This window comes from Syngnathus leptorhynchus, chromosome 16, assembly GCF_054491065.1.
Source record: "Syngnathus leptorhynchus isolate UIUO chromosome 16, UIUO_Slep, whole genome shotgun sequence".
In the NCBI taxonomy this organism is placed as follows: domain Eukaryota; kingdom Metazoa; phylum Chordata; class Actinopteri; order Syngnathiformes; family Syngnathidae; genus Syngnathus; species Syngnathus leptorhynchus.
The window spans coordinates 6,228,981-6,368,866 of record NC_141210.1 but is presented as its reverse complement, the minus strand read 5'-3'; the positions used below and the strand labels follow the sequence as shown (position 1 = coordinate 6,368,866).

General features: G+C 42.1%; 10 protein-coding genes and 3 long non-coding RNA genes across 41 annotated transcripts in view; 8 read left to right on the top strand and 5 right to left on the bottom strand.

Annotated features, from left to right (window-relative positions):
• clec16a (C-type lectin domain containing 16A) overlaps positions 1-8,131 on the top strand; it is a 14,463-nt gene extending 6,332 nt beyond the window's left edge. The window contains exons 14-24 of one of the 2 annotated variants that reach the window (XM_085933205.1): positions 112-231; positions 311-420; positions 730-774; positions 1,501-1,551; positions 1,635-1,763; positions 1,865-1,985; positions 3,194-3,345; positions 3,891-4,095; positions 4,763-4,933; positions 5,008-5,145; positions 5,654-8,131. In XM_085933205.1, the coding sequence (XP_085789331.1) occupies positions 112-231; positions 311-420; positions 730-774; positions 1,501-1,551; positions 1,635-1,763; positions 1,865-1,985; positions 3,194-3,345; positions 3,891-4,095; positions 4,763-4,933; positions 5,008-5,145; positions 5,654-6,189 (1,778 nt within the window). In that variant the 3' untranslated portion in view covers positions 6,190-8,131. The remainder of the gene's footprint in view (positions 1-111; positions 232-310; positions 421-729; positions 775-1,500; positions 1,552-1,634; positions 1,764-1,864; positions 1,986-3,193; positions 3,346-3,890; positions 4,096-4,762; positions 4,934-5,007; positions 5,146-5,653) is intronic. The other variant, XM_085933204.1, reaches the window with a different exon arrangement.
• A 980-nt stretch (positions 8,132-9,111) lies between these two features.
• socs1a (suppressor of cytokine signaling 1a) lies at positions 9,112-11,125 on the bottom strand. The gene is made up of 2 exons (XM_085933208.1): positions 10,988-11,125; positions 9,112-10,221 (listed from the first exon to the last, which is right to left on the bottom strand). Exon 2 carries the CDS (start codon positions 10,168-10,170, stop codon positions 9,550-9,552), a length of 621 nt encoding a protein of 206 aa, XP_085789334.1. The 5' UTR covers positions 10,171-10,221; positions 10,988-11,125; the 3' UTR covers positions 9,112-9,549.
• Positions 11,126-15,651: 4,526 nt separating this feature from the next.
• Positions 15,652-54,157, top strand: LOC147044451 (protein kinase C beta type-like). Of its 2 annotated transcripts, none has more exons than XM_085933507.1 (17): positions 15,652-16,059; positions 16,510-16,541; positions 25,601-25,683; positions 29,479-29,590; positions 29,659-29,787; positions 32,090-32,246; positions 32,819-32,953; positions 33,890-33,986; positions 35,309-35,449; positions 37,741-37,914; positions 39,021-39,112; positions 39,946-40,008; positions 40,418-40,556; positions 40,658-40,738; positions 41,201-41,308; positions 44,233-44,373; positions 51,152-54,157. In XM_085933507.1, exons 1-17 carry the CDS (start codon positions 15,881-15,883, stop codon positions 51,302-51,304), a joined length of 2,016 nt encoding a protein of 671 aa, XP_085789633.1. In that variant the 5' UTR covers positions 15,652-15,880; the 3' UTR covers positions 51,305-54,157. The 2 variants fall into 2 exon arrangements, with proteins under 2 accessions (XP_085789633.1, XP_085789632.1); XM_085933506.1 differs by lacking the exon at positions 51,152-54,157 and adding an exon at positions 46,957-47,198.
• A 4,500-nt stretch (positions 54,158-58,657) lies between these two features.
• Positions 58,658-69,927, top strand: cacng3b (calcium channel, voltage-dependent, gamma subunit 3b). Its single transcript, XM_085934326.1, has 4 exons — positions 58,658-58,874; positions 66,253-66,336; positions 67,579-67,719; positions 69,422-69,927. Exons 1-4 carry the CDS (start codon positions 58,658-58,660, stop codon positions 69,925-69,927), a joined length of 948 nt encoding a protein of 315 aa, XP_085790452.1.
• An 8,918-nt stretch (positions 69,928-78,845) lies between these two features.
• On the top strand, positions 78,846-89,210 carry LOC147044449 (uncharacterized). Of its 2 annotated transcripts, none has more exons than XM_085934325.1 (19): positions 78,846-79,294; positions 79,931-80,027; positions 80,350-80,398; positions 82,357-82,401; positions 82,494-82,576; positions 82,658-82,754; positions 82,870-83,009; positions 83,090-83,262; positions 83,348-83,451; positions 83,659-83,793; positions 83,903-83,955; positions 84,113-84,152; positions 84,312-84,345; positions 84,437-84,461; positions 84,536-84,832; positions 84,921-85,031; positions 85,121-86,869; positions 86,942-87,056; positions 87,383-89,210. In XM_085934325.1, the coding sequence occupies exons 1-19, from the start codon at positions 79,129-79,131 to the stop codon at positions 89,144-89,146; spliced, it is 5,277 nt and encodes a 1,758-aa protein (XP_085790451.1). In that variant the 5' UTR covers positions 78,846-79,128; the 3' UTR covers positions 89,147-89,210. The 2 variants fall into 2 exon arrangements, with proteins under 2 accessions (XP_085790451.1, XP_085790450.1); XM_085934324.1 differs by having other exon boundaries at positions 86,939-87,056.
• A 5,255-nt stretch (positions 89,211-94,465) lies between these two features.
• Positions 94,466-117,320, top strand: LOC147044448 (trinucleotide repeat-containing gene 6A protein-like). Of its 4 annotated transcripts, XM_085934320.1 has the most exons (27): positions 94,466-94,708; positions 95,964-96,013; positions 99,711-99,809; positions 101,780-102,049; positions 102,759-102,806; positions 103,325-105,331; positions 105,404-105,560; positions 105,661-106,127; positions 106,214-106,345; positions 106,433-106,594; positions 107,743-107,931; positions 108,044-108,207; positions 108,308-108,385; positions 108,622-108,780; positions 109,193-109,333; positions 109,496-109,612; positions 109,703-109,822; positions 109,931-110,026; positions 110,092-110,266; positions 110,348-110,488; positions 110,577-110,747; positions 110,827-110,967; positions 111,056-111,163; positions 111,278-111,508; positions 111,593-111,663; positions 111,742-111,881; positions 112,013-117,320. In XM_085934320.1, exons 5-27 carry the CDS (start codon positions 102,761-102,763, stop codon positions 112,359-112,361), a joined length of 5,562 nt encoding a protein of 1,853 aa, XP_085790446.1. In that variant the 5' UTR covers positions 94,466-94,708; positions 95,964-96,013; positions 99,711-99,809; positions 101,780-102,049; positions 102,759-102,760; the 3' UTR covers positions 112,362-117,320. The 4 variants fall into 4 exon arrangements, with proteins under 4 accessions (XP_085790446.1, XP_085790449.1, XP_085790448.1 ...); XM_085934323.1 differs by lacking the exon at positions 102,759-102,806; XM_085934322.1 differs by lacking the exon at positions 109,193-109,333 and having other exon boundaries at positions 94,467-94,708.
• A 95-nt stretch (positions 117,321-117,415) lies between these two features.
• ndufab1b (NADH:ubiquinone oxidoreductase subunit AB1b) lies at positions 117,416-118,760 on the bottom strand. The gene is made up of 5 exons (XM_085934327.1): positions 118,541-118,760; positions 118,018-118,134; positions 117,854-117,941; positions 117,682-117,797; positions 117,416-117,612 (listed from the first exon to the last, which is right to left on the bottom strand). The coding sequence occupies exons 1-4, from the start codon at positions 118,739-118,741 to the stop codon at positions 117,706-117,708; spliced, it is 498 nt and encodes a 165-aa protein (XP_085790453.1). The 5' UTR covers positions 118,742-118,760; the 3' UTR covers positions 117,416-117,612; positions 117,682-117,705.
• A 519-nt stretch (positions 118,761-119,279) lies between these two features.
• LOC147044445 (uncharacterized) lies at positions 119,280-123,910 on the top strand. Its single transcript, XR_015068567.1, has 4 exons — positions 119,280-119,408; positions 119,651-119,723; positions 121,303-121,464; positions 121,888-123,910. It is a non-coding gene; the product is annotated as an uncharacterized LOC147044445 (long non-coding RNA).
• LOC147044446 (uncharacterized) lies at positions 121,283-123,387 on the bottom strand. Of its 9 annotated transcripts, XR_015068561.1 has the most exons (11): positions 123,302-123,374; positions 123,092-123,244; positions 122,982-123,012; positions 122,843-122,884; positions 122,642-122,685; positions 122,488-122,544; positions 122,325-122,412; positions 121,882-122,129; positions 121,713-121,818; positions 121,520-121,627; positions 121,283-121,448 (listed from the first exon to the last, which is right to left on the bottom strand). XR_015068561.1 is itself a non-coding variant. In XM_085934886.1 (8 exons), the coding sequence occupies exons 1-5, from the start codon at positions 123,072-123,074 to the stop codon at positions 122,190-122,192; spliced, it is 537 nt and encodes a 178-aa protein (XP_085791012.1). In that variant the 5' UTR covers positions 123,075-123,387; the 3' UTR covers positions 121,283-121,448; positions 121,520-121,627; positions 121,713-121,818; positions 121,882-122,189. The 9 variants fall into 9 exon arrangements, 2 of the variants coding, with proteins under 2 accessions (XP_085791012.1, XP_085791011.1); XR_015068564.1 differs by having other exon boundaries at positions 121,882-121,991; positions 123,092-123,374; XR_015068566.1 differs by having other exon boundaries at positions 121,713-121,795; positions 123,092-123,373.
• Positions 123,911-127,008: 3,098 nt separating the features above from the next.
• LOC147044443 (uncharacterized) lies at positions 127,009-131,764 on the bottom strand. The gene is made up of 4 exons (XR_015068491.1): positions 131,433-131,764; positions 131,118-131,190; positions 129,377-129,538; positions 127,009-128,960 (listed from the first exon to the last, which is right to left on the bottom strand). It is a non-coding gene; the product is annotated as an uncharacterized LOC147044443 (long non-coding RNA).
• LOC147044444 (uncharacterized) lies at positions 127,482-129,571 on the top strand. 15 transcript variants are annotated; one of them, XR_015068476.1, is made up of 9 exons: positions 127,482-127,554; positions 127,612-127,764; positions 127,844-128,219; positions 128,317-128,373; positions 128,449-128,536; positions 128,733-128,792; positions 128,854-128,963; positions 129,214-129,321; positions 129,393-129,571. It is a non-coding gene; the product is annotated as an uncharacterized LOC147044444 (long non-coding RNA). The 15 variants fall into 15 exon arrangements; XR_015068478.1 differs by having other exon boundaries at positions 127,487-127,760; positions 127,844-127,874; positions 127,972-128,219; XR_015068480.1 differs by having other exon boundaries at positions 127,487-127,764; positions 127,844-127,874; positions 128,167-128,219.
• Positions 131,765-131,901: 137 nt separating the features above from the next.
• Positions 131,902-134,168, top strand: dctn5 (dynactin 5). Its single transcript, XM_085933737.1, has 6 exons — positions 131,902-132,088; positions 132,237-132,305; positions 132,385-132,503; positions 132,814-132,925; positions 133,465-133,567; positions 133,654-134,168. The coding sequence occupies exons 1-6, from the start codon at positions 132,041-132,043 to the stop codon at positions 133,749-133,751; spliced, it is 549 nt and encodes a 182-aa protein (XP_085789863.1). The 5' UTR covers positions 131,902-132,040; the 3' UTR covers positions 133,752-134,168.
• A 418-nt stretch (positions 134,169-134,586) lies between these two features.
• Positions 134,587-139,397, bottom strand: hapstr1a (HUWE1 associated protein modifying stress responses a). Its single transcript, XM_085933735.1, has 5 exons — positions 138,957-139,397; positions 137,890-137,970; positions 137,363-137,430; positions 137,065-137,275; positions 134,587-136,753 (listed from the first exon to the last, which is right to left on the bottom strand). The coding sequence occupies exons 1-5, from the start codon at positions 139,150-139,152 to the stop codon at positions 136,431-136,433; spliced, it is 879 nt and encodes a 292-aa protein (XP_085789861.1). The 5' UTR covers positions 139,153-139,397; the 3' UTR covers positions 134,587-136,430.
• Positions 139,398-139,886: the final 489 nt, after the last annotated feature.

The window sequence follows — 139,886 nt, the reverse complement described above, 5'->3', positions numbered from 1 at the left end:
ATACCACGAAACGTAATGAAGAGAGTCATCAAGTGGAGAAAATATTGCACATGACCAAGAACTCAATGTCATTTTTTACTTTTGTTTTTCCGCCTCTTTATCTTTCCTTAGGTATAAACCGTGACCTTCTCGAGCGACTGCAGTTGCCAGTCCCTGACCAGGAACGAAGCTGCTATAGTTTGGTACTCGCAGAAAGGTTGATCAGAGTAATGAGCCAGGCAGCACGACCGGGTAATACGCACATTGCTCTTCTTGCATTGGTGACATTTTCTTAACCATGCGCTCATTCGTGTGCGGCTTCTGCGTTTAGACGGTAGAGTCCGTCTTGCTACCTTGGAGCTCAGCTGCCTTTTATTAAAACAGTCTGTGTTGTCTGGAAGTCCGTGTATCATCAAAGATGTTCATTTGGCCTGCTTGGAGGTATGACACACGCACACACAGACACACAATGTTGAGTAATCTTTCCCATTATATCACTCCACAAATATGAAACGTCTCGCCTCTGAGCACTTCCTAATTCTTTGTGGTCCGTTTTTAAATGATTACCCTACCCACCTTTATTCTCATACTCTTGCTTCCAAGAAGTGGGTGTGTTGCGTTAAGCAAGAAATGCTGGTATTGCTTCAGAACAATTGTGTTGATTTCTTTCCTCTTTGCATTCTACAAATGTGCTCATGTACTTTGCATGTCATCTGCATCTATTTCACATTTCCTGTTTTGTGCGCACAGGGGGCGAGAGAGGAAAGTCTCCACTTACTGCGGCGATTTTACAAGGTAAAACGTGCAACTTACTACACACACACTGGAACACCATTGCAGTGCACATTCATTACTGTACATTGGCGGTCCACCCACCTGAAAAGGAAAGCGGTGTTTTACAGTGTTCACTGCACATTGACACAAGGCAGTAAAATTTATTGGTGCGCGTGAGTTGGTACACTAAATTAACTTTTACTTTCTCTGCTCTGATTGCTTTCTCTTTTGGACCCAACGTTTTTTTTCAGCACTCTGAGCCATAACGATCCTGCAAGAAGTCACTTTCATTTTCTTTTTTTTTTTTTTTTTTTTTTTTTAAAAACCTTGTATTTGCAAGAAGTTAATAGAAATAAAAAAAAAAATACAATGATGTCTTATTTACTCTGCGATTCCCAACCCCAAGTTGGAAGCATGAGTTGTCATTTGTAAATCCATTTTAAACCCCAGCTATATATAGTACATATGACTCACATCCACAAAATATGCTGGAAGATTAAGGGTGGGACACAGCAGAATAGAACCAATTGTTCAGTTTCCGTCTGTTTACTCTAACTTGGTAACATAACAGAAGATCACCATGAATCCAAAATCACTCACGCAATAACTGGGCACGAAACAAAAGTGATTTACATTCGGCATTAAATCATTCCTTAATCCCCTTTACGACATCACACACTTATTGAACTATGGAGAATAATGGTGTGTTTGACTAAAGCACTGTATGCATAATCCACTTCATTGCAGGGCGAGGAGATCTTTCTGGACATGTTTGAAGATGAATACAGAAGTATGACGGTGTGTTGGCTTATCGTTTCTTTATTTCGTTGACAACTGGATGTTGTTGACTCACGCACGTTTGCGGTGATTTATCGTTTCAGAGTAAACCGCTGAATGTGGAGTATCTAATGATGGACGCCTCCATACTCTTGCCGCCTACCGGCACACCTCTGACCGGCATCGACTTTGTCAAAAGGTTGCCTTGTGGAGATGTGGAGAAGACGCGGCGGGTATGTCGACTGTGGAGTCACAAAAAAACTGTTTTGGTCAAATATGCTATGATGCTAACTCTCTCCCTTTGTTTTTGTGTGGATCCACTCATTGCCATCAGGCCATACGTGTGTTTTTCATGCTGAGGTCATTATCGCTCCAGCTTCAAGGAGAACCTGAGACACAGCTGCCTCTCACCAGATCTGAAGATCTTATTAAGACTGATGATGTCTTAGACCTCAGTAAGTTTCATGTCGTAACACTAAACTTTCTTTCTGTCTAATAAATTGCATGTATTATACATATAGCCAAAGCTTAACTTAATATAAACTCAGTGGTGATTTTAAAAGGCCCACCTTTAACCGTCCCCAAAAAACGGGAGGTTACAGTCGAACACTGTTTTCAATTGTTGGATTTTTCCCATTGAAAATGCATCATTAGCTGACGATGTTCTTGATAAAGTGACAGCTCATGACTAAATAATCTGATAAGGTTTTGTACATCAGCTTCAGTTCGCATGAAACGTTCTCGATGACTCAGTCTCGCCTTGTTTTTTTTTTTTTTAATAAATATAACTGCTGGTGTCATTGTACTTTAGCTTTACTTTTAAATCAGACATTATAGTTGCAAAGTCATTTATAGTTCTTTTTCATTTCGTACATTTTGCGTGAAAGAGGAAGGTTTCACTGCACAGAGGTAAAAAGAAACTGACAAGGAAAATTCTTTAGTATAGTGAAGAATTATCGCATTCTTCCGATATATGCGGAAGAATACATAACTGTATTATGTAATGAGGCAAACCGTCCACAAAGTCTTTATTAGGAATCAACAAGTCTTCAAATGAAACACGAGTCATCATGTGACTTTGTGGTTGTTGGTCACATTGAGGGAATCCAGCACCTCCATAGTTTGTTTTTGTGTGAACGCTTTAAGTGACACCTTTCTTACATCACCCAATAAGTCCAACAAGCTTTTTTTTTTTCTTTTTTTTTCGTTTCATTCATTCCATTAACAGGGAATCAGATTGGTGACTTTTTCTCACAATGGCCCATCTCTCCAGCTACAGCTACTTTAAAAATTGGGATGAGTTTGGTTATTTTAGAAATAAAATAGACGCGAGTCTGCATATCAATCTGAATATATATATATAACCCAACTAAGGTAAATAAACCAAAGTTGACTTTTTTTTTTTTGTGAGGGGGAAAAAGGAACTAATTTCCTTGATGTGAACTCATCCTTCGTCATTGTGTTTTGTCCTAAGTGTGAGTGTCCTGTACTCCAGACTGCTGAGTCCGCTGTGTAAACTCTTGCACCAAGCATCATACATGAGTAAAAAAAAAAAAAAAAAACAGCCCCCTCATTATCATAATGACTGAAAAATAAATATTTAGCAAGCAAATTAGTATTTTTTTTATTTCTATTATCACATGCCTATAATCTGTTTTTCCAGATAACAGCGACTTGATAGCATGTATGGTGGTCAGTAAAGATGGCGGCCAGGCTCAAAGGTTCCTCGCTGTAGATGTGTATCAGATGAGTTTGGTAGAACCAGAAACCAAACGCCTTGGATGGGGTGTTGTCAAATTTGCTGGCCTATTGCAGGTATTTCCTTGTCATAATCTACTTATTATAATCTGTGTGTGTTTCCTGTCAAAATGAAAAGGTGTGGTTTTTTTTCCTTGTTCAAATGACTTTTCATTCATTTTTCGATCCAACCAAATACATTTAATTTCGCTGCCTTAGTGTTAAGGAAAAAAAAAAAAAGCCATAAACGGTCGAACGGAAATTAGCGTTGATGTAAACATATATGTCGTCAGTGCTGTGCTCAATCGGTCAATCAAATTTTATTTCCAGAGCGCTTTTCATACATAATAAGTGCTTCACATGGAGAAAGGACAATCATTTCACAGCATGTAGTTTTCGCAAGTGCTTTGACCTGTTTTACTGAATACAGAAGTTGATTGCGCATAACCTCTTTATCCAACCACAAAATTGTTGCTGCTGAATATGCTGAGTGGTGAGTAACCATGGAAAACTACTAACCATAATGTCTGGTGCGCTAAAAAGTCAATGTCAAGCTTGAGTTGTTTCTATCTTTCACCAAATCCACTTTATTATAATTCCCCCCCCACCATCACCATCATCAGGACATGCAGGTGTCTGGCGTCGAAGACGACAGCCGAGCTTTAAACATCGTCATACACAAGCCCAGTTCCAACCCGCATGCCAAGCCGCTGCCCATCCTACAGGCCAACTTCATCTTCGCCGACCACATCCGCTGCATCATCGCCAAGCAAAGACTAGCCAAAGGTCGCATTCAAGCCCGACGCATGAAAATGCAGAGAATATCAGGTGAGAATGCGCAAGTTTTAATATCAAGCTCGTACGCAGATTTAACGTCACTCTAGGCTCTTTACTGGAAATCACGTAGAGCAAAAAGAAAGTGAAAGAACATTTAATCACTCCATTACTGGAATTATAGCTCTCGTTAGATCCACTGATAATCTCAAGTGATTTGTCGTACTCGGTGAAACGTACCTATAACCTTTTATTCAACGTAGCCCTCCTATTTGAATGATGTTGCGCAAGATAAAGAACATCTTGTTTCGTATCCAAACCATCATTGCCCAACATCCACCGCTTGACATTTCGTTCCACAGCAATACTCGACCAGCAACAATAAACACGAGGGCAATTTTATGAGTCATATCTCCTTCCTTCTTTTCATTGTCTGTTCTGTAAGATTTTCGCAGCTGATGAATCGAGGAAAATATGCTTGACTTAATATGAAAGAATAAAACCAAGTCACTAGCGAGTATAACCGTCATTACCCCCCTTAAGTCACAGTAACTGAACCAATGTCGTGATTTTTTTTTTTTCCTTTCCCCCCCTTCCCCAAAACATGTCACTAATTTACTGGGCACCATAACTTGTGCTTGAAAGCTTAATAGCAATTTGTTTTCATCAAGTTTGAGTTTTTCCTAAGCACCTCAAACATTTGTCCCATTTCATCACACAGCTCTTTTAGACCTGCCTGTGCAGCCAAGTACAACGGAGGTGTTGGGTTTCGGACAGACACCCAACGCCTCCCCCAGCGGCCTCCCTTTCCGTTTCTACGAGCAGTCAAGGCGAGCGCCCAATGATCCCACAGCCAGCAGAGCAGTTTTTGGCTCAGTTGATAAAGTCCCAGGTAAGATTGTGACGAGCAGTAAATTCATGGTGTCTTGGCATTCGTGTGTTAACAAATATGTGGGTCATTCACAGGCTTTGCCGTGGCTCACTGCGTGTCGCAACACACGCCTTCTCCCCTTTCCTCCCCTTCGACTCCCTCCAGTGGGAGTGGAAGCACAGGACGATGCGACTCTGTTACCACGAGCACCATTTCAGCTCAGAGCCCCACAGGTAGAACAGTCTTGCATGTACATTCCTGTGAAATGTACTACGTGGGTACACAAGAATTATATTGAACCCTCATACAAAAGGGTCTCCCAGGTAAGAACTTAATAGGTTCCGAGAGGGTGTTCGTAAATTGAATTGTTTGTAAGTAGAGTTAAAAAAATACTCGAGTGCGGGAAAGGGGAGACACAGGAGGTGTGTCGCGAAAAAAAAAAAAATATATATATATAATATAAATATATATTATATGTATATATAAATATATATTATACATATTAAAATATATATATTTATATATATATAAAATGATTTTGTTCTTCATTATTTTAAGAGCAAAGTACAGACAAAACTATATAAGAAATATATATAAATACAGGGTTTACAAACAATCATCATGAATAAATAATACTAGATAATAAAGTCTAGAAGTCTGAAAGAGCGAGGAGGGAAAAAAAAGGAACCTTGAATTGCGCCATCATTTCAATTTTAAAACGGTGCCTTTTTCCACCTAAAGATGACGGCACATTTTTGGAAAACACTCCTCCGTCCTCGTCCTGCGGAGAAGGCGAGGGAAGCGTCGGGGACTTAACGAGCGCCCCCTCCACCCAAGGCCCGCCGCCGACCCTGGCCCCCAGCCTCACCCCGGCCTCCCAACCCACAATCTCCCTCCTCACCGACAGCAACGCAGACAACCTGAGTGTGGAATCGCTGACGTTGCTGCCCCCCGCGGATTCGCCGCACCTCCATCCCTGCGCCAATCCCCTCGCTGCCCCCGCGTCTTTTCTCATGAGACTGGATGAGCAGAGTGATGAAGAGAAAGAGGACGCAAGGAAAGGAGAGCAAGAGGCAGAAGTCTCGCCGGTGGAGCACACGGAGTCAGACGGGACTTTGAGAGAAAATCCAAATATGGAGGCGCTCACAGCCGTAGTCGAGGATCCGCTGGGTGAAGATGAGTCAGAGGAGAGACGAGACTCGCCTCAGCTGGAGGAAGAGGAAACACAAAATGGAGAAAAGCACACGGAAACGCCTAACTCACTCGAACTGGACTAACAACCCTGGCCCATTTGAACATATTTCCCACTCATCCTGACCACAATGGCGTGTCAAAGCACCCAGCTTGGCAAGCGGGCCTTTCCCGTGCCGTAACCTGCAGGTCGTGCGTGAAGTCTATAAAGGCCTTTCCGTTTGCACACAAACACAACCTGTGGAATGGAACTGGTGGCTGACTCCAAGCACATTTGGGTTTGAGGGTGTCTCACACATGACTTTTTTTTTCCCCCGCACGTGTGCAAGCGTGTCACCAGCAGCTTTTTTTTTTTTTCTTCAAACTCCCAATTGACGGGATTGTCACATGCGATACTGCTGATGTAAGGTTTTAAAAGATCTATTTTTTAAATCTTACTTTCACATAGCCACTGAAGTTTTGTGCTCAACGTCTTCACACACTGCTGCACAAGCCTTTTATGCACTATTGTGTGTGCGGCCTCAATTCATTCATCTTGGATGTACTGTACACGTGCCGCGTCTGAATTAGGAGAACTTCTAACATCATCTACCACTCCGAAAAAGAAAAAAAATTGCTTTTGTATGAAATGCATTCGTAACGTGCAATCTGTTAGTGTTGTAAAAATGGCCCTGCGGGTGTTAGATTGAATTGGAGATTCAGAGCCAACGAATTCCAACTTCCTTGAAATTTGTGTTTTATGGCTTGGATTTTTTTTCTGGAGAAATGTTACCTTTGAGCGTGCATTGTCACGCCACATCTGCTAAAGTCATCTCTAGTTCTGAATGCTTCTTTGTCATGCGCTTTATATTTGGAAGCCTGCAGGCAGCATAATAAGATGTGAAAGAGCAAGAATTGAGTGGCTTAACCATTCTAATTGCTCAAATTGCTTGATTCGACCTTACTAGAACTCACAAAGCTTCACATTACCACTTAAAAAAAAAAAAAAAAGCTCTTCAGAACTTACGATCACTGCGACGGCAATAAACAAGTTTTTGTGAAGGTCAAAAATGTGACGCACAACTTAACCCTCCTGATTGCGGCGTTAACTTTATCTTTGACTTTCAGCTCCATCTCATCTCATCTGTGCCATCTGGCTTTTTTTTTAATTTATTTTTATTGCATCCTAAATTCGTCATTGAGAAACTGAAAGCAATACTCTTCTCTCACCCTCATCTCGCTGCTGTGAATAGCACCAGAGTGATGATAAGGTTCTGTTTAAAAGAAAACGAAATGCTCCGGTGGCACTTTTCTTCTCCATCTTAAAGATGTGTCGCCTTGACAACATGCCATAACTAGCTGCCATTTCGTATCTGATTGTAACGTGTGCGTGCGTGTGTGTGTGTGCGTGCGCTGTAAATGCTTCTGCCTTTTAAACATGTAAGTATTGTTAATGACTTTGAAAGAGAGGAATAAATAAAGAGCTGCAATAAATTATTCTACCTAACAACACTGACATTTTTGCTTTGTAAATACAAACACTTTAAAATGAATAGTGAGCAGCGACATGCGTGTCAGAGCACGATGACTAAAGTGTTTTCTAGCCATATCTCTTTTCCTGTCTTCGAGGAAGTGTGTGCGTGTGTGTGCACGTGTTTTTGAACATGTTCCGGGCACTCCGATGACGTATACACTGGAGTGGTGTCACCATGAGACTGAAGTTTTGACTTTGCTGATTCCACATAGTTAAGGGAACAGATTAAAAAAAAAAAAAAAAAAAGTTGGTTTGCTCAAATAAGACCAACTTATCAAAAAAATGTTGACCATTTTGTCCATGTCGTGCTCAAGGGAAACTCTGGAAGAACATCTGAGTTATTTAATTGTTCAAGGTTCTTTTTCAGTCTATGTCTTTCAAGTTCTAAACAAGCATAAAAAACACTGTTACACACTAGAATAGAAAATCTGTATTAGGTTTACTTCAACTAAAAAAAGTCTTTTTTCCCCAGAACATGTTGCTTGCACTTTGCTCAGTGTAGCTTGGTGTGGGATTCATTTTGGCAAACCTGAATCAATGCATTGTACAAATAATGTTTGCGTGAGCACTTTGGCAGGACTCTCAGCTGTTATCATTGGTTGGCATAAGAATGCTGGTTTCCATTGTGGCCTTTTTGTTGAGCAGTCAACTGTGCTTTGTCATCTTTGCTAGTTCCTGTTAGTTGTGATTAACGAGAGACAGAAAGTCAATGGGTCCGTCAGATGACAGTGTTTTTTTGAGTGTTAATTTGATCAGACATTTGAATTCAGGGTCCAACTGCAATAATATCTCAAAACGTTCACCATAAAAAACTCTAACAAAGAAATAGCCCAAAATTGTTACATCAAATCCAGAGTCACAAATTACAGAATTTCATTAAAGTGCTCATCAATTCAACCAGGAGTAAACAAAATTAGCATCACCAATTTATTTTTGTGAAAAACAAAATTTGTGTTTTGTCCTTACGGGCCAGATCGGAACCCCCAATGGACCATAAATGGCCCTTGAGCCTAATGTTTGACACCACTGGTTTAAATGCTTAAATACTTGATATACTCCATAAATAAATACCCCATTCAGCCCTTTACAGTAACATTTCGCTTTCTCCTACTACATATTAACTTCTTTTTTAATTGACTGTTTTCTTTCGCTATATGTGAACGCTTTGTTACAGCGGCAGCTGTTGCAAAATGCACTATATAAAGTTATATTGTATGATTCAAATGAACCCTACCCTTTGTCCCTAGAGGCTTGCCCCAAAAATGTCCCACTTCCTTCTGAGATTTCAATCTGACTTTGCCTTCATTGACAATTCTATCGAGTTCACACATACAACTGCTTCCGATAAATGTGTCATAGATGATTACCACTAAAGTAGTCACACCCATCTGGTTCTTTGCTTGCACATGAATCAGTGTGATGAAATCTTTTCTTTGGCAGTGCCATTTTACAATTATATATTTCTCCCACGGAAAGAAACACAAGACAAAGCAAGCACTTTTAGTTTGTTTAATTCAACACAATAAATTGATAAAATAACCATTTCTGACAAATGTATCTGCCTGGCAGACATAACTGAACTAGAGAAGGTACCTCAGGAAAATATTAGAGATAATATTAGAGTAGTGCGGTGTGCTACAGAATTTAATCACGTGGTAACTGGCTGCTTTCAAGCGCTCCCGCCACCACGCCCGAGTATTCCGAGAAGTACGGAGGAAAGTGCACAATACTATTATTATAGTCCTTTCACGTAGTCTGTGCTTCAAGTAGTCTTCTTCCACGTCATCTCTGGGCTTCATTTCTTTTTGTGTCCTTATGAATGGAGCATCATTTGTGTGTGTTAAAGTAGAGTGAAAGGAGGACAGTGCAGTGCCACAGACTTTCGCTAGGTGGCAGCCTCCTGATAAGAGCGTTAAGGTCAAGCGTAACATTGTCATAACTTGTAAGGGAATTCCAACAAAAAACCTTGCGCCACGTTGGTGAGGGGCAGCTCGGAAACCTGCGTCCCTCCGCCGCACAGCTCCATGATGCGCTTTCTGCAAAGCTCTTGCAGCGTGGGCTCCCATTTCCTGTACGGGACCCTTAGGCACCTCTTGGGGGAGTTGGTGTAATGCTCCAAGAGGGCAAAAAGACTGGGGAAAGTGCGCTCGTTGCCGGAAAGTGAGAATTTTTGTCGCTTGTAGTCCAGGCGCACGCTGACCGGCCCTGTCTTGGCTTGATAGGAGAGTGTGAAAAAAACATCCTTCTGCCGGCTGTCCCGGATGAGGTAGCTGCCAAGCGGGGCATCCTTCAGCATGCGGTGGGCGTCTTCTACTCCCAGAGGACCCCAGTAGAAACCGCTCAACTCCAGTTGAGCCGCCGTGTCCATGATGATCCTGCAGTCCTCCACGCATTTGAACGTGGGGAAGTGGGTTAGGTATTTGCATGGCGTGGCAGCAGACCTCTGCTTGGGTTTGGGAACAACCCGGGACTGATGTTGCGCCAACTCGGCAGATTCGGAGCTCGAGGAGCCTGACAAGTGATGCTTGCCGTCTGCCGCACTGTTGGCTACCATCCTCCAGGAGGCCCCAAACCTTCTCCCATTTCTGACCACAACGATGGCGCCCTGTAAAATGACACAGGGAACTCAGTACAGAATCACAAACCACATTGCCAAACATTGATGAACAATTTTTCAAAAATGCAGATTTTCTTAAGAAATGTACTGCATTGGGTTTGATGAAAAAAGATCATCATAATACGACATACGTACTAGTTTGAACATTTAATTCAGTGATTCCTTTACCTGCCGTTAGAGGGCGCCCCATACCCTAAGAGTCATATTTTGAGACTCATTACAGCCACTTATATTACCCAATCAGACCTAATAATAACTCAAACTGGTTCAAAATGCATTATTAATTAGTATTAATGTAATGTTATGATTGTGGAGAGGCGTTTCTAGTATTGTGCTATCTTTGGCCACTTTGGGCATTTTTGAAATAACTTGGACAGTGTCAGTAGAGAGGATTATCTTCGGTTCAGGCAAAATTTGGGATATAGTTGCTTACAAAGTGTCCAAAAATCCTTGTTTTGTACAAAGCACAAAAGGCAAGGCAAGGTTGCTCTTTGTACAAATATTGGTTTATATTTAACTATCAGCCGTCTTGTTTGCATTAAAAAAAAAAAACTTAAATTGCATTTACTTTTACTGTTGTAACTGTCGCCAGTTACTTTGACGTGTTACGGCCGTTTTTCCAAATTCGCATAACGGCAGGAATGGTACAAAGCAAAGGTCTGCTTGTCGATCCTATGACGCAATCTACAAGCCCCAAGAAAAAAAAAAAAAAGATAAAACACTGCGTACATTAATATCCAGCATAAAATCTTACCGTTTTGTTTCAGTTTAATCCCAAATGTGAAGATAGTCTGACAGCGCAAATTGAACCCTCGGTATGGTTACCAAACTTCTTCAGTCCCTTTTTATACGCCACGACTCTTGCAAGCCCCGCCTATAAAAAACCAGCCGAGCGAGTCAGAAACGAAACTGAAACTGCTTTCTCTCTTCGTGTCAAGCGGTGTGTTTATTGGAAATTTCAACCACAAACGCACATGACAGATGCGCGTATACTGTACTCAAAGGCACGTTCGTCATGTGGTTTTTTTGGTTAGTTGTATAAATATTCATGCTTTTTTTTTACTTAAGCTTATTTAAAAGTTTGAGGCTAAAGTGCATCCTGGTTAAAATGCATGATTTTTTTTTTTTTTAAGGATGACAAATACGTCTCCCTAATTTACGGACATTTTTTGTCGTCCCATGCACGAGTAATTAAGTAGCACTCAGAGCTAGACCTTAAAAGAGAGAAAAAAAAATCAAAGTATTCAAGGTTAGTCTGATATTGGCAACGTAAGATGGCCCCCGGGGTATCACTCCTTCCTTGGTGAGTTAATTATGCATTGTTAATCCATTCTTTACATGCATCTCTGCTTATACCTTTTGATTGCGAGAAATAAATATACACTATCAATGTCTTTACAAAAAAAATAAATGTCATTAAATATTAACCTCTATTAGAAAAAAAAAATTCTGAAGTGTGCACCAAGCTGGTAGCCTTTTGCATGACTAAGTACCTAATACTAAAAAATGTTAAGTTTACAAAACGCTGGTGATGGCTACTTTAATGTTTGCCTCAGGTGTAAGGTATGAATTGATGAAGATATGAGTCAATAATCAACCTAACAATTTGTTTACAATACATATAGGTCATATTATATTAAATATGACTAATTTACGTGAGGTATGCATGAAAAGGCCGAAATGCCACTCCACATGTGATCTCGGCTGTGTTTACAGTGTTCATACGGTGTTGTTTATTTTTATTCCTTAAGTTTCATTTCTGTGAAACAGGGAGAGACATTCGAGAGTGTTTGCACCCATTCTTTTTTTGCAGTGCGTAAGCACACCCCAGTTGGGGTGGATTTGTTCAAAACACTGTCGAGAAGAAGTCCAATGCATGCGTTACAATTGAAATGCAATCAAGAAATTAGTCTCTGCAATGATCATAAGTTACAACATAACATAAGGTATATCAACATTTTTGCACCGCATCATACAAATCTCAGTTAGCCACTCAAAAATATTTTAAATGAGTCGCTCTCTGAAAGTGCCGTCAATACTAAACATGATCGGCTATATTTTGTCACATGTAAAATATGCAGATGTACCTAATAAAGTGGCCCATGGTATGATGTGACCGTTTCAAGTAAAGTACCTACAATTAATATTAAACGTGGAATTGCACGCACTTCCTTGTCTAAGATTGTCTTCTTTGCAGGTGTGTGCGTGATTTAAAGAGAAACCGAAACCTTATCCACTCTGATGCCCAAAATAAATGACATTTGTGGTTTGCACTTAACTCTTTTTCTATTTGGTTTTGGACATTTGACCCATTTGAGATGTCATACAATGTGCAACGAGGTGTATTTGGTCCACTTTCAGCATCCTCTTTCGGTGACGTTTATAGCTTTATCTGCATCATTAAGTTGGAATGATTTCCTTTTCTGGGGAACATATTGCTTTCGTTATGATGAGCACTACAATATGGAAACTCTTCCAAGCTTTTGCTTTCAGGTTGTGCCAAATGTCCGTTTTAATGCCATAGCAAAAAACATTTCTACACGAGTTGCCAAGAAATATGATACCCGAGGTCCCAGTTTAGTAAATCCTAGGACTTGAAAAGTAAGGGAAATACATATGTGTCTACTTAGTGTATTTTTAACTTTTAATAATATTTATAACCTTTTTTTTTAAATTTAGAATTTGTCATGCAAAATCCAGCTTGTGATACCACGTTTATGAATTTATTTGTTTGATGGGGCCAAGTTAGGAAACATTCTCATCGTGACCCTGTTAATCCGTAAGGAGACCAATTCTAACATTACACGCCAAAACAATCACACCAATTGCCGTCCTGGGGGTGGTAAAAGGATAAACCCTCCGCCCACTGGTAAGATGAATATCAGTTGTGTGAATGAACCATTGAGCATATCCAGAACACCCGAGAATGGTCATCTGTTTGGCGTGACAAGCTATGATGATGATTTGGAAGGAAGTGGAAGCAGAGCTGCGGGGAAAAGAGAAACAGCAATTCAGTGAATTTCTACAGATGATTTGAAGGAGGTAGTAGAAGCAAACCACTGGGGCTTTTGTGATCGTAATCTGCTTTTCCCTAGACCAATTTCCTAGGGGGGGGGCCTCTAAAAATGAAAGTAAACTCCACTCCTTCCCTGAACTGCAAGACTTATGAGAAGCAAATAAAGCTGTTGTAAAGTTAAACAAAGTCAAACAAGTAAAATGCTCACGTGGTCTTCATTCTAGGAAATATCTAAGGTCATCCCGAGGTAATGCATATGTTTTCCAACTGCTCAGGGTAAACATCAGAGTGAAAGAGAAAGTAGTTGAAAACTTGTTTATTGTGCTTGACACGCAGTTCACCTCCCATCTCTTATTACTGGAAAAGCATTTAAGAACAATGAAACATCGGAAATGATCCATGTAAAAATATCATACCTAAATGATTGAGTGTGGCATTTCTAAGAAATGACTAGACAGTTTGTCGACTCCGTTTATGACTGTACTGGTCTGATTCACCATAACTAAATGGAAAGATGAATGGATAAAAATTACTCGTCCATAGTATACTACTACGATACTTTCCAAAAGTTGACTGTCAAGTATGATATGTAAAACTACAATGGGTTTGTTTTGTTATGTGTATCACTGGAAAAAAAGGAACCAACACTTCTCTTGAATTATTTTCCAAACAAAGAGGATCTATTTCAACATTTACAGTAAGTCCTGACGTAGTCAAATCTTGTGACGGCACTGTCTGCAGAAGTACCTAATTTAATGTCCTGATAAGCAATGGTGCGAATAGAAGCAAAGTTGTTGTTTTTTTTCCCTCCCTTGTGTAAAATGTACCCTCTATGAGTCAGCAAACTGTTACCGGCATTTGCACACTAGGTGGTGCTCAAGATGCCTTTATGAAAAAGTACACTTTTTGCTAAAGCCCGTATTTTCGTCACTTATTGTTCATTCATTGATCCATCTATTATCTGAACAGATTATCCTATGTTTAAAAAAATAAAAATAATACATTTTCATCCCTGTCATCAATTATACAAAATGTTTTGATATCCTACTGGTATTTATTTGAGTCCTCGGGAGAAGTATACTTATATTACAATCTCAGGAACACACATAAGCGAGAAGATCCACACATTTTACAGTACAACGATTACATCACATCCTGATGGGTGGTTTATGTGCGAAATGAGTCACCATGTGACATTCTATATATACCCAACCAGGTACTCACGGGGAACTCTTACGTCATCACCAGATCCTCATCATACCAAAAAGCGCCTCAAAGATGTTCCCATCAGACTGCAGGGTCACGTGGTATCGAAGATGTTTCGTAACCAGAAAAAATGTGCGATTTTAATTTCATTGATTAGTCAGTGTTGATATCTTGCTTTGCAGAGGTTTTATTCCTAGAAAATATGTATTTGTGTCATCCACTGTAACATGCACACTAACGCTGCACTTAAAAATAGATCAAGCTAAAACTTAACTGTTTGAAAATGAGGAACGAGTATGGTGCTTAAACTGGACAACTGAACTGTGCTAATAAAATGTCTTTAAAATGTGAGATTTTCTATTCTCTTATTTTATTGTAGATGTTTTTATTTCAGAGCTGTCGTGAAAGCGCTCTATCAAGGTCTCTTGTATTGTATTGCAAGTGATTCGTTTGTGTACCACTAGATGGCGCCGTCATACTCCACACTTGGTGACTCACTAGTGGCAAATGACTAATTGGTGGATAATGTTGATGGCAACACATTAGGAGAGTAAAAAAAATAACAGTGGTTAGCATCTATGTCTCATTTAAGGGAATCTCTACTTTATGTGAGGAGGTAGCACGGATGTAACATGATATTTAATCACTATGTTAATGAATTATCTTTGTGTAGAGATGTTGAATATTTCATACACTTCGTTTCTTTATTGGCTTGTGCAAGTGTATGGTGAATATGTGCTCTTGAATCTAGTTTGCACACTTAATTTGCGACTTGCAAGCCATACAACAAACACATGCAATCCTTCCAAATCCTTCAGAGAGCGAGAAAGAGAAATAAGCAATTGAGCAGCTGTGCTTTCTCCGTTTCAATAAAAAAAAGATGTGTTGTTCTCAGCTTGCCACGTGATTGACATGAACTGAATAATAGGACAATTTTTAACCATTTTAATTGTACTTTTACTTAAATATGGAGTGTGACTACTTTTGCCATTTGTGGAATGGAATTAAAAGGTGGAATGTTATCCAGTCCCATTCAAATTCATGCACTGCCGATAGTGTTTTTTTTGTTTGTTAATACTTTAAAACGTTAAATTGTGAGAGATCAATGTTCTCTCTCTCTTTCTCCTGCTCTCTCCTCTCTGATGCGCGCGCGCGCGCGCGCCCGTTACCCGCCGTGCTCGCGCTTGGATGCAAACGAGCAATCATTGAGTGCACGGGCAGCTTTGCAGCGACTTGCACGCTCGTCGCTTGCGCTTAACATTGAAGCCGACAAACATTTCGGCTGCAGCAGGGTTCACGTCGTTGCTCTTTAAGTTGCTGCGCTCTGACCAACCACCCAACCAACCAACCAACCAACCAACCAAAAAACAAGGACACAACTGTGAGAATTTTTGGTGATCATTTAAAGTTCAAACTTTAGGGAGAATGGCTGAGAGTGCAGCGGCAAACAGCGACGGTGAGGATGGACCCCGTGAGCCCATGAGGGGCTTCGCCCGTCAAGGAGCCCTGCGTCAGAAGAACGTCCACGAAGTGAAGGACCACAAATTCATTGCGCGCTTCTTCAAGCAGCCCACCTTCTGCAGCCACTGCACCGACTTCATCTGGTGAGCACAGCTGCACTCTGAAAAATGTTATTTTCTTCAATGAAATAAGGAAGGACGGAGATGTACTGTTCCTCAGATGCAACCGTACATGTCAGTCACTTGTTTGTGACTGGATGAATAAAAGAAAGGATGTGCACGCTTGTTGTTTCCAAAATAAACACAGAATTGTCTTATTGTCGTGCACTTGTTGATCTCCAGGTGCGTCTGTGGCCAAGTGTGTGAGCTGCACCCTAAAAAAAATGGCTACTGATAAAAAAAAAAAAAGTATTATTTCAATGTTTCTATCACCAGCTTGTCCTGATTTGCTATGTTTTATTTTTAGTTTTGTTGTGTGGTATTCCCAAAACTCTAATTATGCAAGCCTCATGATGTGTGGCTGTTGTGCGCTTGCTTTTCGATCATTGTTGGAATTTTTTGTATAATCTTGCAACCTGTTCATTCCCTTCACAGGGGTTTTGGCAAGCAAGGATTCCAATGTCAAGGTAGGAGCACTCTCCTCGACCCCCCCCCCCCCCCCCCAGTGTTTTTGGCACAAAGTTGTTGTGATCTGTGTGATCCTCACAGAAAAAAGAAAAAAAAATGCAAGATGATTCAGGAAGAAGTGTGCACAAACAATATAATATCTAACTGAAAATGGATGTTTGCTTTTTGTGTACTTTACTCATCCAACCATAAACAACTAATGACACACAATGGTGTGACTCACTAATTGATGCAAGTTAAGGCCCAAACCTAACCTTGATGGAGTCAGCCTGTCTGAGAATCTGTGTAAAATCCTTCAGTCTGTTACACCCCCCTCCCTCCTACTCTCTTCTTTCAGCGACACACCTTCACTCTCTCTCATGGTCACAAATAATGAACAAATTCAAAACGACATAGATGACTAGATGGAGTGATAAGTCCAACTCTGATGTATTATTTTTTTTTTTAGATCTCTCTTTCTCTCTATATATATATCTCAAAATTGATTTAATCATCAACTGGATATATTCAAGGATTTTCATTTTCACGTCTCCTAGCAACAGTGGAACACAACTGTGCCTATATGCCGAAAGATGGAAGAGGTTCTGTTCACAACAGCGGTGTGATAGCTGATAATTAGCTTGGGAGCATATGTGGCATGTCAATAGTGTCCTTTAGGAATGCATCCGCTTCACTGCAGGGGGGGATAGGGGAGAAAGGCAGGTGGGGGGAGGTCAAACTGGGAATTTTAGCAGGATGGGAGGAGGAAAAAGGATGGAGTCAAAAATAGGACAAGAGCTAAAAAAAAATCTGGATTAATTCATCACTTAAATCATTAACCAGCAATTTGAAGGAAATAAAAGACACAACAGTGGAACATTTGAAATATGTCGTGTCATTGCGGTATGTGTGTGCAACGGACGTACTCAACATTGTATTTAATTGGACAACTTTAGCTAAAGATGCTAGCATAAATGTAGCATGTGAGATACAAGACACCATATTATTTGCTTTGGTTCAGACCTCAACCCACAAACAAGTCCAAACTATATTTATGACCAATATTAAAGTGTAGTGCAATCAGTTGCCTTTGTATGGTGTGTTGACTGTTGCTGATTCTTTGTTTTCTATGGATTGTTGCAAGTATAAACAAAAAAGCTGACATGCCTGCAAAGTGCATAGGTCAGTGTGCAAACGTGCTCCTCCTCCTCTTCAATTGATGTTTTGGACCGAAGAAAATTGGAGAAATTTGATTGCCTTGTTTGGTTTGTTTGTTGTGAAATAGTAAAGGACCTCCTCTGAGAAATAGATTCACTGACAACAATGTAATAACATTGCCTCAGCTCTGGAGCAAAATATAACCTTGCGACCATGTTTGGAATGCCCACAGGATCTAGAGAGGTCTCAATTATATAATATAGCGCTCTTTATGCTTTTATAAACTATGAGAACATATCAAGTGACTGAATGATTTGACTGGTTATGTGCACGGATGTGTGTGTCCAATTATAAACGAGCGTGTTAACAATGAGTTTCAGTGTTTAACAAGCTGTTAAGTGTCCTCCACGGTTTCAGCCCCGCATTAATGGACCAGTGTTCTCTTTTTTAGCCTTGAAGAGGAACTCATTTGTTGTGTCGATGGGAAGGGTTAACAAAAAATTGGTGATGTAAATGCCTTAGAATGAGTTAATAATTAGTACGGGATGTAATTGTAAACACAAATAAACTATTTTTTTTTTTTGTGGCAAATGGTCCGTTTCAGCTAATTTTGAAATTTCACAAGACTGAAAGGCAAGTTTTTAGGTTGTATGTGGGTAATGGTAAGTTTAAAAACCACATGAACAGTTATGCTATCTAGCTAACGTTATACTTTATTGATGAGAGACAACTTTAGGTAATATTCAGTGTACCTTTTGTTGAGGCTGGGAAAAGGCTGCAGAAAGTAAAAAGAAAAAATGAACAAATTGTGGCCTGTAAGTCTTCAGGGGGTATTCGACATTAGTAGTTCCTCTCTGGAAGACAAACTGGTGCATGAAAAATCTCAATGGGGAAAAATGGATAATAAACCAAATGGTGTAGGAAGTAGATGAAATGAGAAAAAAAATGAGCAGATATGTAACAAGTCCTTTGAGAGCCACAACTAAAAAAAATAAATAAAATAAAAAAGTGCTGTTTTCTCGACGGTTTTATAAATATAACTGATGATGATGATTTAAATTGGAGGTGCTTCATCTCAATATAAATACAATATATGTAAGATTTTCCATAATGTCTTCATACGGCATCCTTATAGAAATCCTGTCACAGTGTAACACAAGATGTCGATAAACAGTGGATCATTTATGTTCTTCGAAATCTCAGCGAATGATTTCCGCCGGGCATATGACAATTCCATGGTATATTGACAAAAATAGAGCAAGTCCGGTGAGGCAGCTGGTGGGAAATGAGCGAGAGCGCTACTGTACATGCTGCAATGACACTTGAGCCGGAGTTGGTGGATGAGATTTTTTTTTATTTTTTTTTTCCAGGCAGAGGAGATAATGGACAGGCAAGTGGAGTTGCACTTAAAACAAGCCCGTAAATGCATTCTTTGGTTCAGCTATTAGCACCTTTCAGACGTTTTTTTATATATATTTTTTTTATTTTGAAAGTCTGTTCCTACATCTTTCTGACTAAGGATGTCTTTTGAAGCGTAATCGCCCGTCTCCCGTGTTTGCCGTTAACCACGGAGCTGCCGGCGGGCACGTTGCCAACACCTTCTCTGGATTCTTCAAATATGTCTTCACGAGCCCGTCCGAGTTCAAATGACTAAGTGAACATTTGCAAACAGTCGGTGTCTATGGCATCTCAGGTGCTTCTGCAGCTCCAACCTGTGTGGGCGCCGGGGTCTAAAAACAACCTCCCACGCGCGCAAACATGCGCATCGACGAGTTCCCGAAGCAAAGAGCGGAAAGGTTCTCTTTTGTTTTCCGTGGTCTCTGTTTGCCCAGATTTTTTGATTTTCAACAGCTTTTCTTTAACTTGTCAATGTCCCCCAGCTTCCTTCCATCCTGGCTTTGGCTCCCCTCTCCATCTCGTACTCCCCCCCCCCCCCCCTTTTCTCACGTGGTGTTGGAAGCTGTGGGCTTTGATGATTTTATAAATAGCTCAAGTGTTCCTCTGAGAGCCACACCAAATGGGATAGATAGATAGATGGATGGATGGAGGCCCGGGTGGATGGATTTATGGAGGAGTGGGGATCGAGTGTGTAGGTGTGAAGAGAGATTGGGAGGAAAACAAGGATCATTCAAAAGCTTAGCAGAAAACATGGATTGGGAAGTTTCACCATGACTGAATTTGTGCTGTCATGCTGAATATTTTGACTAAATTCCAGAAGCTCTTGCGTCATTTATTTCCTTTAATCGATGGGTCTCAAATCAGCATAGAGTAAATCGTATCCATCAATATGCATTTAGGCTACACACAATTGGATGTTGTTCTTCAACCCACAAAAATAATCCAATATCATTTTTGGAAGTCAGAATTTCTTTCCCGTTCTGCTCGAATAGATGTTTTTTTTGTTGCCTCAAGAAAATTCGGTCCCCGCCCAACCAACCAACCAGCCAGTCACTCTTCTGTAACGACCAGTGTTTCCTCCACTAACTTCTTCCTCTTTTAAGTTTCAGCAGCGTAGAGAGCGCTCTTGTTTTTCTGTAAGAAAAGACGCAATTATTCAAGTTGGAGGTTGGTGAGGGTCATGTGACCTTGATGCCTTTGTTTTGTTTTGTTTTTCCCTTCAGCGACCTTCTATGATCCATTGTATGGTTTCATCTTCCTTAGAGCTTACTTGTCCTTGCTGCTGACATTTGTGGCGATTGTACGCCCGTCGCTACGGCGACACCTCCGAGACATGACGGGCTGCCCATGTAGGTCAAGCCTGTTTCGGGATCTACACAATAGCACACAATTAAAGACTGGACAGGTCACCGATGTTTCCTATTGGTACTGTCGGACTGAGAACAAATTGGTGTGAGATCTTGTTCCAGTCAGCCAACTTTTGCAGTTTTCAAATCTCTCACCCAGTTGTGGTGCAAAATTTCCGTCATGTTTTGTCGGTTTAAGTTTGCTGTTTGTTAGTCTTGATGGAGAGCAGCTAACTATGTCACCGTTGCTCCTGAGACGCTTGAACCCTTTCCGAGACAGATGGTAACCTAGCAACAGGGGCAGAGAGCATTCATCCTGGACTACTTTTTTTTTTTTTTTTTTTTCATCCCTGCCTCTTCGTTTATTTGCCTTTCTGTGTGTTGCCCTGCGTGTTGTCCAATACTGGATCAACTTCTTTTATTCCTTTTGTTTGCTGGTTTTGATGAGCAACAAAATATTTTAAGTGACTGTTAGATTTTCAAATGGATCTCTTTCGAACGATCCCCCATCTTTTTCTTCTTCGGTGACCACCATGAGACGACGCTTTGCACTTCTCACATTTTTGTGTCGTGCGACGAGCGATACGATCTGCCATTTCTGAACGTGCACGTGTTAACACGCAGACAGACAGCATTGGTCCGTTGCCAAGGCTTGAGTGAACTTTTGTCGATGTTTGCCAAGATGCAACACATTACTGTATAGAGTAGACACACAAACACAAGAACCCGCACGTATTTCCTGTTTGCGCTATTTATTCGTTTACCTGTAAATGTTGACAAAAACCTTCAAAACTATAGTATTGCCATTATTTGTAGGGAATATGAACTTTCCAGATCTCTTTTTACCTCAGTCATCACCTTTTATATCATTTCACTCTGGATTAACGAGGGCTTTGGTAAATTAGATTAAATTGGAAAGGGGGATTATCGCACTTGGCGCTTCTAATGATGATTCTTTCCAAACCTCACTTTAAATTATTATTTTTTATTTATTTTAAAAAAAAATTACCACTGTGCTCAAAACAGACGGTAGAGTTTTGCGGGGGAGTAAAGAGACAAAGTGGCATTTGTGAGGGAGGAGGGAAAGTGAGTGGTCCAAACTTGATATATGGTATAAAATGTTTGTGTGTGTTTGGCTGGACATGTTCAGTAGCTGTTAGCTTTTTCGGGTCACGCTGTGGAGGCTGGAGTAAGAGCCCTCCATAGTCACACAAACAGAAGGAGGACAGGAAGCAGAAATCCTGAGCTGATGCACAGTTAGTTGTCGATGTATGGTATGCCCTGAAAGCATTGCAACATTTTAAAACAGCAGCAAAATGTGACATTTTGTGTGTATCTTTCAATGTTCAGGGACAAAAAAAAAAACCTGGAGTCTTTCAGGTCTATTGCTCTTCTGCACCAATGCACAAAAATGATTAAAAAAACAAAGTAATCTCATGTCGGCCATTATGATCGGACGGTGTCTGATCTGGATGAATGATTGTTCTCTTTACAGTGCACGGATGGAAAATCCACTCTCGCTGTTGGACCTAATGACTTTTTTTTTTTTGCACACCGACTCGAATCCAGACTTTGAACAGTACATTAGATTTATAGTGAGCAGAGGTCAATTGCTTCAATTGAATGGAAATTCTCCTTTCAGTCTGTATCGGGACATTGCAGCATATGAAGCATCACATGTTGAAAGACCAAAAGAGATGGAGGAGCTGAAGTCAATGAAAGTTGCTGAATGGAAGGAAGGAAGGAAGGAATGAGGGGGAAGGTGTTGGCTCGACCATGTAGAACCGTCTTGTGCCAACATTTCTTTCACGTCTTGCACTGAGCTCCACAGGAAGAAAAAAAGGCTCTGTATGTCTTAAAAGTTTATTTTTGGATTTTGTAGTCAATGATATTTACAGAACAGGAAAAGTTCTAATCTAATGTTGGTGAAAGGTGAAGTGCCAATATTCAAACTGTTATTATTTTTATTGGATTCCTGAAGTTGATATTACTAGCATAACATAATTTGTACTGGGTAAGCCACTTCTTCCCCCCCCCCACCCTTCGAAAAAGCTTGAAGAAGCTCTGATGTCAGATGATGCAATGGAAGGATGAAAAGATTGCTGGATTCAAGTTGAGAGGGAAAGAGGAGGGATGATAGGGGAGTTCTGACTCACTTTGACCCTTCTCCCATCTTCATAAGCATTGTGGGTATTTATACTGTGGCGTAGGTTGTTCAACCCCCCTTATATAAGCCCGTACACACACACACACACGAGCTAACCCAGGGGAGAATAATGTAGTTTGTTTGGACTATTGACTTTTCTACCTCCTGTTTATCACCGTGCTCCTTGTCCGCTTGTATCATTGTCTTCCCGCCTTGCTCACCAGCGAGAAATACGAGCGGCAGTCTGTCTCGCCGTTTTCTTAAAACGCTGCTCAGCTGTAGCCACAGATAAGGATGTCATGTTTGGGCGCAAGATGAAGGAATCACGTCGGTAGTACTGTACAGTCGATAGCGTAGCTCCACGAGCTGGTGTGTTTTGCATTGACGTCAGAATCTGGGCCATCACTGGAGCTTCGTGTCATGGCATCTCTCTTTCATATGCACTCGCTGGTAGCTCATTAGTGGAAAATGCTGTGCGGCGTTAGTCTTCTGCCAGAGAAGAAATATGATGGGAGTAAAACTTTTGGTGGAAAAAAAATACAATCTGCATCGCTGCAATTAAAAGCAAAAACATTGGCTGATCAAAGTTTTTGTTCATATTCAGCCAAGCAGTCGCATTGTCACTGTTTTGCATTCGTAGCTCTGTTCTCTCCGAGCACAACAGGACTTTAATATTGATTGACAAACCAGGCATTATGTAATAATATCAAGTGAATATTGATGAGGCCTGTGCAACTCGAGACGCATCACAGAAATATGACTGAGGGGAAAAACAACCCAGTTGTTATATCGTGAAGGATTTGTGCTTGAGTTTTGAAAGTTACCATGAATGTTTTCTATTTTCTTCTCTCACCTGAAATGGCCTTTATAAGGTAGAAATGAAAGTCCCCAAATCACTTTGACCTTCCAGTAAAAGACTGGGATCAATATTTTGCCGCCTTCTTGTGAAAAGCTTAATTTATCCTGCTTATTAGAAGCTGTCAGGCAAACACCAAGCAGCTTGCTGGCTGGGAAACAATTTGGAACGCTAGTTGCAGCCAACAAGCTAACATTGTTGGAGTGCTGCAGGTACATCACATGGCTGCTTGCCTCTGCAAAAAAAAAAAATATGATTGTGAAATTTAATGCTAAGAAAGATTGTATTTCGTAAAAAAAGTCAACAAATATTTTTGGCTGTTTTTTTTAATAATATTTTGAATGCTGAAAATGAGCCCTGATAAACTTACTTGAGTTTGACATATTTTAAAATATTTTTCATGGAACATCATGTAGAAATGCCACTTTACATTTATGATCAAATTAAGAATTCATAAAAACCCTAAATATATGCGCTGGTCTTTTCTGTTTATATAAAGAGATTTTGTTTGTTTTGGCCCAAGGGTCATTCCATTGCATGTTGTGCATTCTATTTTTTACCAATACAATCTGTGTTTTGGTAAAGGATTTGGCAGAAGTGTGACTCCAAAAGAGCAGTTGCCTCGAAGCAATATGTGCGTACAGCTCTCCCTATTTCCCTCCCTACCTCCTTGCTTCCTTCCACCCTCGCTTTGTGTATTCAATCTGCGATATGACTGGGATGAGTGGGTGGGCTGATGCGTGTGTTGTATCATATCAGTGAGGGGGAGGTGCGACCAAAGAGGAGGATATTGCGTGGGAGTCGAGTACCATTGAGGTGCATGTGACTGTGTGTGATGGAGCCAAATGAAGAAAATACTTTGTTTGAATATTCTCTAATCACTCTCTGGATCTCTCAACTGTTGAGATTTATTGTTGCACGACCTTGTTGGCTTATTGGGTACGGTCCAAAAAAAAACCAGATGACAAAAAGTATTCCAAACAATGGGGTGTTTTATGAACAGAGGCAGAGAAAATATTCCCAAAGTATATATCAATTATTATTTTTATAAATTACAAAAATAGCCCTCCAAATAATTACTTGACTAAGAGTAAGGTCAGAATAGTGAAAAAAAAGAACGTATGCAGTAATTGATGAGTAAGTCTTAAATGACAACAAATGTGCAAATTCAGATCTTTTCCAAAGTTTAACTTTGCATATAAAATCAAACAAATTAAGCAACTGATCTTCAAGGAACTTTTTGTTCATACTTGTGAAAGAGCACAATAAGAGCCAGACGACGGCACGGCTGATCTTTTTTTGTACTCTGTTTGGTAAACAGATTGAAGGTGAGGCCAGAGGTGTTGGCTTTCAGTTATTTCCTCAGTTATTTGCCTTGGAGCAAATGTCACACGTCATTACCATGCGTCAGCGCTCAAGGATCGAGTCGCTCTGAGCTAAAACAAATCTATTGTCCAAGTAAGAATAGATCAGAAAAGTAGCAAGAGGTCTGCACGGTAGTTTGACGTAATTGTTGTAAACAAAAATACTCATGTAAAAATTCAAACGTACGTTTCGGACAAGTCCAATTTATCCCCAAATTAAATGTAGTGCATTAATCCCCCCCCTCTTAGAGTACAATTTTATTTTTAGCCAACTCGCCTCGTCACACCTGCCAGTAAATCTGACATTGATCAATTTGATGGGGACGACAGGCCTGATGGCAGCAGTGCATCGAGGCTTTCTTGTGTTTCTTTGCCATTAGCTCTTGTTAACCCAGCTGAATTCAGTTTTTTTCCCCAAGCAATAAAAAAAACCAAAACCTAAAAGTAATGCAAAAACAGAACGCAGATTTTCTTGCATTCCACCTTCTCTTGAATTGTAGCCATGTATAAGAAGCACTTATCCGGAGTGGCTGACAATGGCTCAGTGGTGCAGGACTGACAATAAGAGTGTGTGGGTGTTAATAAGACAGAACATTTCCCACTGGAAGCCATTTAATAACTTGCTGGGCTACATGGCAGATTGAACACTTTTTGGACACATCCAAATCACATTTGTCCAGTCTCCTCAGACCGCTGCAAGTAGGTCACGGAGAGAAGACCCTGCCCCGAGACTCCCCTCACCTTATTTTTGTGCCAGACAAATAGAATCCCATTTCATGAAACTGAAAAACTCTTCTTTCTTCCCCCACAGTGTGCTGTTTCGTGGTGCACAAACGTTGCCACGAGTTTGTCACGTTCTCCTGCCCAGGAGCTGATAAAGGTCCAGCTTCAGATGTGAGTATGACTCACAAACATGTGTGTAAATAGAATAAAACGTGTCTAGTACTGTACATCAAGAAATGTGGGCATTTGGACCATGCGTGAGAACTCTCAATTAATTCCAAGTTTCAGTACCAGTGTGAAAACTCAATTAGTCACTGACACCGATACTAAGTACCGATACCACTAGTACTTTTAATACATAAAATGTGGTCATTTATTTTACTTTTCTATGTTTCTATTTTGTCATTCCTAATAGTAAAACAACCATTACGAAGGCAACGATACTGGTATCGAGACTACCGATACCTTGAAATAAGGCTGGTATCGGTACTCACTCATCACTAAGCAGTGGTTTTGAAAACTAATCTAATTGCAACTCGGAAAGATATTTTCTGTTCAAGCAAGACTCCTCTTACGTTTCATGAATAGTTTACAACTTATAATACAGAGCAAAGAGTAAATCCATACTGAGTTGGAAAGATCACAAGTGAAATTAAGTTTCATTAGTTCAGGATGTGGCTCCATAAAGGTTAGGAGACATCTTGAGCGCTGTTCAATTATTCACCGCCTTTCCTACTTTGTAATGCAGTTCATTGTTCCATCATCAAAAACAAATGAAGCCAGCTGGCATAATCGATTGTTAATATTGGGATTCACCTCCTCACTTAGCTCTTCCGGCAAGTGTTATTAAGTGTTACCTTGATCATGAACTTGTGGAGAATTTGAAAGAGCTGACAGGTAGGTCATTTCATTTCTTAAATTGGATACCGGACAAACCCCGAGTTGTTTTCCACGTTGGCTTATCGTTGGAGCGCTTTCATCAAGTCAACGTCATCCTTTGAAGAACCCAAGGGTCTTTTTAAATTTCAACGTCCTCGTCTCCCTCAGGAGGACCCTCCAGTGTGACAAGTACACTTAGTCACCCCGAGAGGAAATGCTGTTATTTGCCTTATTGTGTTATACCATGATGGAACAGTCAATCATCTTCAGAGTACCTGTTTATTCATCCAACATTGTGCTCTCCGTTCTTTGAATAGCTCTCCAACTGTCCTCCACTCTGCAGTCGCCTCTATCTATTCTATTTAAATGCCAGTCCACCCCAGGGGGGGCTGCTCATAATTACCAGGCCTTACCAGCCCCACCATGTCATTTCCTTAATGAGTTTGTGGACTTACGACCTCAGTTCCAATGCAGGGGTAATCTAGGCTAGCTTCCTTTTCAACTTGCAAATTAAAATAGAAGAGACAGGTAAGCCTGCTCCTCTGACTCTGCAAGGAAGAAGGGAGGTAGAAATGAAGTTTGCCCTTCAGTTATGCAACAGTGGTGCTAATTTACTAATAGCCCGAGTTTCTCCGTCCGTGACTTAAAAGATACTCGGCAAGGATCCAAAGCCACTTTCAAGCTATGACCTGAGCACAGTGATTGAATGGCACTATGTCAAAGCCAAAAGGTAAACAAAGCGTCATTAGGTTTGGTCGGACGCACATATGAACACAAGATAGCAAGGCGCTAGATTTGGATTTAGTATTGATTGATCAAGAAGATGGGTGAACACCGGCTCCCGGGGCACATCCCTCAAACCGGCCTAATTTCAACAGGACATAAGTAGGGGGTGTAAAGTATGCGATAATTCTCGATCTTTGTCCGATTCTGACGAAGCCATTTCAACAGACGCGCTAAGACACTTAAACTGTAAATATTTGATTTGCATGACAACATTGAAGAAATCAACCCCGATTCGATTGATTTATCAATTCTTCTGCATCGGCAAGGCTAAATGTTTGTCAAGGACAATGCAATGGCTGCAGCTGTTGAAGATTTATGCATCGTCACCCACTTAACACCTTTTCCTCCGTCTCACAACGATGTATGTTTAAAAGAAGAAGTCAATTATAGATCTGGGTTAATAGAATACTTGTCCTTTGGGACAAGTCGAGGGATGAGATGAGGCTCTAATGAAACCTACATTCAAGGTCCTCAGCCCGCTAATGCTACTTGAGGGTGTGTGAGGATGCCAGCAAGCAAAAAAAAAAAAAAAAAATAGCATGATAGCATGTTCCCTTGATACGCTGCGATGGACATATTTTATTAAATGGTCGTCGGCGTTCAATTGATTGTGTTTTCATGTGCACCGTTTCACCATCCAGGTGTTTTTTTGTTCACGTTTCTCAACTAGTTTGGAATATGAAAAGAAAAAACATAGTGCTATAGGAAGCTACATTATTGTTGATCCAAAAAGTAATCATGTGTGCAAAGCATACTGTGTGGGTGCTACTGTAGCACTCATTAGCGACTGTTGCGTCGTGCGCATATGTTATGAGCTTGACTTCATGCTTAGAGACTCAGCGGCAGCACATATGCAAAGAGTGCAGTTGTCCGCCACTTTGACTCCACTAAAATATTAATAGGCTTCATCTGCGCTCGAGAGTACATGACGCATTTGTCACATGATGGGATGGCGATGGATTGACATCCCACTACATGTTACATGTGAGGAAAACGGGGGAAGTGAGATATGAGTTTTGAAAATCATGTTGGCAAATTTCTATTGAGAATATTTGAATGCATTTGAAGTTTCCAAAATGGAGTACTGGGGTTTATCAGGCTCATTTTTGACCTTACTTGACCCCGCAGAACTTCTTTCACTCTCTAAGCAAAACTAGCAGGAATATTTCATCGAAATTTTAATGGACTCTTAACTCATGTGAAGTGTTATTAGCGTGATTGTTAAGCATGTTGAAAATGCTGCTAGCCTAGCTAGATGCTAGCCACAGGTATAGTTGCACCAGCACATTCATTTCAGACGACAGATGGTTCTGTACGATGAACTTTGATCTCTTGTCAACACATCACATTTCTTATCAGCATCATTACACAGCAACTCGTGTTTTCGTCGCCGCTCCTCTCTCGACGTGCTTTTTTTTTTTTTTCGACGCGATCGCAGCAACCTTTTTCCCCTTTATCGAGGAAGAAAAAACTAGCAAGGAGGTGCAGTCGCCCTTGAGAAGAGATGAGAATCAACACTGACAAAAAAAAAAAAAAAATCTGCACAGTTGCACGTATACGCCCACGCAAAGGAAATCACAAGCAACCGCACAATCATCGAGGCTTAACAAGAAGCTCACTTGTGAAGAAACCTTGTGGAGGCTGCGTATAATTCAGGCAGCAGCCATCTCATTTAAACACAATTTTCCCGGACAGGTGTGAAGGAAAGGAAGAAATCAATTTGCATGGTTTTTGTGCTCATGACTACAAAGGAATTGGAAAAACACTATTGGGAAGATTGCAACCTCTGTTTTATCATGTGTTGTAAGAAATTATTTGATTTCATGCGTAAACAATTTTGTAACACTTGTTGATTTGAGCGTCAGTCGACAAATAAAACGTTAGCTCATTAGATGCGGATGCACATGGTTGCAGGTGTCTTTGTCTCACACACACACACGTCCACGCGCGCACACACACACCTTGGACGGAAATAGAATTGGGTTCTGCCCCAGTTATGCCTTACAGGTCTTCTTAAAAGGGGAAATGATACTCAAGTTCCCAAGTCGAATACTCGTCATTTGCAGTGAGCATTTGGATCATTTATAATAAATCTAAGGTTTTGGTCACATTTTTATGTTCACCTTTTGTTATTGTCATTTCTTGCGTCATTTGGTTTATCAACTTCATTTGAGAAAATCCACACGTTGACTTTGATATTATGTTGTTGGTTTTGAACATTTGGTGCAAGTCTACACAAGATTGCAAGCTTCTGATATGAAATGTTGACATTTCTCTCTGTGTGTGTGTGTGTGTGTGTAGGATCCGAGGGCTAAGCACAGATTTAAGATCCACACCTATTCCAGTCCGACTTTCTGTGACCATTGTGGCTCTCTGCTCTACGGCCTCCTTCACCAGGGCATGAGATGTGACCGTACGTAGTAACACAAATCAGTTCTTAAAAATGTGTCACCTTTTGATGCTTGATCTTGTCTGTTACAGATTGTATGATGAACATCCATAAGCGCTGTGTGGCCAATGTGCCGAGCCTGTGCGGTACCGACCATACTGAGAGGAGAGGACGGATTTACATCACTGCTGAGATCAAGACGAATGTGCTCACTGTTACCAGTAAGTAGTGCTCTCAACAAACGCTCTTGCTCCCTCTACTGGTAGATTTACTGCAGTTCAGAATGTGTTAGTATTGATCAAATGATTGGTCCGCTTCCTGTGAGGCAGATCTGCTTACCTGTATTTTCTTGTGATTAGGCAGTATGGCATGACATTTTTCATTGTGTTTTTTTTTATTTATTTTCAACAGGAAATCATTCAAGTTATAACATGTATAGTTATCGTTGAATAAACTTTATGCATATGTTGAACCGCTAGGTGGCAGCAGAGGTTTATGATATAGTAGCTCTGTCTGAAAGTTCCCATATACAAAATCTTGTATGGGTTTTAATAACACTGGTTAACATGTTTTTAAAAATTTCCTTTATAAATCAGAGATACAAATGTATTTATTTATTTGCTCTGATTCTAAATCTGCTCTTGTTTTTTTTCTCTCTAGCACATCAGATTAATAATGATACAATAATATCTATTATAGTAGATCATCAATCCCATAACCTATTTATATGACCTTTCAGAGTCCAGTCTTTCAATCCCAGATACTTATTTATATATTTTCATGTTTTTATTATTATTTTTAGGAGGTATGGTAAAAAAGAAATAATCATCTGATGATTGAGTAATATTCATTAATTAAGGCTTGGGTTAAGCAACATTTTTCCTCCTGAAAAATCATAACTATGAATTACAATGTAGAGTAAAATCTGATTGCACAAGCTTGGTCAAACTTTAAAATAAATATGAAAATGTATTAAAAAAAAAAACCACACACAATTTTATGCAACAAATGCAGCTTGTTGGCTTTCAGCACTACATGACTTTCCAGTTTGCAGCTTTTTTGCATGCAATATTTCTTTGCATCCACAGGGGTCACTAAGTCCACATCAGCTACTACCACCTTCAATGCAGTGTAGCAGAGAGCATAGAAAGGCTTAGAAGCGCCTGTAAAAGCACCAGAAATGGCCCGAGCACCTCATTATGGCAAAATGCATCAATGCCAGAGAACTCAAATCAAAGCAGCAGACACGAGTGAAAAGCAACACTTTATTGATCACTTTTAGGTCACTCGGGGAGATCAAAGCTGAGTGTTAGTGGCAGAACCGCATCTGTGGTGATGGAGGCCAGTCAAGCATTTGGCTCAAGGACACAGTGACCAGCAGGGGGAAATGCGCTCTCAACATTGTGGCTTCGGGACTTGTGTTTTAGTACCTCATTTAGTACTCCGGCCATGTCACCCACAGAACTCGCAGACTCATAGCGCAATATGACATCAGAATGGCATTTAGTTTTAAAAATGGTTTTTTTGCCGGAAATCGTACAAAAAGAAGTCAATGGTACCGGTATTCCTTTTTAGTATCAATATGGTACACCGCAGCTCAACCCCCCCTGACACTGACATACAATATATGTAAATAATATTTAAATACACGTTAGCACACTTTTAGTGCGGTATATGGGAAATGCCATTACATACATTAAAATAAACAAGAGGCAAGCATATAAAAGACACACACAGACTATTTACTGAGTCCTATGAGACTCTTTGGCATGCTAGCCTCTTTACAGCCAGAATTTGCTGGTCACTTTAACAGGCATCATCTAATATTTATTTCCCCCTACCCCCCCCGGAGTGCCCGTATACAGGACAATCAAGCATCTTTCCTTTCTTGTTTTGCAAATCCTAAAAGTACATACGATGCAAAAGTAGCTGCTAATTTGCTTCACCTTTTAACAGACGCTCCAGTTTAGCATTTTATTTTAGCCTCTTTTATTGTAGATGCTTTTAACAAGGAAATCAAATGGGCACTTGACACAGTAGCGCCACTAAAGACAAAATAACCCTCTCCCAAATTCCATCCTGCCACGGCGAACAAATGAAAGATAAGTGCCGTCGTAAAAAGAAAGTGCTGAAAAGAAAGTGAGGGATAAATAAGCAAAACAAAAATTTGACTTGAAACATTGGAACTAGGTTTGGATGATGTTTGCAGAATGTGGGCCAGAAAAAAAAAAAAAGGTCAACGTCTGTTTTCATGGCAATGATCCCACCTTGTTTTCCCCCCTCCAGACAATCGACAAGCACAAAAACAGACTGTTAAATGATGTTTAATGTTGCATGTGATTACATTCGGCGACTGTGACAAAAGCATAAGTGGTAAACCTTTTCAGTTATTTGCTTTCTCAAAATCAATTTGTTGAATAGAAATTATAAATGGAAAGGCTTGGGGAGTCATTTTCATGGCTGATTTACAATAAGTGTGCTCTTGGATTCTTTTTTTTTTTTTCTCCTTTTTCTTCCCCGCAGTCAAGGAGGCCAGGAATCTTGTCCCAATGGATCCCAACGGTCTATCAGACCCGTACGTGAAGCTTAAACTGATCCCAGATCCTCGCAGCGAAAGTAAACAAAAGACCAAGACCATCAAGTGCTGTCTCAACCCCGTCTGGAATGAGACCTTTAAATTGTAAGCGCTTTTTTATTTTAGGTATTTATTTTAAAAAATGTATTTTAATTTTTTTCAATATTTGTTTTTAAATATTTTTTAATATTATTATTTTTTTTTTTATTTAAATGTTTTATTTTTTTTAACGCCACCCTTGATTGTTTTTTTTTTTTTTTTTAATCCATTAATTAGAGCTGCTTCGCCATCTCTGCCTTTCTTCTCATCTGCCTCCATCAGTCTCTCCCAACACGATCGGTTCCCTCCTCTTTCATCTTGTGTTCCTCATTTAGTCTTCTCTCTCGCTCGCTCGGCGCCGTCTTGTAAAAGCATCACATTACGCGCCGCTTTCCAAGCGTACGTAACCGCTGGCGCTCAGATAACAACATCTGGCGTCTTATATTAATAAAACCTCGCTTTTGGGGTTGTTTCTTGCCGTTGAATCCAGTTATGTGTTTAATAAATCATCATCATCGCCGCTCTGGTGTGTTATATATTGGAGCACAATTTTGCATAAAAAAAAAAAAAAAGTATATTTGCATGAATGTATTTGGAAGATCATGGCCCACCAAACTAGATGTTTGTTTCTCTTCAAGCCACTTGAAGGAGTGCGATAAGGACCGCCGTCTCTCCGTGGAGGCGTGGGATTGGGACCTGACCAGCCGCAATGACTTCATGGGATCTCTGTCCTTTGGCATCTCGGAGCTGCAAAAACAAGGAGTGGATGGATGGTGAGATGGAGGAGGAGGAGGAGGGAGAGTGAAGGTGACCTTGTTCGTTAGTGCGCTGTCGGAGAACTACTTTGGTTTGGGCTCTTGCGATTGTGGTGACATCCCCCCCCCGTGCCGAAATCTTCCCTCGGCCACTTGTTTTCTCTCTCGTCCATTCTAGCTTTCTCTCTCTCATCCCTTCTTTCTGCTGACACGACCGTCAGGGCTTTTAATGAGATGCCGGCATTTGAGGCAAAATGGTGCTATAGAGAGAGACGCTGTAGGCACTTTTCAATGACATGAAGGCAACATCTGCTTTTGCAAACTAAAAGAAACACTTTTTATTATTGGCCTCTGCGGGAAGCGTCTTTTAAAGAGCCGAATCTTTCCCAAAGCTTCATTTTTATTTCCAGTGTGTCTGTCGGGCGTATTGTAATTTACAGTACCCTGTATGTTATAAATGTGTTTTTGCTTGTTTGTTTTTTAAGAATGATCGTGACTTATTGAGGTCCAGTAAAAAAAACAAAAAAAAACGTGACATGTAAGTGGAGTAGTAAAAAAAAAAAAGTCATTTCACCAGTAGATGAAAATGATCAAAGTAAAATACTACGTAAATAATTCAAGGCTTATATGACCATTATTTTTCAAAAGCGAAGGCGTATAATTGACTGTGAATTTTTGGAGGTGATGTAGCGAGGAGTCAAACGTGGCATCAGTAATGGACTAAATGTGAAAATGTCTCCTATCGATTGTGCGCAATGAGAAGTGCCCCCTCTGTCAGGCTTTGCGAGATTACCATGAAGGAGAGGGAATTGCTAAATAATGAGCCGATCATTCTTTCACACTTTAAATTGGCGTACTAACTGTCGGCAGCCTCGGCCTAATGGCTGCAGTTAATGTCTAAATTGTATCAACTAATTGGGAATTGATTTAAGTGGAAATATGCTCTGTCCTCAGGTTTAAGATGCTCTCCCAGGAAGAAGGCGAGTACTTCAACGTTCCCGTTCCGCCGGAGGGGGAAGAGGGCAATGAGGAGCTACGGCAGAAATTTGAGGTGGGCCTGTTTACTACAGCCCAGTGTGTGTGTGTGTGTGTGTGAGACACTCTCTTGGAGAGCTATTAGCATTTGGCAGCCACACACTTACCAGCCAGTCTGGCACACTGCAGGGGGGGGTGATTGTGTGTGTGTGTGTCTGTGTGCACAAATGAGTGTATATGTGCAAGTCTGATCACAAGGCCATTATTAACACATTGGGCACAAGACGACTGTTGCTTCGTCTTCCTCCTCCTCAGCTTGCCAAATGTCACGTCGTCGCCGTTTGTCGGTCTCACTCGCGGTCGTCGGCGCCCGCTGCACAAAATGAACATTACAAAACAAGCTAATGTTGATGCTCGAGTAACGTCTTGTGCGGACGCCCCAAGGCGCTACAAAATCTGGCCATGGAATTTTCTTTTGCCATCTTGTGTTACCCAAACACGCTATGGCGAATCCAGCATCTAAAATAGAATTAATGATGCTCCTTGCTGACCCATATTCGGAAATAATTCCGCACACTCTAATTATTTTTACAGAATTATCCGGCATGTTTGGCTTATCTGACCGATGTGTCATTGAGCATCGCACGCTACACACACCACTGTGGTCCACGTTTTGAAATTCAAATAAATGCTACTTGTCACGGTGGGCCACCCAAGCAAAAGCGAAGCCCCAAATACGTCAATAAATTGCTGTGTTCAATAATGGATCAGATGGTCTTCTCGCAGGCCAGTTTGATTTATGGAGAGCACCTCGCCAGCCACGTTAAATGTTCATCCTATGCGCATTGCTTTATTTCACGGCTTCTTATGGCTTCCTGCCCACTCGATATACATTTCCTGCATGTCTCGCTGCTTCCCCTTCTGTTCCCGATGTTTTCCCCCACTCGCTCTTTTGCTTATCGCTTTTGTCCTCATTGCCCTCCTGCGAGCTTCTGTCTCTTTATCTGTTTTTCTTTCACTCCGACTCTTGAAGGTCATGGTCCTCGGACACGCTGTGCGGAACAGCACCAGGCGGAGGGGGGGCATGGGGGGGGGTGGTATCGTGCACGCACACACCAAGGGGCGAATTGCTGCAGTTTACTGGGATTGTACGAGTTCTGCATTTACATGAAGGGTTTTAATCCATCACGATGGAAAAGCTGGCTGACGCACCCTGGTCACTTCATTAGGTACACTTGAATGAGTATGATAGCTTAGGTACATAGAGCCCTTCGGTCCAAAACTAAGTTTTTGCTCCAATCCGAATAATCTTTTAATGAGTTATGTTTATCCTCTTAAAGACTGGGGTGTCTTAAAAAAAAAAAATCGTGTTCTTACATTCATCTCATCCCGATCCAGAGGGCGAAAATTGGTCCGAGCAAGAACACTGAAGGGAAATCTGCCAACGCCGCCCGCTTCGACTCCAACGGCAACCAAGATCGCATGAAGCTGTCCGACTTTGAGTTCCTGATGGTGCTGGGGAAGGGCAGTTTTGGCAAGGTGACTTTTTATTTTTACTTCACTTCTATGGTCACGTCAAAGCTCCATACAAAGTGGTTGGGGAGAGGAAAGCAAAGTAGGAGTGAACCAAAAAGTCTAAGCGAGACATCCAAAGAATCAATCGCGATCAAACGCAGCTAGAGAAAGATAAATGAAGGGAAAGGGACAAAGATGACGTGACAAGTACTGAGCGATGAAAGCCGAGAGACAGATGGGCGTGTGGTCGACGTGAATGAATTTTAAAGAGCAGGTGTATGAAAACAGGCTGAATGGAGCGACGTGAGAGAGCAGGAACAGGGACACCTTGGTCGCTGACGTGAATGAATGAATGACAATCGAGGCAAGAAAGAAAAACCGAAAGGGAGAGAGAGAGAGAGAGCGGCAACCAAAACAGCGGGGAGAAAGTGACACATTCGCAACGAGAGAGGGACAATTGACTGTTTTAGACCTTGGATGCCTGTTTCTATGGCAACAGGCGCCACTGTGCCGCGTCGGTACTGAAAGCCGAGTCGAGGGTCTCGCATTGTCTGAATGCCAAATATGAATGGAGAACAAATGCTCGCGTGGATTCGTGAAAAGCACAATATGTCCCAGCCTCTGATGATGCACGGTTTCGAATATATTTGATTATATACTGGTTAGTATTGAATGATGATGTCAGAGTGGTATTACTGTTGAATATGAAAATAATTTCGTTTCAAAACATTGCATGAATTTGTTGCTTTGGGGGGGGGATGGAACGGATTAATAGCATTTCCATTCATTTCAATGGGGAACGCTAATTTGACATTGGTCAAATTAAACTTGCGTGTCAAGGCAGGTATTTGTATTCAACATATTGTTTCTTTTCGAAATGATTTAATACCGTTCATCAGTATCAAACAGAGGTGAGATGAATTAATTGACGGGACAAGGTTATAATAAAAGGATGATGTTAACACTAGCGCCCGATCAGTCAGTCCCCTCCCTCATAATCGACAGGCGGACACACAGCTCGGGGAGACGTTATCAAAGCTGACAGTTCCGACGAATGCAAGGCGGCGCCGTGTGTTGTAACATATTGCGCCATGATGCACTGCAGTGTCGCGCAGTAGATTGTGCTTCTCGCCCGCTTTCCCCGAGTGCATCCAGCGTGCAAGGTCAGCAGACGGAACACCGACTGTGGCATCATTTACGACAGTTTGTGACCCCGGGCCTGCCTTTCTGTCAAATGACCCTGAACAACTTTATTGGCTAAAACAGCATTGACGCCGTACTGTAGAAACAGGCCGCCATTAAATCAAGTGTACGAGTCAATCTGGAGCGACACTGCTCCTGCTCGATTTTTCCCCCCCCCACTTAAGGAAAACCTGTCCTTGCGGCTGAGCAAAATCAGGTTCAAGCCAGATGGTCGTGGTCCTGTTGAGACCAGATGGAAAGCCACTCATCGCTTTGGTGACCGGATATTATCACCTCTACATATGCAAAGTTCAAGTGCTTGCTGAACTTTTATGCGAAAGATCATATACTGCATATTCTTGAACTGTGGCCGCCCTCGACACACACACACACACACACACACACACACACACACACACACACACACACACACACACACACACACACGGATAGTGTGTCCATCTGTGCAGCACTCCCCTGTAGGACCCAAAGCCTAATAAACCTTGGATATTACCATACCTGAATATTTATAAGGTATAAACAGCAAATCTGATAATTCTCTGATCTCATAGGTATCATGAAGTAAAAGTCAGTCAGAGCTTCCCAGAAGTGCATTAAACTTTTGGTTTACTTGAATTATCCCCCCCCACACACTTTTCAATGCTAATGCACGCAACAAACATATTAGACGGTTTAAAAATGAAAAAAATAAATAAAAACAATTGGATTAAAGAGCCTCCATTGAGGTTCCAAAACTCAATTAGCCTTTTGGGGAACACACACACACAGTTCTCCCTGTTAATGGAAACTCTGCTGTGTCTTTAAAATATTTTTCTTTTCATTGGCTCTTTTCAAGATAAAACACGCTCATGCTTATATTGGTTTGAGACTGATAAGCGGCAGAGTTTAACGGAGTAGCTTTAGACGTTAAATGCTGATAATGCACTTTAAATTGTCTTCCATTTAGGAGACTTTTTTTTTTTCTTTTAGTTTAGAGTTAGAGCACTGGCATTCTGCTTTTAGTATATCGTCATTCTGTGATTACTTGTCAAATCTTTTTTTTTTTTTTTTTTTTTTTTTTTTTTTTTGGAATGACAAAACTGTCCGATAAAATTTTGCACTTCTCTTTTTAGGTGATGCTTGCAGAGCATAAAGGGACCGAGGACCTGTACGCAATCAAGATCCTAAAGAAGGATGTGGTGATCCAAGATGATGACGTGGAATGCACCATGGTGGAGAAGAGGGTGTTGGCGCTGTCGGGAAAGCCGCCCTTCTTAACACAGCTGCACTCCACATTCCAAACCATGGTTGGTTTATTTCTTTTCATTTTGTGCGTGCATGCTTCAAACAGTTTCTTAATGACTCGATTCAACTGTACCACATAAAACAAAATGAAACATTATGTCATCACAAATTTAGATAAACACTCATATGTTCAACCAAACCAGATAATCTCATCTAACAAATTTGCTACCTTGATGCTAACATATCATGGGAAACATCATAGACAAGCTAAGTAAATTAGCATACATGCAATTTAACACCTACAAATAAAAATGATACAGCGACCAAACAAGGCAGATTATTATTTTTTTTTTTCTGTGGTGGTTTTCATTTCATTTCCAAAGTGAAGTGGCTGTGACACCGCCACTGGACTCTGACGTCTTTAACTGCGTCTCACAGCCGTAATACACAAACCGGATCCACGGTGGAGTCGTGCTCATCCTATGACGTATAATCCATAATATCGCTCTTAAAATGAGTCAACAGAGGTATAAATATAGCTCGGGAACGCCGCCGCGCTCAACTCGGAGAGCACGTCATTTACGCCCATACGCTTAATTTACGTGACAGACTTTCATGTGTGTATTGATTAGTGAGAATAATGTGCTTGGACGTGCACTTGCCGTTGTTGTTCAAGGCAAATTTGGATGACGCACAGTAAAAGTGAGTGTGTTAATCCTCTGCAGCACTAATTCTCCACGCAGCAGACGGCTTCCCTACATACTTCCACCACGCTCGTATTTATCGTCAGCTGTAACGTGTCGTCGTATAGTTTGATCATCCGAGCGCTGTGGAAACGCACGATAAGCTCACGCTGCACAAAAATGAGAGTTATGGAATAATAGTCAAGCTCACACCACGACGTGGAGACGCACGGACACACCGCCCCACGTAGAAAAAAAATCTTTATTGGCAATTTTTTCTGCTAATGGAAGAGTGTGGCATCTGAAATTGATGTGACTTTGTTGCCTCAGTTGTGGAATAAGTCTTGATCAGTCCATTTTCGCTACCACTGTCATCCTTCTATTCTCATGACTACAATTTGACCCCATCACCTTTCCTGTTTTGACCTTTATTTTTTATTTATTTTTATTTTTTGTCTTCCATCCTTGCTGCTTTCTCACTACAGGACCGCTTGTACTTTGTCATGGAGTTCATCAACGGCGGAGATCTCATGTATCAGATTCAGCAGGTCGGCAAGTTCAAAGAGCCCCATGCTGTGTGAGTAGACTCAAGCGGGCACAAAAAAAGATGACTTATGCAAACTGTAAAAAAAATCTAATAATAATAAACCATCCTGAGCAGGCCATCCAGCTCTCGTATGTGAACTCAAACACCTCCCATAAAAAGGCAGGAAATAATGAATGTAGCCGGCGAGATCGGTGATGTCAAGTTGAACCCAACACACTGACATATTTCACAAGATAGCTGTCAGCGAAGCTAAGAGCCTCGTTGACGTTTGCCCTTCATGTGTTTCGTTAGCGGTTTGTCTCTTTGGACCTCATTTACCAAAGGTTTGATTGTTCACCCAAACCTGCCTCAACCAAGATTGCATTTACTGAATGCTAAATTCATGACGTGCATTCTGACATTCGGGCCCTGACAACGTGATGAATTCTTCAATGGCTCGTCTTTCATCCACAGATGCTATTTGGATCCGTGTTGCCTTAAAACGTCTTGCACACGTTTTTGTTTTTTTTGTGGAAAAAGGATAAGGTCACGTTAGCTTTGTGCGACAGCCACGGCCCTCCGGGGTGTCATTCTGTTCACAGCTTAAGCGCTAAATAGGCTGTGCATATTCGTCACCACTTTGCACGCACTCCGAATGCCTCCTGACGTCTCTCACGAGCGCGTTAGCGACAAGATCTCGATTGTGCACGGCCTGCAAAAAAAGAGCTTCTCATATCTGGTTGACTGCGGGGTTAGTATGTCCAGACTGTTGATCTTATCAACTGGCCTTGAAGAGACAGCATTGACCTTTTGGACGTGCTCGCCCTGTCCTTTCCATCAGCTTCTTTCTAATTAGGGCCGTTTTCTTGTGTGTTCATTTGTAGATTCTACTCGGCGGAGATTGCCATTGGGTTGTTCTTCCTGCATCAGAAGGGCATCATTTACAGGTAGCGGCCATAGCGCAAGACAAGAAATCCATCACGTTTACACTGAATTGTCTAGACACATTGACCACAACATTAGGTAACGTCAATCTCGAGAGAGGTTTGACCAATCCTTTAGCTCGTGCGTCTTGTTTGATTTTCTAAATGGACATTTGGGCCAGCTCTGTGGTAGGGGGAAAAAAATATGTGCATGAAGAATGCATAAAATTGTTTTATTCGAATCATAAAATATTGTAAATTGTATTGTTAATCATTCATTTCATTGTGATTTTTTTTTTTTTTGCAGATTATTGAATGAAATTTGATTGCGTTTATATTTAGCTTTTTATTATGCTCATCATTTTTTTAATTGACAATTAATCATTCCGTTCATTATTGAGTTAAGGAGTTTCCATTCTGGATTTTAACACAGAGACCTCAAACTGGACAATGTGATGCTGGACAGCGAGGGCCACATTAAAATAGCCGATTTTGGCATGTGCAAAGAAAATATGAACGATGGAGTCACCACCAAGACTTTCTGCGGAACACCTGACTACATAGCACCTGAGGTAGACTTGTTTGCCTTTACATACTGACTGAAGATATTGTGTGTCTCAATTACCCTTGTCTTTGTTAATCAATAGCATAATAATTAATCTTTATCTTTTAGATCATAGCTTACCAGCCTTATGGGAAATCGGTGGACTGGTGGGCCTTTGGAGTTCTGCTTTATGAAATGCTAGCCGGACAGGTGCGTTTGTGTTTAAGGCCGAAAAAAAACAAATCGTCAAATAAAACAATGTCATTTTAATAAGATAAGTTGTAAAAATGAATTTATATTCATGGTCCCAAAAAAAAAAAAAATTAACACTGATGCTTTTGTATCTTGTAATATTTGACAGTGTGTAATGAGAAGTTGAGTTATGAAATTACATCCCTTAATGAGTTTTCCCCTCATTCGGGTATTAATAATTGTTAGGAGATGATGTGATTGTTTAAATGCTGCACATCTCATTTGGTTGGTTGTATTCAGAGTTTTATTTTTTTTAAGGCGTTTGAGATCCACTGTAATTTGGTATTAAAAAGTTCAAATCAGGAATATGTAGGGCTACACTATTATTTTTGTTTTTTTATTTTTGTGGCAATACTAGTGATAAAATATAAGTCGAATCAAAAGCGTGTTAACATATTCTGCGTTTGATTCGTACCGCAGCCTCCGTTCGACGGCGAGGATGAGGACGAGTTATTTCAGTCCATCATGGAGCACCATGTCTCTTATCCCAAATCCATGTCCAAGGAGGCTGTGGCTATCTGTAAAGGGGTGAGTGTGCACATTTTCACAATTTCTCTATTACCCACCGACCAAGGTCCCTCCATCACACGTACAATATGTGAAAGAAAAAAATTGGAAGGAGATGGCATTTATTTGAGAAAGCCAAGAGTGGAAACAGAGTGGATAGAGAGAGAGAGAGAGCGAGAGAGCAAGCGAGAGGGACATCAAAATTATCTGCATAATTAAAACCATTGTGTGGGAACATTTTATGTGCAATGAAACAACATTGTTCGCTTTCGCTATCTGTCCTGCTTCCATCTCTCTGTCATAAGCGCTCTCCTTCACGTCCTTCTCTCTGCCCGCTGCTCATTGGTTTTTTTTGGGGTTTTTTTTTTTCTTTCATTGCACATCCTCTAACGCGCACACACACACACACACACACACACACTGCAGTGCACTAATGAAATGGCTCGAGCTGTGGGAACTCTTCAGAGTAGACTGGATAGTTAAAATGAAGCTGCCTAACTGGGCTGGACCACTTCTCAAGCAATATAAGGCCCATCAATACACACAGCCTGGATGTTGTCTTCGACCTTTGTGCCTCACTGACCGTGCTAAATTATGACCACACACACACACACACACACGCACAGACGTGCGCACACACACACTCTTTGGCCACGGACCAGGTAATCCCAAGTTTCATCGATATTCAGCATATTTAACTGAACTCTGCTCTCGGCTACTCTTTTAGTTAATGAAACGCATACTGACCGTATCTGACCGATACACTTCTGTAATTTTAATGAAACCTAACCTAACAAAACACATTTGGTAGCCGGGCCTTCAGAGTCGATTTTCTTTTTTTTTTTTTAGGCTCTATCAAATTTACTAAAACAGGCTGCTGCGTATTATTGAAAAAATAATGTATTTGCCTCGGGAAAGTAGCACGTCGCTCGTTTGCCGTGATTATTTTGAAATGTCCTGTTCCTAGGAACGGTAAAAATTGTAATCACAGGGTAGCTTTTGTTCTTGTTAGTCACAAGGCTATGAACAGGGACTTCCTGGTTTGGAAATGTGTACGTAAAAACACATCGTCCTCATAATTAGTAAAACATATTTGGATTATATTTTATGAATATAAAACCAAAAAAAATTAAGGCACTGACGTCTCACCACAGCAAAAATAGACGCTTTAAAAGCATCAATTATGGGATTGGGTAGGTGTACCTAATGAAGTGTCTCGTGAGTATAGCCACATGACCACTCGCTGCACAAACTTGAATCCTATCCACAAATTCTCATAACCAAAGCGTGCTTGTGCTAGCAAATTGATGTCAACAATGTTCACTCTTTGCAAAACAGACACACCCAAAATATGCACACACATTTACACACGCATCTACAGGCCACGTTATGTATTAGTGATGATTACTGGGTTGTAGTGGATCACCATTGAAGCGTGAAAGCTCGCCTCCGTCCGCCCCCACAGATCCCACCGCGCCTGGCAAGCAGCGCCCGGGTTAACGCGCCACGCAGGGAGACGACTTGAAGCCCGACATGAGATTTCCATTTGCAAGAAAAATCACCGTCCGAGCTACGTTTCTCAGAACTGGAGACAACGTGTAAAATGTGATCGCAACAAGCCCCCCCGTCGTATTATTGTTTTGCTTATCGAAATCGGCCGCGAGCAGGTGCAAGGTTTTTCTGCTCCACCTAACACATCAATTCAAAAAGATTGTGTCATTGGAACTTGTGTATAGGTGGAAGAATTCATGTTTTTTTTTTCAAAAAAAGAATCATAAAATGGTCTGCATGTTCAATGCGTGTAAAGGGAATGATCAAAGATGTTTCCACTCCCCTGATTCTATCCTAGCCCGCCATCTATATTTTATTGCCACGCATTCATGCTAACAGAAGTACATAGGCATTGCTGTTATGTTCTATAGAAACACGCCGTTAACACAATATTCAACTCCACATGACTTTACAGCAAAAAACTAATTGAACACATTTGTTCCTATACACAGTACAGAAGAGTCGGCACGCACCATCACATGACATGAGATTCCCTTTAGATGAATTGGAGCAGCACTAATGTAGGAAATAAGAGTGGATGTAGCTGAGAGTATCATAATGATTGAATTGTTGGAAGTTTTGATGAGGTAAATCTATTTTGCCGACATCAGCAAAATGTTATTTTAACTCCGGCCGATACGTAAAGGTATTTTGACTACATTTGATGAGTCGTCAAAAAATATACATATGTCTTCTATCAACAATTTGATCTCTGAACCTTCCTCCGGTCCAGAAAAAAAAGAATGGAAGCAGCAGCGTGTGTAATATCCCGAGTAAACAATTCCTTTCTATAATTTTGTGTTTATTCACGAGAAGGCGCGTCCGCCTTTGTGTGTGCGCGTAATTGACTGACCCGTGAAAAATGTTATTTTAGTTGTAATGTAATGAGCTATGACTGCTGCTCCTCAGGGAGGCACGCCCCACCTACGCACACAAACACACACATCAGTGGCCGTGTTGACTTTCTTAAGGTTTGGCCTGGACAGACATCATAAATGCTCTTTCATTTTGCCCGAGGGAATACAAACGTGGTAAAAAGACGTGGCTGGCTTCGGGGATGGTTGCTCACTTAAGTTCATAGACAAAGAAAAAGACTGATTACCACTGGCGGAGCTAGTTTTTTTTTGGGGGGGGGGCATGGGGGTCCAATGATATTAAATCGGAGACCTTTTAAGTTACTAAATCTTGTTTCAGTGTTGAATAATTATACAGTAGGTGTGTAAAAGACCTTGAAGAAAAAAAAAAAAGGTTATGAGGCAAATAACACTTGAATGTCAACAGCTCCAAACATTTCAAACAAACAAGAGTGAACAATGCACCAGACAAATCCTGTAGGTGCCATGAGAGCAAGCAAGCTAATAATCCTCATTCTCTTCTTCGCTCTGTCTGGCCAGTTGATGACCAAGCATCCAGCCAAACGGCTCGGCTGCGCTCCAGACGGGGAAAGAGACATCCGGGACCACAGCTTCTTCCGCTACATGGACTGGGAGAAATTGGAGAACAAGGAGGTGCAGCCGCCATTCAAACCTAAAGCTGTAAGTTTGACCCACTGTGACAAAAGTGTCATTGAAACTTTTGCAGTTTGATTCTTTTTTTTTTTTTTCCAACTCTGAGCTCTCCTCTGTCACTTTATACTTGCTGTCTCTTTTTCTCTTCTTTGAATGGGACAATCACAGGTAAGTCAAAATCATGGCGGATGTTTTTTTGTTTTATTTGAGCCCGAATAAGTTTGCAGTCCACTTATATTTGGTTGCAACTACTTTGTCAGCTGAGGTCAGTTTGAGTTTAGCATCATACTCCGGGCAAAAAAAAAAAAGTGAGAGGATACTAGTTGGACAAAGTGACCTAAAACAACCTCGTATCAGTGTGTGTGTTTATTCTCACTATGATAAATTTACTTGGATCAGAACTAGCAGCCCGATGATGTCACGGTGACTCGGACACACGCGCCATTATTATGCGCGCACATAACTCACGCAGCCCGAAGCCTCGCTGCTGGTAAAAGGTGTTTCTGGCTTGTTGCGTTTTTATGCGGTTGTCTTGACCTGCTGTTTTGTGTGTGTGTGTGTGTGTGTGTGTGTGTGTGTGTGTGTGTTTGATTTGATTTTGTTGTTCCCATGCGGGAGGAACTTTTTGTGTGTATATATTTGTGCAACTATGTGTGGGAGCACTTTTTTATGTTTTTGGGTGTAGTCTTGGTCCCGTTGACATTCACAAGGAACTCGAATGTTTGTTGTCTAGTCATTTCTCTTGTCCATTTAAATATTTAGATTAGTCACTTAGTCTTTTTAGGAATATTGTAGCAAGTTGCTGCTGGGCAAATGATTGAATAATATTTTTTTACGCCACTCGTGCTTCTTGATTTATTTATTTTTTACTCACCAGCCACTTTAGTCGGAACTTGAAGGAAAAAAAAAAAAATGGCAAGGTGTGCCTAATAAAATGACTGTGTTGTCAACCGCTGGCGGTTTAAAATTCTGTGGTTGTGGCGCTGACATGGCTGACAGTTGAGATTATTTACAGACAATATAATGCAAGACTTTGTTGTGTCACATGTGACGACGGTTTGGTTGAATAGCAGATTTGGAGCATGCGGCTAGCGGATTAAACGTTCTGACTGACTGCTGGGCTTTTTGACTCCCACAACTGTTGATGTGGCGTGGCCTGCTACTTCCACTTGGTCTTCATCTTTTGTGCCCATTCTTCAATGTTCATCCTTCCCACCACAGCACTCCATCATCCATCCATCCACTCGCACATTTTTTCCTGGTGTTCACACTTGAATCACGTTTGTCTGTTTTGTTGTTTTATTTGCATGCTCACAGGCTCAGTCTCAAATGAACCCCACCCTGGAGCGCACTGCACCTTGTAACGGAAACGTCTCGATTTGCCTCGATGTAAACAACTAAGTGACACGCTTTGAATGTAATAGAAGTGAGATGAGGACATTCTAAATTGCACGTTGTCCCATCTGGTTGCCCAAACAGGTTAAAAGGCAGGTAATTAGCCGAAAAATAGCATTTGACCTCGGTGTGTTGCCCATATTTCCCCTAAACTATAAACACGGTGGCTTCATTTCATTTAGCCTTCAGAGATACACAGATTTAATGAGTTTTGGAGTTTTCCTCTGGGTGACGTTGTCAGAGGATATCGTATCCTTGTTTTCTTAATTAAAGCTAAGCGCAGTGATGGAGACGCACGCAGAAAATTGCTTGTCTTAAAGCCCCCATGAGGCGTGCTGTCGGGAAAATATCATTTTTAAGTTAATAACTTGTTTCATGCACTTAGAGGGCGACACACCTCCTGGGCTTAAAAGCTTTTTTGGGGGGGGAGAGGCTTCTTATGGTCACACTGACAAAGTAAACAATAACTTTTCTTGCAAGTTCACAGAAGTGAGTTTTGGACTTGTCACTTGTCTGTTATGGAAACACAATTTAGGAGTTCCATGTGCACCTCCATGGGGTATTTGAGACTTCAGTGGCCTTATGTTCAAAATGAGGTTGAATGTGTTTCAAATATATTTGGAAACAAGGAACTTGTGTTCCAGTGCTGTGCTGGGATTCATCCGAGTGATCTTTTATCACTTTAAATGTACAGTGGTACCTTTACTTACAAAGTACAGTGTTAATGTGTGAGTGAACTAATTATTCTGTATGCACTGTACGCAGGATTTTTAAAATTTACTAGGTTTTAACATTATTTTAATTTGTATTATTAGGGTTACTTTATTAGAATCATTGTATAAAATATCAGGGTAAGTTTGGTTGGACCTGGAACGAATTAACGGTGTTTCAATTCATTTCAATGGTGGAATTTGATTTGGTTAATTTCACCAGAGTTAAAAGCCTGGTTACGGAACAAATGAATAAAAAAAAAATGTAAGTCAAGGTACCACTGTAGTCCGGAGTGATCCAAATCCGCAGCAGGAGTAAACTGGAGCACAGCCCAAACTAGGAGAACTTATTTGAAACGATGTTCAAGTGATGTCATTTCCCGCCCTACCTGCCACTCCCCCTTCTTTTGTTCCCCTCCTTGATCCATCCATTCTTGTCCAACCCCCCCCCCCCCCCCCCCACCACCACCCCCGATCCGCCCTCCCGTCCCTCCCTCCTCAACAGTGTGGACGGGACGCTGAGAACTTTGACCGTTTTTTCACGCGCCACCCGCCAGTGCTGACCCCTCCCGACGACGAAGTGATTCAGAACCTGGACCAGGACGAGTTCCAAGGATTCTCTTTTATCAACTCAGATTTCCCTGGAAGCGTTCCTACTGCCTCTGCCCCTCCCGCTGCCGCTGAGCAGGCTTGATTGAAGCTCATTTATGGATATTGGGACACACACACACACACACACACACACAATGCATACAGAACATGCATGCAAGTCTCTGCAGGTATCAAACCTGGAACATTCCAACAAGTCATGTGGTAGAGACACAAACAAATTAACACATTTCTTGCTCACACTGCATTTTAAAGGTCCAAATAGAGGTAGTGACAATTTACTGGACATTCTAATTATCTGAAAACATATTACAACCGTTTGGGCCAAAATAGATAAAATAAATAGAGTAAATAAAATAAAATAAAATAGAATAGAGTAAATTCAGCAAAAACATTTTTCAGTGTAATAAAAATAAATCTGATATTTACTCATGCAGTGTGAACAAACTGTGTTAAATAACATAACATATATGGGTGGAAAAAAAAAATACATGGCAGCATTCAGAGTGTTTGATGTTAATTTTCTCTCCCCTTCCTTGGCTCTTCTGGCACTCTTGAGTTTGGCTTGCAATACCGGTGTGCTCCCTTAAAGCCTCGATATTAATCTTAGCCACTGTATGTTTATACTTATCTATAATTGGAATGCTTGATCTTTTCGTGCATGAGTTTCTATATCAGTACTATATCAATAAGTTGGACCCAGGCATTGTATTTTACTGTCATGCCTAAAGAGGATGACTTGCGTGCTCTTCCGAGATCATGATGGTAAAATATGGTTTGAATGGTGTGTTCCATAGACAAAACTCCTCTCGCAGCTCTTTTCTTTGTGTTTGACAAAAAAAAAAAGCATGGCGCCAACACTTGTGTACATAATATATCAGGTTTCTGTGAATGGATGAGAATGCACTTTGCATGCCTGAACTCCCGGCTCCACGCCTGGCTGGCTCCGTCCGCGCTTGTGTTTGTTTGGACGGCCATATTGGCTCCATCTTGCTTGGTATGGATGGAGCGCGCGCTATCTGACTTGCTGCTCCACAGCTGGTGGAAGAGGAATGAAAGGAAAGCAGTCTGAATGAATGTTTGCACGTCATTCGCTGAGGTGGAAGCACCGAACCGGGCGGGGGGGGTTGATGTGTTGTGACAGTTTGTCGTGTTGCCTAGCGACGAAACTTAAAGACGACGTTTTAAGTGCGCTGTGTGCATGTGCAATGAAGGTGTCCGTTCAAACTGCAGCAGCACAGAATGTAACAAGTCACAGAAGCGCAGTCATGTTTGTCTTTTTGTGTTTTGTTCAATTTAGCAATAATCTTGTGGAGACAAGGTGATATTTGTTACCGAACCACGCACTTCACTGGAATTTATTTTTCATTCCAACTATTTTTAGTAGAATGAATTCATCTCGTATCATTATAGCAGTATACTGCAGCTGATCATTAATTTGGACGAAATTATTCATAAATGTCTGTTTTCATTGACAGACTTTGCCACTAACTGGCCACAACATAGTCTCCTTAAGCTAAAATTAGACTTGGAGTTATATAACCCATAATCGTAGAACTGTCGTGTTTTATTTTGTAAATGTAAACAAGATGCAAGATAGACATTGTGGCTGGTCAGTTGAAAGGAAGAAAATATTCTGATTCAATCTTGAAATATAGATGCAGCTAAAAACTACCATTATTGTTATTTATTGTACGTGGTACCCTGTATTATAAAATAAATAAACAGTCGTCAAGTGCATAGAAATGTGCACCCATTGGTCAGTATTGTAAAGGTCACAAGATGTGTTTGCATTTTTGAATAACAGCGATGCAAAAAAAAATATATAATTCCTGCATGAAAAAAGTGGTTTAATCATTGAGGCTTTTCAGTATTTCCATGTAACGGTGCTTTTTGTGTTTTAGTCCACAGCGCTTCAAATGTTGGATGAAACAGCTCTTTGGTGTGCAAACTATGTGGAAAGAAAGAAAAGGCTTTTTACGTGCCAAATTTCTATGATTTTACAATACAAAGCTTGCAATAAAAAAAAAAGAATTAGTCGTGCGCAGGGGAGTTGTCATGTGTGCTTTCATAGTGGTCTGCAGCCTTTTATGCTGCTTCTTCTTCTCTATCTGTATTTATTGAGCTGGTGCAACATGCAGTGGAGGAGCCAGATTAGAGTGATGGAGGCTGACAGATGGGGAGTAGACTGGAGAGAGGAAGGGAAAGAGACCAAGAAGAAGGGAATGCAACAATAAGGGAGGGAGGGAGCGGCAAACGGAGCAAGGCGGGCGGCTACGACAGGCTGTGCATATTTCATGGCTGCCACTTATCATAAGAGCCTTTCCTTGATGGGGGAAGCGCAGGTTTGATGACTTCAAGGAAATAACATGCACAACACGACCTACATACACACAGCCCTGCTGAGCCACTAAAGTACAGTGTGGAGTCTGTAAAGTCCAATATGTTTATGGGAGGGAGCCAATGGGTTAAATGAATCTACGAGGACACAAAGTCATTTTGTAATAAGTTAGGTTTGAATGTGTTTAATGCTGATGAAACATTCACGTCATAAGAAAACAAATGCCCTCCTCCAAAATTAAGAAATGCAGGCTCTGGATAACACTATGGCAACAGACACACCTTTGTCTTCTCCAAGGTAAAGTATGGGCTTGTATTGTTTTTTTGAAATAATGCTCGTCAACTAAAATATTGCACTAGTAACATCTTGAGGCGTCCCAAACATTTTTTTGTTCATTTGGTCTTATTTTGTGATTTAAAAAAAAAAACTATTGATCAATGTTTTATCGTAAAAGCCGATGTTTGCAAATGTTTTGATCAAACACAAATGATAAATCAGTCTGCTATCATGAAGGATTAGAGAAATTTGAATTCTTTTTCAACGCTTCATTATGATTTGAAGATAATTACTATAAATGACTATTGAAGTACGAGACGATTAATGTGATAATTGAATTTGTTTGTCGATTAATCGATTTAATTTTGACACCTCTAGTTGTGAATGAAAATCTGTCTCTCCGATAATGTTAGGACGCCACTATTGGGGGTGGCTGAAAGTCATTTTGTCATTCATGATGCAAGTGGATTGAATGCAAATGATTTTGAACAGCAGCGGATGCTGTCTAAAGTTTGTATTGGCGTGCTTGTCATAGCTGTTGTACACAGTAAGCCGCTGCAGCTCCGGAGCGTGTGATAATTAATTCCAAATGTTGCGGCCCTAAAAAAAATGAAAGCCGGTGGCTTCGGCACAAAAGCAGCCAGCGCTTATCAGCCCAAAACAGGTCAGCGTTCGATACCCGCCTTTCATTCACCCTCCTCTCCTCAGTGCCTCCCACACACACACACACACACACACACACTCGCCGCTAATCCTCTGCTTCCTGGAAAGTGATGGCGGGGGGGGGCAGGAAGTAGAAGGATGATTCGGAGTAATGACTCTCCATGTAATAATCCTGTGAGTTTGTGGTTTGCATGCGGGTTCTATCGCCACATCTCCACCAAAGGCCAGTGATATTTATCTCTGCTTTTCTTCTTCCTCTCATATCGCCATCATTCTGCCTCACAGCATTAAGCAACATTCAAGCGTGCTCAGATGGAACATATTAGGAGCTGCCCTACATGGCTGCCAGCTGGGTGTGTGAGCATGTATGCATGTGTGTGTGGTTCAAGTTTGGAACCAGAAGAACAGAAAATTGATGAGCTGACACTTTTTTTTTTTTTTTTAATATCCCTGCAGGATAAACAGGAGTATTGTATATACAAATAGCTGCCATTTATTTATAGTCATCCAGGTTCAAGGGTTTAATTTTATTTATTTTCTGTATTTTATTTAGTCAATTTTATTGATTTTATATATTTTTTCTGACTTTTTTGGGAAACTGTCATTCTCATATGATAGTTCTTAGAATATTGGCCTAGCTTTAGCTTTTTTTCAATTTCAATCTCTTTGGAGGGTGCCTGTGTACCTAAAGTAATGTCCACTTTTCTTCTCCATCACTGTCCGCTCATCTCATTTTCCTTTTAATCATGTTTCCGTCCACGTTCACTCTCCCTCCACGTCCGTGTCCTCTTTTCTTCACGTCACATTGCAGAAAACCCGACGGGACACGTGCAACTTTGACAAAGAGTTCACCAAGATGGCCGTAGACCTTACACCCACAGACAAGCTGGTCATCATGAACCTAGACCAGGATGACTTCATGGGCTTCTCCTACACCAACCCGGAATACGACGGTCCGAACTGAAGCCCAAGCGGAATGTTAACGAGAGAGGTGACACGTGCTAGGCCAGTCCATTCAACACGTGAATGGTATCGTCCAACTCGACTTGCACAATACTCTGGTTACCAAAGACTTTCAACGTATTGTGTAAACTAAAAAAAAATGTTTATAGAAAGAATGACATCATATTGAATGTAATATGTTAATAGTCTTAAAGTGTTAATTGGGTTCCCTATTCCCATCCCGATGTTCCGACTATATTGTAATAAGAATAGAGGTTAACTGCATTGCCGGGCTTTTAACAATGTCTGTTTCAAAATGATAATACATTCATAATGTGATCTAGAAAAAGTGTAATGACAAGGTCAAAATGAAAATTTTTACAATTGTAGTTTCACATTTTCGTCGTATTAATAGCTCCTTTGGTTTTACGATACCTGCAAAGAGAAAGTGTTACCCAATGTAGTGAAATTGCCAAAGTGAATCAAAATCCATTCCGAGACATTGAAGTGCTGCCTCCACAAGTGAAAACCCCCTTGAGTTCGTCCCTCTTTTTCTTTAGATTGCTGCGGGTTGCTTTAGATCAAGGAATTGCTTGGCCGTAGCTCGCTCGGGTCACCATGGTAACAAAATCCATGCTCAGGATTCTGCAGTGGAGGGGGCGGGGCCAACGCTGTCTCATTTGCATGAGACAGGACCACCCCTTTAAAAGCTGACATATTTCAGGGAGGCAAAAACGGAAGAAGTTCCTTCATTGGTGTTCAACTTTGGAGGTTCTACTATATCAAATTGAGCCAAGTTTAAAGTAGCAAGATGGAGAAAGTTCTCGTTTGGTGTGCCAGTGGATCTGCGAAAACGAACCTCTGAGACCTTGGGCTTTTCCTCAACTGTCCACATCAACCATGACTGTGCTCATTTGTGCATCTTGACCATTGTTGCCTTTTTCAATTAGCGGTCAGTCGTGGCACTGTGGAAGTGCTGACACATCACTGAGGAAAATGCCTAATGAGGAAACGTCTTTGAAGCATTTTGCCCCCCCATCCCCCCCTTTTAATTATTTCCATTTACTCTGTAATCCTTGCTTCTGTGGAAGCCCACTGGGGAGCCGCAAATGATGTGATGTCAAAAGGTTGCGGCGGTCACCAATCGGGCCCCGCACAACGGCTGAGGAGATGCTTTGACAACTCCCAAATGAGCCATTTTGCAAACAGCAATAACATCAGCAAGGTTGCTGATTCCCTCCCCCCCTCCCAAACACATTGATGCGTGCGTGCGTGCATAAATATATGCAGATATTGAATAACTGACGTTTGGAAGATGCAAAATATGCGTGGATTCAAGGCCATGTTATTTCAAATTCAGCAAATCTGCTCTCCAGCCTTTCCGACCGACACTTTTTACAGTGTGCTGCCAGCACGCCCACTGCACTGCACTGCACTGCAGTTTATCCACTGCCGTACTGTACTAGCTTGATTGAGACTCGGAATTATTAAGTGAAGCGTAACAAGGCGAACAATGATGTTCTCTCCTGGAGGCGCAAGGCACACTGCGGGTCTGATGCACACACTTAAGCGCACGCAGGCACGCACACACACACAATGTTTAATGCATAGTTCTAAACCTGAACACATCGCATTTCTTTACTGCCTTCTTTAGAATTATTGAAGAATATTTTTAAAAGTCAACAAGACTGAATAGACAAATGTTTTTGTCCATTCTATAAGATTCTGATTGTTTTGCTTTAATAATGAGTAATTGCAAATCCTCTCCAGTAGGTGGCAGTGGCGCTCCCGTTGTCAGTTAAGGGAAAAGAATTAAAACAGATGAAAAGCAATGTTAAAAATGTTTGATGGTAATAAGAACACAATGTTACTCGGATGTGTACTTCCAATAATTTTGTAGACAAATGTTACTATTTGTCGTTACAGAGGAGATTTGTGTGCAAAATATTTTCTTCCTGGGGTAGCGTCATAGAAGATGATTTAAAAAGCATTGCACTGATAAGTTGGCCAAGCATCAATATTTTGAATTGCAAGATATCTCAAATAATTCCTGCTCATCCAAAACCAAGCATTGATTGCAACTAATGATTTGTCCAGTTCTCAATCACTGAGCTACCTTGAGCAACTCTGCTGCGGGGCGTCGTGAAGCATTTAAACGGGTCCGACCACTGTGTGTGGACGCACTGTATACCCGCTATAAAACGTGCTGCACAATTTAGAATAACAGTCACTTGAGTTTAGAAGCTAATGATGTACAGTTCACATTTTGGTGGCTCAAAATCATCCATGTATAATTCCCTCATTATATAGAGTACAAGCACACGTTCATGTTATTTCTAGAGTTATACTATGCATGTATGTGGTTTTTTCTCTCGTTCATATCTTGTACTATATAAGCTGAATCGACCCCCTGTAAAATGTCGATTGTTCCATATATTGAGAATTATCATACATTCTGTGCTTCTTTTGTACGTGGATCCATGTTATTCGAGATTACAGTTTGTCTACAGGGTAAGAGTCTTCCTTTATGACAGCAGAAGCTACACGTTTTTAAGATCATTATACTGGAATTGCTGTCGATTGAGGTATTATGACAAATTAAAGAAAGCCAACTAGAAGAAATGTTAAGTTCCCCATCCGTGTCTTGTTTTAGCTCAACCCTCTCTTCCTCTGTGTGGTGGTCTCAGTGAAGCTGAACTAGTGGCACCTTTTTAAAGTTCCCCTATCCCGCCTCACGTGCTTTGATTTCGGGCTAGCTGCACATCCTAAATGCCAAGTAAAGATACTGCAAATGAAAAGTAGAAGTGTGTCATGGTTCACCAATGAGAACATGTGTGCTGTTGATGTTTATGGTTGTAGAATAATAAATTATTGTGAAAGGTCACGTTTTGGATTTATTTTTCTTTTGGTGTCAACTTAATATTGGCCCCCCCAATAACATCACTTTTTCAGCATTCAGTAAGTTGGACTGATGATCAGCATCTTTGGTGAGAATGACATATTTATATTTTCATTCGATACATTTAGATTTTTGCTCCGAGCAACACAAATCCTTACTGGTTTGTGTCATCAGAGCACAATTCTAAATGGTGAAGTTTTTGTTTTACAGGACACGGCAGATAGATGACGACTTGATGGAAGATTGAATGGACGGTGAGTGTGTAATAAGGAGATAAAAAGAACATCAAGTTTAATTATCTTTGTTGTTGGAAATTTCCCCCCGATCAACTTAAGTGGGAGCCGCTACTAAAATACAAATCATCTCGTTTAAAGCTCTTCAGTAATTCGAGTGTGAGGCTGAAACCCAAATATGCAGCAAGAGCTCTCCACCTGGAAGCAAGCTTTGCGTGCAACATAGCAGATAATTCTCTCTACTATCTGCAGAGAGGAACATATTTGATCATTATTGTGTTATTAGGAGAGGGAGGGGGGCGGGGGGTTATATCTTCCAGCATATTGGCAATAATATGATCCACCTGCTTTGCGCTACGCTTCGTCGCATCGGATGGAAATAACAGCTCCTCCGCTACGTTGCTACTGCTAGCAAACAGATATTTTTCTAACCTTCATTTTACCTGTAAAGGTACACATAGGTGAATTGGGGGCGGGGCCAACAAATGAAGCTATGAAAAGCGGCATTGGCGAGAAAGTGACAAAAGCGAAAGAATCTTATTTATTTCATTCAGTGGATCTCGAAAATGCTCAAGAGCATGACGGAGAAGCTTATTGGATTTACTTCACACTCTGGCTCTCACTCGCCCACACGCAGCCCCAACGCACACTTTGATGAAGCACAACATAGGCTGGCTGTTTCACTCCATCACACATCACCGTTAATTCACTCTGCTCTTCCGCTCTAAATCAATACGTCAGTCTTGTGTCTAATCACACATTTACACACATTTTGCATCTTTTCTCTACTGTATTTCCTTAATTAGTTGCCGGGTAAACACCAAATTGCTTCTTTGTATAAGTGTGTGTTGGATATTTATTAAATACATATGTACATGCGCACAAAATAGTTTCTCGAGGACGTGGCTCTGGCCATGAACTCCATAAATCACAGCGTTGACATATGAGCATCATGCCAGAATCATGCCACACATCACCATATGTTTGCACTATTGCCTGGAGTCATCCCCATCTGGTATAACACACACACACACACACATTTTTTTTCACAAGCAACAGTCGACAAGTTCCGGATACTCCAAAGCACCCAAATAGAAGCAAACTAGTGGCTTTTTGCAGTTTTGCTGTTTTCACTTATCTTCCTAGTGCAAGCTGTTTATTGTTCACTGTCTGGTTTCTTTGAGGTTTACTCGAGTGCTTCTTCATCTCATCTTCTTCTTCTTCCTCCTCTCCCCCCCCCCCCCCCCCTTCACAGTCTCAAAGCGCTGGCCTGAGGCGTGAGAAGGTTCCAGCTCACTGAGCACCGAGCCCGCAGTGCTACTCTCTTCAAGAACCAGGCGAGTAAGAAGAATGGGGAGACTGTCCCAATGTTGCCGCCGTGTTGAAACAATTGCGGAGTGAACATGACACAAGGTCGTCATTCGTTATTTTTAAGCTCCGCCCTTGCTGCCACAATTGCCGCACAAAAATAATCAGTTTTCCTAAAAGTAAAATGTGTTTTTTTTTTAAATGACTTTCAATATTTTTTCTAGACTACTCAATACATTATAATTACTTTAATTAAAAATATGATTTAAAAAAAAATGAGCAATAGTTATTTTATTGTGCTAAACTTTTGTTACCCTTCTAGGTAAATCATTAAAAAAAATAATCCTTTAGATCACAAATAATATCTAATTCAATTTTATGTGACCTGCTTAAACAAATTTGGTGTCTAAAACATTTTTAATTTTGGCAAATTTGACCATGTGTTGCAATTTATACTTATATTTATATCTCGGATATAAATAATGTGATATCAAGATTAGGATTGATACCATCAATGAAAATGTTCAGTCATCCGTCCCTGTGAACTTTAACCCAGTTATCCTCCATGTTCTCTTTTACTCCACTCTCAACTTCCTCCTTATCCACTCCAATCCATCCTTCATTCCTAAATCTCTCTCTCCCATCTACCTCCCTCCCTCTCTCTCTCTTCTTGCCTACCTTACCCCCTCAGTGTCACTCCTTCACCATCCCACCCGCCCGTCCGACTCGAGGTGGGACGCCATGCTTCTCTTCCTGAAGTCATTTCTATGTTAATGAGTCTCCTTGCGAGATAACGCGGGCAGCGTGCACGCCCGCGCGCACACCGCAAAGGTGATAGGACCTGTCACCGCTTTCTCCCTTGTTGATCTGCTCTTGCATTTATGTATCTGTAATCCCTTTCTTTTCCCTTCCCCTCCCTCCACTGTGTTTTTTGATCCCTTAAATTCTCCGCTTTCTTCCTCAGTGTGACAGCCGCTGTCAGTCAGAGCATCATCTTGAAGTTAGCCCACCAGACAGTGCGTCAGTCGGAGCTTTAAAACACTGAGTCGGATTGACACGTCTATATTTGTATGCGCGTGTAATCGGAATATGGACAAAGAGTCTCGGCTGCTTTGGGGCAAGGTTTCTGATCATTTGCTGGTTGATTAACTGAGCTCTGATTCAATATGATGATGTCGTGCGTCTGAGATGGGTCACTGAATGTATAGCGCCACTCAATAGCATGTGTGAATGCTTCCAGTTTTGGGCTGAAGTCATCTGGAATAAATTTCAGATTACCGATGACCCTGAACAGCAATAAATGGTTGACAAAAAAAAAAAAAAAATGAATGGGTGGAGTACCAAATTAAAGTGCCTGATCTCCCGCTGTAACTATATAGGACAATCTATTGGCGGTTTATTATGAATAAAAGTAGCAAGAAAAATCCATTGCTGTGTTTAAGTAGGCGAAGCATTGGAGGTTGAGATAGTCATATCTGTTCGACTGCTTTTGGCATACACACAATAACAATGTGACAATGTGAACTGAACTGTGAAGCTCACGGTGCCTTGTGTGGAGGGCCGTGCAGGAGTGGAATCATTAAAAACGCTCCATGGCTCTTTAAGTGGCGTTTCTGCTTCTCTCCCGGGTGCTATTCTTCATGCATCACTTGCTTCTCGCTCCCTCTCTCTCTCTCTCTCTCTCTCTCTCTCTCTTCTTCAATGGTTCTATTCCTCCTGCTACTGGATTGAAGATAGCAGCGAAGTCCTACGTTCAGGACCATGGACAGCTCTCTAGGCGCATGCGGCAGAATTTGACTCGGCCGGCCGGCCGGCCGGCGAGGGGCGCGGCAGGAGCGTCAAATGTGCATTTTGCTGCTTTAAGACAAACATATTCTTGTTATTTCAAATGTTCCAGTTGCGGGTGATGGCTCAAAAAAAAAAAAAAAAAAAGGAGCACACGCCATCATACAAGTGGCCTGATTTCAGTTAAACTGAGCGGTTCGTTTTCTGCTCATTGACAGACGCTCCCCCTCGTTAGTTTTATAGTCTTGCAAATAGTGGGCGGGATGATGAGCATAGTTCGTACGTGATTTGCCACGGAAGGACACTTTTTCCCCCATTTGACCAATCAGGGTCGGATGGCGTGGCCCCAGGCGGACTTTGAGGAGACGCGCGGTTAGTTTTAGTTTGTGTTGGTTGGACCGAGGGGAGGAGGAGGAGGGAGGAGGAGGAGGATGACTAGGAGGAGGCAAAGGCTGTCACTGTTATTTTTCGCCCTTCCGTTTGCACCAACAGGCACGTTTGTTGTCAGGAGCGAAAATCCGTTCTCCGGAGGGAATACTGCACCGGTGTGTCCACCGTGAAGACATCTCCATTTTTTTTTTTATAAGAAAAAAAGCCGCTGTGTGTCAAGCTCAACAGTGGACGGACCTCGATTGTGGATTTCGAGGGAGAGAACATGTCAGTGTATCAACAGCTGGAGAGGAAAATACGGCAAAGCTCGTTTCATTGCGTTATTGGAGGAACGGCACCCACTTCGTCTGATCATTTTGGTGCTGCTGCACGACGTGTTTTACATATAAAGTGTTGACTTCTTGCTTGCATGGAGGAAAAAAAAAACGGGCGGTGAAGATGCTCACTGTGCCGGCTGCTAGCTGAGTTGCTATCTCCACACGTTAGGTTAGAGGAAATAAATGAGTGAAAAAAAGGAGATCATGTGGCGTCTTTTGGGCTGAGTGAGGACAACCGGTGGTCGTTAAAGCTCCGGTGTTTGGATGCGCCACCTTGTCACCAGCCTTACGGGACACCAAACCGCATAGACATGTCATCCCAAGAGACTGTTTGTTAAAATTGACCCTTCTCCCCAAATCTCGCGTGGTAAAAAGCGGGGGGAGGGGGGGAGCCCATAAGAGAGGAGGTGAAGGAAGATTAAGCCCAATCAGGAGTCGCCTATATGAAGATGCTGATGTGTGACCGCGGCGTCCAGATGCTCGTGACGACGGTGGGCGCGTTCGCCGCCTTCAGCCTCATGACCATCGCAGTGGGGACTGACTACTGGTTATACTCGCGTGGGGTCTGCCGCGTGAAAAGCAGTGGCGACAACGACACGAGCCGCAAGAATGAGGAGGTGATGACGCACTCCGGCCTCTGGCGGACCTGCTGTCTGGAAGGTACGTGACCAGTCTGGATGACCTGCGTGCGTGCGTGCGTGCGTCTTCGTCGCTTGTCTTCAGCGACAGCAGTGCCTCGTTATAATCCGTGACTAAACCCGGAGCTCACTTTAGTCGTATGTCAAATCATTTCCCCATTTGAAGTAACATAAAATGCTATGAATCCGTTCCAGACCTCCAAAAACCACCACCATTTCAAATTGATGTCACAGTGAAAAATGCAAGAAAAAGAAATATTGAATATTTAAAGTCCTGATATGTAAATGACCAAGCACATAAAATGTTCATGTGACGCAAGTGTATGTTATAATTTTTCAACTATTTGTTTTAAGTATACAGGCATGAGTTAGAACAGGAAAAAAAATTGTCCACAAAAAAAAACGGTTTTGCTGGCTATTAAGTGCATGCCAAAGCCACAGGTGGCACTATAACCCCAACCATAAGGTTAATTCCGCCAAAAAGAAGCCTGAACATAGTCATTTCTCATATACTAATATATTAATGGCAAATTTAGGTGATTTTTTTTAAATTGCATTTAATGCTGAATGTTGCAAGTCTTAAAAAACGTGTGACCTATCTACCATTGTTGAAACCGTGTTCACACGTACATGGTCAGAATTTATACAAGTAAACGTGCACACGACCAACTGTTGTATTCGCTTTCCTAGAAACCTGCAGATATCCACTAAACTCCATCCAATGACAACAAGTAGAAACACCGAAACCTGTTTGAACATTACATGCTCTGTCATGAAACCGGCACAGTCGGTTTTATGTCACGGTGTGTCATCCAACCATCCCAAAAACATGCATGCAGTTCATTGAAGACTCACCTGTAGGTGTAAATTGTTCTTTATGTGTCAGCCCAGAGATTGACAGGCGATGAAGGGTGTAGCTCGCTTCCTAAATCCGCCAGGATCGGCTTTAGACTTCCCCGGATAGGACAAGCGCAATTGGAAATGAATGCCCTTGTGTTATGTCAAACACTGTGTTAAATCCTGTGTTTGAGTGCTGCCATATCTCTATTTAATAGCTTTTACTAGCAATCTTTGAGAAGGTTGGCTACAAACCTCACCTCAGCTCACCTCAGTCTCACTTGAGAAACAGTTTGACACCTAGGCAATGTAAAAAAAGAAAAAAAAGGCCAACTCAAAAAGTCAGTAACATTCCATCTGGATGCCCTTCAGAAATCAAAGCAGAAATAAACAGAAAAGGATGTCTTTTGTATATTGTATGGAAGGAGTTTGTGTATTGTATTTCCTCTACTACAAAACCATATCTGACTTTTGACTATGTTATTTTCCAAGCTACTTTCTCCTTCATATCGACATTAAAAAAAAAGAAAAAAAACTATAATCCTTCACCAGGACTTGAACGTTGTAATTTCCTGTACTTGACTTTAGGCTGTCTTCTGATAATTTTCTTGCATTGACGCAGGTCAGCTTTGCGTTGCCTCTGGATATAAATATGTGTGTATGCATTTTGTGTGCAGCCAAACATAACCATCTCATTCTGGGGGGCATAGGAGGCTATTACAGGGCCAGATGGTGCAGGTCTGAGGATCCACTGATGCACGCACACACTTGTAATTGGATGAGTAAATAGACAAATTTGCGGATATTCCCAAGCTATCGCATAAACAGAGCAGTGGGGGCAAAATAGAAAGTTAACACAATGTCAGCACAATGTCAGTGTTACACGCACTCTGGCTTCCATACAAAATAGCATGCAAGAGGGAGAATGTGCTCGCTCATATACAAACACATGGTCGTCATATTTAATTTTTGTTTCATCATTCATAACGGCCTCGTAAATTGACATCTCTGACATAGCGGCCGTGAGCCTCTATCATGTGTGGGGCTGGATTGCTGGAAATGCTGAGGTGATGAATGAGTCCAGAAAGCTTGGAAATGAGCTGGGAAGGAGAGAAAAGGTTAGGTCACAGAACACAAATGAGTGGAAACTTAAATGTGAATGAATGAATGAATGAATGAATGAATGAATGAATGAATGAATGAATGAATGAATGAAACACATGGCTGGAGGAAGAGTGGAGGCTGCCAAGTGATGGATGAGAGCTGCATGGCCTCTGTTTGAGATAAATCTCCAGAGAACGTTTGACCCTGCTGGAGACCACCTGGTAATAGTCAAGTATAAAAGACAGGGACAAAATGTGGTAGTAGGAAAGACAAAAGAAGGAGGGAGGATGAGAATTGAATGAATTAGAAAGAGGCAATCAGTCAAGATGTGGGGTGCTGTCCGTGGATTTAAAAAAAAAAAAATACACATAACTGATGGAGAAGGCAGGAAGGAGTAAAGACGGAGACAGCTTGTCTAAATGACTGTGTTAGATGAATGTGGGGAAAGAAAGTGGATAAAGATGAAGACAAGGGAAGCTTCACTTTGCCGAAGATTGAACGAGAAGAGAAGGAAGAGCCGCACGTTTATTCTCAGCTCACACTCAATTTGGCTGTTTGGTCTTTTCCCTTTTGTTATCTGCATGCAATCTTTTGAAGGATGACAGTGTCTTCACGCTTATTTCTCTGCTTGGGCATTTTCTCAAAGATGAAACCGGGACTAGAAGAACACAAATCCATTTTAAAAGGGAGATGAAGCGGCTCTGTAAGTGTTGCTTTGTCAAGATCTTTTTTTGTTTGTTTGTTTCAATAGATGGAGAGCATTTTGGTATTCTATGTGCGCTACCATGTGGTTCATTTTAATCAAACTCTAGCTTGCTGTGTTCTGTGAGGTCAGGCCTGAGTCAAGTCAACTAGGCCGAGACCACCTGGAAGATCTGGCTCAGTCGTTCGATAGATCCCCAATCACGGATCGATTGTATGAGCGCCAGAACACTTCTACCTGAATGAGTTTAGCATGTAGTTGCTGTTTGAAGTTTCTTAGATATTGGATATTCAAGAGATCCCTTCACTACCGAGTGAATTATTAATCAGTCAAACATGAATATGCATCAGAAGAACTTGGATTTGTGTGTAGCCAGGACCAGAAAATATTTTGACACACAAAGCAGTACAGTATAACCCCGGTCTTGATTTTTGAATGGAAGCTAAGAACATTTGGAGCAGAAAAGTGTTTTGGCAAGAGAAAGGGGTGAATGTGTGCTTGAGGAGGGGAGAGGGAAAAAAAAAATGTGAGGAAATGTGCATCCAAGCGCAACACACCTCACTGGCTTTCATCAGCCATCACCGTGGAAACGAGCTTCTTCCTCCCTCTTTCCTGGCTCCTCTCTGCTTCTACTGAAAGAAGTAATCAGGGGGAGAGCGAGGTAGACGTACATGAGGAGAAAAAAAAAGAGAGGGAGCAGTTCCGTCAGCCACGTCGAGCTGTCAGAGGCGCCGGGAAGAAACAAGCGGCCCAATTTGCTGTGCTTTTTGAACGTGATTTTCCTCGGCCTCGCTCGTTCCGTCATTTTCAGCTTCTCGGTCATGTGTGCGTCTGGCTGGTTCTGGGTCGCACACGGTTTTTTGGAAGACACACCATCTGATTAGGGACTGCTTGGAGGCATGTTATGCCTTCATTAGTGAGCGTTATCAGTGGAGGGGAAGAGATGCGACAAGAAAAGGTCCCTTGCTGGATTTTTGAACAGATGTTGTTTGCCATCTTGACTCCCAAGGCAACCAGGTTGGGGTGAAAGTAATTATTTTATTCCAGAGTTTTGAAGAGCTTCACTGACTCATATCACCAGATATTCACATGACTTAAGTAAATATTGAAGTCACTTTAAAATATTTTAAAATATAATTATTTAGATAAAGCCATATTTATTGTATAGTAATGTAACGATTCAACTCAAATCTATTTAAAATCGATTTAAAGTTTGTAAAAAAAAGACAAAAATTTAGTTAAACATTCAAAATAATTCGTTTTTTTTTTAATTATAACGTGAATTATGAAAAGTTAGTCTGTTATACAAAAATAAATAAAATCATCTTTTGAATATAAAACGAGTCGTTAATAATCTCAAAACAAAAATAGAATGGAATTGAAATCGAATCGAATCGGGGCTTGAATGGATCGTTACATCCCTACAATAGTTGAAATTAAATCTACTCCCAATCATTCATCTCGTTCATCAACATTTTATCGCGAGCAAGGAGTTTGTGTATTGTACTGTATTTAGGACGTAACAAATAAGTACAAAGAGTTGTTAAGAAATGAAGGATACCATTAGTCCCGAACAACGACAGCGATGCAAATGATGCGGAGACTCATCAAGCAATATAGAGTAGTGCGATAATTACGATACAACCATCGTGCAAATGATGCAAAGAGTCCTTGAGCGCTTTAAGTGTCCAGTAGTGCAGAATACTGATCAACAGCAGTTATGCAAATTAGATCCCACGCTACCATAATAGTAAGGATGCCGGAAAAGGCTCAAGTGGAGATTTGAACCCAGAACCTTTCGAACCTCGTGTGACTTAGCGCAACACAATTGTCTAGATGTTTCCCCTATTTCATCAGCGGTTTGTGTCTTTTAAATAATTAAAGAGTTTGCTTGTATGAGTGTGGGAGGGGGTGAGTCATATCAAGGGCATACAGCTGGCACCTCATGCGCAACTCATCACAAATGTTGGAACAAACACATTGTTTGTGTTTTGTCTTCTGTTTAACCTTGTTTGAAGGCACTTTTTCTTCCTTGCAGTGGTGGATGCTAGTTCCTCTGCATGCACAACCTTGTTACTCTCCAGTAATTTTCTTATCGCTTGGATTTCATGGAGACACGTTGGTCGTGATGATGTCACTTCCAAGAAAAGAAATGTCAAGATCATACATGTATGTTACCGTGTGGTCATTTAGCTAGGAGGATAAAGTGGGCCAACGTGACACATAGATAAAACAGAGAAACACTCGAGCAGAGGAACAAAGTGAACTCTCAGCCCTATTCTCTGAATCCCATCATGCCATAGTGCTGCCCTCGGGCCACGCTGACCTTTGGAAGGCACATGTGTCCACATTGATGTGTCCGCTGCATTTCTGTGCGATGCGGAGACGACATGCACGTTCCTTTTATATCCTTTACGGTCCCCCGAGTGTTCCGGACGACATCCAGCAAACCGGGCCTTAATGAATCGCATTCATTTGTGTGCGCGTGCACGTTAGCGTCAGGAGGATTCGAAAACAATCCGTCCACTTACAAGTCAGAAGGTGTAATGGATTTCCAGACCACCAGGGCTGTGATTGATGATTCCTTCTACCTTGACGCACCCAACAGGAACAACTTAGACCTCACTTGCATTCTGTGACGTGACTGCAACTTTTATCATTCAATCAAATAAGCCCTATAGAGTAGCATTGGAGTAACACCTAAAGAGGTCACCATTTTTTTTTTGGGGGTTAAACGCTTATATTATATATATATATATATATATATAAAATATATATTATATATATATATATTAGAAATATGTGTGTGTATATATATATATATATATATATATATATAATATGTTTTTTTTTTTTAATGATTTAACCCCAAATTATTGAAACTCAGCTGATTTGGGCTCGCACTGATGTGTAGCAGATGTCTGCAGTACCATCAGAAGAGTACAAGACATCAAACGGTGTGCTTCTGTCAGATGGACGGCTTGCTACAGCAAATGTCTCAAGTAAAGTAATTAGCTTGACTGGGTTTGAAGTTAAGCTTGTTTCCTCTGAGCCACATTTGACCGATTACAGTGGTTGCAGACGTTTGCGGATTCATCCATGTGTTAATTATTTGAATATTCATGCTTTAGATGAAAAATGGTAATTGTGTCACACAACCTTTGTAAAGGGGAAACAAAGCATCACATTACTTTTTCAAAATGTCTCAGGCAATTTAAAAGATGTTATACTGTAGTTGTGACCTGTTTTAAAACTAGTTCAGTACAACTCTGGGATGAGTGCCAATAGAATAAAGAAAAATTGTGTGACTATTTTTTTTCTCTCTCTCTCTCAGGCTGGGATTTATTGTCACATCCAGTAATCCAAATGACAATCAAAAGCCACAAATGACAGTATAGATAAACGTCTTTTTATTCATCTCAAAAGTCTGCATTAATTATAAACATTAAAAAGCTGAAACGTGTCAGTCGGCGTAGCGACCATCAGGCCCTGACTGCATTAATCAGTTTCGGGAGAATGTGAAGTGCAAGAAACTCTTCGTATGCAAATCCATCAGCAGCACATTTCCACTGCCGTTCTATCGCCCAAGCTCTTTCAGCAGCACTTCCTCCTTCACCTCACCCCCAAAGCATCCCCACCCCCACTCTTGCGGCGCTGACCATGTGTGAATGGGACGAGATGATGGGAAGGAATTAAGCCACATGCGGCGAGCGCGTGCACACCTTCCCACCTGTGTGTGTGAGCTTTGGAGGACTTTCACAAAGGAGGATGAGTCACTCTGTGACTGACACGAGCTCACATTCGTAGCATCCGCAGCCCAGTCGATACGACACAAACACACACTTGGCTCTAACAAACACACACCAGATAAATAATCCAGGGGTTTCACTTACATACATGATTGATAGTGTTCATGGATCACGTTAATGAGCTTGGTCGGTTTGTGTAGCCACATTTGATGGCTACTTTAACGTGTGTGTGTGTGTGTGTGTGTGTGTGTGTGTGTGTGTGTGTGTGTGTGTGTGTGTGTGTGTGTGTGTGTGTGTGTGTGTGTGTGTGTGTGTGTGTGTGTGTGTGTGTGTGTGTGTGTGTGTGTGTGTGTGTGTGTGTGTGTATGTGTGTGTGGATTCACAGCGGTAGTCGTGCATGATAAGACTTTTCATTGGCGTTTCCCAACAATTAGCCTGAAGGTTACCTGTCCGGTATCGTCCGCCATCTCTTTTTCTCCTCTCGTGCTTTATTTCTTTCACGTCTGAGCTATGTGTGTCTACTCGCGAGTTTAATTCATGCAAGTTTGTGATTCAGTTTATAATATATTAGAGGAGGCAACGATTAATCGGCAACTGATCGATTATCACATTTATTGGTAATTGTTTTGATCATCGATTGATGGTTTACAAGACTTGACTAATTTGAACTTCTAATTTTAGTCTCTCAATCTTAAATATTTTCAAATTTCTACGATTAATCGGCAACTAATTGATTATCAAATTCATTGGTAATTATTTTGATAATTGATGAATGGTTTACAAGCCTTCATTAATTTGCACTTGTAATTTTAGTCTCTCATTCGTCAATTTCGACGATTATCTTTCAATATAAAACATTTGCAAACATCTAGCTTTTACTTTGGAAAGCAATGCTCAAGTAGACGAAACATAATTAAAGCCTGGAAATCAATGTCTGTGTTTTACATACAGTTAATGGCAAATTCAACAAATGCTATTTTACAAACACTCCTGTTCTACATCTCCAGGAACCTTCCGGGGTGTGTGTAAGAAGATCGATCACTTTCCGGAGGACGCCGACTACGAAGCAGATGCCGCCGAATACCTCCTGCGTATGTTTATTCATAAGCACACATCACATTGCACTATACTTGATCCATTACAATATTCTAACAGCATCCGATTACATTTTTAGGCTGTGACATGCTCTTCGAAGGCAATTGTGCGTCTCTTCGCACTATCAAGCGCTGTCCTAATATTTTGCTAGAAGGGAGAAGAAAAAAAATCATGCTCACACAATGTCATCATATGTTAAAATGATTGTGACGATAGCTAAAAGCAAAGGACACTGTGTATCTAAAATCTCGACAGGCCTGCCGTACTTGCAATTACCCGTCGGACAGTCGCTGTTAGAGGCAGCAATAACAAGCAAGCGCTCCAGAGATGGATGGACCACTCTTATGCTGCCATGGCTGAGATAAATAAATGTTGTTTCCCTGCAAGGTGAAAGATTCTCTTTGGGAAGGATGCATAACATAAAAGCAGCGTATAGGCTTTTATCAACAACTACACTTTGTTAGGAAGAAAAATGACAGACTACCCACTTATTTCTACATACATCCATAAAAGTATTAGAGAAAATGGTAGGTTGGTGTATTTCCCCCCCCCCCCCCCCCCCCCCTCTGACTGTAAAGTGGAAAGATGGATGGAGAGGAAAATATTAACAGCAACAGGGGGGTGGGAAATTCAGTTGCAGCTTCTTTTTCTTTGCTCCACTGAACACAGAGCAACATCCCCAGAGGCCGCCAATTCCAGCACAAGCATGAGAGCCGGCCAGCCAATAGCGAGCCAGGACCTAGTGACCGGCATTTCATTCAGCCCAGGGGTGCGGACTACAGGGGCGGGGCTTGAACGCTCGATGACATTGGTCACCGCCCTTTCAGGAATGCGGGTCATGTTTTGCTACTCATCAAAACAGATTTGCATTATGATTATAATCGCCCAGGTATGTTTAGCGAGTATAAAAAGCACAATTTAGACAGGTTATCACACTGAGTGCATACATGGCAAATATTTCTTATTATTTGGCCTGCATATGTGTCAGAGTTGGGTTTTTTTTTTTTTTTTTTTTTAAACATGTTCAAGATGGAAGCTTGTTGTGTGGGTTCAGTTTTTGTCTCTGTTAGAAAGAAGAAAAAAAACTGGTGCTAGTTTGGTTGTGGTCACCAGTAAACCGTTGAAAAGCAGCTGGCGGCGTTGACTAGTCATCAGTTGGAGGCATTGTGACATCCATTGCTGCTATTTTAGTAACTGCCAAATTTCATTAAGCAAACAAGCTTGTTTGAACCAAACAGGTGCTGTGCGTGCCTCCAGTATCTTTCCCATCATGAGTGTGGGTCTGCTGTTCTTGGGAGGACTCTGTGTAGCCGCCAGTGAGTTTTACCGCAGCCGACACAACGTCATCCTCAGCGCAGGAATCTTCTTTGTCTCCGCAGGTCAGTGCGCACTGCAAATATGTCCCCCAAGTGCCGTAAAGTAGGTCTACCTTTTCCCATATGAAGGATCATATTTCTTATTTGGCTGCGGAAAAATGTCTTTTCAGGTTGCATCTTAATAATGTCAAGTTTAGTTCATGTGGAATTTTTGGACCGGGTATTCTGGTCTATTCAGCTCCTCACTTCTAAATATATATATATATATATATATATATATATATATATATATATATATATATATATATATATATATATATATATATATATATTTAAAAAAAAAAAAAAATAGTTTGTGCTGCAGTTTTTCCCTTTTGACCTTGTCATAATAATAAATATCAAATCAAGAGGCTGGAGTAAATGTCTATTCTTGTAGTATTAAAAGGATCCAACATATTTCTGAATATGAGCCCAAATTGATTTAAGCTACATACGTACATTCTCTTTTGTCAAGAAATTGTATATTCAAATAACAACTCACAATCTGTACGCGATTCTCAACAGCCACGTCGATTTTGCGGCTTCAGCTCTAATTTACGTGTTGAGTATTATTCAAAGCTCACAGACGAGAAGGATGTGACTCAGATTGCTGAGATTGGACACAGTCACAGAAGCACAGAGATTTGAAGCACGTCATCAGCTTCTCAATGTACACACGTCGGCTATCTCACAAACACACGCGCACACACACCTGCTCTTGCCCCCGACACACAAAACGGGGCTGTAATTGGTGTTCAGTGGGATGTGGAGGGCCCCACTGGGGTTTGTAGTAAATTCTTGAGGCCAAATTGGTAATTATTTACCACAAAAGTGTGAGGCTGAATGTGCCTAATTACAGCCAGCTAATTGTCCCCCATTCTGTACGTTCCACCACATTGCAAGAGCACTGTATTCTGGACTAATCATATGGAATAGGAGAGGCCAGCTGTGTGTGTGTGTGTGTGTGTGTGTGTGTGTGTGTGTGTGTGTGTGTGTGTGTGTGTGTGTGTGTGTGTGTGTGTGTGTGTGTGTGTGTGTGTGTGTGTGTGTGTGTGTGTGTGTGTGTGTGTGTGTGTGTGTGTGTGTGTGTGTGTGTGTGTGTGTGTGTGTGTGTGTGTGTGTGTGTGTGTGTGTGTGTGTGTGTGTGTGTGTGTGTTTGTGTGTGTTTGTTGTGTCTTTTTCCTGTGCTCCATGACTGCTCTTCTTCAATATCTTCTTCGGGGTTCTTTCTTGTCTCTCTGCTTGCTACAATATTTGGGTTTGTTTTAGAGCGCTAACTCAGACTAACGTATTTGAAATGTATTTGCTGCAGCAATTTGATGATCCCATTTATCATATTTAAATGTTGATATTGTGCATGTGTGAGATTCGGTTACATTTTGATCTTTTAGAAGCCATTTTGGATCAGGAGGAAATAGCTGTTCACAATGATTTTTGTATGTGACCTATTTAATTAAAGCAGTGGTACAGAATTCAAATTTACACAGATGAAGAAAATTTGCCATCTAATTGAATTGACGAAAAAATTGTAAATCATTTTGAATAAATGTGTTTTGTTTTTTTATTCTGACTTATTAACAACTAAGCATCTTTTTTTTTTTTTTACTATATATATTTTTTTGTATAATCACCAGAAAAGATCTTTACTTCAGTGGACTTTCCTTCACCAAAACCTCGTCAGAAATTGACCACTTGTTTCTAAGTGTTTTTTTTTTTTTCTTTGCAGGCCTCAGCAACATCATCGGAATTATTGTCTATATTTCAGCCAACTCAGGCGATCCGGGCCAAAGCGACAGCAAGAAATCCTACTCCTACGGCTGGTCCTTCTACTTTGGCGCTCTGTCCTTCATCATGGCCGAAATGGTGGGCGTGTTGGCCGTGCACATGTTCATCGAGAAGCACCGCAAGCAGCGGGCCAAATCCCGCACCGAGCTGATCAAAAAGTCGGCCTTCAGCCGCATCCCCTCCTACCGTTACCGCTTCCGACGCCGCTCCAGCGTCCGCTCGTCGGAGGTTCCCAGCCGTGACGCCTCGCCGTTGGGTAAAGTGGGTTACACCGGGCCCGGCGCCTCCGAGATGCCCATGTACACGCTGAACCCACGCGAGGCGGGCAACGCCGCTACCAAGTCCAGCCTAGCCGGGCTGCTCAACTCTGAGAGGGAATTCCTCCAGAGTAGCACGCTCACTAAAGACTACACAAAGGACCCCAACCGCAGGACCACGCCTGTCTGAGAGGTGTTGCCTGCAGATAGCACGCTAGCAAAGAGGAGGAGGAGGCTGAGAGAGAGGCAAGGGCAGGGGGGGGACACACAAGGGGAGTGCTGGGGTCGGAAATACAGAGACTGTGAACTGTGAACTTTTAGCCTTTGAACTGTGAATCCTGAGCCCAGTGAGCATTTCAGTGTGTGTAGCACGAGCCGTTTGCTTGGATGGACTCCATTTAAACCTCATGTGTCTGGAGTTGGCACATCCATTTGTTTGAAGATCAGCTTAAACTCATTTGGGATTTTATTTTTTTCAATGGAATTGTCCCATCATGCGTGGTTTGCTATTTGGGAGAGGCTCCTAAAAAGATGAATGAAATGTAAATGTCAGGAAGCGGGCAGGGTAGGATTGCTGTCCATCTTTGGTGGCAGATGAGTTTGTTTTTCAGTTCAGCTGACTTCAAAATATCAAAGAAAGGAGCATTTGTCCGTGTATATGTATATAGTCGACTTTTTTTTGTTGCTTTGCTTTAATCACGGACTGGCTTCTGTCATGACGGTGAATTGAGTTCATCCCTGATTTCTCTGGCCAGTTGTTGCCGTTTTCATGGCTTCCAAATGTTGACATCATGGGTGCTTCCTTTTCTTCTTTTCTCTATTTATTTCTTCTATGTCACTGTCCTCACCTCTTCACTCATGCCACTTTGCACCTATTTTCCACACTAGTCTTCCATCTGTGTCGCCGATCAGACTAGCTAGCTGCTTTGAGGAACATGTAGAAGAGGAGACCACTTAGCTGTGAATATGGTTCTAAACAGAAACCATAAAGATATTAAACAGAGAGACGGGGAAAATGCCCGCCCACTACCTCCCGCTGAATATCGTTCAACAATTGCGTCTGAAGTCTCTCTTGTGCAATGGGGGGTAAGAATCGGTTTGTAACACGCGATGGAAAGCAGACTGGAGGGGAGTGTCATGCATTATTCAGAAGGTTTGCGCTCCATCTATTGAGGTGTCAGTCACAGCCACCTCTTTTCTCCTTATCTAGCATACACGTGCATTAACTGTATGCACGTATCCAAATGCGGCTTCTATCTGTGACCTCCTCAAACGTGTGTTCAAACACAGAACATCATCCATATGTCTCCTTCCTTACATACATTTAAAATATAACGCACGTCGCTGTCACGGAGAATAGAAAGTCACCAACACGTCTGCGTTAAGATTTCAGCGTTTCGATTTATCAGCATCGGTTTGCTAAGCTTGATTTTGATTTATTGCGGAAAAACACTGGAGATGCTGTAGGAGAAGGCGGCCGTTTATTTATTTGGGTAAACCTGAAGATGTTCATAAGCAGGGATGCCAATGGTCGACAATTACGAGAAAAAAAAAAATAGAGTATTGAAACTCATTTATCTGCAGTATTTTTTTCCTCATCCACTTATGTGGTTTACATTATATGAAGCTTCAGTCCGGTTGTCGAAAGACTTAAACTGTATGTTGAGCCAGTCCCAAAGATCCAAAAATATTTTGAGCCAATTGCTTTGAAAATAACAGAAAACGTGAAACCACGTGGCACACACAAATAAATATGATTAATTTGATACTTTCGTAAGAATAAAACACAAAACGACATCCAGCCCATTTGTCACATGACCACTTGGACAGCTATTACCGAGATAAGAAATGAAGTTGACACATTTTCTTGAAAGAAAGCTTCGTGCCGGCTATCCTTCGCATGTAAATATTAATTTTACAACATCAGCAGTTGTCATGGGCTGTGAAAGGGAAATTGTGCTTTTCTCCTAAGCAAGGGCTTTTAATTTTTAAAGAAGCGGAGCACACAAGGGCTTTCTATGCTCGCCGTTGCACCAACATTGTTCAAAGGGTGTTAAGTGGATGGCATGGACGCGGGAAGACAAGGAAGAGTACATTTGCGTTTATACAACAGCTCGAATAGCTAACAAGCGACACGGTGTCGGAGCGACGTTCCAGAAAAGAGTGTTCGCTACAACTGAGCCTTGACGACATGTTTTTTCTCGGAACTTTAAAGTAGACAAACTTTTCAAAGTAGCTAGAGTCAAAACCTTACGCACACATAGGATAGCAACGTACGTTATTAAAAAAAATAAAAATAATGTTGCCAAATACGACTGAAAATATTTCCTCCGGTCGGCCGTTCCGAGTTCTCATTTCGATTTTGCGGTGGTAGCGATGTCGCTTAGCCCTCCCCTAGCATTTTCAGAAAGGTCAGGGGTCAAAAGTGACGACTCAAACCGTGCCCATGCCACACATCTGTCTGTTTCCAGCACTTCCTTTGTTCGAAACATTTCAAATTGCAGCCATTTTAAGACAAGTGCTTTTGACGGCCGCCATCTTCCTTTTACCTTCCACTCAGCTTTGACTGGATAGAAACAAATAACTGTGTTATTTATTAGTAATTGCTATATATTCTATCTTCTAAAGGTGCCACTGTGCAGAGGATGCCAAACTCTGCCACATGTTTATTAATCTGTTGATGGTTGGGGGCACTGAGCCAGATTTTGGGTGCTCGTCTGTGTATATTAATCTAGTTTCATTTTCTAGTTTAATTGTGGATTGGTTGAATGATTCAACTGATTTAATAGCGGAATAGTTACGATCAACACACGACACAATGAATAACAACACGAAAGGGTTTCTATACTTTCGAGGACTTAGTGATTATTTCTGTCCATCGCAAAGGCTTTGTGGAAACTGATACTGTGATAATTGCCAATATTATAATAATCTGTAAAGATGTGCCACAAAAAAAAAAAAAAAAGATTTAGGAGTGTGGATTCACTCAACTGCAGCGTACTAGGTGTCCATTTGTGTGAGGATTTTTATTTATCCTAATGTACTTTTCTAATGATATGATTTTTATAACTAATTCATTCAAGTTAGGTCACGATATAAAAGTAGCACTTTTACAACTCCATCGTAAATTTCAGCTTTACTCACGTCGTTCCTCCAGTCGGTTTTTGTTTACATATAGTGGTTGCAATCTAGTAACATTTTAAGATTTGTTTGAAAAAGAAAAACAACATATGGCTTTTCAAGTAGATGATCCATTCTTGGGGAATTATTATTCTTATTGCGGAGGGCACTATTTAAGGAAATTTATTTATTTTTGAAACGTGTCAAAAATGTTTACACTTCACTGACATCATGTGACTTTCCTTTCATTGTCCTCGTAAGTATAGCAATGCAATTTACAACATCACATATATAGTGACGGGAAGAAAAAAAAAAAAAAGTCTTTGTGAAATAATTTTCTTTTGGAAGGGACAAACAATTTGTAAAACATAAATTGAGCCAGTTAATCAAACACGGTGGAGCATTTTGTTGTGACGACAAAACATCCTACCAACTCTACACTTTGCTATTACAAACACACTCAAATACTTGTGAGGAGGACTTAATGTGCCTGCATGTGTGTGTGTGTGTGTGTGTGTGTGTGTGTGTGTGTGTGTGTGTGTGTGTTCATATCAACGAGCGTGTATGTATGTATGTATGTGTGTGTGTGTGTGTGTGTGTGTGTGTGTGTGTGTGTGTGTGTGCAGCTCGCCTCTCCTCACTTGTACACAGAGTGCCTGCCTTGTCCTGCCTTCAGACAACTCCTAGATCAGCTGAGGGACTTCTTCTTGTCTGACGTTCTCCAGCTAATTCCATCTAGATAGGCAATTCTGATATCTCATATGTCTGAATGTTGTTTCCATGTACGTCATTGAAGTTGATTCAGGATTTGGCAGAGGGGTGGAAAATGATCTGTGGTGACCCCCTAATGACCGCTAGACTTGAATCAACACAAATGGTTGTAGACTGTTGTTGCTCCTCATCCTTTCTAATCTAGTCCAAGAATGACTGTTGATTTGTGTGTTTGTGTGTGTGTGTGTGTGTGGCTCATGCCATAGAGAAGCCATTCGCTGGTTTGCTCCCCATCCAGACTCTGAAGCTCCGATTGCTCCCGATGACCACAATCACGGTTCTATAAAAAGCAAGAAGTTTGTTTTGTTAATGGGCAAATATGTACAGATGCAATTTCCCTCATGAGAATTCATAGTGAAGCCATTGATTTTTCTAAACAATCGTTTTTGTTTGCTTTTTGGTGCTTTATCTTTTATTTTATGTGTGTTTTGACAGGGCGTAATTATGTTTTTTTTTTAACAATAGTTTTGCATCAAGCCCTGTGCTCACTGTTGTTTACACGCAAAACATTTCCGTGGCTCTTTACGCTTGAGCGACCAAGGACGAAAGACTCCAAATTACAGGGTGCGGTACCACGTTTCGACCAGCAGGTGCATTTTAATGGCATTTCGGAGAAATTGTTGACACTGTGGCGAACTTAAAACATTAACGGATCTTCGACTAAAGGTGTCTGAGTGAAATAATGGCCTACCAAGAATCAAATTAGATTTCAATATTCCTTCAGACTGTTATTTAACAAAGCCATCTCCTTCAAAAGGCTGCATTGACTATAATGTCATCCAGAATGCTACGAGAGGCAGTGTAACCAATCAAAACGATGAATGAGGTCAAAATATATATATATATATTATTGTTATCTCGACTGACATGCATTTATTTAAGGTGCAATGTATTTTTGTGGCAAGGTCAAACTGTTACACTGCAGTACAATTGTGCAGTGCTTCAAAATGACAAAAAAAAAAAAGAAATGTGCAGATGGAGCCTAAAGTGGAGATGATGCAATGTGTGCTGTGATAAATTGAAATTGTGTTGGGGGGGCAGATTTGGACCCTGCTGTATACCTCTGAGCCCAATCATGAGCTAAACACACACACACACACACACACACACACACACACACACACACGCAAGTGAGCTAAACACACAAAAATCTGTTCTCACCAGAATTTAGTAAGATTTTGTCCGAATATGTAACCCAACTCATATTTTGCTTGTGTAGCAAAATTCTTTTTTCCGAATGATCTCTTCCTATACCAATTATCGCTGAAAAATAATCGTAATATGGCAATCATATTGTCCAATATTTGTCCAGTTCCAACGTAATCTTAGCATTTTTGGCTAAATATCTGACTACATTCTGTCGAGGACAGGTTGCACAGACACATAGCTGTCCGCCTGAATCTCTGTACACTCTATAACGTAAACCTCCAACTAGCAGCCGTCTGACACGGACAAATGCTGTGAATAAAAGCACACTTTTACTTACATTATATAGATATGATTACCTATATCTAGAGAGAAAGAATATTATATACAGTATGATGAATAGAAAATAAAGAGACACCTTTTCAATGCGGCTTGTGTGTGGCTTTATTTTGTGTTCACTTTACATAAACGCACATCACCTCCAGATTTGTTTGGCTTTAGAATTAAATTTCCCCAAAATGATGACCGTCATGTAGAATTGTGAAAGCGGATTTTTCCAATTGTCCAGTTTTGTCACACAGGGATGTTTTGGATCTGCAACCGCATGTTCCAGTTCCCGGCAAGGAGGAGGAGTGGACCAACATTTCGGGTCGGGTAAGGCCCAAGACTTAAATGCACGGATCGACACTAATAAATTCATATTTTTTAATATCCATGCTATGGCGGAAATAACACTTAAAGTCATTCTTCAAGTAAACGTAGCAAGTCTGAGCATCTCAGTTGGATGCCCGTTTTCAGAAAGTTACATGAATAGTTGGCGATACTTAGGATGATGAAGCGCTACTTCCACTTAGCGCTAAAAGCATGAGAGAATATTGAGTCACCTAACGAGGCTCATGCAGAAACAAAGCAATGCAATTAAACACTTACTGTGCTGTCTATTTATGCTGATGGTGTTCGGGAGAGAGACTAAATGTCTGTCAAGTAGATTTGCATTAAATAAGCGAAAGTGGTTCTATAGGACTCTTTAAATAGCCATGCAAGAGACAGTCACAAGCCACTGGTGGAGCTAAGATTTTTTTTCTTTGGGTGGGGGGCTTTCAGGGCGATCTGTAAAACAAAAAATGTTTTCAAACCCAAAATATTCTTCAGAAATATTGATAAAGATTCATTAGGTTTCCTATAGGGCCAGGTGTGAGTACATTCTTGTCAAAATTGAAAAATACCCCAAAGTACAAATGATCTGGCCTGGCACCTGGGAGCATATAAATCTTTTTTTTTATGGGAGGGGGGCAGTGCCCACGTGCCACCCCCTCTAGCTCCGCCAAGCCTTGCAAAGTTGTTATTCACTCCATGTTTCATATTTTTCACTTCAGTGGTTTCAATTCATTGCATTGCTTTTGTTATTATCGAGGTTGAACAGCATGCCAAGCTATGAGTGTAGGAAGGAATGAATGAGGAGCTCAGATACGTCTGATGAATATTCATCATCATTCATACGGAGAGCTCCATGTCATCGTCATAGAGATTAGAGTGGATGACAGGATTATGGGGGAGACTGCGTCACTCTGCTTTTTGTTACCTTCGACTTCCTTAAACATGAGATAGGGGTCACTCGCATTAAAATACTTCTCAGGTTTCCTGTTGCTCAGATATATTCCAACTTTCACTCAACATATTACTCTCGTCTCTTTCTATTTATTTATTTCTTTTCTGATCTTCTAAGACCTTTTCTCTCACTTTTCTCTGTTTGGAAACCTCCCATTGAGCAGTATGGCACGGTAGTAATTGCTTTCTTCAGCTCCATTGGCCCAATAAGAGAAAATTGCCTTTTATGTAAATAGCCCATAAAACACACTGAGCGTTTCTCAGCATGTATCCCTCAAGAATCCCACATCTGATGATTTTTTTTTTCCTCCTATAGCTGACAGCAGTAACTCAGAAAAAAAATTATTAATGTCAATTTACTCCTTCCTCGCACCAAGGTGATACAGGAAGGCGGCAAAACATTACTTTTGTCGAAATGAAGCCTCCTCAATTTACTTTTTCATAGTTTCTTGGTACTAGGATGGAACCAAAACATTACATTTGTGTAAATTAAGCTTGATTCAGTTTTATATCGTTAAATAAAGAAGCTCCTCAATTCATTAACATACAGAGATGACGCCAAGGTAATGCTTTTGTTAATTTTGATTGCACTGTCCGTGGTCTCGATAAAAACCGATATCTTCTCTATCCATGCCGTCCTCGATTTATGCATACGCATAAGCCCAGACACACATGCACTCTTTTGATGGCTGAGTCATGTCGTGTATCGTATGAAGAACACGAGTTTAAAGGCAGCAGCTGTTTCCCCTTCATCCTCTCTTCCTCGTTCTCCTGCTGCATCTCTCCATCCTCCCACTGCTTTCACAATGATGTGCTAAGCCAGCCAAGATAGGGGCAAATCCCTCCCCGGAGCGGAGCAAGCAGGAGAGAAAGAGAGAAACTGAGTTGTGTGCATAACACTTTCTCAAACCTTTCTCTCTCTTTCCAATTGATCTCCATCCATCTGTGTTTTGAGCTGAATCCAACCAATCACCTCACAGATCCCCCAGTAACACACTGTCCTCTGGTTTGCTAGCAATATGCTTGTCAATAGTCGGCGCTCAATGGACCTTTAAGCGGGTGCGTGGGGTTCATTCCAAAGTTATTCCCTCATTTGTTGGTGTAAGAACCGGAAATATTTTGTTTTAATTAAGCAATGCAGATCAGTGCAGAGCAGTGGTGCAGTGCCAAATGGGAGTCATTAGATTGGGCATTAGGACGTCTTCATCCTGTTGGAAGACATAAGATCTATGCTCTGAGTGAGAGCAAGTTTCTGACACTGGGTTGCATGTTTTGCCCAAGAATAGTCTTCATTTTACCCTGCACAGATTTAAGAAATACTGTTCCAGATGCAGCAAATTAACCTCGGGAACATTATTGTCCACTTTCAAATAGTGCATTAGAATACGTGCTGTTTCCAAGAACAACAGTCAAAAGAATGTTTTTTTTGTTTTGTTTGTTTTTTTAAATGATTATTGGAAAGACTGAGATCAGACGCATTGGAGCAATGTTTTATCTTGGCTCGGGGCCTAAAAATGGACCTCATCCTAGACAGAGTCACTGCAGTGCAGAATAACTCACATGGGCACACGATAAATAATGTTTTGTCTCCCTCCAGAGGATGATTTAAAATGCACGAATAAAACTCAAGTCAACTAAAAATGTAACGACAAAACGCCGGGCAATGTTTGCATTTTGATGTTGAAAATACTAATTGGCAAGTTTATAATTTTTTTGACACCTTTATAATGATAATAATAATTAATAATAATGACAAAGATAGATGCAATTTCCAATTATTAATGTGGACAAAGGAAATCGATCGCATAAACAAACTTAAACAGATGCCAAAATATGTACCCCGTAAAATTATACCCTGCGCGCATTCATTGAGTTGGAAACCCCCAAGAAGACCCAGAAAAGGTCAGTTGATGTCTCGGGTTCACTGTTTTTAAATGGGGGGATGATTATAACGGGTTATTATTATTATTATTATTATTATTATTATTATTATTATTATTATTATTATTATATTGATAGAATTAGTACCACCCCAACCAACTTTAAATGACAGCTCTTGCTCAAACAGGTGCTCGCACTGATCGAAACAATGTGCTGCCTTCAAGTCCATAGGGATATTCACAATGTTTAATGTCATGGGTGGGCATAACCCTCTAACGTCATAACCTATGGCATGGCGGATGTGTAATACATAAGTAATATATATATATTAATGTTTTTATTAAAAGCCTGATGGAAATTTATCTTGGTTTGCTGTTTTATATTCATGATCACTATGTGTTCACTGTTTCTTGCATGAACAACAACCAACCACGATTTAATATTTAAATGATTTTGAAAAGAAAAAAATGAGAATTGATGTGTCTAGAATTTTCATGAATAAGCATACGATTTCAAGCAAGTCTTTCATCAAGACCTTATCAGAGAAGGACGTTCATTGCAACGCCTACGTGTTCAGGAGCACTTGAACGCAGCATCAACCGGCTCTTTGCTGACGAGCCGTCGCTTGTGGAAACAGCTCGTAGTTCCTGTCAGCGAGAAACTTGTCCCGAAAGCCACATTTAGTGCGATGAAAGCACAAATTGGACTCCAAAGCGACTGACTCAACCTCGACTTAACTACCTGCTGTGGTTCTACCAGGGCTTGAGAGATGACATATGTTTTTGTGTCTACTTTGCCAGACACTTGTTAGCTAAAGCTAGCTAAGCTAATATACGAGCACGCTTCCTGTCTACTTCGTACCAACATGACTCATATACATTATAAATTCTCCTCCAAACTCAGCTACTCCACGGTGGTGTTTGATGGATCGCACATCACGCTGACAGATCTGAAGGAGCGGATCATGGGCAGGGAGAAGCTACGAGCCGGCGATTGCGACCTGGAGATAACCAATGCGCAAACCAAAGAAGGTATTGTGACATTTGCAAGTGGAGACGTGCCAATGTGTGCTTTGTTGAATAACGGATATTTGAAAACTTCAATGTTGGGGAGAAAACGGAATGTTGGGGAGAAAACACGTGGTCCAGCGTTGCCAGCTGCCTCGTGGGTCTAAATCAGTGGTGCGTTCAGAATCTCCAATATAATCATTGTCTGTGTTGAATCAAAGGCAAAAAGAAAAAAAATCGGCGATCCGTTAGAATTTGTTATCCCAAAGGGCCGATGTTTGACAGTTTGATAGCAAAACAGAAGAAGAAAACTGAAATTAACTGCACAGCAACCATGTTTCCCCATCATTTAATGGCTGCGCTGTTTTACTCACTCTGTGGGAAAATAGCGGTCGCTATTTATTTAGTTTTGCAGTCACGTCTGCTTCCTTAATGCTAATACGCAATAGGAAATGCAAATGCTATTGACAAGGCTAGCATCAGTGTCGCCATGTGAAGCAACAGACGTTTGAACACAAATGGTGGAGCAATCCATGTAGATGGGGAAAATATGGTCAATTGTAATGTTAAAAGTCGACAAACGCAATGTAAAACAACATAAAGAAGTGTAGGGCAAATTAATCCTGCAACTTGTCTAAAGCCTTTCTTTTATTCCCTCAGAGTATACAGACGAGGAAGGGCTTATCCCCAAAGGCTCTTCGGTGATTGTCAGGAGGGTCCCAAACATCCGAGTCTCTCACAAAAAGACTAAAAACATGTAAGTGTCAACAGTTCTATGAAATACATTCAATCCTGCTTTTAATAGCACTTGTTTACTGATCCTTTACATTGGTCATATGCTCCTCAAACAAATAGATGAAGGCAGCTTTAGTAAAGGGAACTTTGTTTTGTGCCTGCTTGGAAAGTAGTAAAAGGCCTCAGTGGAACAATCCGGTAAACAATAATTTACATAACTAAGAGATTTCAGTGTTAATGTGTAACCAAATGGTGCAAGGAAAGGGAAGTCATCCAACAATGTGTTTTCAAAGTCACATCAAATCACCAACTGTCGTCAACATTTTTGTTTTTTCATGTTTTAGTGAGCATTCAGATGCCCGTGGCTTCTTTGCCTCTGGAGTCGTCAAAGCAGTACGTAACCAAACCACCACACACCAAACCTAATCATCAAACAGTTATTTTTGCAAGTAAAATGTTATGTAAAGGTCTTTCAAATTTCAAGAAGATTCAACAAGTTTGACTCCTTAGCTGCATTATGAACGTTTGTGAGCTCAAAGGAACTGCTTGCCTGAGAACCAAGTAAGATATAATAATCATAATACTATAATATTCAAAGAGTAATTTCATTGCTGATTCATTGACATAAAGTAATGCCAAAGCTCCAAATAGAGGCTCCCTTATTTGCACAACAGTCTGATCTTTGATTTGCGTTTCCACATGTGAAATTGCAGCATCCCAGGAGGGAGTATTTACTTCAACTTGCCCAATAGGCAACCAAAGGCACAATGCTGCATGGGTATTATTTGCAATCAAATGTGCACAAGCTCTGATATTATCATAAAAAGATATTGACATGGTCATATTAGTCTCGTATTTGTACTCGTTTAACTCAAATGTCAAGTTTTCAGGCTCGCTCAGTAGGAAGGGTGTGCCAAGTGCAGACTGGGCGGGTCAAACTTTATCAGGCAGGCAGTTTTTGATGGCTGATAAAAATAAAAATAAAAAAAAAGACAACTGTTGCTTCACCGTGCAATTTTGGATTAAAATCAAACTCTTATACTGTATGTAGAAGAGAGACTCGTACAAAAGCGGTAGAAATACTGTAATGTCATATTTCAAAAGTAGCACTAATACTTTTTTTTTTTTTTTTGCCTCCGTGCACAAAAACTTCCCAAAATCTTTTGGGATTTAACAAAAAATAAAATACATTCCTTCCCTATGTTGAAAAAGGGGGCTTAAGCTTTTTAGTCAGTCTTATCACCTAAAGTTTTGATTGCTCTATAATAGAGACAACAAATAACAGAGTAGCGTTATGCAATTCAGTCCAACAGTAACATTAAATGCTTCTTATCAAGCTTTTACTTGCTTACTGACCTGACTTGACTTTTCTCTCTGATTTCTCAGTAGGAGAAGTGTCTGCCTCTCTTCTTAGCATTGATTCCATTTGGACTCTAGAAAGCGTCCTCTGTTTTTTCTTCAAATAAAAATGTTCTGATGAAGCTGCCCAATGTATGATGTGTTTGATTTCAATTCAGTTCATGTTGTCAACTCTTTGCTTCAACTATCTGATGTTTCAGAAAATGTTGCATATGATGCAACGGGGCTTATATAATTGCAATACATAATAGCCTTGGAAAATTAGCTTGTTAATAGATTTTTTTTGCCGACTGTTCTGTGTTATCTTCTTTGCTTGTTTCAAGTTCTTTTTTGGAGGTTGGTGGCAACTCAGCGAATATGTAGGTCATGTGACTGGGCTATCCAATGGTGGACACTCAGCTTTTGGTTGGAATGGCATTGGGTGCCATTGTCCTGCTCGATTGTTAGAAAAGAAATCCCACGCTTGCCGCCCAGTATGTCACCATTGAAGCTGAAAGTCAGCTTTGTCCTCTTATTCAAAAACAGGACAACTGTTAATCCACAAAATATGAAGAAAATCTGAATATTTCGCTTGATTCAAAATGACCGCTCACATTTGCTTAACATTGTATAATGTGTAAAAATACTTTGGTGATTAAATTGGGATTTATTTTGATCTTCTCCATGTTGAGGCACAAATCCAAACTAGTGACGGATGTGGTCTAACCAGAGATTGTTGTTTTGTTTTTGTTTTTTTCTTTTCAAGTTTTAAAAACCACAATTTAGACTTGTAGCTTTCAGGATAGTAACATGTGCAGTAGCAGAAGAAGACTATGGTACGTTTTTTTTTTTGGTTTTTTTTTCACCCATGAAAATGTGTTTAACCACTGAGCAAAGTGATACTTAACGAACGAGCACATACTTTTGCATTTTTCTTCATTATGAAATGGCCTGAATCTCTGAAAATGTAGGTTTTTTTTCAGTGAACTGGATTTGTGTTCAATTCTTAACAGATGGATGACACGAGTTCTTCCAAAAGCCTCCCTTTATTCTCCAAGGTATGCTCTTAGTCATTCTCATCTTTTTTTTTTTCTTTCAAACAAATGTGTGTCTCTCTTTTGGCCACGCAAACCTTTTCCTCTCCGCGCAGATGGTGAATCTGGCAGATGCTGACGTGTCAGAGGAGGATAAGATCAAAGTGATGATGAATCAGTCCTCATACGACCCCATGACGTGAGTTCCCGTTTTTCTTCAAATATTCCGTTTTTGTATGCTCACGGCAATCCAACGATTTCCCTATATCGGTCTCTCTAGTTACAATAAAAAGATACCTGGGGTGCTCCCCGCCAACTACACTTGTTTTCGCTGTGGAAGCGCCGGACACCATATTAGGAAATGTCCATCCAGTGGGGTATGAGCAAGATCCGATTTTTTTATTTGCAGTATTTGGATTTTTTTTTTTCTCTTAGAGTTGCTGTAGATCAGTCAAAGCATTCACTGAGCATCTCTTTGTGTTTTATTAACAGGATAAAAATTTCGATGCTCCTCCAAAGATTAAAAAGAGCAGCGGCATTCCTCGCTCCTTCCTGGTGGAGGTGGATGACCCCACCATTAAAGGAGCCATGCTGACTAATTGCGGACGTTTTGCAATTCCTGCCATTGATGCGTGAGTGTGCCTGGTTAATTCTGTAAGCCAGGAAATAAGGAAAGGAGGCATTGTTTGTTTGTGTGTGTGTGTCTTCGCAGTCAGGCGTACGCCGTGGGCAAGAAAGAGAAACATCCCTTTTTGCACAAAGAGGAGAGCGAGCCGCAAGATGAGTTGCTCCCTGTACCTGAGGAGCTTCAATGTCTGATCTGTCACGAGCTTCTTGTGGATTCGGTGGTCATACCGTGCTGTGGAAACAGTTATTGTGATGATTGTGAGTATCTGAGAGGCACACACGGAGTCATTCCAATCGTATTCTTCTGTTCTGTGAACAGAAACATCATTCTGTCCTCGTTCAGGTATTCGTACAACCTTGCTGGACTCGGAAGGACACGTCTGTCCCACCTGTAACCAATCCGATGTATCTCCCGACACATTAATAGCCAACAAATTCCTCCGTCAGGTAAAGTCGCAGAGAGATGACGAGATGAAATCATTGCTAGCGGATCATTTTTGTTCTTTTGTAATCTAGTCTATGTTTATCGTTACACTTTCACATTTTCCAGAATACTTTTTTCACTGCAGTGCTTTTGAGCTGTTTGACTTGATTCCTACTGTGTCACGCCTGTAATGTTTTTCTTTCCCCATTTACTGTTTGTTTATGACGCAGGCTGTGAATAATTTTAAAAAAGAGAAAGACGTCTCCAGAAGTCTGAAGGGAACGTCCAGTGCCCCAACACCGAACCCTGTTCCTCCTCCTGTAGCCACCCAACAACAGATCCACCAGTCCACCCACAATCTGCAGGTGTTTTATTTATATATAAAAAAAAAAAGTAGAACTTACCCAATGTGATCACAGGGAGATAAGTTGTCTCTCATCTTGTCTTTCTCTTCCTGTCTCACGATGCCCTTAGGTTGCTGTTAACGAGCCCGTAGCTCGTCCTGGCTCCAGCCTGCAGTCTTCGGTGTATGTATCCAAATTATTATTCATACTATAAGACCATTGCTAGAAAAAGTGTCATATGATAGGAGGTGAAAAACAATTTAAGAGGTCTTGTTGTCATACCTAAAAGCATTTGTCTTATCCATTTGACTCTATAACTTGCCTCCAACGTTTTACACAGGGAAGCGGAAGAAAAAGCACAAGATGAGCCAATGACACAAGTGAGGACAAGCAGGCATAATGACTTTTTAATTGCTGTAGAGTTTCTTTCCACACATTAAGTAATATACCTCGGACATGTTAAGACCCCAGGAAACTGCATTGGATTGCGAAACAAATCTTTTTTTTTTTTTTTTAATGTATCTTTGGTTTCTTATCAGGTTCACAACGACTCAGTGCAGAGAATCTCCTTAGGTAAGGAAGTGTTTTTACTCGTACTACTCTATCAACAACAACTATTCGCTGTTAACTAATAAACTTTTTTTTTCTCATCCTCAAATCAAAGTTCAAACACCAATCAGCATTCACAGGTCAGTAAAATCAATGTGACTGGGTTTAGCTTAACTCCACCCACAATTTCAAAACTCTCGTTTCTTTCCTACAGTTCCTTGCCCTCAGTTTGTCCTCCGGGAGTGCCGGCTGAATTCCAACCCCTCCCTCCCTCCTCATCTTCCAATCCATCCGCTCCTCCGCCTCTCTTCCTCGGCCACCACTTTCGCTCATTGCCTGCAGGTCAGCAGTATCTAATTCACCCTCCAGGACACCCAGTGGCCCTTCCTAATTGGACTCACCCAAACCCTCAGGGTACCCCTATCCCTCCCCTTATGCCCTCTTCATCCTCCTCCATCCCTCCTCACATTCAGAGGGAATGGTTCAGTCATCATAGACACAGGAGGGAAAGGTGAATAACATGTCGACGGAGCAAACACTTGACAAACGTCCGGATGTCTTTATTTTTCCATTCAATTGCGCCCGATCGCGTCTTTCAGGTCTCCTGACCCCCGATCCACCTACAGACGCTCCTCTCGTTCTAAGTCCAAATCACCTCGTTCATCAAGCAGGTCCAGTCGGTCCCGCTCAAAATCCCACGGTCGATCAAGGTAGAGCTTTGACGCATGATATATATTCCTATTTCTTAGAATGCATTTTCAAACACGGGCAACATGAATTTCTTTCTATCTTCCACCAGGTCACCATACTCCCGTCACAGAGTGTCACACACCCGCACCAATCCCTCTCGCTCCTCCAGCTATGGTTACAGGAGGTCCCACTCGCCCACGGCATCCTCGTCGTCTTCTCCCCGCGAGGGTTCTCGCTCTACGTTGCAGTCAGATCACCGCAAAAAACGCCATCACAGTAAAAAGTCCGCTCACGGCAGCTGCAAATCCAGGAGACGAGAGGAACGCTCGCCGCCATCCTCCAGTCACGCCAAAGGACGCGCTTATGCCACCGAAGCGACAAGCAGCCAGGAGCCAAACACAGATTACTACGAGGAATGGAAAAGACAATATAAAGAGTGGTATGATAAATATTTCAGCAGTTATGTCAGCCACTACCACCAACTTCCGCCTCCCCCGAATCCGGTATGGGCGGACCGAGCAGAGAACCACTCCGGCTACAATTTCGACTCGTTGGACCATTTCCAGCGTAGCACTTTAACGCGCCGCCATTCTCCTCCATCTCAGTCATCCAACGACAGTCGCTCCAGTCGCTCTCAATCTTCCAGCGAGGGTCGTTCTCCTCCGTCTCGATCGTCAAGCGACTCCAGCTCCCCTCCGCCTCGCTCGCCACCATCTAAGAACGCCGCCACTCACCGCGGGCCGGTCGACAAGGACGGCCGGGATCGGGGAGCGACGGCAAATGAACGAATGCAAAAGTTTGAGGAGGTGTCAGAAGACAACAACCGTTCTGCTGATGCTGCACACACAGCAGGAAGGAAGGAGAAAAGGAAACGTCGTAATACCGCCGGTGACTCAATCCCACACAGTGATGTCTCAGATGCTGTTCAAAAGGCGCTGAAATCGAATGAACAGGAGAAAGAAAAACAGAAACAAGAAAATCTAAAGAAATGTAAAAAAGAGTCAAGCTCTCGGCGGCAGGACGGGAAGAGCGGTCAGAATGTCAAGCCGAGTAAAAAGGCTCCCAAAGTGGAAAAAGACATACACACTGAAGTCTCGAAAGCTTCTAAATCCAAGAGCGAGGGGAAAAATAAAGGTCCTACAGAAAGTGGTACCCTCCAAATCCCCAAAGATGAAAGTCCACAGCTTGTTGACAAAGAAAAGCCGCAAGAGCCAAAGAAAGAGGAAAAGAAAGCGCTGAGAAACATTTGGGAGGAAGGGATGAAAGTGAAACCACAGAAAAAGATTAGCATCAACATCAAACTGGATGCAAAGAAACCTGAGGAGAAAATTGAAATACAGCAAGGGCCTTGTTCAGAGAGGAAAGAAGATGGTGAGAAGTTAGAAAGAGAAGCTCCGGTTATGGAAAAGCAGCAGGCCACTGGGCTTCATGAACTTCAGACGGCAGAAGAGGGAGACTGGACCGAACCCAAAAAGGAGACTGAGGGAGATGAAAGGGGGAATGTGACGGACGATGAAAGAGTGACCGGTAACGACGGAGAACGAGAGAGTCCGATTGTGGAGGAGAACGCCGAGGATGAGCGCGAGAGGAACGATGACAGAGAAAAAGAAAGGCCGAGTGAGATTGAGGAGGACGACAGCTTGGCACGTGATGAGCGAGCAATACGACAACCCGACAAGTCGGTTGCTACGACTGAAAAGACGACGACCCAAGAGGAAAATGCCCAAGAGTTGCCACAAAAGTCAAGGCCAGAAGAAGAACCGATGGAGGGAGTGAAGATGAAGAACGGAAGTGATGAAGACACTGTGATGATGTCACACTCCTGTCAAAGGCCAAACGTTAGAGCGGACAGTGACAGGTGAGGAATCCATATTTGATTTCATGCTGGGTTGTCTTTGTCTTATCCTGCTTTTACTTTGGCAAACAGCAGCACTTTCATAGTGGACCCCAAGGGAGGTGAGGAGTCTTCGGAGAAGAGAATCCAGCTGACCACACCCCCACAGGAACAGAAAGACTGCCAGGTCGACACGCTTGAGCTTCTGCAGGTGCGTGTGACTCAATGTCTCATTGCTGTTAATATTTATAGTAACACTACAAAATAATGATCTCCCCACAGAGGAGCTTTGTTGATGTGATACATTTTAAGTAAGCAACCTCAGTCATATGTATTGGGGAATAAAAGGCTAATGCAGTGTTTTTGTGGTGTGGTTAGTGGGTTATTATTCTCTTAAAAATGGACTAAGATCGAATTTAAATTTAAGTATTTCCCATGGGAAATTATGTAAATCCATTGCTCCTCTTTAACATCCCCAAAGTGTGCAAAAAGGTAACAAATGATCAAGTCACAGTTTTTCTTTCTTTTTTTTTTTAGGCCCCTTTCTTCAAATTGGAGGAAGAGGAACCTGAGGAGCGTGAATTAGAACCTCTTTCATTAGTGCCACCTCCACCACCGGAAGAAGAACTGAAAGAAGAGTGTGAATTAGAACCTCTTTCATTCGTGCCACCTCCACCACTGGAAGAAGAACCTGAAGAGAGTCAATTAGAACCTCTTTCATTAGTGCCGCCTCTACCACCGGAAGAAAAACCTGAAGAAGCGGGCGAATTAGAACTTCTTTCATTGGTGCCACCTCCACCACCGGAAGAAGAACCTGAAGAAGAGGGTGAATTAGAAACCCTTTCATACGTGCCACCTCCACCACCGGAAGAAGAGGGTGAATTAGAACCTCTTTTATTTGTGCCACCTCCACCACTGGAAGAAGAACCTGAAGAGAGTGAATTAGAACCTCTTTCATTAGTGTCACCTCTACCACCGGAAAAAGAACCTGAAGAAGAGGGTGAATTTGAACCTCTTTCATTCGTGCCACCTCCACCACCGGAAGAAGAACCCGAAGAGAGTGAATTAAAACCTCTTTCATTAGTGCCACCTCCACCACCGGAAGAAGAACCTGAAGAAGAGGGTGAATTAGAACCTCTTTCATTAGTGCCACCTCCACCACCGGAAGAAGAACCTGAAGAAGAGGGTGAATTAGAACCTCTTTCATTAGTGCCACCTCCACCACCGGAAGAAGAACCTGAAGAAGAGGGTGAATTAGAACCTCTTTCATTCATGCTACCTCCACCACTGGAAGAAGAACCTGAAGAGAGTCAATTAGAACTTCTTCCATTAGTGCCACCTCCACCACCGGGCCATGGAGAAGCTCAGGAAGATGCTGAGCAAGAGAGTCAAAGGTCAGGTGAGCCACAGACAGATGACGAAACCAGGCAGAGAAACTATTCTCTGGCTCCCTCTAGCGGACAATACGGAAACGACAGCAGGGACACGGAAATGGGAGCAAAGACAGAAGCGGATGAGCCAGTAGATCTTGAGGAAAACTGGAAAGGTGAGGAGGGGAGGATAGAAGAGACTGAAAAAGAGCTACCAATCCCGATCCAATCTTCTTTGACATCAGAGCTACCAATCCCGATCCAATCTTCTTTGACATCACATGAGGATGACAAGAAGGACAGCGTACAGGAAGTCAACATAGATGCACACAATTTTGCCAATCACAATGAGCCAAATGTAATATCAGATGCAAAAAGCACAGAGGAGGATCGTCGCCACGTCTACCAGCATCACAATAATGACAATACGGAAAGTAAATCGGACAACAGAAATAGTCCTCCACCTTCTCAAGTTGAAGTTTCTGGAAGGCTGCAAGAACCCCCAGAGTCTAGCAGGTCTAGCCTGGCATCAAAGCCCTTAGTCAACTCGGCGTCCATGCACCACCATCAAGCCAAGCCCCGAGGAACACCCACCTCCAAACATTCAGACACACCCCCTGGCAAGGACAAACCCATGAGCAGAGAGGAGATGTGGAAACGCTACAAGATGGAAAAACTGTTAAAAGAAAGCCAACAACAGAGCCAAGCGCTGACGCAGCCCGAGAGGGAAGCGAGTCGTCAACACGGCGAGGCAAAAGCGGAGCGAGCGGGAGGAGAGAAGCCCTCCAGTCACAACGGCAGCAGCGTGCAGAAGAGCGAGCATGAAAGGAGGCCAAAGAAGCACAAGAAAGACAAACACGGAGACGCAGACCGGGAAGAACTAGAAAGGAAACACAAAAAGTCCAAAAAGAAAAATGAGGACACTCATTGAGGAAGAATGCCTTGGCTTTACATTTTTTTAGAAAAAAATAAAGTGCCTGACTACATTAGTTTAATTTCTGCTTTTTATGTTAAGATTCAATGAAACGAGTGAAATGGGGAGAGAAAAAAAAGAAAAAGCACTTTATTGTTTAGATGGAGCAGAAGTCGAAGCTAGCAAATGTTACATTTCCTAAGATTATTTCATTTGACTCCTGCAGAGTAATAACGCACAGAGAATTTTGCTGAAGCATTTTTTGAGATTAATTTATGGTGATAATTTATTAATTAATTGAATCTCTGTTGCCTTGTTCATGTGAATTTAATTTCGGAAGGAATCATGCGGCTTATAGGGTTTTGTAGGAAATAAAAACAATTGTAAATGCGTTGAAATTTGTTTTTTTTTTTCCCCCTCCTTGCTGAAGTTAATGACTGTTGCAAAAATAAAAGAAAAAGGGTTTTTTATTTTTTTATTATAAAGCCTCACTAAGGTGGATGAGAATGAGACCAATGTAAGTTGACCACTTTGCAAGGGACACAACCACAAATGTCTGATTCTGTCTTTGCAATTATCGGATAAATACACACCAAATTGTCAAAAATTAAGACTTGTACTCTAAGGTGGCCTTCGATGATCCCTGACACAAATCTTTGTGAAAATCTGTTGACAGAGCTGAAACATGACATCTGGAGCAAGATACCTGCTGAGTATGTAAGTATACACGTATGTATCACTCAAACTTACACAAATTGTTCGATTGCTTCTAATTTTTTTTTTTTTTTTTTTTAGTTGTTTACTACATTTTCAAACTCCAAATCCTGGCCACAATATATAGATATTATGTACTTCATGGTAACCTGTAAGTCTGTGTGTGGGCAAAGTGTAATTCTATGCGCTCATCATGAATAAGTGAAGCAGGCATTGAACCATTCAGACTTTGGATACACAGAGATGAAACTTTTTTTTTTTTAATCTTGTGTTTAGGATTCATTCAAATAGACATAGTCTTTCAATTCAGTTTTTTAATCTTTAATTCATTGTAGAACAGATTCATTTCAATGTTCTCACTGATGGTGTGGTGTATAAAAATCTAATTATTAAATTAAATATAAAAAAAATAATATATGTAATAAATTAAATATACATTGCTATAAATATAGATTATATTATTAAAGACAACCAAGAGACCACTAAACAAAATAACCTAAGATATGATGTGAATCAATAAGAAAAAAGCAGGTTGTAAAAAAAAATTTGCAGCTAATATTGCTCATACTGGGGACAATCTCATCTTGTAAAAAGGAGGCTGATATGTGAGCGGCAATCAAATGAAACCAATTGAGGCAGTGTGTGTATGCCATTGCACCACTGTGTAGAAATGATGATGCACAAGCTCTGGATCCTACTCTGGGGTTGCCATGGTAACGCCCGTCACACTGCCAGGGCCACACAGTGGTAATGAGAGACAGGGAGATTGGCGCTGTGCCAGGACAATCTTAACACGCACGCACCCCCTTCCCCCAATGTCCAAGAACATCGTAAACAGACGAGTTGAAGGGGGGCAGTGAGTTTTGATGCAAGACAAAGTTAATCAAGGTCAATATGGGCAAAATGACCTAACGAATCAAATGGTCTGGATGTGACTTGATGAGGCGTTCAATGTCATTTTCTTTCATCTAGCGGCTGCTGTCATTTCCTCTCTTCCTTTCACATCATTCCATTCCTCTTTTGTCATTCACGCTTTCAAGTGCACCCTCTCCATCTCTACTCTGTTCATGGCCAACAAAAGCCCAGCGGTGGTCCGATCCATGACAATGCCTTCTCCACTTTATTGCATCACGAGCCAGCACACTCCCTCAATTGTGTCTTTTTTTTTTTTTTCTAGTGCACGTCTCAAAAGTCTCAAAATGAAGATTTTTTTGGGGGGGGGTCTTTTAATGAGGCAAAAGATTAAATGACTTGAAGCTATAAACGTGTCAAAGTAACACAATACAGTCAGCACTCTCAAAAAAATAAAAAAAAATCAACAAAACACAGTGAAAGAACAGCTTGTAATTATTAAATGTTACTTTTCCTCATTTGGTCCCATAACTTGACACATTCTGAAGCTGCAATGTGATTTTACGTGCAGCATTTGTAAAACAAAAGAGATCCGAGTACTCTCTGACCAGTGTTCTGCATGAGCAGCCTGTGGTAATAGAGGTGAAAGGGCAGCACTTGATCGTTTATATGAATGTTGATGAGAGGCAATTTGAATAAAAGCCTGCATATTTTATCAGCGGGATTTGCATAATGGAAATAAAAACTCCTGAGAGCCTTAATTTAATGATGTCATGATCATATGCGGTGCACTGATGCCCATATGATGAGTTGCTGGACTCACAGGACGCTTCAATAGGTACACCTTTTGATGACTTTTTTTTTTTTTTTTTCTCCAATGTTACTTTAGTACATCTTCCTAATAAACTGATTTCTAGAGTCAAAGAGGATTTTGAATCTTCTATGATTTCTGTCAAAATGGCTAACACCTAAAATATCATTTAAAATTAGCCGGCAGATGAAAAGGAAAGGAGATAAAGATAGATGAAAGTGAATCGAGACTTGAGTCAACGAAGGAGGATTTGAGTTGAATCGTTTTGTAATAATTTCCAGGGATTTTCTATTCAGACTTTCTGGATGGGTGTTTTTACGAGAGTGCTTTCTCACGCCATGTGAATGTGTGTACAAGGACCAGCCTCCTATTACTACTTGACATGCAAATCTCTTTTCTGACCTTCTTCTGTCTGTGTCTCTCAAAGCCCCCCCCCCCCTCTTTTTTTTTTTTTTCTGTACTCAACTCACTTTTTTTTTCTTTTTTTTTTCTTTTTTTATACATACCAGCACTTTTCACTGCAATTATCTATGGTGCTCAATTTGGCCTCTGCTACAATGGCACTTTTACAGGCTCCACTTGTGTGCTTGTGTGTTTCCTCTGACGACACCAACATGTTAAAATCTGTTTTATGTGATTCAAATTTGTTCAATTAATGTATATTATATTATTTGCAAAGGAAAAAGAGAGGAAACTTGCTTTTTGTGTGCTTTTATATTCGTGTTAGATTTAAAAACCTATTGTAGCCTCACACCTGTAAACACAATAAGCGTCGGAAATCTTTCCGGCAAATTCCGACAGGAACCTTTGGTCGTATGCTTCTTGCTGATAACAATGTAATGAAGATGCGGGAACTGCAATGACCCTGCACAAGCAAGTTGAGTGCGGAGTTGATGTTTTCAGGAAATGAATTGCAGCGTGTGTAAATATGAGTGTGAATGATTAAACCACACCACACGTTGCTTGTCAAGGTTGTTGCACTAATCTCTGACTCCGTTCTTCTTATACTCTATATTTATACATATATACACGTTTTTATAAGATTGGAACTCGTATGAAATAGAAGGAATATATTTGGAACGTTCATGTCATACCAGTGTTTGCTTTTAGCAGTAGGAGTCAAAAGAGCAAGTTTTGGAAAATGAATCTCAATTAAAGTATCAGTTTGGTTCCTCACTAGATGTTATCAGGACCTCATAAGCGGCTTGTTAGGTTTGTTTGCACGTGTGTCAGAATGACCCCGGAACCATCTGCTGTCATGTCACTCATACAACCAATAGCCTAGTTAAAAGTTTACTATCTGCCTTGAAATGACTGCAAACAAAAATTGCTTATTTGCAAGTTCCAATGTATTGTGCTTTCTTGGAAAGTTGATTTGCGCCACACTGAAAATAACATTGTTTATATTTGTCAAAAAAAATAGAATGTACTGTTTACTATGTGATGAGGGCTCAAGAAAAGACTTTAAATTATTATAAATTATTTTTTCAATCCACATTGAATACTTTAGTTGGTTTTTAGTTGACCAACCTCTTGTAATGAATGAATGGAATGACCATCACTTTCTTCAACATGGTACCAAAAAACAAAAAGCAAGGAAAAGTGTATTGTATTTTAGGAACACTGATTTGTAACATTCCTCGTTTCTTGTTGATACGTTTTTTAATCTAATCAGATGACAAAGTAAACACAGTTCCTGGTTAGGTAATTGTTTTTTTTGCCTCTGAAAGGTTAATGTTCAAAACGGCCAGCCACAGACATACGTACAATACCGCTAACACCAACAGAGCAACTTTTCCAAATATTTACAATCTTTTGCGGTCTTTTTTTAAACATTTTGAGGGCTGGCAAAGCCTTGTGTAAGCATACTTGGTTGAATACACATTGTAGTGTAGTTTGTGAGTTGATTTCATGTTTGAAGATTTACAATGAGATTTGCTCATGTTAGTATTACTCCATGGTTCGTGTATGTATTGCTTGTTGACATGAAATTGGATTTGTACATACATTTCCATAGCACTTGTCCTCATTAGTGTCAAGGAAGAGCTGGAACCTGTCCCACATGACTTTGTCCCAGACGCTGGACTCGTCGACACGGCACTGATAAACAAAAACCTTTCACATGCACATTCTCACCTACTATGGGTGGGTGGATATATATATATATATATATATATATATATATATATATATATATATATATATATATATATATATATATATATATTATTTTTTTTTTTTATTTTTTTTATTATTTTTTTTTTTTTTTTTTTTCAGAATAGGCTTACTTTTTTTTCAGAGTATAAGTTGACTTCAGTCATTTGTGGGCCAAAAGAAGGCATGCACTTGAAATATTATTTTATTACATTTAGTTAGTTTTTTTCCACCAGCAGGAAGGAAGGTCAAGAAGAAATTCCTTCCTTCCTCGCTGGCTTCCTTGCTTGCTTTCTCACTTTCTTGCTTCCTCACTTCCTTGCATCCTTACATTACATGACAGGGGGTGAGAAAATGTCAATTATTTTAGAATATCAAAGAAGATGCTGGAGGGGCTACATCGATTTCTGACATGGCGATAGCATCCCCCAGCCCTGGTGTAGCACCATCACTGCTTGCTGCAAAACTAGTTTGGTATCAAGAGAAATTAAGCCAAACTTGGATGGATTGATGTTTTGAATTATGTCATCGTCGTTTTGTGAGTCCCAGAAGGTTTTGGGGGGGGGGGGGGGGGAATACACAAATAATTCAACACATTCAGCTTCCTCCTTCCATTCAACACCAACAATTTTAAATCCATGTGAGTTTTTACTTTTTAATTTCTAGGCTCTTCTGGTAGTGTGATTGTGTTCAGTCAGAGGAAGTGGAGAGCGTTTCCTGCTCACCCCCACAATTCATCCTCCCCCACTCACATACGTGTTCAGGCTACCAGGCCGCCGCCCCCATTAAACCCTCCCTCCCTCACTCTGTCTCTCCTGGGTGTCTGCGCAGACGTGCACGCGCACAGCGGCGAAAGCAGTAGATCTGGAGCTAACTGCTAAATGCTAAAGGTTAGCCAACAGCAGCAGCAGCAGTGAGTTAAGAAGAAAATGGCGATCATGCAGGACGAATGCCTCCCCTCGTAGATGCTGCAAGCGCGTTCAAGGAATTCTTTTAGCCTTATAATCGGCTTTCCTTTTCCACTCTGGTGCACTTTATTCTTCAATGAGGTAAGGTATTTTTTTCCCACAATCTTCCTTTTCGTTTCTTCATTTTTTTTTTGACGCCCCGCGATGCCGTGCTATTGTAACCTTACCGGGCGTCATCGACACTGGCGGAGATAAGTTCAGCCGTCGTCGTTGTTGTTTGAGTTGATCGAGCTGAGCTAACTCGGTAGTTAAGGCCAATAAGCCTTTTTAAGCAGTTTGCAAATAAAAATGTTCGTGCATTTACTGACTTGTAATTATAGAACTGCTGGCCAGGTACCATTTGTATTCAGAGCTAGCATTATAGTTATTGGTTAAAGCGTTTTATTTAATTTCACTTATCATATGTAAGCCATTGCAATTTTCAAAGACAATTTAGTGAGTACAAAGTTGCGTTTTGCATCAACGTTTGTTGTGTTTAACACGACCGCAAGTGAATTAGCAGCTTCGTCGTAGCTACTGTTAGCGTTAGCTGCTATGCTATTTTAACGACGCAGATTATTCGGCGGTCGTGCAAACACCCTCGCCGGCTTTTACGATAGCTTCCAAATGCTTTTTCTTGTGATCGATTGACGTTTGTGCATTTACTTTTGAATGCGGTGCAGCCTAGGTGTAATTTGGTGAGTGGATAGTTGTGCAGTTTCGATTTAGATTGGAGGCGATTATAACACCCTCTGTCGGTAAAGGGGCAACTATCAGCTGGTTGGTACCAGTAAACACATCGCCTTGCTTTTTTTTTTTTTTTTGCGCTTGTATGCTTGAGACTTTATTAAGCAGGGCAGACGAGGTCACGGGGCACAATAAGATTTTTGCGCAGGCTCACGACGGGGCTTTTGTTAGTGTCGGTCGCGCTGGAAAAGTACCAGTGGAGTCGAGAGAGGAGCCATGTTGGTTAAAGCTGTGAGTGGGCCAACAGCTGAGGAGATAATGGCCGATCAGGACCTGAGCTGTAACTCTGACCTAAACGCTCTTTCCCCCGTCTGCACACCAGACACGCACGCACACATACAGCCGGCTGGACCTGAACATAGAAAACAGTTTGCTTCGATTTTTTTGTTTCTCCCTGTTGTGCAGATCAACTTGTTTTCCTGCATATTTTGCATTGTTCGCAAACTGTAATTGGTAATACTTGCTTACATGTCTCGCAGTTTTTGTGGCCGTTTGCCTTAACATCACCGTCAACACTCAATGCAAGCCGATGCAAATGAAGAGATTTGTAACGTGTAACGTTTTGAGATTAATCCAATTCATTTGTATTTTTTGTTGTTGTTTTTTTTAGATTCGGAATTGGAAGCTTTTGGCACCAAAGAAACTGAAGCATCTTAACAGGTGTGTGAGTCCATATGAGCAATGAAGTCATGCACACGGGGCGAGCAAGCAAGCCGATTTCGATTTTGGCAGAATACATTTGGAGTTTTTGAAGTTTGGTCATGTGACATTTGCAAGCTGGGTCGTGATTGGACATTACCTGAGCACTGAGCGTCTCTGATGTCATTTCCAATCGATAGCTAGTGGCAAAACGTCCGCCCCCGATATGGATAAAAATGAGTGCATTTTACTCCTTAACTGGTATTGCATAAACTCAGTATTAATCACAATGCCATCTTTAGACTTGTAGGGATGCATATAAGATGATTTTTTTTAACTTTAAGCAAAAAAAAAATACTAAACACTCCCTTTGTCTCATCACTTACTTCAATTTAGTTCCGTGGTGGCAAAGCATTACTTTTATCTAAATGAACTCTTCCTCTTACATTGACGATGTCCCATGATAGAATCCCCCCCTTAAATGAATTATATTTGGAAACGGGTTTGCTAAACAAATGTTCGGTACTAAACTGCAAAACATTTTTTCTTATCTAATCTAAAAGTTCCATTCTCATTTCAAGGTTTCCTCATAAAAGGAAGTGATGCGTGGGCCGTCACGTTTTCACCCAATTATATTTGTCGCGGTTTGTGTGTGGTTGCATGGAGTGTGTATGCGGACGCTGGATGGGCAGCTGACGCTTATGCAAGCACATGCAGTTCCGTTTGAATTGAATTGGAGAGTCTGGTTTGGTCTCGGCCGCATTGTGCTGAGTAAGCTTTGCTGTTTTAAATCGCTCAATGAGAATCCACGGTCCTAATGTTTTGTGTGTATGCTCGTGTGTGCATGTGCAGAGATGTTTGTGTTGAGCTCATTGTCTCTCGCCACTTTGTCCACATGTAGTCACACAAAGAAGCTGGAAAAAGGCAGCCAGTCCATCACCTGCATGTGCAATTTCCCGAACTGGATGTGTTTTTTTTTTTTTTTATTCTGACCACCAATTTGCGCTAGCTAGTCACTTGTTTGTCTGTGCTAATGTTGGGAACATGGTTGTAAACGTTCACACTTAAGAGCATATCTTGAAATTCTAAAAAAATGTTTTCTTTCGCAGAGCTGATAGCATGGCAACTTGTGCTTATTATAATTGCAGAACGTCTGACTAGTTGCTAAGTTATTCGACTCGTTGCCAATTTTTCCAATCTGGTTTTAGTCCTCAATGTGCACACAATTTAATGGCGCTCAACTTTATACTTTGTTGCCGCTGCGACAAAGTATGCTAGTTGATCATTGCCTCTTGCGTGCAGTAAAACCACACCTAAAGGGGTTAAAAGACATCGCCGAGCAGAAAGGATTGTTTGAATGCGGTCGAGCTGTGTAAATTGACTCTGATTCAAATTGCAAAACAAAAAAATTATCCTAGTAGTTAAATTTGAACTCGGGATGTATTCATTGTTTGTTTGTTTTTTTGTTGTGTTTTTTTTGGGTGGGGGTTACAGTTGAATGTTCAACTATACTTGACAATGTGCTCCTACTTGGCTCGAGGGAACTTTATGATAATGAGTATCTTTGGTTCTGTGTTTAGGAATGTGATTAGCTTTTGTGAGTCATGGGGGGAGTTCCTCGCTTATAAAATGAATAATTGTTACTGTCACGTGTGTAAATACTCATCCTGGCAAGAAAATGTAGATGCCTGAGCCAAGTCGGCAGTTCATCGGATACAAGTCTTCGATTAATTGTTGCTCCATTTGAGGAAAAGTTCTGTTTCGCCAACCAAAATTGCAAAATTAGCATGACCTGAAGTGACCCCCACTGGGAGATTGGTGGGAAAGCCACTTAATCATCCATACAAAGCCTCCTCTGTCGGACTGTTTGTATAGAAAAGATAACTGGGTTCGTCACTTTTAATTGAGTGATGGCTTTACTGCCCGGTGGGGAGGGTGGGGGTTTTCAGTGTTAAGCCGGTATCAGAACATGCTAATGCGAATCGATGCAAATTATGGAGCGAGCTGCATGCAAATTAGCCACGCGAGCATCCCGGGCTTTTGTTCTTCCAACTGGGTGAAATCCTTGAGCGTGTTTCCGAGCAGCCTTTGATGTCTGTAGGTCTTGTTTGGGTGCACATCTTGCATTTCGGTGCGAGGCTTAACACTTTCTCCAGGCTACAAATAGAATCAATACACGATTCCATTCTCGACTCGACTTCACCGAATGACTCAAATGTTTCTTGCAAAAACAGACGCCCACTGTGTTTTTTTATGACGAGTCTTGCAGCAAGCAGATGTCTGATTTGTATTGCGTCATAAATCCCAAATGGTTTCTAGTTGTATGTGCTGTCATTGATAGCTTGTGTCAACAAGCGTCGTCCGTGATCATCTTATAAAAGTGTAGTTGCGGTTAATTTAATCTAAATATTTTTCAAGAAAATACATACGCGGTTTTGACCTTTTCCAACAATGTTATTGTTTGAGTTTTCTGCAGCGCCTCATCGCCGTCATCCCCCCTTTCGTTTTTTTTTTTTCTTTCTCGCTCACAATAGAGAGCAAAGTATGTGCTGAATAGTGGAGTAAATTGTCCAGATATTTTCATGCATTTCAAACAGAACAAAGGGCATCTTTAGTGAAAAGATGTTTTTGGAATGCCAATCCTGTTCATCAGTCTGGTGACGCGGCTCCTGGCTGTGTTGTAAATGGATGCATTGTGCGAGTCGCTACTGACGATTTGCTTTTGTCTTTTTTTTTGGTAAGCACAGAGCCTGCCGAATGTCGGTCGATGTGATACTTGATAAAATGACCCCCCCCTGAAGAAAGTATAAATAATAAATAACCTTGTCATTTTGAGGTGCGGGTTCATAACTCTGTTTCGCTTGCTACTGTCTAATGTTTTGTTTCTTGACCGTCTGTCTCGGTGAGGCAATCAAAACAGTAAGCACATTTCCAGTAGATGTTATTTTGACCTTATGCTTCTCGCCTACTTAATCTTTACTCCGCCTTGATTTTTGTTTTGTTTTGCCACTCTCGGTGCCTGCTTCCCCACGTCAGCTGGAGTTGACGGGGGGGATGGGGATTGTCAACCCATTCATAAACAGATGCCGTCTGTATTGGTGTGTGTTCTCTCCAGGAGGCTCCCACCATGCTCTGCTGTTGTTCTTGAACCCAGAACCATCTGCTGAAGCACTTGGTGGTTGGGACGGAGCAAGGCTACCAAGGGCATGGGGGGGAGGTGTGGGGAACCAAATGGTAGCCGCATTTACATTTAATGAAAGAGCTGTAATGGCTCGTGATGGAAAGAAATGTTGAGTTTTTGCATCGCAGCACTTGAGTCATGTGGGCAAATAAATGAGTCTAAAAACGGTTTTGTTACCTTTTTTTTTGCCCGTCTGTTTATGTCACTAAATAAGGCCCTAGTTGTAATCCCATTAATGGCTTAAACAGAAGCCTGCATCTTTCTGCTGCAGGCTAAATGCTGCACCTGCAGATAGCACAAGCAATATCGTGCAACCTAATATCCAGTTGGGGAAATGTACGCAGTTGGCTAGAAGGCCAAAAAAAAAAAAAAAAAATAGCCAGTTTGGACAAAATGAGCGTCTTAGCATTTTTTTGCACGAGTATGTCCGAATGTGGAAAAAAAAATAGCCTTGTTGATGTTTTGTAGTAACTGCTTATCTTGGGTGATGTGTTTAAAAAAAAAGAAAATCAAACTTTGTCTTAATGTTCTCCACAGGGAACCCACCCACAGAAGGGACACGCTGTGGATGGAAGAAAGCGAGAAACGCAGTGTGTGACTAAGACGGAGGATAAGACTAACAGGAGTGGACACAAGGTAAAGACCAATTAACTGTTGACTGGGCTACTTTCAGAAGACAACAAAAAAAAAAACACAGACTTCCCTGCAGGAGACTGAAGCAAAAACACAAGGTTGTGCATATTTCGCTCATGGCCGCCGTGTGTTTGTGTCACAAGTTTCAAACCCCTCCCATCCTCTAAAATGTTATCTGCCCCGAACCACGCACACACAGACACGCAGGCTGTGACGTGAATGCTCGTCGCTCGACGGTCTGGAGTCGCTTGACTTGTGAAAGTCAGATTGTGGGTTCAGGAAAGAGCCAGCTGTTCCATAAGCTCCTTAAACACTCGGAAGAACATTGTGGCAACAGTGGCCCGTGCGGTCATCTAGCCAAGACAAGCCTGGAGGATTTGCGTGTTAGGAAGTGTTTTCCTTAACAGCTTTGACACACTATTCTGGGAAATTTTTCTCTCGAGTGAGGATATTTGCGGCATTTTAATACCCAGTTTTTCTTTCTCTCCCCCCCCCCCCCCCCTTTTTTTTTTTTGGTCAAACAAGTTTTTGTTTTTTTAATTATAATTATTATTTTTATTTTTAATCCACCATGTTCAGGACCTTAAAAAGTGCTCTTCTAATCACTTCAGGTGGCAGAACTATTTTTTTTTATGTAGTCAAATGAGTTCCTCTTGGCTTCTTCCGATCATGAAATTACAGTAATTGTACATGTGATGTCATTGTAAAAACAAAAGGACTGGATCTTTACTCTTAGGACAAGTCCCCGCGAAAAGTGCATCGAGTACAAGTTGTGCAGAATTCACACGGCACTCTTGAGCTTGGCTGGCTCTGACCCCTTTTTCTTTTCCATACATGTTCCAAGCTGCAGCTGCATTCCACTCGCATCATCCTCAAAGATGTCACTCCTCTTTCTACATTCCGATTCCCCCCCCCCCCCCCCCAGTGTTCTTACTTTGCTCTTTTAATTGTTCCTATTCTTTTGTGAACATGTTTTCTCCAGTCTCTCTCCTCCCAACCGTCTGTAAGATGATCGCAGCCGTGGCGGCGCTGCCAACTTTTGGGGCCCACGTGACGGCTGTGCTAGAAAGGAAACTGCAGAAAATAATGCAACGCAATAAACATTTTAAGAACGTGTCTTGTATGATGAGAGAGGCAAGTTTGTAGCATATTTGAATTGTATTAATTCGCGAGTACTCGCAGTCGGTGTTTTTGTAGCCGTTTCGACTCAGTCGCTTATGAGTCAAGACTGAGAAATGTAAACAACTTGGTTCCGTGGAATCAGACAGTTGTTTTGTGTTATTGGCACAGTTATTGGTGGCTGTTTTATTTTTTTTTTTCAGTTTTCTTCATTCCGACTGGTTGCAGGAATAATTCGGTTGTGTGTGTGTCTTCGTATTGCTCTCGAAATATGGCTGAGCAACTCGTGGAAGGCGAGATACTAAAAGCTGGCTGAATGCCCAGGGCTTCAGATAGTGAGTTGAGAGTAACTAAAGATGGAGCAAGACGTCGGTGTGCCTTGTCAGCATGCCCAGCGTCTATCTTACTGTTTTTAAAAATTTTTGCAAAGAAAACCAAAGTAGATGGGCCCGCTATTACTTTTCATAATAAGACTAAAACTACAAATATTTCTCCCAAAACTCGAAAGCTTCATTGCCTCGAAACTCTTGTCCATTGTCCACACATGGACTGGTTTGTTTGCTTCTATGTATTGACCAGTGAAGTTAAGTGTTAAGCTTTTTGAACTTAGTTTATAAATAGACTCGTGTACTGCTGCAGTGGGCAGGAAGAGCGGAAACACCTTCCAACCTCTTTTGAAAAGGTCTATAGAGTTGTACACACACTTGTCACTGTCAAATACACTTGTCCACTTGGACCGAAGGCTACGTGGGTCCATATTTTTGGCGGCATTGTATCTCAAATCTGTATAAATTAATGGTTCAACACTATTGACTACAATGATACTTTTTTTTGTTTTTTTTTTCTCCCTTCAGAAATCCAAACGGCATCCCCTTTCTGAAATCCCCGCACACCAACGCACATTCAGTGTTCATCAAGGCCTCAGCGATGCCAAGGGGGCCCGATCAAGCAGCCGCCCACTCTGAACAAGCCGGCCTCTTCGCCCCAGACCCTTGAGGCTGTACCTGCTAAAGAAGTCCCCCTTTCCCTCGTCACCCTGGGAACCCGAGAAAATACGTTCTCCTGTCAACCCGGGGAGGCCCTCAAGCCCATACACGAGCTGCAGCAGCGGGCTGCCCTCGCAGGTAAGCAACAGGCACTTGGGCGGGTCGGGTCTGGTCGGGGGCCTGGCTTTGAAGGCGACTTTGTTCTGGTGCTGGATCAAATCTATTTCTGTGAGATTTAATGGGGGAGAAAATTGCAAACATTTTGGTTCTGAACCGTTTAGTTGGCCAACCGAGGTTCCATCGAGTAAAAGAATCCAAATCTAAAAATGTTGACATGCCAGGTTCCATGAATTTCAAATGCTACTAAGCATCTGTGTCATTTGTCTCGTCAGTCAGACGAGTGAAACTTTTGTTTTTGCTTTCGTACATCTAAACCACACCCCAAGGCCTGAATCATTAGAAACCGGATTTTTTTTTTCTCCTTTGTCTCCCTGCTTAATTTTGTTTAAACAGATTTTAAGCAGATGCTCAAGGACAAAAAAAGGACACTGACGGAAAAACTGGAAAAAAGTCAATTATTGCAACTAGTGACAAGATTGAGCCAATCTTGTAATTATTTTTGGTTTGAATCAACAAGTAATATTTTTGGTTCTGCATTTAGCGGAGTCTGCTATGCTCTTTCCTTCTTCTCCCGTAATGCCCTTCTCACTTTTGTTTACTTGTTCTGTTCAGTCACTCTTCTTTTCCATGTTCCGTCTTCCGTTTTTTGTGTGTGTGTCCTCAGGTAAAGACCTCACTGACAGCTTTCCTCTCTCACCTCTCTCTCTCTCTCTCTCTCTCTTTCCAGGCATGGCTCCCATTCGGGATTCCGTCAGCCATTCCCCTAATCAAACAGGTGACTACACGTTCCCTTCTTTTCAATTCCTCTTTTGTTCCTTTTTAAGTGTTGTGCCGCTTAGCTAGCTAGTCACCTCTTGTATTTCTTTTGAGCTATATTTAAGAATGTGAGAGTTGAATGAAGAGAAAACATTGTTTATGTATAGAATATGCATATTTTGTTGTCCTTGACCATTTAACCCAGTTTGCTCTCCCAAACTCCTTTTCATTTCCTTTCTGTTGTTATTGCTTCCAATTGTTGTAACTCTTTGCTCTGCTTGATGAATTAATTGGAGCTGGTGCAAGCTTTTTGTTCTTGCTTTGAAAATGGCAACATGAGTCAATGCTGACACCAGGTAGTTTTTTCAAAACATTAGCACGGTAAAAGGAAATAAAAACGTATTCTTAGTGAATAGGCGGCTGTCGACAACCACACCCAGCGTACTGTTGCATGCCAAAGGTTAAACCAATAATGAGGTCATTATTATGCTGTCAAAGTACATAACACGGCTTCTGTTGGTCTTTGTTTCCTTCAAGGCCTGGAACACCCTGGCTTGGATTCGCAGTATGAGCCCTCTCCCTGGTCTTCTGGCTCTCCCTGCAGCGGCGACAGCAACAGCAGTTGGGGGAAGGTCCTAGTGGACGGAAGCACAGATAAAGCCAACAACCCCACCTCAACTAGTTCTTCTGTCTGGCCCCCGTCATCGTCTTCGTTCTCTTGTTCCTCCTCCTCGTCCTCTTCCGGCTGCGGGTCAGGATCCGACCCCGAGTTGGCGTCAGAATGCATGGATGCGGACTCGAGCCCGTCGACCGGCTCCGAGAATAACTTTGCGGCGATCGCCGTGACGACCGGGATGATGTCAGCAAACGCGTCTTCCGCCGAGTCTCCGTCGACATTCGCTCCTTCCTCTGACATGATGGTCGGCGTTTCGATGAACGGAGACAGCAACGGCAATAGTTGTCGGGTTAACGGCGGAGGCGTCGGAACAATCTGCGGTGCAAAAAACGGAAATAGCAACATTACTGGACACCCTCACTTCTCTGTGGCCGGGTCCAGCGGTATTGGCAGCAATAACTTGGGTAACCATAACAAGCTTGTTAACAACAGTGTCTGGGGCACTCAGTCAGGCAACACCATGATGGCTTCCAGCGAAAGCATCATTGGAGGCTTGACTCCTCCCCCAAATGCCAACCATGGTGCCTGGCCACAAAATTCAACCCTGGGCCCCCAACGTCCTCTCCAGCCTCAGGGGATGAATTCAAAATTGGGTATCGCTCCCCAGCAAGGCTCCTTGATGGGATGGGGTGGCATGGCAGCTCCCGACAAAAGCAGTATGATGGAAGACATGGAGGTGAATAATGGTACATCAAGCAGCAATGTGTTAGGAGGCAGCGGCAGTGGAAATGGTGGCCCGCCGCCCGCCAACTTTAACACTGAATCCAACGGACCAAATAACACTATGACGATGAATACTACTACTTCTACTATTACTACTACTAACACGACGATGACCTCTGTTCCACCAAACTCTATGGCCTCGCCACAACTGAGCGGCGAATGCTCCTGGGGCTCGATTGGAGGAGCGGGGAACGGTGGTCTGCTGCCCAACGGAAACACTTCATCCGCCCCCCAGCGCCCCCACGGAGAGATGGCGGGTCCCGGAACCTTTGGTACGCCTTGGGATGCATCTACCTACTCTGGAGATAAGGGTCCCCCAAATTCAGACACTGTGAACCCACAAGCCCCTGCCTTAATGCAGGCCGGGAATTCCCAAATGTCCACTACTGCTGCTGTTAAGAGTAATAATAACAACCACCATGGCACCGGGGGTTCACGCTGGGATCAGGGGCCTGCCAGTAACCCAAATCCGAGTCAGAGCAACAACCCCTGGGGTCTCAGTACAAATCAAACCCCAGCCTCTGCAGGACAAATCCCAGGGACTGTGAACCAAACTTCAATGAGCTCTTCTTTGGGGGTACCTCGCCCTTGGGGAAGCAGCGCATCATCTTCCTCCTCCTCGTCCTCCTCGTCCACGTCTAACAAGCTGTCTAATGGAGAGTGGGGAGCAACCCACGGGAACAACCATTCGGATGCTGAAAGTCAAAAGGGAGGTGCTGCTAACAATGGCTGGAAGAGCCTGGAGGACGACGCCATTGGCATGGGAGGCGGAGGGCCTGGTAGCGCAAGCCTGGCTGGCGTATCGGCAGGCTGGGGCCGCTCCGGAGGAAGCGAAGGAAGCGGCGAGAGCTCCGGAGGCCAGTCCGGCTCGGACCGAGAGAATGCCCTGTCGAAAGGAGGGAATCGAAGAAAAGTCAACAATCCGACAACAATCGTAGCCTTACCGACTCGAACCGACGTGGACCCGAGGGTCCTATCGAATACCGGGTGGGGACAAACACCCATACAACAGAATACTGCTTGGGATGTGAGTTCCATCAACAAGCAGCCACTGGCTCTCCGAGGAGATGAAAGAAAACAACGATCCGGCTGGGGAACAGCGACACCCACGCAGACCGCTCCGAGCCAGACCTCTGGGGGTACAGGTATGTGGATAAAGGGACATTTTTGACTACTAAAGGCAGCATCAAAAACTTTATTTTTATTCATATTGACAGGTTGGGGTGATGGTCCAGGTTCTGCAAGCACAGATACTGGAAGTTCTGGTTGGGGAGAGCCACAATCAACCTCCGGGTGGGATAACAGAGGCCAGGGAAGTGGCTGGGATAATGGATCCAGTTACAAAGGGGGCAACAACAACAGTAAAGATGACAGGTGAATGTTTTAGTAAAAAAAATCTTGACTGACCGCTCAAAGTGTTTGCCCAATTTGACACATTATGCATGTATGTCAAATTTTCATTCACCCCTTCCAGATCCAATACATGGACAAATGCGCCCAAACAGCAGCAGGGCTGGAGTTCCAGCAGCGGCAATGAGGATGAAGGCTGGGGTCCAGCTGGAGTTAGTTCCAGAGCAGTGTCTAACAACCACTGGGGAGATCCCCACAAAGGTGCCGGGTCGGTAGGCTGGGACAGCGACAGCGACCGATCAGGTTCCGGATGCTGGAGCGAGCCAGGCCGAACCAACACCAGCAGCAGCAACACCTGGGGAGGAAGCGGAGGGTCAAATACTCCAGACCAGAGTACTCCCACCCCTGGCTCCAACTGGGGCGACTCCAAACCCAGTCATCAAAATAAAAGCCAAGGCTGGGCAGAGCCAGTGAAGAACACCCAGGTTTCCCAGAACTGGGGTGACTCCAATTCTAAGCCCTCGTATACTTCCAACGAGTGGGGCAAAGGTCCAGACTCCAATATGTCAAGGGCCAACACCAAGCCGACTGGTAAGTCAATATCCTGATGCCATTTAGTTAATGTACACTTTTAAACATCTCAAAGACTTTGAACGAGGAATTGATTCTGTCATCAGGCTGGTTGGGAGGTCCCATGCCCACAGTGGGTCAAAAGAACGACGCCGCAACTGGGTGGGAGGAGCCGTCTCCAGAATCCGTTCGTCGACGGATGGAGATCGATGATGGAACCTCAGCTTGGGGAGACCCTGGTAGGGGCACCTCAACGAAACTGAAGTTTGAACCGTGCCGATTGTTTTTCACTTTGCTGTCATTTGGATCTCCCTTTCCTGCAATAGTGAAATACCACGGCGGCGCTGTCAACATGCGGAACCGAACGAGCCAATCAGACCAGGACAACGTGGGGCCATCTTCTCAACACCAATCTCACGCATCACATAGCTCGACACATCCTCCTCAGTCCATGCAGCCTCGTGGGCAAGACAAAAGTGGCAATTCAGGTGAGTTCACTCAATATGTGCACTAAAATCCGAAATTTGATGTTCGTGACAGTTTTAGGGTTCATTTTCACCACGTAACTCCATTCCATCATTCCTATAATTATGTGCTTTAATACAAGTATAGACAATTCTGAAATTTAGTGATGGGGAAGAAAAATAGCTGTGAAATGAAGCTAATATGGGCATGTTAGCACAAGCCGACTCTGTACGCTTGTAATGACAAGAAACTATGTTGCCATTTTCATAACTGCCTTCTATTTCCTTTTACTTTCACAATTTTTTTTTTCGGTACTTTTCCCTGTAAGCAGCCATTGTGTTTGAGGCAATGTTTTTGGCAGACACGGTTGAGTCATCCCTTAAGAATGCTAAGAGGATCGTCAAATTACACCCCCACACCGCAGCCTCCCCCCCCCCCCCCCCTCTTATTAGCCCCCCTTCCGCCTTTTCTCTCTCTCTCGTGCTTGCCAAGTGCGCTCGCAATAGAAAGCCAGACTTTTGTCAGGGTTTCGAGACACGCAGTTGACAAGGTTGGCTTATGTGGAAACGGGAACGTTCTGTGTGAAAGAGCCGGCCGGGGGAAAGGGAAGGGAGGGGCTATCGGGGTTATACTGGGACTCTGTCGAGTGAGCTAACTTGAATGGCAAAGTAGATAATGAGGAAGTTCTGGGGCCACCTAGGCAGCTTCTTTGAAAAGAAAACCTTCATAGATTTTTGGGTGATATATTTGTTAATGGGGAGGAGGGACATCTAGACACAAGCTGCCAACATTTTGAAATCTTTTACGTAACAGTCAAGGCGTGCTTGCCTCGCGGTACATGTGGGACACCAGAGCCTCGGGCCACCCTGTGATCTGGCCTATTTTTACTCGGAAGGTATCCTTGGCATCTCAGGAGATGCAACCAGGGCTTGTCGCTCAACTGTAACACAAACCCTCATAAATGAAGAGCATTAGATGGTGGGAGTTGGCTGCAGCAATAAGTGGGGTCAGCAGGAATATTCTCATGCTTGTTTTTTTTTTGGGGGGGGGGGGGGGCGGAATGGTACACGGTATGTTCTGAATGTTGTATGATGACCACGGTGTGGTCAGAGTTCTGATATTAGCCTCCAGTACTTGAAACAACATCCTAAATGGTGTTTTCGCTTTTTAGGTTGGGGTGAGCCATATCCCCAGCAGAAAGAGTCCTCAACATGGGGTGAACCCAGCTCGACTCCGCCCGTGACAGTGGACAATGGGACATCTGCCTGGGGGAAGCCAGTGGACACTCGCCCGAGCTGGAATGAACCCAGTCGAGATAATAGAGAACCCGCATCTGGTTGGGGAGGTCGACATAAGTCTGGTGAGTGTGACGAGAGCAAGTTCATGTGGTTGTACGTTTACCTCCAATTAAATATAAAAAAAAAAAAGTGAATGTTCATGATTACTGTTTTTGTGTGTGTGACCCTTGTCAGGTCTTGGTTCCAAACCAATGGACACGTGGCGCGGTGATGACTCTATGGGTAACAGTTGGGACCAGGAAGAGGAAGTAGAGATTGGCATGTGGACTAACAACCAACAGGAAAACAGATCACATGACCAAAACACCTGGAACTACAAGCATAAGGGATCCTGCAAGGTTTGTTTTTCTTTCTGCAAGACACTCGCACTAATTAGAACTTGCCATTTATTGTGACTCGTTTCATTTGCCGTCATCATTTTGTATTTTTTTTTTTTAGATGAATAAACCTGTAAACAAACCAGACGAGCCGTGGATGAAACCGTTCATGAACCAGTTCAACAACATGAGCTTTTCAGTAAGTGTTTGACCACGGGCGTTGTCGGTGAGGTTTTTTGTCATGTCGTGGATCACGTACAAACCAAAACACTTAGCCGAATGATGGACGAAGTGTTGCAGTCGTTAAAACGCTACCTCATCCCAAAAGCTATTATCAAGATGGCATCGTATGTCTTTTCTTTCAGGGCCCATCTTAATTCTTTAATCACCCAAATTAATTCTTTTTTTCTTCTTCTTGCAATTCTCCTTCTCCAGCGAGACTCTCCTGATGACTCCATGAAAACTGGAGCAGGTATGGTGCAAGACAAGCGCATGGACTCGATGGATTTCGGTGGAGTAATGGGGAAGAATACTGGGTCCCAACACCAGCTCTCCAAAGAGTCCCCCATGGATCGTAGTTCTTACTATGACAAGGTAAACCTTCGCTCCTTAAAACAGAAGTCTCCAATGAAATGTCCTTCCCTTTCCAAAATGAATACGGTAGTGCGTGCACTAACTTGCTGCGCCCCACAGTGGCAACTTGGATGCACTGCACTTTACTCATGTTAAGAGAATTGTACACGACTTTCAATAGATGACTGATCACGATATCACTAAGTAATCATTAATTGCTTGGCAGTTTTTTTTCTTGCCTTTGCTGCTCTTGCACACTTTCCTACAAGATATAACTCTTTGCTTTGCTTTATTGGTACCACCTCACTCTTCCTTTAACTCTTTCCCTCAAATTAACCACATTGTTCCTTTTCTGTTTGTGTGCGGCTGGCACTGTGCTTCCCCCCCCCCCCGTGCTTGCGATCCAATCCGCCACCCGGCCTTGCTTCCGCAGCCGTCCGCTTCCCTCTCTGCTTCAGCCGAGCACTACTCCAGTCAAAGCATGAGCTTTTCCCCTCCCGCTTCCACTCAGCCTATCCTATGTCACGACCCCGGGCCATCTCCCACCCACTCTAGCCCTGGCGTCTCTCGGCAGGTGAGTGCGCGAGCAAAACAAAAGATCTGCTTTCCCATCAAGGTCTCACTTTGCATCCCCCCCATTTGCCGAGTCGCAAATTTCTAAATTGCATTTGCGGCTTGAGTTACAGTTGAGGTTTATTCTCTGCTTTTGTTTTCTTTTTCTTGTCTCTTTACTTAGAATGTAAACCCAATGCTGGGTGGCAGCAGCTTAGCACAGGGCCGCGGTGGGATGCAGTCTCAACTCCCTCATCCCAATTTCCGGAATCAAGTGCCTCCTCCCATCATGCCCTCTCAGGTAGCGTATGGTCACCTTCGACTGCAGGTTGAGCAAAATGAGCTTCATAAAGACATTTCTGTCTTTTTTTATTTTATTCCCCCCCCTCAGGTCCCTCCACCCCTGTTAAAATACCCAGGTGGTACTGGAGCCCTGAACCCTCTGTTGGGTCCTCAGCAGGTGGCTGTGCTTAACCAGCTCTCTCAACTCAACCAGCTGACCCAGTTGCAGGTAAAGTGCCAGAAATGGTCAAATCAACAACCAGCTAAACATTTTATTTTTTACATGCTATACTACAAACAGATCTACTTCATTTTTTTTTTATTTTTTTTTTTGCAGCGTCTTATTCTTCTCCAGCAGCAGCAACAACAGCAGCAGCAGCAACAGAAGGCCCAGAACCAGAGAGCGATGCCCGTGGGACGACCGTCTGAGCAGGTTGGTTTGTCATCATTGTACACGTTCTAGTCTGGGTCTCTTATTTTGTAACTGCCGTTCCTTAGACTCGCCCTATCGGTTCATCTCCATCAATGATTCAGCCTCCACGTCACCTGGACACTTCTTTGCTGAAGCAGTCCCCAGCCCTTAAACCATACCTGGATAACTACTTGCCCCACAACAGCCCTGACATGGTGAAAGACGCTTCCACAATTGGATCCTTCAGCAACTTCCCTTTAAGTATGTTCAACAATAAAACGGCATGGCGTGAATGAATTGTTTTGTCAAATCTAAATGTTTCTTCTGTTCTTTTCACATCAGGCTTGAACCCTAACCTGAATGTATCCCTGGACATGGGTGTTGGGACTAATGCTGGCGGAGCTTTAAGCTACAAAGAACCGCCCCAGTCCAGACTGAAGAAACTGTGGGTTGCCGACCCTCTGGAGCAGAACAGCAAATCTGGTACACATGACTTTACGTGTTTGGCAAACATCTCAGTGATTGATCATGTTAGAATTGTAATTTAATGCGTCTCCTGTTTTTCCCACAGGTGCTATTTCGTCAGGGCTGCGTCTGGAGGACTCTCCCTTTTATGACTTCCTGTCCCCCGGCCCATCTCCCCTGAGTCCTCCCGGCCAATCAATGGGCTCAGTGGGTGACGTCTGGCCGCCCCGTGCCAATTCCCCACCACCCCACGGAAACACCGTCACCTGGCCCCCAGGTACGTCGGCGTCGTCCGTGCACAGTCCGACGACAATGTTTTGCCTGGGAAGCGGCTAACGGCTTGTGTCTGTGCGCAGAGTTCCGACCCGGTGAACCTTGGAAAGGTTACCCCAACATTGATCCTGAAACTGACCCTTACGTGACCCCCGGTAGTGTCATTAATAACCTCTCCATCAACACCGTCCGTGACACAGACCACCTCAGGGACAGGAACAATGGTAAGTCATGAGCACAAATTTTCAGTGAGTGATACTAGAATTTGGTAAAGAGTGAGATTAATCCCGCCCCTTCCCTCCGTTTGACCAGGGCCATCCTCATCACTGAACACCACGATGCCTTCTAACAGTGCCTGGTCATCCATTCGTGCCTCCAGCCACAGCGGTTCCCTCACCAGTACAGCACAAAGCACTTCAGGTAAGCATTCAAACTTATTATTCACTTGAGAGGAATGGGCGGGGATTGGGATTTTTCAAATTAGTTCAGATTTTCCTTGAGTTAAAAGTTGTTTGTGCTCCCGTGTCCATGTAGCCAGACCCAGTGAGTCAAAATGGTCTCCCGGCATTGGTTCTGTATCAAACTCCTCTCTGGCCCATGAGCTGTGGAAGGTCCCCCTGCCTCCCAAGGCGCTGTCCGTGGCGGCCCCCTCCAGACCTCCACCTGGCCTCACCGGTCAGAAGCCCAACTCGGTCTCCTCTGGCTGGGATGGCTCGGCCCTGAGGCTGGGCGGGTGGGGCCCCACCGACTCCACATACGCACCTGGTGAGACATATAGAAACACAAAGTGAACAAAACTTTTTCTTATTTTTCTTCTCCACATTTTAACCATCAATTGATTGCCATCAGGCTCCAGTTGGGGTGACAGCAACAGCTCAGGGAGAACCCAATGGCTTGTTCTGAAAAACCTCACACCTCAGGTATGCACACAAAATCAAACTCATGTACAGCGTCCGGTCGGTCTGCGCCATTTAACTTCTTCTCCAACGCTCCCACAGATTGACGGCTCGACGCTGAGGACTCTGTGCATGCAGCATGGCCCTCTGATCACATTCCACCTCAACCTGCCGCACGGTAACGCTGTGGTGTGCTACAGCTCCAAGGATGAGGCTGCCAAGGCCCAGAAGAGCCTGCACATGTAAGAGCAGTCCAGATATTTGCGCTTGTCATTTCCTCCACCGTAATATCAGAGTTGACTTGGAGTCCGTCCTATTTTGGATATTCATCGCGTCATAGATACAAACACTCACACCTTGCTCTTGTGCCCAGGTGTGTTTTGGGGAACACGACTATTCTGGCCAAGTTTGCCAGCGAGGAGGAAATCAGCCGCTTCTTTGCACAAGGGCAGTCATTGGCCACTCCCTCCTCGGGCTGGCAGGCCATCGGCTCGTCTCAGAGCAGAATGGATCAGTCCCACGTTTTTCCCAGCCGCGCCGCCGAGCCCAGCCAATGGAACAGCGGCGATCTCCACGGCTCCTCCCTCTGGGGCGGGCACAATTATTCCAGTAGCCTGTGGGGGAGCCCCAGCGGCACGGAGGTGGGAAGGATCGGCAGCCCTTCTCCAATCAGCTCCTTCCTCCCGGTGGATCACCTGGCCGGCGCCGGGGACTCCATGTGAGTGAGCGTCGGCAAGGGTTAGTGGCAAATTGTCAATAATCAGCAGAATGAAAACAAAAGAAGTGGCACTACTCACTTATGACAAGATGTTCAACAAAACGGGGTCCCCCCCCCCCCCTGTGGAAAACAAGTTACGTTTCTCTCTCTGCACATATGTCCACTTTGTTTTAGCCCAAAAACATATCAGTCGGAATACTTGAATCCTGCAGGCCAATTCTATAATGTGAACGGATGGGTATTTGCTTCCAGGTAGTGCTCTTTCACACCGAAAAAAGCTTCAATTGAGCTCATTATTATAAACATATATATATATATATATTTGTTTCCTTCGTCGTGTTTTTTTTTTTAAATTCCAATTATTTTTTTTCTTGTTTTGCTGACAATGTTGGAGTAAGAGCTTTTTAAACTTTGCACTGAATGTGTTTTTTTGTTTGTTTTTTCCTCAGTATATATTTAATCTGCAATATAGAGGGAGCAGCCAGTTTTTTCCAGTGTAGCTGTTTACTCATTGAGGTCCTTACCGTGTATGCGTGGCTGTACAGTGTGCGCGTGTGTGCGCGTGTGTGTGTGTGTGTGTGTGTGTGCGTGTGTGTGCGCGTGTGTTTGCGCGCGCTCCTTTCTTGCCTTGGCACGCCTGTCGTGGAGTTTGAGATCAACAGATAAATTCAAGAAGAAAAAAACTAATTCGGGAGGATTATCTCGGGATAGTTAAAGAGAGAAAAAAAAAAGTATTGCACCAATGTTTGTTTGAAAACTAAAGAACGTTGAGCTCTGCAGTGCAAAGGACTGTAGCCGCAGCTGGGACTAGCAAGCCCCAGCTACCCTAATGTAGGGGCCGGGGCCTATCTAGCAAGCCCTCCCTAACGCCCCCACACGGGCAAGGGTGGGAACAGCACTTTCAGAATAGGCTTTCGATATTTTGGAGGTGCCACACTGCAACCTCTTGTTTACAAGACTTAGGAGGCGGAACGTGTGTTCATCCTTCATTTTAAAGAGAAGATGGAGTTAAAAAAAAAAATAAAAATAAAAATAAAAAAAAATTATATAAAACTGTGAAAAAAACTTAAAAACATTTCTAAAACGAAAAAAAATCACAAAAATAATGTTAGCGAGGATGAAGAAGATGCTTTGTAACTCTGGGAATTCGGATCAGTGTTTTTGGCCATGGTGTTGGTTATTTGAATTATTCCTCTGTCTGCTAAATAACCAGCAATGGTTCTCAGGAAATTAAGCCAGTTTTTCCCCCCCTCCTTATAGTTGATTTAAAGAGAAAAAAAAACTACTACTACTACTCCTCCTCCTTGTAGGAAAGGAAAATCCAACTTCTAGCACTGAAAACTATGTATGATATGGTCTGTAAGTTTCTTTTCTCTGCCAAATAACTGCTTTAAGCTGGAGAAGCTCAACACACTGCTTTCAATATGCTGTCTTTTGAGGGTTGGGGAGGTCCAAGTGTGTGCGCGCGTGTGTGTGTGTGCGTGTGAGAGATCATATTTGTTTGTGTGCGTGCGTCTTCTCCACTCCACCCGTGTTCAAATCAACAGTGGGGGGGGGAGTGCAAATGTTGTATAAACCAAGAGAAAGGCGAAACTGTATCTATGCATACTGTAGCTTCTCACGGCCTACTGAGAGGTGTTTTTTTTTTTCCTTCTTTTTTTTCTTTTCATGTCCGACAAGTTTTAAATGTTTCATTCAGTACGACAACATTTTAAACGACATATTTAGCTCTCATTGCCAGTGTTTTTTTTTTGTTTTGTTTGTTTTTTGGGGGGAAAGAAAAAAAAGGAAAGAAGCAACATGTTTGTTTTTGTTTTTATAAACAGTGAAGCAAAAGTCGTCCACATTTCATTGCCTTGATCCCAATTGTGTCCGCACATGCAACAACAAGTCAAGTGGCTTCTACCTGTTTACAAATGGAATATGATTGTATTGTTGTGCTGGGGAGGGAGGGAGGGCATCTTAAACCTGATCAATAATGTGTGAATGTGCGTCCATGTTCATAGATGTCCCATCTCGGTTGTCGTGTAGCTCCCATGATGCTCAACTTCTTTTTGTGTGGAGGGGGAGGGGCTTAAAAAAAAGCTTCCGAGTGCACATGAGCGTTAGCGAAGCCATGGACCTTAAACTCTTCAGTGCGTGTGCTATAGGTTTTTTTTTTTTGTTTTTGTTTTTTTTGTTTTGTTTTTTTGACAAGTACGACACGTTGGCTTTAGTTTTTAAGTCGAGCAGTGATTAACAATGAGTATTAGCCACAAGTGTGTGTGCGTGTGTGATTGCGTGCGCGCTAGCGTGCGCGCTAGTATTGAACTGCTCTACCAAATAATTCAATCAAAATCTTAGTTTACTTAATTCCACATCTCTTTGCTTAAACTGTGTTTTTGTGGGTCTTATGAGACACAATTTATCAAGAGGAACATTTGAAATTGTTTTTTTTTTTTTTGTGATTAACTTAACTGACATGTTGAAGAGAGGAGCCTTGGATTTTGCACTTGGTGGGTTTGGGTTTACCCAGAGCCGTTCGTAAGGAACCATCGGTCGGAATAGGCGGTGAGCTGGTGATGATGGCGTTGTATTTTGTTGCAAAAGTGGATGAATGTGTGTGTGTGTGTTATAGTTTAGTTAGTTTAGTGACAGGGTAAATTGTGTAAATGGAGACGATGGTGTTTTGCTGTCTTCTTTGGAGAAGCTGCAAGTTGTCTTCTTGTCCAACCACTTGTTGCTGTCCAATAGAAACATTTTTGTCCCCTCCAAAAAGTTATTAATGGCCTACAGATGCCGCAAGGTGGCGGAAAAGCACTATTTTATCCAAAGGCAACTCCTCAACCCAGTTAAATTTACTTGAAGTTTAAAAAAATAAAAGTTACTCAAAAAACAAATATGTAGGGATGTTTGCTTTTCAACAGACGTTGTCGTCATGGAAACAGGCAGTCACAGGGACGGCGGGAAAAACCAGGAAGTCTGTCACTTGTCGTTTTCTGGAATAAACAGCTTGCCCGATTCTGGATTTGCTTGAGCCTCCCGCTTGCTTTTCTTTCTCATCACTGATCCAGCGTCAGTTTGTCCTCTTAGCTCTCAACCAAGACTAACAATCATCTTGGATGATCTTTCAGTTGCAGCAAAGCGTTCTCTCTCTCTCCCGCTTTGCGAGCTTCCGCCCGCTTCTTCTCAATCCCTCTTTTTCGGCTTTCTTGGATAGATAGCTTTCTTAACAATGGCGTTGGAAGGAGGATGGAGGTTTATCTTTTGTGACAGCTTGCTAAAAAAAAACACTTAATGTCCGTAAACTATTGCTAAAGACCACATTATTACCACAGATATTCTTTGCCAAGGAAATATGTGCCTCCTACAGAAAGGCGATAAAGCTTTGAGGGGGGTCACGCTAGCTAGCCGACCTTTCTGCAGCATGACTGCATCCCCCCGTTGTGTCGAAGCAAAATGCTCACGTGACTGCTTGACTACACAAACTAGAGTTCCATAAGATGATGCCAAATGGAGGTGGTAGCGGGAATGAAAGGGACAAGGGGGGGCGAGGGGGTCAAGAGGGAGTGTGTTTTATGAATGTGTGTGCGTGTGTGTTTACGAAGCAGGACAATGCGGAATGCTTGAAGCCAAGTGTTTTGCAACGATGATTTAAGGAAAACCTTTTGAGCGAGAACCACCTTGAGCACTGTACAATCTCCAGGGCTGCCTAGCAGCTTCCCAAGATGGAAGGGGAGGGAGGAGGGAGGGAAGCTGGCAGGTGATACTTTACTACTTTTTATTATTTAAGAAGAATAATGTGACTATGTTCTCCTCTTGACTGAACTCTTCTGTGCGCAAACACCCAGTGGCAATTATTGTCGATCAAAAATGCTTGACACACAAAAACGATGCCCCGCCACCCAAAAAAAAAAAAAAAAAAAGTAAACTGTGATTATCTGCTGTCTTTTTATTTTTTTTGTCGGAGTATAAATATGCGCAAAAAACAAAACAAAAGCTTTAGTCTAACCAGCACAAAGTGGCTGGGTGTCGCTCAGTGAGACTATGCAGTGGAGTGTTGAACCCAGGCTTCCATGTCCAACTTGGGTTTTTGTTGTGTTCTTGAAAATACCTTAAAAAAGAAAAAAAAAAAAGTTGACAGGATTCCCAATAATATTCCTCAAACATGTTGTGCCATTGAATCCTACTGCTACTACTAATAATGGAGAGGAAGAAAAAAAAAAAAAGGTTTACCTAGCAACCGCCAGGCCAGTTGTAGCAGGAAGTGGGTGCGTGGTCAGGTCCATTCGTTTCTTTTCCCAGCTCGGCGATAGACTGGCGAAAGTGCAAATTTTACACAACTTTTTTATAGAGATTCTATCAATCCACAGTGTCTAGTTGGATCACCTTTTATTATGCACATTGCTTTGGGAGACTGTTGAATCAATAATATCTCTCTCTATATATGAGAATATGTACTGACAGTGTCTCTAATCATCGAGAGGGGGGGGGGGGCGCGTCTTCCTCTCCTAGAAATAACAGGAAGTAACTTTATTTTCAAACGTCTTCCTTGGGTCATCACAGGATTTTATCTTAACACTTTTGGGGGAACTGCACTTTTTGAAGGACAATCTTTATTTCGGTATATTGATACATTAATTTAAAAAAAAAAAAAGTGAACGAAGTCGCCTAATATGACAAGGTATTAAAACCAACTCCAGTGTGCTCTAATATGAATGTCTCCTCTGATGCTGTCTGTTTGGTTTCATTTAATATTTTTACTTTTTTTTGTTTTTGCTTGGTTTAAGTATTTTTTCCCTTATTTTTTTTCTGAATTTTTAGTGCTCTTAAGAGAATGTGTACTAAGGTGTAGACTTGTAGGTAGTAGGTCTTCTGTTGGCTGTACTCGTATACTGATTACTGTTTGTAACCTCTGGCCCCTTCAGCCAGCATACAAAGCTGTATAACTTGGGTACAACCCTCAATAAAAGACTAACAATCACCTTTATGTCTCTTTCTTTGTGCTTCGCTGAAAGAGATAAGTAGACAAACTCCAATTATACCGTTAAAATATTCCTTTAAAAAAAAAAAGTATGCTTTACGGCGAGACGATTTCTTTATTAACTCGAAAGAATTACAAATGTCTGGAATGGGGGGGGGGGACAAAGACATTTTGTTTCAGCTGTTTAAATACAAATGCAAGACTGCAGCAGGAGCAGATCCCAATACCACCACGAATACAGGACGTGGACACATTTGGTGACGTCTTGCTGTGAAGGTTGAACGATGTGACACTGCATTAAAAAAAGAAAAGTCAAACTCTGGGGAATTATACGGTACTAGATGTCTCATAAAAGACTTGCCTCTAGTGTGTTTTTATTTCTATTCTATTCATACACATCCTTCTTGTCTGCGATGTACTGTACGATCTCCGAAGGAGTCATCAACTTCTCTGCTTCTGCGTCGGGAATCTCAAAGCCTGCAGAGATAAGGGATTAATAAATAGCTACAGGAAGGAATGGACCAAACACTCACCAAACTCATCCTCCATGGCCATAATGATCTCCACTTGATCCAGGCTGTCCAGACCCAAGTCTTTCATAAAGTGGGAGGTCGCCACCAGCTGAGGGGCATTCAAGGACAGAAGCGTTTACAAACGATCATGTAGAGTGTTTCCCAGTGTATAAACATGACTCCACCTTCTCGGGGTTAATCTTGTCGTAGAGCTTGAGAACATACATGACGCGGTCTTTGATGGTCTCAAGAGTGAGGGGAGGCAGGTCGCCGTATTGCCTGCATAGAACGCCTGAGGAGATCTGGAAGCAGGGAAGCAGCTCCATCAACGCACATGTCAATGTTATTAAAAAAAATATCTTGATTGTTTTGATCACCGATTCGGCCAAATGATAACCTTCCAGAGCTCCAGTGAAATACTCAAAACTGACAAAATGAAGAGTCATCATCCATTCCACCTAAAGAGCATGCAGTTGGAACTTTGTTAGCAAGCTAGTCAACCTGACTGACGTGGGGCTATACGTAAGGCATAAATATAGCAGATTTTGAGAAACTGGTCGCGGGATGACATTTTAATTGCCCACCCCATCGATCTGTTATCCAGCATGAGCTTTCTCATGCTATGTAACCGCAACTGTTTTGAAAGGCGTCGGTAGGTCATGGCGGCACACGCTAGGCCACAGCACCTCAATGATAAGGGACACTCACGGGGTTCTGGGAGAGCCACCGCGTCCTCCGACTGGCTGCGGCGAAAGAGAGAGGTCGGAGAGCGGCTGCCGCGGGGATCGGAGCGGCTCTCATTGCCAGGTTAGCGGACAGAAGCCGCAGCGATGGTCGGGCGAGAGAGCGGACGCATTTTTGCAGGGCACGGGACGCCATGACGGGAAGAAGTCGGCAGGTACCCAGCATGCACTGCGAGAAAGAAGACTTCGGGTTAGTTGGCTCGTGAGTGAACGATTCGTTTAAAAGAACAGCTCTTTTCAGTGAACGAGAATGAATGAATCACTTCCTAAATTGATTCGTTCTTTTTTTCAGTTCATATGACTTCAACCAGTAGATGTCAGTCATGCGCATTGAAGCTAATGCCACCACGCTGTAAAACAAATGACGTGAGTTCCCGTTGACAAACGAGTCGTGAATTGCATTTCCAGACAATAATGAGCAGATCTCCGTTTGCTCATATCATTACAACTCGGTCATAAATTTGTATGAAACTCAGACTATATGACAGAATATTTGTTTTTTTGGACAAGGCTGGTCTTTTTGATTAGGTTTTGAGCATCTTTTATGCGTGTTGACGTAATGATCCGAACTAGTGTATGAGAATATTTGCCATTTTTCACATATCCTGAGTGTTAGTCACCTAAATGTTGAACAGAGGCTGTGATGTACTGAAGTCAAATTCCGTGTTTGGCATGCTAATAATAAAACTCTTGAATCTTGACTCTAGTGTCGTATGCATGATGTGGGAGTGTCTTTTGCGCAAGTTGCCAAGGGGCGCTTTTTTGTGATTTGAATTGAGCTTTCTCGGCTACCCTACACTTCCTCTTCAGGTTGTTACCATTTGGGCTTTCGAGTGAGTCATGTCAACTTTTTCCAAGCTCTCGATTTGCTGTATGTATGTAAATGCGTACATGTAAACAATGACGTGAAAGGAGAATATTTGTTAGTCGTTGAGTTAGTGGAAACTCGCTAGCTCTCGTGAAACAAGGGGTGGAGCGTTAGCTAGCACGCCCACTCACCGACAATTAGCATCACTCGGCTGTCAATCAACGGCTAATGAACGAAAGCGTTTGACTTGAACGTTGTTTTTCTCAGTTTTTCCATGTCCAAACATGAAGACTGGAGGCTCCACGTCGGCTGCTGGTCGTCTATCTGCATATCTCGAAAGGTACCTCCCCATTTTGTTTGCCTCCTAATCTTAAATGTAGAAGAAGGTCGTGTCATATGACTTCAAATATTCCAAAATGTTATCAAAGGACATTTGAATTGGTCATTTCCCAAATGAATAATGTACTGATGATTGTTTGGGCCACAGTGAAAAGAAACAAAATAATTGCTCTTCAATGGTTTAAGTTACATGTCAGTGGAAGAAGTATAGTTTTGAAAAATGGACTTGCATTTGAACTTAAGTATGTTTTTGATCATAGTTGGCACACATGAGAAGTGAAAGTGTACCACTTTGTTCTTCTAAAAGTATGACTTGAATCGAAAAAAGAAATATAAATCTAAAAGAGAAAGAATTGTGTTAGTTAGTTGGTAGTGTTATGTGCTTGAGGAGCTGATGTCATCTTCTCATGGAACACCAGGGAGAAGGTGAGCACATGCAAGCAGCTGACATCTCTCCCAAAAGCCAAGTGCCAGGTACTGCACAATATCATCGTCACACTCGTCTGGATCAATGTGTTTTTTCATGACATTGATGCAAACCAAGTTCGTCAGAAACGTATATCTAACTAACTTGGTTTGCATCAGCGTCATGGAAAAACTTGTCCAAAAGTGAGTGGTGGTGGTGGTGGTGTGCAGTACCTGGCACTGAGGTTTTGTCCCAGATGTTTGCACTGTTTGCATGTGCTCCCCCTAATGCCTGCCATGAGAAGTAAGTGAGGTCATCAAGCACTTAAGCTTCTTTCATCCAGGCAGGGCCTTTTCAAAGTTCTTTTCTATTCAATAAATTGTTCAAGTGGAATGTGAGTGTTTGTGACTTATGAGCAAATTTGCTCATTTGAAGTCTTTCATGCTTGGCAAAGTATTGTTTGAAGTCTTGAGTTGGCCATTTCCACTACTATGGACACAAGTTTTCAGCCTTGAGGTGAGCGTCACTGCAACAGAGCCAAGTGTTTGACTGCTTCTCTCTGTCTCCACATGACTCAAGTGTACAATTGCAGTCACTTTTCGTCAGGTGGAGACAGAGAAGCAGTCAAACACTTGGCTCTGTTCAGTGGCTGAAGGCAAACACTCAACTCAAAGCTGCAAAGATCCTTCCAAAACCTAAGTGCCACTTTGCCCGCCTCCTACCTCCCCCCAAATTCAAGCTGGCCAATGGGGTCTCGCCACAAGATTTGCATAACCACGCCCACTTTCTGGCAGCCAATCAAAATGCAGCATTTGCACATCTGGCCAATCAGATTGCGGCATTTTAATGAGACCACGCCCACTAAACAGCGAACCAATCGCAAATCACCTCATTTGCATATCAACGCCCACTTTCCAACCAACCACAGCCTTTTATTCTCATTGCTCCACCCAATTTTATAGCTCTCAGCCAATCATGAAGCAGTATTCATCATGATCCCGCCCCTTTTTCAATATTTCACCAGAAAATTTCACCAGAAAAAATAAAAAAAAATTTGGGTGGAAAAAAAATAAAATTATTTTGCTGGAAAGAAAATAATTATTAATTGAAATTGTGATGTTTGAAATAGAGTTGAACGTTTGTTATTTGTAATAAAGCTTTATTTCTTTTGCAGAGTAAACAGTAACAAGAACATAAGTTGGATAGCAGTCCGCTCGTTGCCGAGTGGTGAAGTGGTCAGCCAGATGAACGAGTGCTGAAGTGGTCAGCCAGAGAGAAGAGTGGTCGGTCGGTGGGATGAGTGTTACTCCATGCCTGGACCTGAGACGAGAGATTGGTAAGTAAAAACAAATCAAAGTTTTGTGCAGAACATGTTTTGGCATGAAACATACCAGTGCGCAAGCACATTTGTTCATAACAGGTACAGCAAGCTGCATGACCAGGAAGCTGGTTTTGTTCCTTGCGGCATGACCCAGGAAGTTGATTTTGCTCCTTGCTGCCTGTCAGAAAATAGGGGGGGGGGGGGGGGGGGGAATTATTGGAATAGAGATAAAATTGTGCAATGGAGTATTTAAAGTGTTTCACTTCTCAGATTGTCTTTGAGCTGGCGGCAGCAACAAGATCAAAGTGTTGCTGGTATGCAGCTTTGCTCTGGTCCTCAGCTTCTGCTACGAGCAAGTATTTGATGGTGCTTCACACAAAAAAACGTTTTTAAACATGTTTGCTAAAATGTCATTTACTTTGCTCCTCTTACCAGCAGAGGGCTCTTCAGGCAACACGGATCCAGGTGAACGAGCTCAGAGGCTGAAGATAAACTGTGGCAGCAGGCTTTTCACTTTCTGGACCAGGAGTCACCACCTCTGCCTGGAAAGAAAAAGGCACACTGCCAACGATTCTATTTAAGTTTACCGCTTTTATTTTTAACTGTAGACTGGAAACAGCCGGTAGGTCGCTGGTGCACAGACAGAGTTACTGAAATGTCAAGACTATCCAGGGAGACACCTGCACACAACACAAACAAGGGAGCCATCAAGCTGCCATTTAGGACATTTTATTTGAGCGTCAACTTTGAAAATGGAGGCAGCCTTGAGGAACCTCGGCGTGGTTTTGGAGGGTTACTGGAAAGTGAAGGCAGGAAGAAGGAGGCATAAAAAAAAAAAAGTTTTATACAATGCCAAGTTTCTAGTAAATGGTCACCTGTCAGCAGGTCGGAAGAAGTTCGCTTACGCCACAGGTTCAAAACAGTATAGATCCATGCTGCAGAAACTAGGTCTTTTGGCACCACCTAGTGGACAAAAGGAGAAAGAACAAGCCGAAATGTTTGACACGTGTCAAACATTTGGACCCGTGCGTGTTTCACCAGTAAGGAATGGAGTGCAATGCCGGCCGGCCGTCTCTCCAACCAAAGCTTGCTGGTCTAAAAGACACGGTAACGTTACAACCATTCTGCTTTGACATTTTCAGCCTAGCAAGCAAATCGGGCTTGGCAACGTGTTGAGGAAAAGTTGACCTACCTGCAAGTGTCTCATGAAGGACTGCAAGGCGGCCATCTTGGACCCTGCAGACAAAAGAGAACAAATGTTTACTTTAATCAGATGAAATTGCTTGCTCACAAAAATATTTTTGCTGTCAATCTGCGTCCTCTTTTCCAGAAGCAGGCCTGTGGACAGAAATGAGAAGGCAATTAGAAGCAGTCGATTGACTTTAAAACTCACAGAGTCAGTCGGCCATGACGGGGTCGTTTTGAAGATTGCCACCTGCAGACAGAAAGCAGAAAATTAACACTAATGCATCGAAATATCCAAGTCATTCATTCTCTGGTGGATTTATGCAAACGCCGCTTAGTCTACTTACCTCCGGCCAACGCGCTGTCGTCCAGACGTTGCTTAATGTTTGTGCAAAAATTGCATTAGTCGTCTTTCCACACGATGCGTGCTTGATTTTCATAATGTAGATGTACTTACCCACCGTCAAATGCTTCAATTGTTTGGTTGCACGCCAAATGAATGCGTTTTGGCGGTCGTCGAAGATGTTAACTGCTAACGCTAGCTTCTGTAAACTTCTTAGCTTGCATGCTTGCAAGACGGAAGCACGCACGCTCAAAGTGCAAGTTGACGCTGAAAGAGAGCAAAAAGCAGTTCGTTTGAAAAGGTTACCAAACGTTGAACACCCACCTTGTCACTTTCAAACGCGGTTGTGCAGCAGGTGGACCAGAGCAGCGTGGCTCCCGCTCGCTGTCAGAGGAGAGTGAACAGATGTGTCGCGTTCGTGACGTCTTTTATACTCTTTTTGTGATGACGTCATCAGAAGGGGGGGAAGGAGAAAAAAAAAAAAACAACTTCTAACAGAGTAGTCTCGGGGAGGTCCTGGACTCGAACCAGCTCTACAATCGTCGGAGTCAATGGCGTTATCCCCTCGACCATTGTCCGTTGGTCATCAGCCAAAGCGATTTTTTTTATATCCCAAATCATGGAGTTATCTTCAGGAAAAGTTTAGAGTAACCTTCAAATACAACTATTCAACTTTCATGGTTAAGATCTCGAATAGCCGAATGGTTAAAGCTTTTACCTTCAGTTCAGGAGAGGCGGGTTCGAATCTTGCATGTCACAATCTTTAGCTTTATTTGAAAATGATGCACACAGCGGGTCTCGAACCCGAGGAGTCTGGACACCAAGCCAAGTTAGAAACCATTCGACCATTTTGTCGTTGGAATTTTCGAATTTTTTAAAATGAATTTATGGAATATGTTTCAAGAAGTAGATAAAATTGCAAAATTACCTGCACTTTACGCATTTCTCAATGGTGTAATGGTTAAAGTTTCTGCATTATGTTCGGAAGAACCGCGTTCGAATCTCACACTTTTCAAACTTTAGCTCAAAGTCTGCTTCGTGTGGGGCTCGAATCATGGTCTCCCGATCACCCGGTCAACTTATAAACCGCTCAGCCATTTTGCCAGGGAAACGGCGCCTTTTTTTTAGGTAGTTTACATTAGAATGTCAACTTGCTAAAGTACAAATGTTAATCTACCAGTGAGTGTTACAACATTCAACGGTGTAGTGGATAAAGCTTTTGCCTTGTGCGCGGGAGAACCGAGTAATAATGCAAAATTCATCTTAAAGTCTGCTTCGTGTGGGGCTCGAACCATAGTCTCCCAAACATCGGGTCAAGTTATAAACCGCTCATCCATTTTGCCAGGGAAACGGCGCCTTTTTTGTAGGTAATGTACATTAGAATGTCAACTTGCTTAAGAGTAATGCTAATCTACCAGTGAGTGTTAGTGGATAAAGCTTTTGCCTTGTGCGCGGGAAAACCGAGTAATAATGCAAACTTTAGCTTAAAGTCTACCTCGTGTGGGGCTCGAACCAGTCTCCCGATCACCGGGCAATGTTATAAACCGGTCTGCAATTTTGCCTGATAAATGCTGACTTTTTTTTAGATAGTGTACAGCATATAGAGGACGTCTGGTCGAAAAGGAAAACTGGACATGTTCATTTTACACTGGGTTACATACGAGTGAATGGAGGCACTGCCATCTTGCGGTATCTTGGCGTCATTACATGAAGCGCTTCATAAAGCATGAATCGCTGGCTTATACGATGCAAACTTAAACTCAAAGTCTGCTTCGTGCGGGGCTCGAACCATGCTCGCCTGGGCGCCGGGTGATGTTATAAACCATTCTTCCATTCTACCGGGGAAATTTGGCTTTTTATGTTTGGTAGTGTACAGTACATAGAGGGCGTCTGGTCGAAAAGGAAAAATGGACACGTTCATTTTACGCTGGGTTACATACGAGTGAATGGGGGCACTGCCATCTAGCGGTAGCTTGGCGTCATTACATAAACCGCTTCATAAACAGGAATTGCGATGGTATTTTTAACAAAACATATATATATATATATATATATATATATATATATATATATATATATATATATATATATATATATATATATATATATACATATACATATATATATACATAAATAAATATATATATATATATATATATATATATATATATATACCATCACATCAGCAGAATTAAACACGTACGTCGTACCATATTAAACATACAGGCTTTTGACTCTAGCTTATGATTATATATATAAGCCAGCAATTCATGCTTATGAAGCGGTTCATGTAATGACGCCAAGCTACCGCAAGATGGCAGTGCCCCCATTCACTCGTATGTAACCCAGTGTAAAATGAACATGTCCATTTTTCCTTTTCGACCAGACAATGGTTAGTTAGATAATTAGCAAGGTATACAGAACAACAACAACAATAACAATCCTGATCATTTGAATCAGGTGTGTTGCAACAGGGTGACATAGAAAACATGCAGGACACCAGCCCTATGTATATATATGATATATATATATATATATATATATATATATATATATATATATATATATATATATATATATATATATATATATATATATATATATATATATATATATATATATATATATATATATATATATATATTCATTCATTCATTTTCTGAACCGCTTTGTCCCCACGGGGGTTGCGGGCGTGCTGGAGCCTATCCCAGCCGTCATCGGGCAGTAGGCGGGGGACACCCTGAACCGGTTGCCAGCCAATCGCAGTATATATATATATATTTATTTATTTATGTATATATATATGTATATATATATATATATATATATATATATATATATATATATATATATATATATATATATATATATATATGTTTTGTTAAAAATACCATCGCAATTCCTGTTTATGAAGCGGTTTATGTAATGACGCCAAGCTACCGCTAGATGGCAGTGCCCCCATTCACTCGTATGTAACCCAGCGTAAAATGAACGTGTCCATTTTTCCTTTTCGACCAGACGCCCTCTATGTACTGTACACTACCAAACATAAAAAGCCAAATTTCCCCGGTAGAATGGAAGAATGGTTTATAACATCACCCGGCGCCCAGGCGAGCATGGTTCGAGCCCCGCACGAAGCAGACTTTGAGTTTAAGTTTGCATCGTATAAGCCAGCGATTCATGCTTTATGAAGCGCTTCATGTAATGACGCCAAGATACCGCAAGATGGCAGTGCCTCCATTCACTCGTATGTCACCCAGTGTAAAATGAACATGTCCAGTTTTCCTTTTCGACCAGACGTCCTCTATATGCTGTACACTATCCAAAAAAAAGTCAGCATTTATCAGGCAAAATTGCAGACCGGTTTATAACATTGCCCGGTGATCGGGAGACTGGTTCGAGCCCCACACGAGGTAGACTTTAAGCTAAAGTTTGCATTATTACTCGGTTTTCCCGCGCACAAGGCAAAAGCTTTATCCACTAACACTCACTGGTAGATTAGCATTACTCTTAAGCAAGTTGACATTCTAATGTACATTACCTACAAAAAAGGCGCCGTTTCCCTGGCAAAATGGATGAGCGGTTTATAACTTGACCCGATGTTTGGGAGACTATGGTTCGAGCCCCACACGAAGCAGACTTTAAGATGAATTTTGCATTATTACTCGGTTCTCCCGCGCACAAGGCAAAAGCTTTATCCACTACACCGTTGAATGTTGTAACACTCACTGGTAGATTAACATTTGTACTTTAGCAAGTTGACATTCTAATGTACACTACCTAAAAAAAAGGCGCCGTTTCCCTGGCAAAATGGCTGAGCGGTTTATAAGTTGACTGGGTGATCGGGAGACCATGGTTCGAGCCCCACACGAAGCAGACTTTGAGCTAAAGTTTGAAAAGTGTGAGATTCGAACGCGGTTCTTCCAAACATAATGCAGAAGCTTTAACCATTACACCATTGAGAAATGCGTAAAGTGCAGGTAATTTTGCAATTTTATCTACTTCTTGAAACATATTCAATAAATTGATTAAAAAAAAATTCGAAAATTCCAACGACAAAATGGTCGAATGGTTTCTAACTTGGCTTGGTGTCCAGACTCCTCGGGTTCGAGACCCGCTGTGTGCATCATTTTCAAATATAGCTAAAGATTGTGACATGCAAGATTCGAACCCGCCTCTCCTGAACTGAAGGTAAAAGCTTTAACCATTCGGCTATTCGAGATCTTAACCACGAAAGTTGAATTGTTGTATTTGAAGGTTACTCTAAACTTTTCCTGGATAACTCCATGATTTGGGATATAACAAAAATCGCTTTGGCTGATGACCAATGGACAATGGTCGAGGGGATAACGCCATTGACTCCGTCGATTGCAGTGCTGGTTCGAGTCTAGGAACTTGCAAAGACTATAGTGTTTGAATTTTTTTCATTTTTTCCCCCCCCCTTCTGATGACGTCATCACAAAAAGAGTATAAAAGGCGTCACGAACGCGACGGATCCGTTCACTCTCCTCTGACAGCGAGCGGGCGCCACGCTGCTCCGGTCCACCTGCTGCACAACCGCGTTTGAAAGTGACAAGGTGGGTGTTCAACGTTTGGTAACCTTTTCAAACGAACTGCTTTTTGCTCTCTTTCAGCGTCAACTTGCACTTTGAGCGTGCGTGCTTCAGTCTTGCAAGCATGCAAGCTAAGAAGTTTGCAGAAGCTAGCGTTAGCAGTTAACATCTTCGACGACCGCCTAAACGCATTCATTTGGCGTGCAACCAAACAATTGAAGCATTTGACGGTGGGTAAGTACAGCTACATTTTGAAAATCAAGCACGCATCGTGTGGAAAGACGACTAATGCAATTTTTGCACAAACATTTAGCAACGTCTGGACGACAGCGCGTTGGCCGGAGGTAAGTAGACTAAGCGGCGTTTGCATAAATCCACCAGAGAATGAATGACTTGGATATTTCGATGCATTCGTGTTAATTTTCTGCTTTCTGTCTGCAGGTGCCAATCTTCTAAACGACCCCGTCATGGCCGACTGACTGAGTTTTAAAGTCAATCGACTGCTTCTAATTGCCTTCTCATTCCTGTCCACAGGCCTGCTTCTGGAAAAGAGGACGCAGATTGACAGCAAAAATATTTTTGTGAGCAAGCAATTTCATCTGATTAAAGTAAACATTTGTTCTCTTTTGTCTGCAGGGTCCAAGATGGCCGCCTTGCAGTCCTCGCATGGCTTCATGAGACACTTGCAGGTAGTTCGACTTTTCCTCAACACGTTGCCAAGCCCGATTTGCTTGCTAGGCTGAAAATGTCAAAGCAGAATGGCTGTAACATTACCGTGTCTTTTAGACCAGCAAGCTTTGGTTGGAGAGACGGCCGGCCGGCATTGCACTCCATTCCTTACTGGTGAAACACGCACGCGTCCAAATGTTTGACACGTGTCAAACATTTCAGCTTGTTCTTTCTCCTTTTGTCCACTAGGTGGTGCCGAAAGACCTAGTTTCTGCAGCATGGATCTACACTGTTTTGAACCTGTGGCGTGATCCAATTTCTTCCGACCTGCTGACAGGTGACAATTTACTAGAAACTTGGCATGGTTTAAAACTTTTTTTTTTTTTTTTTTATGCCTCCCTCTTCCTGCAGAGCACTTTCCAGTAACCCTCCAAAACCATGCCGAGGTTCCTCAAGGGTGCCTCCATTTTCAGAGTTGATGCTCAAAGTGTCCTAAATGGCAGCTTGATGGCTCCCTTTTGTGTTGTGTGCAGGTGTCTCCCTGGATAGCTCTGTCTGTGCACCAGCGACCTACCGGCTGTTTCCAGTCTACAGTTAAAAATAAAAGCGGTAAACTTAAATGGAATCGTTGGCAATGTTCCTTTTTCTTTCCAGGCAGAGGTAGTGAATCCTGGTCCAGAAAGTGAAAAGCCTGCTGCCACAATTTATCTTCAGCCTCTGAGCTCGTTCACCTGAATCCGTGCTGCCTGAAGAGCCCTCTGCTGGTAAGAGGAGCAAAGTAAATGACATTTTAGCAAACATGTTTAAAAACGTTTTTTTGTGTGAAGCACCATCAAATACTTGCTCGTAGCAAAAGCTGAGGACCAGAGCAAAGCTGCATACCAGCAACACTTTGGTCTTATTGCTGCCGCCAGCTCAAAGACAATCTGAGAAGTGAAGGCACTTTAGATACTCCTCATTGCACAATTTTATCTCTATTCCAATAATTCCCCCCCCCCCCCTTTTTTCTGACAGGCAGTAAGGGGCAAAATCACCTTCCTGGGTCATGCCGCAAGGAACAAAACCAGCTTCCTGGTCATGCAGCTTGCTGTACCTGTTATGAACAAATGTGCTTGCGCACTGGTATGTTTCATGCCAAAACATTTTCTGCACAAAACTTTGATTTGTTTTTACTTACCAATCTCTCGTCTCAGGTCCAGGCATGGAGTAACACTCATCCCACCGACCGACCACTCTTCTCTCTGGCTGACCACTTCAGCACTCGTTCATCTGGCTGACCACTTCACCACTCGGCAACGAGCGGACTGCTATCCAACTTATGTTCTTGTTACTGTTTACTCTGCAAAAGAAATAAAGCTTTATTACAAATAACAAACGTTCAACTCTATTTCAAACATCACAATTTCAATTAATAATTATTTTCTTTCCAGCAAAATAATTTTATTTTTTTTCCACCCAAATTTTTTTTTATTTTTTCTGGTGAAATTTTCTGGTGAAATATTGAAAAAGGGGCGGGATCATGATGAATACTGCTTCATGATTGGCTGAGAGCTATAAAATTGGGTGGAGCAATGAGAATAAAAGGCTGTGGTTGGTTGGAAAGTGGGCGTTGATATGCAAATGAGGTGATTTGCGATTGGTTCGCTGTTTAGTGGGCGTGGTCTCATTAAAATGCCGCAATCTGATTGGCCAGATGTGCAAATGCTGCATTTTGATTGGCTGCCAGAAAGTGGGCGTGGTTATGCAAATCTTGTGGCGAGACCCCATTGGCCAGCTTGAATTTGGGGGGAGGTAGGAGGCGGGCAAAGTGGCACTTAGGTTTTGGAAGGATCTTTGCAGCTTTGAGTTGAGTGTTTGCCTTCAGCCACTGAACAGAGCCAAGTGTTTGACTGCTTCTCTGTCTCCACCTGACGAAAAGTGACTGCAATTGTACACTTGAGTCATGTGGAGACAGAGAGAAGCAGTCAAACACTTGGCTCTGTTGCAGTGACGCTCACCTCAAGGCTGAAAACTTGTGTCCATAGTAGTGGAAATGGCCAACTCAAGACTTCAAACAATACTTTGCCAAGCATGAAAGACTTCAAATGAGCAAATTTGCTCATAAGTCACAAACACTCACATTCCACTTGAACAATTTATTGAATAGAAAAGAACTTTGAAAAGGCCCTGCCTGGATGAAAGAAGCTTAAGTGCTTGATGACCTCACTTACTTCTCATGGCAGGCATTAGGGGGAGCACATGCAAACAGTGCAAACATCTGGGACAAAACCTCAGTGCCAGGTACTGCACACCACCACCACCACCACTCACTTTTGGACAAGTTTTTCCATGACGCTGATGCAAACCAAGTTAGTTAGATATACGTTTCTGACGAACTTGGTTTGCATCAATGTCATGAAAAAACACATTGATCCAGACGAGTGTGACGATGATATTGTGCAGTACCTGGCACTTGGCTTTTGGGAGAGATGTCAGCTGCTTGCATGTGCTCACCTTCTCCCTGGTGTTCCATGAGAAGATGACATCAGCTCCTCAAGCACATAACACTACCAACTAACTAACACAATTCTTTCTCTTTTAGATTTATATTTCTTTTTTCGATTCAAGTCATACTTTTAGAAGAACAAAGTGGTACACTTTCACTTCTCATGTGTGCCAACTATGATCAAAAACATACTTAAGTTCAAATGCAAGTCCATTTTTCAAAACTATACTTCTTCCACTGACATGTAACTTAAACCATTGAAGAGCAATTATTTTGTTTCTTTTCACTGTGGCCCAAACAATCATCAGTACATTATTCATTTGGGAAATGACCAATTCAAATGTCCTTTGATAACATTTTGGAATATTTGAAGTCATATGACACGACCTTCTTCTACATTTAAGATTAGGAGGCAAACAAAATGGGGAGGTACCTTTCGAGATATGCAGATAGACGACCAGCAGCCGACGTGGAGCCTCCAGTCTTCATGTTTGGACATGGAAAAACTGAGAAAAACAACGTTCAAGTCAAACGCTTTCGTTCATTAGCCATTGATTGACAGCCGAGTGATGCTAATTGTCGGTGAGTGGGCGTGCTAGCTAACGCTCCACCCCTTGTTTCACGAGAGCTAGCGAGTTTCCACTAACTCAACGACTAACAAATATTCTCCTTTCACGTCATTGTTTACATGTACGCATTTACATACATACAGCAAATCGAGAGCTTGGAAAAAGTTGACATGACTCACTCGAAAGCCCAAATGGTAACAACCTGAAGAGCTAGCTGCTCACTGAAGCGGAAGTGTACGGTAGCCGAGAAAGCTCAATTCAAATCACAAAAAAAGCGCCTAACACTCAGGACGTGAAAAATGACAAATATTCTCATACACTAGTTCGGATCATTACGTCAACACGCATAAAAGATGCTCAAAACCTAGTCAAAAAGACCAGCCTTGTCAAAAGATAATGATATTCTGTCATATAATCTGAGTTTCATACAAATTTATGACCGAGTTGTAATGATATGAGCAAACGGATATCTGCTCATCATTGTCTGGAAGTGCAATTCACGACTCGTTCGTGAACGGGAAGTTACGTCATTTTCTTCTTCGTTTTGTTTTACAGATTGGTGCCATCAGCTTCAATGTGCATGACTGACATCCATTGGTTGAATCATATGAACTGAAAAAAGAACGAATCACTTTAGGAAGTGTTGAAAAGAGCCGTTCTTTTGAACGAATCTTTCATTCACGAGCCAACACTAGCTGTCAGTCAAAGAAGCGGATCTTAACCAAACAAATGCTTCACGTTTGCCTTTCCCCTATTATTTCACAAATAGCTCCGCAATTTTTCAACCATGGAGTTGTCTGAATTATTGTATAACAAAGCGGAGTACATTGAGACGGTAAGTTATTCTTTAGGTTCTGTTAGCTAGTGTGCTATGTGGCTAACTAGCTGGATGGGGCGTTGGACCACAATGGCATCAATTATGCTAACTTAAGCGAGAATCACGCGTCTCTCGATATTAATATCATATTAATTGTGAATTTCAGGCGTCTGGCAACAAGGTGAGCAGGCAGTCGGTGCTCTGTGGAAGTCAAAACATCGTACTTAATGGCAAAGTAAGTTGAAGCATACCGTGGAAAGATGAGTAGTTTATTGTGGTTTGAATTTTTCCTTTTCTTTAACTCTCTCCTCCAGACGATCGTTATGAATGATTGCATCATCAGGGGAGACCTGGCTAATGTCAGGGTGGGCAGACATTGTGTGGTCAAAAGCAGAAGTGTCATTCGTCCACCATTCAAGAAGTTCAGCAAAGGGTAACCGATATTTTTGTTCTTATGACTATTATTTGGTGAACTATCTTGTGTCTTAATACAATGTACACACAGAAACTACCACTTGAAGGATTAGACTCGTTCGTCACATGACTAGAGTTTTGGGTTGGGAAGATTCACCGATATGCATCGGAAAATCGATATGACCTGTAAGATGCAGTTGCATCGTATCGCACTGGATCAAATCGTACTGTATCACACCATATGGCAGGAGATGGGAGAATAGTATCGCATCTTATCATGGGCAATTCCATTAGAAAAATGTGTTTTAAATTCTATTCCACCCTCGCAGTGTGGCCTTCTTCCCACTGCACATCGGCGACCACGTGTTCATCGAGGAGGACTGCGTGGTGAACGCAGCCCAGATCGGATCCTACGTCCACATCGGCAAGAACTGCGTCATTGTGAGTTCGCTCTCAGACACTCAACAGCGGCTCACCCGCTCTAGTCGGTCACATGCAAGTCATGATGGTTTTTTTAGTTGCTGTGGAATCACTGAACAACACACAGTTATTGTATTTTATGAATATATTCATGTTTTTCTTTGGTGGGGGAATGAAAAATCCATAAAAAGATGTGAAATGTTGTCAAATGTCACTCAGTATTTAGACCCCAACTCTGCATGATCCGTTGTTAATTTTGACTTCCCCTCTTGAATTTTTTCTTCTTTCAATTGAATTGAACGGAATGAAGCTACAGTATTTACAGTTTTAAGTGAAGCATTTTGCGACTTCATAATTTAGCATTCCGCCCAGACAAAGTGACATCGCATTTGCGCAATGTCACATTATTATTATTTTTTTAAATACTTTTGTACATGTATTGAAAATTCTTTGTGATTTCCACATATAACCCAGACATCTTTAGGCACAGAGCACAAAAAGAAAAGAATGAAACCATTATACATTTGATTATATTCTTTTTTCATTTGTCATCTTTTTAGGGTCGCCGTTGTGTGCTGAAAGACTGCTGCAAGATCTTAGACAACACTGTTCTTCCTCCGGAGACAGTGGTGCCTCCTTTTACCGTCTTTTCAGGATGCCCAGGTCTCATACACACACGTGCATACCTCCAGCATCTTCTGAATTTTTATTCTGTTCTTTGTGAATATTTTATGTTTTGAACCTTTTAGGTTTGTTTTCCGGGGAGCTTCCAGAATGCACACAGGAACTGATGATTGACGTCACTAAGAGCTACTATCAGAAGTTTCTTCCCCTCAGCCAGATATAAGGTCTTTTTCATCACAACCTTCTTTCATTTGTACAAGGTCCAGCTCGCTGTCTGCATGCACGGGGATGCCTTTGAATCCCTAAAAGCAGAGCTTCTGTGCTGAAGAGTGTGCCTTGAAAGATCACAAAACATGTTTTGTCCCTTTGTTTATATCATAAGGCAATTTGTCACATTATGTATCAGAGAGAAAGAAGGAAGGAGAATGCATCTTTTGAAGGAACTTAAGACTTTCAGCCTGTCAGTGTGGAAGTCAGATCAGACTAACTTGGACCAAAACGCTGTTGGAAGAAACACTAGAAATGAACAATGAGATTCCTCATTACAGTGTATATTTGTGTGATGTCATTGAGCAAGAGACAGCATCTCATCCACTCCTAGAAATGCATCGTGTAATCTTGATAAATGATATTGAAAGAATTTGGAGCATTTGTCATTCATTCATTCATCTCGTATTTAATTGTAAGATGGGATAAGCTCGAGCTCCATGTAGAAAATGGATGAATTTCATGATACTCTGTGGTTGGTATTGTCAGGTACTACACAGTAGTGTATTATAAAGTTTATTTCACAAATAGTGTGTGTGTATATATACATAGGTGAGGAACATATGTGTATATTTAACTGCCAATTCGCAATTTGTACTGTAGCATCATCTAGCGGCTAGAAGTAAAACTGCGTGAAACTGTTTTCACTGTTAAAATCTTCATGTATCTTATGCACGTTACGTTCGTTTCTCGTAGTGTAACTACGTAGCTGTGAGATCAACAGAAAAAAATCTAAAGAAAATATAAAGGCCACTTTTCATCCCCCCCCAAAAGTTTCAATGACTGTCAAGTTGCAACTCAATTGTTTTATTTCAGCTTTACAATGCGAACCACATATATTATACCAACAATTAAATGTTAAGTATATAGATTAGCCATTTATTACTTTTTTTGACAATTGTGTATGAAGAAAGAGCTGATGATAGTATTGGCTTCAAACATGTGGCTCAAGTCTGCCCATTGTAGAAAGTGACAGTTGGGATGAAATTCACAATGTTTTTGTTTTGAAATGTAGCTCTTGTCTTCACACACACACACGCGTCACGTCACACTTTAAGCTGTGACGTGCAACAACCACCGTGTTGCCTTTCAGTCAAAAGTGCTGCAGATGCGAATGAATGTTAAACCACCGAGCAGAGTTAAGCATGTGGAAAAGGAAAGCTAAGCAAATCATCCAAAAAAGTGCCCGATTTGAAACAATCGAAAGAGGCTGCCAACAAATCCTCCTTTCACCATATTGTGACACATTCAGGCAAGGGATTGAGGAACATACAGCCCTCAAGAACATTGGATCTGGCCCGCCATACAATTTGAAAACAAAACCTCAGAGGAACTGCGATATAAGTCTGAAAATATTTAAACAGCAAATGCTTACAATATAGAATAAACATTTGTTTGGTTGGATTTTTTTTTTTTTCACAATTTAACAAGACCCCCCCCCACCCCCCGAGGAAGGACTAAAAGATTTTCCCCATGTGTGATTAAGGGACTAAAACTTCCACAGATTAAGTGTTTTAGTTTTAAGAAAGGTTCCTATTGAAAACCAAAATCCTTCCTATGATAAATTAACACTTGTTTTTCCCCCCCAAACTGTACAAATTCAAACCAATGACACCTTTAACATGTGGTCAGAGGCTGCGTAGTCAAATGAAATCCCACTTTTCACTGTTTTTGCGACAAAAATGAAAGAGACAATAAGATGAGCCAGTAATCATGCAGGAGTATGAGAGCTGAAGTAAAACAGGTTTGAAGTGTCAACAAAACTGACATACATTTTGCCACTGATATCACGCTGGGTCACTTTAAGTGTAAATGTCTCCAACACAGCAGAGCCTGACCAGAAATGAAAGAATCACTAAATAAAAGGCGTTTGTTTTCTTTTCTTTTTTTTGTGACGTATTCTTTTTATTCTTACAAGACCGGCATTCTCCGAATCTTTTATGGAAACAAAACAGACGAGAACTAGAAGCGAAGAACTCTGCCGCTCGTGACGGAACGCGCTCGCCTGCGTCCGCGTTAAGAACCGGCGGAAGCTACAAACTGCGATGCAATGGAAGAGCCGATTTTGTTTGCATGAAACCTTAAGTGCAAAAAGCCTTATTGCAACTCATTGAAAACGTCACGCAATCACAGAAGAGCAGCAGCTGCTTCTTAGAATAAGACTGCGAAAATTGGGGCGGGGGGGGCGTTATCTTCTAAATTATTTTCAACAAATACTAGAATAACACAAAAAAAGAGGCGTGAAACTTAAAATTTGGCTATCGCTGTTGAAAACAGCGAAAATAATGTTTAACACTGGCGGTAAAAGAAGAGAAAGTGGTTGAAGCGTCAGAGGGACGGGGAAGGACTTCAAATGTGGGCTGCGAGTGAGCAGCGAGTAACAGAAAGAAGCGTTTGACGTCCTCTGTGACACCTCACTTCCTTATTAAGGTGGTGGGTGGGGGCGGCGGGGGGAGATAAGGGCACAAATGTGTCAAGAATCAAGTGGCTTCAGCACAGTGTGTCTTCACCAAGGGACAACTGCGAGGATCCCTCCAACACGGTGGAGCGGGTGCACGCGACACGGGCGCTCTGATTTGATAATAGGAAGGGAGACGACGAGTCCCGTCGTCTTAACGGAAAGCTTCGGCCCGGCTCAGATCAGCCTGTTGCGTTTGTGAGTAGGCGAGTCTGTGATGACGTCACTGCACTGGGTGGAGTTTCGTTTCCTAGCCGCACCCCCCCCTCCGCCGGCCGACGCCGAGCCAGAAGAGTCCAAGTGCAGCGCCATCTCCTCAGAGATGAAAGTGTTCAAGTCCACGTCCAGAAGGCCGTTGCGTCGGCCGCGGCAAAGCGCCGCCGAGCCCGACGAAGCTCCTCCGCCGGCGCCGCTTCCGTTACCGCTGCTCCCGCTTACGTGCGTAGGAGACCCCGGGGGGCCCGAACGCACGCTGATGCTCGCCATGGCGCCGCTCAGACCTAGAAATGGTAGATCTGCAGATTAAGTCAAATAAGATCCAAAACGAGGCAGAGGTTCCACCCCCATAAAAGCAGAAACGAGAACGATCGCAGAGATATTCTCGCTGAGTGGCCTCCTGCTGTCACGACTGGCCCGCTCTGAACTCACTTTATCTCGGAACCACATACGGACAGACATTTTCTGTCTCACAAGTACACACTTGTACACACAGTGGGAACCCCGCCATTGAATCACTGATGAAATGTCAGACTGCTTCCTCAGTTTGACTGAGTGACTCATTTGGAAGAAAATGCAGTCGATGTTTGCTTACCGTGGAGTGCGATGGCCTCCCTGAACGGCTGGAGGTCGGCTTCTACAGACGAGCCGGTCTCAACCGGCGAGTTAGCCCGGCTGGGGGCCACCATGGCCAGCCTTGTGTTGGCCCTGCTACTCCTATGTGGAGGTGCTTTACCACACAGGAAGCTGATAAGATCTTCCCTGCGGATGGTTCTCCGGCGCTTTTTCACCCAGGCCAACATGTCCTACAAGGTGGCGTGCAAATGACAAGAAATTCAGAGGCTTTTTTTTTTCCCCAGCCTGTTTTTTCTTAACACTAATACACGGCCAACCTTATTACGCCGCTGGTGTCCTATCTGGATGCCCCTGTCGAAGCTTCTCTGATGGGCATCGACACTCTCTAAGATTATTGAAGTTACAGTGGAAAGAAAAATGCTTTAAAAACATGCTTTTACACAATATGTTGTGATCTCTCTACAAAGGCTACAGAACAGAGTCCGGTGCAATATCATTCTTAGTGTGACATGGCATTTGTGTAGCTGTAGCTGGCGAATTCCTAACATTGTAACAGAAGAGTAAAATGACAGTGGCGTTGGTATTGGTCATACATCCCATCTGAAGTCACTCGTGAGACTTTTAAATCGGTTTGTGTCAATGTTCTTGTTTTTGGTCTCATTACCTTTTGAGTATTCAGAATTTAAACAAATCAGACTTTTGAGCATTTTCGGAATGATGTTGCTTGACCTTAGAGGTTCTATTGTATGTGCCATGTATCCAGTGTTATTGACTCTGACAATTATTGTAAGTTTGGCTGTATTTCCAACTCAAAAGTAGAATGATGGTGAAGTAGCAGTGGTACCTTTGTATAGGTTTGTGACTGCTGTAGCTGCGTTCTGAAATGGCACCCACAGTGACAGGCCCTGTTGATGGCATACTCGATCTTTGGGAGATACAAGAGGGGCGATCATTTGGGTTATCCAGATATGACAACATGAGGCCAACGAAAGGAGCTAAAGATCCAAGAAGCACAGCAGATGAAGCCATTTTATCTTGGGTGTACAAAGTCACTCGCACCAAAATAAACAGTTAGCGAGCTTGGCAGCAAAGAAAGGAGTCGCTCCGCTCACCAGCTTAAGTGTCCTCTCAGCAGTAAAGTTGCAAAGCAATGTCAAACACATGTCGGTGGACACAACAAGCTCTAAAAATATGGACATCGATCGTCAACACGACCAGATAGTCGCGGCTGGACGAGGGCGAAGCAAATTTCACACAGGCAACTAATAATATTCACGCCATTTTGTGATTGGAACGCTGGCTAAGCTACACGTTGTCTCGATAAGTGTACACTCAGCAGCTGACCGGGTGTCTAAGTGCGAGCATGTGCTGCTGGGCTGATTAACTTTGGTCGCCATTCTGCGAGACGTGGAATGTAACGGCGAGGAAAACAGATGGTAACGCTGACAGTTCAACAAACTGTCATCTGGGAATGTCGCGTATATACGATTGTTGTTACCATCGCCATTTTGTAACTAGCTTGGCTAGCGAGGGGTTACAAAATGGTCCACCATCGAATCATCAAACTAATATATTGACACATTACGGCATTTGTTGATTTGTTGTTGATGGTTTTGTTGAACAGACGCTGTTATGTTTGCCCAAGAAGCAACACGGGGCTCTTTCGGTTTCCCAACTTATGGCCATCAATCAAGTTCATAGTTCATCTTCGCGTTTGACAAGTTTATGTAAATTATGCACTGCTCGGTCGGTTGTGCAAGTTGCTCTGTACACCAGCGAGTCAGTCAGAGTTTGATTAATGTGTCAAAATGTCAGTAAGGCTGAGCTAAGTTGCTAATCAACAAGCTAAAGGCTCGGTTGACGGTGTCATCATGCTAACAAGCAGACACACAAGAAAGCGACGGCTTCAACCTTTGTATAACTGTGCCACAGCGGTGGCAGAGTTCTGAAAAAGATGCCATAGTTTATCCTGGTCGTTGTCGGCCTCCTCCTCGCTCGGTTCCCTCTGCTCCGCTTCGGCCAAACATTGCCGCTCCCATTTTGAGAACCAATGCTCGGGTCCGTGTTCCTGGATCTCCGAGTCGCCGTCTTCCTTCTTCTCCTCCATGAATACGCGAACAACTTGGAGAAACCTTACTTGTAAGAGTTTAAGGTACGTATGTGGCTGATATTTCGAACTGCGTGAGAGTCCTTGAGGAAAAATAGAGCGGTTTTCACTACTTCGCACTAGATTGTGCTCTACGGTATCTCGACCATTTCTGAAGCTGTGCTTAGCCGACTATTTTCTGAGTTGCAGACGTCAGGGATATATACAATCGTAAGCTACCTTGTTGTTCACTTCGTCCCGCCTCATTGTCGTAAACTTGACGGTGATTGGCCAAATATAACCAAAAAGGCGGGGTTTATCTCCAGAGTCACAAGTCTATTGGGTCCTGGACTTGCCCTTCACTGTGCTGCCACAAAAGAACCTCCGTGAAATTTCCCCATTCCGAAAGCTTGCAAGAGAGCGCAAGCGTCTTCTAACTACAATGCCACATGTAAATAACGTTAGAAATTCAATGATAAGGCTCAAAATGTAGTTATTTTGGAATTCCTTGTGCTCTTGAATATTGAATATGTTGCCATTATAATCGCCATGATTTACTTTTTGAGTTGTTTTGTGCTGGGAATGTAATAAAGGCACCGTTATTCTTTTGTGTTTGGTTTTGTACAATAAATGCAGTAACGTGCAAAAAAATAAACATGGAAAATATAAACGCAATCACATTCCCAACAGAAATGACTGTTTTCTTGCTTTTCATGGCGTAGGGTATTTATTTGTATAAATTACGTTTTTTAATA

Bases quoted from the DNA above. Each gene is read 5' to 3' on its own strand.
- LOC147044446 (XM_085934885.1), bottom strand. From the start codon at position 123,074: ATGAAAATCAAGCACGCATCGTGTGGAAAGACGACTAATGCAATTTTT. The intron at 122,545-122,641 runs GTAGGTCAACTT...CGTGTCTTTTAG, and splicing joins CCTTCATGAGACACTTGCAG to ACCAGCAAGCTTTGGTTGGA. The intron at 122,130-122,324 runs GTGACCATTTAC...TGTTGTGTGCAG, and splicing joins TTCTTCCGACCTGCTGACAG to GTGTCTCCCTGGATAGTCTT.
- LOC147044451 (XM_085933506.1), top strand. From the start codon at position 15,881: ATGGCTGAGAGTGCAGCGGCAAACAGCGACGGTGAGGATGGACCCCGT. The intron at 16,542-25,600 runs GTAGGAGCACTC...CTTCCCCCACAG, and splicing joins GCAAGGATTCCAATGTCAAG to TGTGCTGTTTCGTGGTGCAC. The intron at 32,247-32,818 runs GTAAGCGCTTTT...TTTCTCTTCAAG, and splicing joins TGGAATGAGACCTTTAAATT to CCACTTGAAGGAGTGCGATA.
- socs1a (XM_085933208.1), bottom strand. From the start codon at position 10,170: ATGGTAGCCAACAGTGCGGCAGACGGCAAGCATCACTTGTCAGGCTCC.
- hapstr1a (XM_085933735.1), bottom strand. From the start codon at position 139,152: ATGGAGGAGAAGAAGGAAGACGGCGACTCGGAGATCCAGGAACACGGA. The intron at 137,971-138,956 runs GTTGAAGCCGTC...TATCTCCCAAAG, and splicing joins TGTGGCACAGTTATACAAAG to ATCGAGTATGCCATCAACAG. The intron at 136,754-137,064 runs GTAAGCAAACAT...TACCATTTCTAG, and splicing joins GGAGGCCATCGCACTCCACG to GTCTGAGCGGCGCCATGGCG.
- dctn5 (XM_085933737.1), top strand. From the start codon at position 132,041: ATGGAGTTGTCTGAATTATTGTATAACAAAGCGGAGTACATTGAGACG. The intron at 132,089-132,236 runs GTAAGTTATTCT...TGTGAATTTCAG, and splicing joins AAGCGGAGTACATTGAGACG to GCGTCTGGCAACAAGGTGAG. The intron at 132,504-132,813 runs GTAACCGATATT...CCACCCTCGCAG, and splicing joins TTCAAGAAGTTCAGCAAAGG to TGTGGCCTTCTTCCCACTGC.
- LOC147044448 (XM_085934320.1), top strand. From the start codon at position 102,761: ATGGCTCCCATTCGGGATTCCGTCAGCCATTCCCCTAATCAAACAG. The intron at 108,208-108,307 runs GTTTGTTTTTCT...TTTTTTTTTTAG, and splicing joins AGCATAAGGGATCCTGCAAG to ATGAATAAACCTGTAAACAA. The intron at 110,489-110,576 runs GTACACATGACT...TTTTTCCCACAG, and splicing joins GGAGCAGAACAGCAAATCTG to GTGCTATTTCGTCAGGGCTG.
- LOC147044449 (XM_085934324.1), top strand. From the start codon at position 79,129: ATGACTCATATACATTATAAATTCTCCTCCAAACTCAGCTACTCCACG. The intron at 80,399-82,356 runs GTACGTAACCAA...AATTCTTAACAG, and splicing joins CCTCTGGAGTCGTCAAAGCA to ATGGATGACACGAGTTCTTC. The intron at 84,833-84,920 runs GTGAATAACATG...CGCGTCTTTCAG, and splicing joins CATAGACACAGGAGGGAAAG to GTCTCCTGACCCCCGATCCA.
- ndufab1b (XM_085934327.1), bottom strand. From the start codon at position 118,741: ATGCTGGGTACCTGCCGACTTCTTCCCGTCATGGCGTCCCGTGCCCTG. The intron at 118,135-118,540 runs GTGAGTGTCCCT...CCCTGCTTCCAG, and splicing joins GGTGGCTCTCCCAGAACCCC to ATCTCCTCAGGCGTTCTATG. The intron at 117,942-118,017 runs GTGGAGTCATGT...AATGCCCCTCAG, and splicing joins ACAAGATTAACCCCGAGAAG to CTGGTGGCGACCTCCCACTT.
- cacng3b (XM_085934326.1), top strand. From the start codon at position 58,658: ATGAAGATGCTGATGTGTGACCGCGGCGTCCAGATGCTCGTGACGACG. The intron at 58,875-66,252 runs GTACGTGACCAG...CTACATCTCCAG, and splicing joins GCGGACCTGCTGTCTGGAAG to GAACCTTCCGGGGTGTGTGT. The intron at 66,337-67,578 runs GTATGTTTATTC...TGAACCAAACAG, and splicing joins TGCCGCCGAATACCTCCTGC to GTGCTGTGCGTGCCTCCAGT.